General features: G+C 45.1%; 2 protein-coding genes across 6 annotated transcripts; one reads left to right on the top strand and one right to left on the bottom strand.

Moving 5' to 3' along the window:
- The first annotated feature begins 25,650 nt into the window (after nt 1–25,650).
- fbn3 (fibrillin 3) lies at nt 25,651–90,989 on the top strand. 3 transcript variants are annotated; one of them, XM_085264098.1, is made up of 65 exons: nt 25,651–25,787; nt 29,085–29,400; nt 36,380–36,462; nt 36,594–36,689; nt 43,901–43,996; nt 44,359–44,454; nt 52,578–52,775; nt 55,678–55,803; nt 59,882–60,007; nt 62,874–63,026; nt 64,431–64,649; nt 64,751–64,894; nt 65,070–65,189; nt 65,291–65,416; nt 65,495–65,617; nt 67,915–68,190; nt 68,304–68,357; nt 68,438–68,563; nt 68,960–69,085; nt 69,183–69,302; nt 70,514–70,651; nt 70,779–70,829; nt 70,914–71,039; nt 71,122–71,349; nt 71,424–71,549; nt 71,644–71,772; nt 71,892–72,017; nt 72,134–72,259; nt 72,931–73,053; nt 73,130–73,255; nt 73,509–73,634; nt 73,897–74,019; nt 74,772–74,894; nt 74,976–75,101; nt 75,182–75,304; nt 75,395–75,517; nt 75,665–75,826; nt 75,912–75,980; nt 76,063–76,188; nt 77,794–77,919; nt 78,017–78,166; nt 78,248–78,319; nt 78,410–78,535; nt 78,904–79,029; nt 79,548–79,673; nt 80,005–80,121; nt 80,501–80,629; nt 81,502–81,621; nt 81,715–81,837; nt 81,931–82,083; nt 82,174–82,239; nt 82,329–82,454; nt 82,638–82,757; nt 82,847–82,969; nt 83,159–83,290; nt 83,376–83,501; nt 83,585–83,791; nt 83,990–84,115; nt 84,189–84,311; nt 84,667–84,783; nt 84,892–85,020; nt 85,146–85,265; nt 87,679–87,910; nt 88,016–88,169; nt 88,260–90,989. In XM_085264098.1, exons 2-65 carry the CDS (start codon nt 29,222–29,224, stop codon nt 88,635–88,637), a joined length of 8,634 nt encoding a protein of 2,877 aa, XP_085120224.1. In that variant the 5' UTR covers nt 25,651–25,787; nt 29,085–29,221; the 3' UTR covers nt 88,638–90,989. The 3 variants fall into 3 exon arrangements, with proteins under 3 accessions (XP_085120224.1, XP_085120225.1, XP_085120226.1); XM_085264099.1 differs by lacking the exon at nt 25,651–25,787 and adding an exon at nt 28,350–28,460; XM_085264100.1 differs by lacking the exon at nt 25,651–25,787 and adding an exon at nt 28,389–28,517.
- A 733-nt stretch (nt 90,990–91,722) lies between these two features.
- LOC146546298 (cortexin-1-like) lies at nt 91,723–107,684 on the bottom strand. Of its 3 annotated transcripts, none has more exons than XM_085265120.1 (3): nt 107,483–107,684; nt 98,532–98,664; nt 91,723–95,278 (listed from the first exon to the last, which is right to left on the bottom strand). In XM_085265120.1, the coding sequence occupies exon 3, from the start codon at nt 94,258–94,260 to the stop codon at nt 93,880–93,882; it is 381 nt and encodes a 126-aa protein (XP_085121246.1). In that variant the 5' UTR covers nt 94,261–95,278; nt 98,532–98,664; nt 107,483–107,684; the 3' UTR covers nt 91,723–93,879. The 3 variants fall into 3 exon arrangements, with proteins under 3 accessions (XP_085121246.1, XP_085121245.1, XP_085121247.1); XM_085265119.1 differs by having other exon boundaries at nt 98,564–98,664; XM_085265121.1 differs by lacking the exon at nt 98,532–98,664.
- Nucleotides 107,685–109,989: the final 2,305 nt, after the last annotated feature.

Here is a 109,989-nt window from a genome sequence, read left to right as displayed (position 1 = left end):
CATTAAAAAAAACTGCATCACCAACGTAGCCTGGACAACATTTGCTAGTTAGATGAAGTCAGCTATCTCATCCTAGCATATTTATAATCATACGGTTCTTGGAGTGAGTGCACACACTCATGAAGTTTAGTAACTTCAGGTCACTGCAACAAGCCCAGGTACAGTTTACCGCCGGATGGGTGCAGGACCTTGAAATGCACCGTGTAGAACGAAAGACCATCGTACGTATCATAAGTTTACCAGTCTCACAAATCGTCTTCATAAATACACATTCCTTAACCGTTTATTAATAGGACCTTTGAGCTCAACGGTAATTAATTAGTAGTGGAAATAATTTCTGGTAGCATCACAGAAATGTAGCAGTGACAATAATACTGTATGCTGTAATCGTACTGGGCAATTAGTGATACAAAAACCTGTTTTATCCTGTGAATAAAAGTATGTGTTTTTGTCAATGTACCATAATAACAGAAGCGAAACGCAATATTGTGTCAGGACAATTCACTATTTATGCACAATAAATAAAGGAGCATAGCGCGACCATTTCTGTTCAGCGCCAGACTTGCTTGTAACCTATATCACCAATTATGTTAAGAAAATGACGTATTAAGTACTAAAAAACACTGACCTTCGTGTAAATGCTTGGAGCAGACTAACCTGTGAGCTGGAGTGTTCTGGGACGTTATATTTGGTCTTTGAATGGCTGCAATCCAGTCGCGTCTTTGTTACTTCGGAAACATGGCTCGAACAATTTCTCTTCAACGACGTAATCCGATAACAACCGATCTCTTTACCCGTCGGCTGCAATAACCGTCGGCTGCAATAACCGGTCGCATGACAGCCACGGGAGGCTGTCATGCGACCGGTTATTGCAGTTAATAATACAACAGCTTCTTGACATTTTTGTGTTTCTTTTTATCGCTGTGTAACTGATTTTAATTGAAAGCCTGCGTGTGCTAGTACCGCTTGCCACGAGTTCCCAGAATCCTTTGCGGTTCTACCCGTGAATGACGTCACATTTTCAATCTCTATATAATATGCATGTTAAATTTTATATTTGGGGTAAAATATCAAGTCTTTTCAAGTAAACCGGTTCAAGTCCAATTCAAGTCCCAAGTCATTGGTGTAAAAGTCCAAGTCAAGTCACAAGTCTTAGAACATTTTTTCAAGTCAAGTCTAAGTGTCCTCTAACTGCCCTGTTGTGTAGATATAGTTGTGTCTTCCTCTGAGTCCTTGTCATAGTTTCCTTTCGTTGTTTTTCTGCCTGCATTGCTAATTTAAATGTTGTTTCAGTCTGACTCTGGGTCCTTTTCCTGTAATTTCTTAATTTTAGTGGTTAAAAAACTGTTAATCAGAGAAATCTGATAAATTAATAAATTTATGAGTAAATCAAAATGCTTAAAATGTTTCTGTGGCCCAAAGAAGATTTAACAAAGCCTTTAGTCTTCGAGGTGATCCATGTCTATCATCGTTTGCTGTGTCAAATTCTCCCATTGATTTCAATGCAAAGTGTTTGGAGTATTTCTTTGTTACCTTTTTAAAACAGAACATTTCGTACAAACACACAAATGCACACAGACACTGGACATTCATTAAATAAAAATGCATATTAACATAAATTTACTACAACAGTCAAAATAGGACTTAATGGGGAAAAAAGATTTGCATTAAAAAAAGAAGTTCTCCTACTTTAACGATTCGTTCGTCTCTCCACATCACTGCAGCACAAAAGCTCTCTCAGCCATGTTTCAGTGATTATGCAGCTGCACTTTTCCAAAATAACCATCAAATAACCGTCTCGGGCTGAAGCAGTCTGCTGTCCAAACGTCTGCTCCGTCTTGATCTTACCTAAAAGTCTTTTGAAGATATTCCAAGAACACAGAGTTTAAGACCAAAAGGGATTTTTCATATTTAGTGTTTCTGACAAACATTTGAAATCTTTCCAAAAGTTCTGGATGTCTGGATATTCCCACAGCCAATGAAACAAAGCACCCTTTTCATTCAGGCATTTAGTGCACACATCTGACTTTTGTTGCCATGATGCCAGGTCTCTCTTGGAAATGAGATTTTTAATCTCAATGAGATTTTTACCTGGATAAATAAAGGACTAATAACATCTGAAACACTGGCAGAGACATGATGGGAGTTAAGTGCGTTCTCGTCAGCCACTTACTCTGAAGCTTAGTTTAGTTTTCTCAGTATTTAACTCATCCTGTAATCATTCATCAACATCTTTGTAGTGTTCCTCATGTACCACTTTATAGAAAGGCGGTGACATTTACACTGACAGCGCTGTGAACTCGTCAGTAACATTTGCAACTTACATTGTAGCAAAGCAACATTTTCTTTATTTTTCAAAACTAAACACAAAAATCAAACAGGCTAATGTTCAAACACGGTTTCACTGTTGTTCATGCAGCTTCAGAGGACGTGTCGCATGTCTCATCGTGGTGCTACATGCACTCATAAAAACAACAGAGATCAGTGGAATAACTGAACACATCTGACTGATGACATACACAGTAAATCACAACACGACCTCCTTTGAAAGAAAAGCAACAATTCTGAAATCAGCTCTGTCACGTGGACTTGGCCACACTCTCTCATCCATGTCAGAACAAATGTTCTCACTTGCCAAACATCTTGGAAAGAACCTTCAGGCGTGACGAATCCAGCCGGACTCTGGTCTGCTGTGATGTCCCTGCATGCCTCATCCACGGCCCGGAGAAGGGTCACGTGTTGATGCGGACGCCTACCATACACGTTCCACCTCAATGTGGAGAAAATTCCTCAATAAGGTCGAGGACAGCAGGAGCATCAGGGCGACTACACAGCAGCAGAGTGTGGATGGCTCTGAAACCATTGCCTGCACCAGCTGAGATTGGTGGGACATGAAAATGTCCCATTTAACAAGACGCACTGTGTTTCTAATGTAGCCGCACACGGTGATGTGTTGGGTACTTCCTCTTCCTGCTCCATGTTACAGTACTGCTACGTTGCTATGGAAACCACTCAATAATACTTGCGGCTGAAATGAATCATCAGTAACAAACTGGTGTGAGTGGATCTGAAATTTCCATGACCAAAAATGAAGTTAACATCAGCCAACATCTGAAGTGTAATATGTAAATAGTTTTTGGAAATGGTAACGCTTTGATGCTGAGTTGGATCTTTGACTTAGCTTCATGTTATCCGAGAAACTGGAAACCTGGTTCTGAAGCTAACGTAGGAAACAATTCTTACTACGGTACAACCAGTCCTGCAGCAGCTCTAAAACGTCTGGAAAGAGAAAACCAGGTGAAGCCGAGCTGCCAAATCATTGCTATCAGCCTTTCGCCCTCAGCTAGGACTACACCTGATGACCTGCTATTATGCAAACCTGCTGTTTAGCTACTTTTGTGCGGGCTAAAGGTCACAGACATTCTCATGTATACATGTGTTTTGTGGCATTCCTCTGAGCTGTGTTTTATTTCTTCAGCTCCTCTGGTTCGTCCTATCACTGCCCAGTCTCGACAGTTATGTATATAATAATAATAATAATAATAATAATAATAATGATGATAATAATAATAATAATAATAATGATGATAATAATAATAATGATGATGATGATAATAATAATAATAATAATAATAATAATGATAATAATAATGATAATAATAATAATAATAATAATGATAATAATAATAATAATAATGATGATAATAATAATAATAATAATAATAATAATAATGATGATAATAATAATAATAATAATGATGATGATAATAATAATAATAATAATAATAATAATACTTGGGGGATTTGGAGAGAGAGACTGATTCAGAGAAAATAAACAATCTTCTGAATTTCTTTGGTTCTGCACAAACACATCCACTCGTGCTCGTTCAAACGTGGCCATCTGATGGTCCAAACAACACGAGGGGGAGAATGACGTCACTACGCCATGTTTCACTAAAACACATGAAAGGACATCGACCTCTCAGCACCACTTTGCAAAGTTTGAAGCAGATCACAGAGTTGTCCAGGAAAGCAGTTCTTTGATTTAGCAGAGGAACCGGTCAGTAGGAAAGATCCACGGAGAAGAAGGGAATTAGAATAACAGCTACGGACAGAAATGCATGTAAGTGCAAAGAATCAGTCTTATTCTCCAAGACTCGATTTGCTGACAAAAGCAAAACTGATTCTGTTGATAGGAGGACGACAGCCTGCTGTTCCTACTGAGAGCATCACGCTGTCATGAACACACCGGCTGGTCTCACTGCTGTTGGATGAATCCACGTGCTTTTAGCAGGACAATCGTAGAAAGCCTCTACAGGTTATTGGTTTTTAAATGTAGAAGATTTCCTCACACAATTGTTGGGTTTTTCTGTGTTTTTCATATTTACAGCAATCGTTTTAATATTTGGAAACCAGAAAAGCTCCGATCTGGAAAATCTTGGCTCCAGAAGATGCTCCGATTTCATCCCCGCTCATCATATTAAGTATACACACATTGTTCTTTTTAGGCCTGATTCCCACATGGCCTTAATTTTGTTTGTATTTTGCCAAAAGTTTAAAATACAAACGCAGCCTCATTGATCATAAATTTTGCAAATCCTTCCAGAATTCACGCTCCCTTTGACAACCTCCACTTAGTCCTTCACAATGAATCTCACGAGCCTTACTTCATCCCAGCTGCCCTCAGCCTCGTCCTTTGGCTTCACAGGTCAGGACGTGCACAGCTGCCTCTCTGCACCTCAGCTTTCATTGTCTTCCACTGACATCACAGAATTACTCACGGCGCACGTCTTTCATCATCATTTCAGTAATGATTATCATTATCATACTGCCATTAAGTTCTCTGTAACTGCATCATATTTGGCTGACTTCTTTCCCATCTTTAAGAAAAGGGATCACAGGAGGAGAGGAAAAAATGAAGGTTTGGGAGGCACAGAGGGATGTAGGGTGGAGGAGGAAGGAGAGGTGCCGGGGTTGGGGGTGGAAAACAATGTTCAAGTCGGAGCAACATATGCTGCTGTGGTCATATGTTACTTGGCCTTATTATCATGTAAATACTAATCAGATTTATTATCATCTGATTGTTGGCTCCCAGCAGACAAACACCAGTCCCAGTCTTTTTATGCGTGCTTTTATTGCCAGCTGCTACTTTGATTCTTTCCCCACCACCTCACTTTTGCCCTTTTGAGCTCTGAAGTTGTTTGAAGACATTACACACCACGTCTGCCACATGACCTCACGTCACAAGCTCTTTGTACAAGCAGGTAATGAGTGTGCTGTCTGAGCAGACCGGCCCCTCGGCGAGGCAGGAATGGTCGCCCCGGAGCAACGGCGCTTATCATCGGGAACAACAGCCTGGAATGTGTCGGCACGGTTACAAACCTCCTTGTTTTCATAGCGCTGCTGTATGTTGGCGAGTGGGTGGGTCTCTGTGAGCTAAATGTTCATTGTTTCCTGCACATGCTGAACATACACTCACCAGACACTTTATTAGGTACAGCGTGCTATTGCCAGCCACAGCTGACCTCCTTCTGCTGTCATTGGACTGAGATCTGTAAGAAGTCAGTGTCATGTCGGAGAAACCAGTTTGTGAAACGGTGCATTACTCACCTACACTCAGGTAGGCCGTGGTAATGATGAGTGATTCAATGATGCTCAGTAGAAGGGAACAAAGTGTGCTCATCCCCCATCCCATTACGCCACCAGGCAGGATGGATCCCTGCTTTCATGGTGTTTATGCCAAATCCGGACACCTCCATCCAAATGTTGCAGCAGATTCGCCTTTTCCAGTCTTCTATAGTCAGCTTTGGTGAGGCGGTGCAAATCGTAGCCTCAGTTCCTGCCCTTAGCTGCACCTGCTGTGATCTTCTGCTGTGGCTCTTTTGCAAACCGTGTTTAAAGTGATCGAGTGAAGCAGTTTGACCATTCTTCTCTGACCTCTGACCTCTAGCATTAACAATGCATTTTCAGTCAGAAAACTGCCATGCAATGCATATTTCCCCCTTCTCAGCGTACTCTCTGTAAACCTTTAAGATGATTATGTGGGAAGGTCCCAGCAGAGCGCCGGTGAGGTCGGCTGCCGTCACGACTGCTCCGACCACTTTTTCTTTGTCTTTGTTTTTTAAGTTAGTTTTCAGCGTTTCTAAATCGGCAAAATCATCACCATTGGGTACATTAGGTATGACAGTGACACTCTTGTTTCTATTGGTATACAATGTACTCACAATTCAAAGTTTTTAACTCCGGATCCGAGCTGGCCGAGTGAGATCTCGAGGGAGAACAAAGGGAAGCGGCGGCGGCCTAGAGGGAAGCGAGCCGGCGTCAGGAACAGGCTGAGAGCTCGTGCACACCGCACACCTCTGCCTAGCATCCTGCTCGCCAACGTCCAGTCACTGGAGAACAAGCTTGACGACCTCAGGGCCAGGATAAAGTTCCAGAGAGACATTCGGGACTGCAATCTCCTCTGCTTCACCGAGACATGGCTGAACCCAGCGGTGCCGGACCACGCCATCCAGCCGGCCGAGTTCTTCTCGGTTCACCGCATGGACAGGACACGGGACTCGGGGAAGTCAAGGGGAGGCGGCGTGTGTTTAATGGTGAACAACAACTGGTGCAACAGTGCGAACGTTGTTCCTCTCACACGCTCCTGCACACCAAATCTGGAACTACTGTCCATCATGTGTCGTCCTTTTTATCTACCTCGGGAATTTACATCGGTCATTGTAAGTGCCGTTTATATTCCACCACAAGCGGACACGGTCACCGCCTTATGCGAGCTGCATGAGGCACTCACACAGCACCAGACACAACACCGGGACGCTGCGCTTATTGTGACGGGGGACTTTAATAGCGCCAACCTCAAACGCGCAGCGCCGAACTTTTATCAACACATCACCTGCCCCACCAGGGGTGAAAGGACACTGGACCACTGCTACACTACGGTCAAGGACGGCTACAAGGCACAATCCCGCCCCCCGTTTGGCAAATCTGATCACACCGCCATCTTCCTCATGCCAAAATACAAACAAAGGCTGAAACAGGAAGTTCCGGTTCAGAGGGAGGTCGCGCGCTGGACGGATCAATCGGTGGCCGCGTTACAGGACGCACTCGATGACGCAGACTGGGGCATGTTCAGAAACAGCTCCGACGATTACGTCAACGTGTTTACGGAAGCGGTTGTGGGATTCATCGGGAAACTAGCGGATGATACCGTGGAGACAAAGACTATCACAACGTTTCCCAACCAGAAGCCGTGGGTGGATAAAACCATCCGCGACGCTCTGAGATCCCGCACCGCTGCCTACAACACGGGACTCACAACGGGGGACATGGACCCGTACAAAGCCGCGTCATATAACGTGCGGAGGGCGGTGAAAGAGGCGAAGCAGCGCTACGGGAGGAAACTAGAGTCACAACTCCAACAGAGTGACTCTAGGAGCCTGTGGCGGGGACTAAGGACAATAACGGACTATAAAGCACCAACAACCGGTATGACGAACGCGGCCGTGACTCTGGCAGATGAGCTGAACACTTTCTATGTTCGCTTCGAGGCTGCAGCTAAGGACTCCAACAATGCTAGTGTTGGCGGCGCTAACGGCTGCAGACAAGAAGATACTGCCAGCACCGGAAACGTGCTCGTCATCTCCGAGCATGAAGTAAGGAGAGCCTTCAAGAGAGTGAACACCAGGAAAGCAGCAGGACCAGACGGCATCCCAGGTCGTATCCTAAGAGACTGCGCATACCAGCTAGCTCCTGTGTTCACTGAGATATTCAACATCTCTTTATCTCAGTCGGTGATCCCCACATGCTTCAAAGAGTCCATCATTGTTCCTGTCCCGAAGAAACCCCACCCTGCTTCTCTCAATGACTATCGCCCTGTAGCCCTCACCTCAGTAGTGATGAAGTGCTTTGAACGCCTGGTCAGAGACTTCATCATTTCTTCACTACCAGACACACTGGACCCACTACAGTTCGCTTACCGTCCAAATCGTTCCACAGACGATGCCATCTCTCATCTCCTCCACACATCACTCACTCACTTGGACACTAGAAGGGGGAATTATGTTAAAATGCTCTTCATAGACTACAGCTCTGCATTTAACACCATAATTCCCTCCACACTCACCACCAAGCTGGAGCATCTGGGACTCAGCTCATCTATGTGTCAGTGGGTCTCCAACTTCCTAACTGGCAGACCACAGGCAGTAAGGATGGGTGGACATGTCTCAGCCTCCACCACTCTCAGCACTGGAGCCCCCCAGGGGTGTGTTCTGAGCCCCCTGCTGTACTCTTTGTACACATATGACTGTGTGGCCACTACCAGCTCCACCACCATCATCAAGTTTGCTGACGACACCGTCGTGGTGGGCCTGATCTCTGATAACAACGAGACGGCCTACCTGAAGGAGATTAGGAATCTGGAGAACTGGTGCCAGAGGAACAACCTCCTTCTAAACGTCAGTAAGACAAAGGAGCTGATAGTGGACTTCAGCACTAAGCAGGAGAGGAACTACCGGACCCCCGTCATCAACGAGTGCCCAGTGGAGAGAGTGGACAGCTTCAAATACCTCGGAGTTCACATCACGCAGGACCTGTCATGGTCCTGTCACATCAACACCGTGGTGAAAAAGGCCCGACAGCGTCTCTACCACCTCAGACGCTTGAGAGACTTCCAACTGCCCTCCAAGGTGCTCAGGAACTTTTACTCGTGCACCATAGAGAGCATCCTGGCGGGACACATCTTAACCTGGTTCGGGAACAGCACCATGCAGGACAGACGAGCTCTACAGAGGGTTGTGCGGTCAGCTGAGCGCACCATCCGCTCCGAGCTCCCTGACCTGCACTCAATCTACAGCAGGCGGTGCCGGACCAAGGCCAGGAAGATGGTGAAGGACCTCAGCCATCCCAACAACAGACTGTTCTCTCTGCTGAGGTCAGGAAAGCGATTCCGCTCCCTGAAGACCAACACAGAGAGACTGAGGAGGAGCTTCTTCCCGCAGGCGATACGGTCTCTCAATCACACCACCACACAGTACTGACCCATACATACAGTTCTTACACACACTGGACTTTCTGGACTTTGGTTTTGCACAACACTGGTCACTATATTCTTCATTTCCAGTTAATACTTGTACAGCTGCTGTTATTGTGTATATATTTATTTATATTTCTTCATACATTCTTATATAGTTCTATATTGTGTATTTTGTTGTACAGTTATTTTATTTTCAACTTTAATTTATATATTTTATCTTATTCTTCCCAGTTAAATTTACCCTTCATTCTAATTTGTGTTGTACAGTTATTTCATTTTTAACCTTAATTTATATTTTATTCCTTCCTAGTTAAATTTACCCTTTTTAATTTTTCATATTTATTTCCTATCTTATTCATAGCCTTTTCCTTTTTTGTTCTCTTTAGGTCACGAGCAGTTGTCCAAGCATTTCACTACATATCGTACTGTGTATGACTGTGTACGTGACAAATAAAATTTGAATTTGAATTTGAATTTTGATTTATGAAATTCCCAGACCAGCCAGTCTGCTGCCAGCAATCATGTTTCAGAGTCACTGAAATCACCTGTCTTAAAGCCTTCCTCCCATTGGATACACAGCTTCTGGCTATTAAAGAAATCAATGCAAGTGACATGTGCTTCCCAGTTTTCAACCACACGACTCACGCAGCTCTCGTTAGCTCATTTCTCTTACAGGCTGGCTTCAGTCTGTTACACATCATGTTTTTATCATCCGAGTAATCCTGAGACATTGTCAAAATATATCTAAACTAATTAAAGAGTAGTATATATCATTTTAATAGACAGCTGGATCATTTCATAAAATGTTATTCCCACGGAGCTGATACTAACATATCTGAGATGTAAACAGATAGAAACACAGCAGCTTTAAGTAAATCACCATTAAGAGACAACACATTACGTCGCATGGTTTACATGCGGTTTGGTAGGAGCTACAAATGTTATCTCTAAAGCTTCGTAAATCTGTAGCGCGAGTGGATTTTGGCACCGGCGCCTCTTTCCATTGTGAAATTGAACCGTACGTCATGTCGTATAAAAGCCCAACAGCGTGCACGAACAGCATATGTTACATTTCAGGCTGAATACCACCACAGCACTACGTGAGCCCACAGCTGTGTCTTGCGCAGCTGGCTGCTTCCTTGAACTTGCCTGCAATCTCTGCTGAGGTCTTGTATCAACAAAACTTGGATTTTTAAAAACACAGTAAAACCTCACAGCTCCCAGAGAAAAGCCTGAAGTGACTCGTTTGGATTTTCCTCTTTTTGTCTGTCTGTCTTCCCCACTCATGTCTTTGATTGTTATCAGTCACATGTACATCGCTGCATTAAACCTACAATAGATGATCCATTGGCCACTTGTGGGCAGCAGAAACAAGCTAAGATCTCAGCATTTTGTTCCTTTTAAAGGGACAGTTCACAAAGAAATAAACACACACACGGTTTTCTTCTGGCCTGTTGTGTTACTTATAAATCAACACCAGTTGCTTTGGTGTTGCTTCTGTGTTGTTGTGCATTTTGTTGTCTGCTAGCTCTTAAAACTACAGTCTTACTATATGGTGCTTTTATGTTTTTGAGGTTTGGCATCACACTGCATGCATTCTTGGACTAAAGTGGGTTTTACTTGTCTAAACTGCACCTTGCTGCGAGCTGTTCTGCTTCCAGCTCCTGTCCCTTTAAGGCCACCCTCTGGATGGATAAACAGCACTACAAGCTAACATGTTGATTTGATTTTGGGGTGAACTGTCCCTTTAAGCACATATGGCAAACCTGTCAGCAAGCAGGAAATTAGCATTCAGATGGTCACATAGTGAATGCCACTTCAGTGTTTGATCTCTCCGAGCTCTGTGGGGTTTGTTTGTTTTCACATCTCTGCTCCTGAATAATATTTCAGACTCTTTAGCTGCGTAATGCTCCACTCTGGCACTGCTGTTTGCATGAACTCTGCCATTTGATATGTTGTTATGATAAAAAAATATGAGCTAAAGTTGCTTAATCTCTCCTTTCCTTTTCTTTGTATGCACTAATTCTAGCTTCTTATCACCTCCCCACGGTCCTATCTTCATGCCTCCACTCTCCTGGGCTCCTGACCCCCGCTGGCTATGAAACTTGACTGATCCCACTCAGGAATTTGCCCTATATCACAAGAGCTGGGGCCCACTGGAGAAGTGAATCACATGAGCATTTTGTAGGTATAATGAAGATGGACGGGCTGCAGAGAGCGCTGACAGTACGAGTCACATTCCTCAGGCTGCTTCTCACTCACACATCCCCACATCACTGTGGTATGCTTTACTGAACTCTAACATTACTGAGCTTAATCCTCATTTATTCAGTGTATACAAACTTTTCCTCTTCGATATGTAGAAAAAGACACAAACATACTTCAGTTATGCCATCTTATTAGCACGATCCTGCGTGGACCCTGATTGAGAGGAAAGAGGCCGACACTCTTTCCACACTATTTCTTCATCTGTGAAGGGAAAACACGACCCTGCTTTTGACAAGTGTGTGCACTTATGCTTGCTTTCTGTTAATTAGCTCTCGATGTCTGCCTGCATGTGGAGTTTTATTTGGTGACGCAGAGTAAAGTTTGCTAATCAAGTCAAACACTGCGCTGCTGTGGTGGAGGCTTTCAAAAATGTGCAGAACAATCAAACCACCAGCTTTCAAGCCAGATAATGGCGACCACGTTACAGTATAGAAAGGCTTCCATTGGTTTCCTCACTAAGACCACACACAGCTTCGGTGTCATGTCTCTGCTTCTTTTCCTTCTGATTAACATTACAGGAAGCTTTGGGAAAATGTGATGCCAAGGTTTGCTGTTTATTCAGGATATATATTAAAAGTGTTTTTCACAGCTTTGAAAAAGCATGAATTCAAAGAACCACAAAAATGGTGAACTGGCAGCTGAGCAACATCTCTCAAGAGTTCAACAAGTCTATTACTGACATGAGCAGACACACAAAGCACCAAATATTGACTCTTTCTTAGCCCGTCTTTCTTTAGCGCTGGGCTGGCAGAGCAAACAGCTGGACTGCCACAGCACTGTCTTTCATCCTAACAACCCCTTGTGTCCCACCCCCGGGCCTCTGTCTGCTTGTACACCTACAGCACTGCTTTCTCCATGTGGGGGGCCCACATCACTTCAAAGCGCCCTGTGTTGGAGCTCCAGTTGGGTGACAAACAGCTATAGCCCAGCTGAGCAGGATCATACTTGTCAGAGCAAAGGAAACACATGTTGGAGAGTGGCTATGGCTAGAGTGGCTACTTGTGGTTTGGACCAAGGGAGTCACTGAATACGATTGCATGTCCTTACACTCAAACATAAAGATAAAAGCAGAACGTGCATTTATGCTTACAGCCTTTGCCTTAAAAGAGAAACCATGTTTGGCAGATGTGCAAAGGAAGATTCTCAGATCTTTGTAAAAAGAAAGAAAATACAAGCAGCAAGCTCATGGAGCCAATAAATAATTTAATAAATATCATATTTTCCGCACTATAAGATGCACTTAAAATCCTTAAAATTTCTCAGAAATCGACAGTGCACCTTATGTATGAATTCTAGTTGTGCTTACTGACCTCGAACCGATTTTATGTGCTACACGGTGCTCAAACATCTGTCAAAAATGTTTTAGTACGACTTTGCTAAGCTACGAAGCCGCACCGCTGGATGGATTGTTGGAGCATTACAGCTACCGTAGTCAGGAGCCGCGCGGAGTAATCTGGGTCCTAAACTCCGTCATTTCAGGTCACAAAGTCAAGCGAACACTGCAGCATCACTGAGAGTTACAAACTGTCCAAATTCTTTCATCTTTAATAAAATAATCAGCGTTGTAACAATTAAGTTTAACATCCAGACATCCATGAAAACAGAATTTATTAAATTTAACAGAAGTTAGCAGGAAGTTGGCTCGCTAGCTTCCACCTAAACATGATATAGCATGTTCTGACTGAGAGATTTCTGAAACAAATTCAAACGTACAGCTCTGCTGTCACTTCCAACATAAATGAAGACAGAAAACTAAACAGCAGTGACGTTTGTAGGGTTACTGAAGTTGGGCTAGCTGCTATGTAATGATTTGCTATGTGATCGCTAGCTACACAGCTATATTAGCATAGCATAAACACAGCGAAGCTGGAGGATGAACGCTAACTTTTTTCCCCTCGATAAAAGTTAACGTGAGGGTTCCCGATGGTTAGGGACAAATGCAATCGCATGGCAGGATGCTGTAAACGGACCAAACTTCAGTCAGGAGAACAGCTGAGATCATCCATCCACAATACGAGGTTAGTCATTAATATACTGCAACAACATGGGAATAGAGCAGCTGCAGAGAATTCAACATTCATAAATCAACGGTACAGAAGTGGAGGAAGCAAGAAGAATGAGTTGAGTAAAGTCTGACTTATCTGACTGTTTTAATGTGCCTTATAATCTGGTGCGCCTTATGGTCCGAAAAATGCGGTAAGTATATAGGTCTGTCTTTCCTAGCGTCTTCCCAGCATGGGGTCCGCTGCGTGGCTCTTTCTTCTCCATTTGGATCGATCTTGGGTGTACTCTGGGGCAAGATCCACTCGGTGATTGCATCCATCCTTCGTTTGGTCTTCCTCACGGTCAGCGGCCTCCAGGGTCGAGTCAGAGGGCTGTTCTTGACACTGAATTCTCCTCACTGCGCATACGTGTCCATGACGTGCCCATACCACCATAGGCGCACTTCCCTCATCTTCTTTGTGATTGGGGCAACTCCTAGTCATTTTCAAACAGCTTCATTCGTCACACGATCCAGGAGGGTGAAGCCCACCGTCCACCTGACTGTCTTCTTTTCCACAGCATTGAGGATCTGCTCGTGTTTCGTGGTGGCTGGCCAGCGTTCTGCTCCATACAGGGCCACCGGCCATATGACTGTCTTCTGGATCTTAGCTTTGAGGTGTTCAGGCATCCTCTTATCACACAGGATGCTGGTGGATTCGTGCTATTTAGCCATGCTGTGTTGATTCGTGAGCGCACATCTGGAAGCGTCTCGCCATCCACCGGGACCAGGGACCCGAGGTATTTGGGTGGTCTTCTTTAACTCCTGCCCGTCGATCTGGATCGATCCCAGAGTCTGAGGAGCACATGCTAAAATAAATAAATAGATAAATTACTTCATTATTAAATTAAAGAAATGCCACCACAGAGTTGCAGTTCATTGAATGGCCACTTGAGGGTGTCTCCAAGAGCAACTCAACCTTTACAGCAGACGTACTGTATGTCATTATGTTTGTGCGTTAGTGTGGCAAAAGGAAATGACCATCATAATAAATATTATTATATATTATATATTATATTATATATTATTATTAAAAGCTGTTCTGCATAGCTCATTTTTGTTGTAGCTGCTAGGCTTCACCCTTACCTGGTTTAAGACACTAAACTGGACTTTGCACACACATGCAAATATTTATATTTCCAATTTTTTTGTACATAGTTCCTGATTTTCAGAGTTGATCCCAAGTATCGAACTTGCACCTAGTAGCTGTTCACTCTCAACATGAGGTCCAAAGAGATGTTGATGCTGATGTGGAGGTAAAAGACCAAAATAGAGAGACAACAACAACATGACAATCTTCAAAAGAAGAAACAAACTGACCAGCTCAGCCTCGGTGAAAGACCACAAAAAACAACTGGTGGATAAACAGAGCTCTTTCTTTGGTTTATAAAAACTCTGTCACAACATCGAGTCATGAACACTCTTAACGATGTGGGTGTATTATTGTGGATTTTGGTCCAGGCCTACAGCGCTTTAATGTAATGTTTTTCCCCGTTATGTATTCAAAAGTGGGATTTCAAATGTAATGCATACTTGTGAATGTACATTTTAGCGTAACGCACAAAATGTCAAACTGAGAACATTGTGGACCGCATACAGCCCAGTTTGATCCTACGTGGGCCAGACAAGTGAAACTACTGTTAGAAGCCTCTAAAGTGTTTCTCACCTCGTTTAACTCCACATTTAATCCCTGAGATGTCCTTAGAAGATTAAGTGTAATTTCAACAATATGTCTCAGTGTTTCCACATTATAAAGAAATGCTGTGGTGTCTGAAACCTTCAGCTTGGCTCTTTGGGCCTTGACTAAGAAATGAAAAAAAAGAAAGTACAGAAAAGCACTGGCAGCTCGTTATCTGCACTTTCCTTTGTTACACCCCGGCCTAGGCAACCGGGGTGCAACGCAGGAAAATAGAAAAAAAACTAAAGCTCTCCACCAAAATCCCAAAACGAAGGTGTCTCAAACGAAAATATTAACAAACCCATTCACAACTATTTACAACAGACTATTTACAACAAACACCCAAACTATTTACAACACGGGGGAGATCGCGACCATGACATACTGAAACACAAGGCTTAAATACATAGAAGGAGCAATCAGGGAATGGACCACAGGAGGGAAACACAGCTGGGGCAAATTAGAACTGACGAGACAGGGAAAACGTAAACTGAACACACTAAGATAACACAGACTTTCAAAGTAAAGCAGGAAATACATAACAGTCACGCAAAAACAAAACACTGACACACCGAAACGTAACACCTTTGTTAATCTGAAGAAGATGTCCCGTTTTTCTTTTTAAAAAAAGTGCAGTGACTTTCTGGAATAACCTTTTTAGTAAAACACTAACAGTAAGAAAGCACCTTGATCTCTCTCATCCAAAATTTCTCCTTCTTTGCAATTTTAACAACCTTCTCGTGAGCTCGACCGTTTCAGTTTCCACTGGTATCTATTCGGCTCAGCTCAGCTTGACTCTGTTTTTAGGGTTTCCCAGTAGGCGGTAGTAGCTGGTACCGCATCAGCAGACAAAAAGCCATACACTGAGCAGCAGGTATGTGACGTAAGACGACAGTATGTGATCTGGACTGACCAAAGAACAAAGAGGAAGAAAATCAATCCCCCATCTCCCTCTGCTGTGAAGCAACACCACTAATCCCCGAATGAAGGTGCAGAAATTAGAAAGTGAGCTAACTAGCTTCTAAAACACTGTGTACATTAGCAAAGCATCGGCAGATGAGAGAGATGGGAAGTACTCTCAGATGTAGTAAACACAGCTGGTCACCTGATGCTTTAAGCCCAAGCTAAGCGACTTTGGGTCGCTCGCATATTCACGACGGGGTCATGACAGTGGGTAGCTCTGCATGTTGGATTTGGCAGATTTTTCAGCGGATGCTCTTCCTGAGGCAACACTGAAGGGATTTGTGCCTCCTCCTGGGATAACCCCTGGATCTTTTCCCTGTTAGGTGAACGTGTAAACCCTACACGGCGGAGCCATTACTAACAATTTGCCCATGTAGTCTTGTGTTCACACAAAGTTCATGCAAACACATTATGTGTCACAACCATTTGTCTAAATTAGAAGTTTTTGAGTGTGAAAATCAACTCATCACCTCTTTAGATCTCACCCCCCCAACCCAACCCCTTTATTTGGTTTGTGCTTGGGTGGTCCATTGATACGCAGCTTTAGAGGGCCTCACATGTCTTACAGTAATGAAAGTTTGACCCTAAACAAATGTTTCGCAGACGGTCACGGGGTACAACAGGATTTGCTTGTGTCAATTTAGGGTCAGGCCTTCAGTTTCCCATAAAGAGGATAAGAGAGGCATTTTCTCGGATTGTTGTATCAGAACGTATACTGTATATGTTTTTCTTTCTCTTATTGTTAGCACAGTCCTCGGTGCCCGTACCCACACCCCATTCTTTATTGTTTTAGTTAGTTTCTTTCAGGCGTACAATAAAGATCTGTCCCACTGCTCCTTTGTCTTCAGCTCTGTGACTCACGTTAAAACATTTTCCAAAAACAAGACACAACCGCGAGATAACAGAAGGTCCGGCTGGATGGAAGGAATGCTGACAGACAGGTAGCTTTTAAGAGGAGTTTCCAAGCGCTCCCTGCCATGTAGGAGGCTGGTTCTTCCTGGACATCCTGTTCTCCCATTTGTCCGGTACACCTGCTCTCTGGAGTAAAGAGTTCACGGGGGTTTCACACTCATAAAAGGATTTTTGTGGCTTTTCCAACCCATAAATTGACCAGAACACACACTTAGCCTTCTAAGGTATGCATGTATATGTGTGTGTGTGTGTGTTTGTGCACATATACTACGAGACAAACACATGGACAAATGTACACATGTGTTATTGTGTGCAGAAAAACGTGAGAGAAAGCAGACTGATACTAAATTACATGTGCTGTGTGTTTGGGGGGGCTGCAGCTCCGTTTGTCTGCTAATCAGAAGGCTCGGTTCTTCTGCAGGAGTGAAGCTAGCATGCTAGGCTGCCACTAAAACAACACAGCCTTCCTCTATGATCCTGAAGTGTTCAGCACAGTAATGCATTGGTAGTCTGTAGGTATCTGCATGTTGTAACTGTCTACTGTCACATGTGGGCTGCTTCTTCTTTGCTTTAGACCTTCTGCTGCCATCAATCCTGCTTTCTCCAAATCTTCCTCCAAAAGCCAATACATCTGTCTGTTTTGTTGATGCGAACAGTTTGGACGTCACAACAATCCACCAACGCTTTAGAGTAACAACATGTTACAGCGGGGCACGACTCACTGTTTTGTAATTGACACTCTTTGCATAATTTGTTTAATTTTTATTTTTACTGCTATAGATTCTTGTCAGGAGCATTTAATGCAATCATGTTGTGTAAAATCGTTTTTGGGGGTGAAGAAGTACAGAAGGATGTAGAGCAAAGTTCACAGCAAAAAACAAAAAAAGCAGAATTACAACATCAGGGTTGAAGAACCAGCACGTGTAAAACAATGTTGTCATAAAGTCATGTGAATTACAATGAGCACAGCTTTTTCTAAACTTCAACAGGTATTTAAGTCTTTTATAATGTAAGACTTCAGCACATTTTTATCTGCATGTGCAAATTACTGCTCCGCCGAATCCAGATGACAAGTTTATGACATGCTAAAGTGCAAACATTTTAAGAAGCGGGGAGGATTACATATCAAATCTATTATACTGAGGTTCTACTCGACACATGCTTTCAGAACCCAGACTCCATTTCCTAGCACGCCGCTGCAGCCCTTCCCCCAATCCAACAGCCGGCGAGAGGGGGAGAAGGGCTAATGTTCATTTTTCACCATTTTCCTTTTTAACTCGGTGGCATAAATCATTTGGGAGGACCACACCTCAATATGAAATGCTCTATACTGACCGCAGAGGCTGGAGGAAAAGTCTTGGAAGCTTTTATTAAAAAACTATTCACTTTGAATAGTTTTACAGTAAAACTGGTTACATCAAGTCCTGAATCTGAGGCAGTAGATGTAGGAAACTTTAAACAGCAAATGCTTAAACACCAAAAAGAAAATCATGAAAATCATGAATCACAGTAGTGTGGACAACATGTGGTTTGTATGAGAACACTGAAATGAGTATTTTCACATCTAAATATGAGAATCTCCATCCAGTGACTGGGATCTATGAATGTCTGTCCTGCAGTAAGGTTGCGTCTGTTTGATGGAGGTTGAAGTTAGATGAGAGGATCAATCAAATTCTCATGTATGAGATCAGCAAATGCAACAACCTCAGTTTCTGGGGTATCACATTTGACTGCAAGGTGACTGGACGGGTTGACTGATGAGAGGCAAACTGCCTCCAAACAACTGGGGTCCATCTTTGACAACAGCTGCAACTGGTCTCTTTGCAAATTTAACAAATGTGGACTTTATTAACATTACAGCAGCACAAGAGTCAGATAGAATTAGAATTAGAGATAAATTAAAATTAAAAATAGAAAAAAGAAGAAAAACTGCCAAAAATGGAGAATTAGGAAAGTACTTTGTATTATGTACAAATAGCGCTATATACAGTAAAATATACTACAAGAAATCTCCCGATCTGATTATACCCTTATATAAAAACGAGGTTGTCTGTGTCATTTTGCAATTAAATCCTGCAGCAACTATTTGGCAATTTGTGGAGGAATTTATGACTGGACTGTGACTATAAGAAATTTATGTGAAATTCAGTGAATTTCTTTTGTATTTAGACAGCAACATTTCTGTGACTTTTATCACAGTTAACTGCTGCATTATTACAAACAGATTGCATTTTGCACAAACCACAGTCACTTTGAAGACTACAGTGATCATCGGTCTTTGAAGCAAGTGCAACAAGATCGCATGTTCAATGCAATAATTTTATTTGTCTCCAAACGGGTCATCTAACAAGTCTATGGTCGACTTCTTTTGTAGAGTAAAATTTGGCTTTTGTTTCTCTTAAATTTCAAAACTAATTAGCAGATGTATGACACTCCCATTCAGTCTATGGATGCAGCTTGCTAACCAAGCTAGCCAGTGTTAGCTGATAGCATAGCATTCCACTGTCTTATTTCCACATGTGGTCAATGAAAGATCCAAAAAAACAAAACTGCAGTGGTGCAAACGTCCAAAGCTTCAAAACATGAAGTCAGTGACAAGTGTTTCCCATATTTCCTTTTTTTTAGTTTGTCTTCTAAGCTAAGCTAACATGTTGCTAACTGTAGCCTCATATTTAACAGCCAGCAGTGTCTAGCTTGTAACGTCTTGATGCATTCTCAATCATCCAGGTAAGTAAATGAGAAACGTTTCATCACTCATCCAAGTGACTTCTTCTCCCACAAAACGCTACGTCCAGATGAACAGAATCAACTTTTGGAGACGTAGCTTGTAACTTAACTTGAAAGTAAATGTGCGTATTTTCACAAAGTTTCCCAATTTGATTTTAACCTGAGTTAAGCTGCTTATGCTGCGCGTTCTTAGAAAGCTTGGTCTCTTTCATTTTTAAGGCTAAAATGCATATGCATCTCCATGAAGCCATAATGTGCACGAGGCTGGTCAGGAAAACTCCAGCACTCGGCTGCCTCCCCCTTTTGCAGCCAACTTTACAGTTGGAACAAGAAATGACCTCACCTCATCCAAGTCTCGTTCCCCCAAGGTTTGAACAGGAAATAGGGAGAACACTACCCCCGCCCAGCTCCTCGCACCCATTACAGCGCTCTCAGAGAGAGAGAAACCCAACATTACAGGCGAAACTCAAAAATGAAAGATGGTTTTTGAAAAATACAGGCCTGTCTGAGGCCGTGAGGCATATAATGCTTGAAACGTGAGCGAACATGAGATAAACATTTTGTTGTAACGGCTGTTGTGAGTTTTGTGGATTCCAGCCGTTGTTTGGATTCCTCTGAGAGGGAATGTTTTATGCTCCTTTGAAAATACAAAAGGAGTTGCACACATCTGAAAGCCATTAGCCCCTCAAACTGTTAGCAAGCAGTCTGAGGATTCTTTCCGCTCTCGTGGACTCTCGCTCCAGTTCTCTCTTTGTTTCTCTTCTCTTTACATTTCTTTCTTTCACGTTTGCAACCTCTGCCTTTTGCAGTTACAGGGATTGTGGAATTTCACTGCTCTTATCCAAAATGTTTTACTCCGTGGACCCCTTGAAACCAAATTCTTCCACGCTCCATCTGTCTCATACACAACAGCCTTTCTTCATTTCTAGCCCCGCTGTATTCTTGAAGAGTCATTTTACCATGGCCAAGCAGGCTTTGGAGGCTTGCAGTGTGCTCTGTCACTTGGGAGCAGCATCACGTGTATACCCGCCTCTTTCTGCTCCTGGTTCGCACACAAAGCAGGGTGGGGACATGTGAAGCAGGTCTTCCCTCCTCCTCCTCCTTCTCCTCTGTAGCCTAACCTTGTCTAAACGGACCAATGTGTTTCTGTGCTCTTTTATTAGATCACGTATTCGCATCCCCCCACCCGAACACTGACATCTTTTGTCTCTGCCCGTGTAATACTTTGAAGTTTGACATTCCTCTCCCACTGCATCACTGGGGCAACACAGCTGCGCGAGGCAGAGCCGAGAAAAGCAACGCTCCAGGTGAGACGAGGCGAGTGAGGCTTGCCTCGTGAGCAAACGATGGAAGAAAGAACGGCGGAAGAAGAGGTAAGAGGAAAAACATTTGAGATGCAGTAAGACTGTGTGTCTGTCAAATTCTGAACGAGTTTGTGTGTCTTTCTGTGCAATAATCATATTTTTACCCAGCCAGAGAAAAAACCACAAGTGGGACCGCAAGTTCCCCTGCTGGGAAACCACAAACCCCAAGATCATGATGACACCAACCTTTTAACCCAGACATCATCCTTGAAAACCCTCAGCCCCACCCTAACACACAAACATATATCACGTGTGCACACAGATACACACATCTCCATGCTCCCGTCCCCCCAGGGTCACCGCTCTGCTATGACCACTGTGATGTCTCCATATGAACATAATGCAAAGTGTGACAGTCAGCGATGCACTCGAACAAGTTCTGAAATTCTTTCACTGTGTGAGGACTTTGACTTTCCGGTAATCGTGATTAAACTCGGAAAGAGCAATCAGAGCGGTCATGATCCTGCATCCTGTGTCTTTATTGAAGACACAGGATGCATAAACACTTATTCCGTCTCATCATGTATGGCACATGTGCAAACACTTTATTAAGGTTAGTATTCATCGTCCTAGTGTTACCCCGTGCTCTGAAAGTGGTCTGCTGGCAGCTTAGTTCTAACTCTCAACACTGAGCTGAACATCGGCCTGAAGCATAATTCAACTGGGTCTCCAGGAGGTCTTCTAACGTCCCTCCTCTCTCATTCCTTCTGTGACCCAGAAATCGCTCTCGGCACACAGTAGGCACCATAATAGGCACAGACAGAGATGAGAACAGGCCTGTTGGTGGACAGGTACTCCCTTTGGAGAGGTCTCCTCACCTGTGGCGTATATGCCTCAATTAATTTGAATATAAATGAACACCTTAAAGTTTAATTGGTAGGAATCATAAAAAACTGCAGCAGCTCTGCCACGAACAACCTTTTAAACTGATGCTTTAAAATTACAGCTCTGTAGCAAGAGCATCTCCTTTACTTAAATACCTGTTGCCTTGAAGTCCCGCACTCATATCCTAGATAAGAGGACTAGGATGAGTCGAGGAAAGGTATCAAGGATGTGCCAACTGAGAGGTTAGAAGAGGAGCAAACAGCTCATAAAAGTCTGTTTTTCTTTTTTTCTTCCTATTCTGACATGTTTCAAATCATCAGATGTTATTATGAGCCATGCGTTTGTATTCTGAAGAGCACTTGGGTTATACAGGAGGACAGCGATGTGAAATACACAGACAAGTTCATCTGTGAACGGCTTAAAAGAAGAAAATGAAGGTTATGGAGTGGACTAGTCACAGTGCAGACTTCAGTAGGACCTCTAACAGGACATTCATGCTGGAAAAGCCTCCAGAGTGGCCGAATTAAAACAGCTCTGCGAAACAGAGTGGAGCCAAAATTCCTCCACAGTGATGTAAAAGACTCGTTGCCAGCAAACGCTTGATTGTAGTTCTTGCTGCCAAGAGTGGCACAACCAGCTATTAGGTTTGGGGGGGTCAATTACTTTTCCACACAGAGCCAGGTAGGTTTGGATAGTTTTGTTTCTCTTTAATAAATAAAGTCATCATTTTAAAAATGCATTTTTGTATTTATTCGGGTTATTTATGTCAAATATTAATATTAGTTTGATGGTTTGAAACCTAGAAGTGTCACAAACATGCAAATACAAGGCAAACATGCTTGTTCACTGTGTGTGCACTGTGCCTGCAGGAACCTCTGAACTAATATGTTTTAGATGATAATGGGAATTTAAACTTTGTGAATGTTAACTGTTAGTTACCCAGTCGTACAGAGTAATAATACATAGCTTTGGTAAGATCACTCGTCCTGCGTGTGCACCAGTTTACCTCTATGGGCAGCAGTGCAGTACAGACTAATTCTGAATGAGAGGAAAGTGATTTGGCTCGGTAACGGCTCTCCTGGCTGGGATTAAAGATGATCTAAAAGCCTCCATCACGCACTGGTGGTCTCTAATGGTTCTTTCTTTTAGCACTGGGAGAGAATTCAGCCAGTACACAAGTGCAGGTGAAAGTAATTCCTTTGAGTTTACACAGTCATAGAGACACTGCTGAGTCTGTGAGTGATGATCAAAGCCGACATAGACATGGACTCTGTGAGGTGTGGGAACTGAAGCGTACGCGGGCTTTATGTGTGCGTGTCGTGAGCAGAGGGATGTTCATGTGAGGACTTTCAAACATCATCTGGTTCCTGTACTGGCTTGTCATCTCTCATATCGTGTCAGCTACAAGAGGAACCCCGAGCTCCACTCTACACCAGCGGCCGATCTCCCACATTCCTGCTGGTTCGGAGCCAGACGGATGATGTAGTCTGGTCCGTGTGAAACAAATGGCTTTCTATTGTCACCACAACGCCGACCACGAGTCTCACAGGGACCATTTTTCAAGGAGTAATAATAAACCTGAAAGCTTCTTTTACCTTCTTATCTTGTAATGTGCAAGTGTTGAGCTGAACATCGTCCTCGACTGGAAAAATCAGTGCACACCATTCGTTGGTCATTCCATTCACTGCTCCTCCAGCCGTGCATTGTTACCTTTGGTCGACACATGGTAGGCCTGCGTGAGGGCGTGTTTACACATGTGTACAAATGTATGTGTGGAAAGTGACAGAGAGCGAGTGCAGAGAGGGGGGGGGCAGTAAAAGTATGTCCCTGGGCTCCAAAAGTACAATGCACTCCAGACAGTGGTGTGTTTTCACTATAGCCAGATCAATGCTCGGCAAAATGTGGTCCTGTTTAGAGGGTGGAGACACACACACACACAATGAGCTTAATGCTCCTTGAGGGTCTTTGTTTCTAGTCGTCTCAGTCTTTCATTGTGTCAGTGTGAGACTGTGAGACTCCCCAAGAGCTCGTGCAGCACACTGCAAATCATCCTGGGTAACTCTGCTGCATGTCAAAAGCTGGTCCCACAGCATGCTGCATGTTCCCAACTAGAACATCCTGCCATGTCCAACAGCGTGAAGCAACTATGTGGAAGTTTGCGTGTCTATTTCAGCCTCCAAGGAGACAAAACGGCAACGCTGAGATCCGATTTAAGGGAATATGGCTTAATACTTTCATTGTTGTGTCAGGCATTTGGTGCCAAGTGCACACAAAGTCTATCAGTGAACACGATGTGGAAATAAGTAACAATAAAACTTAAATACATCCCGTGATAATCACAAGTGGTTTTACATCATCTCTTCTCCGGAAATCCTCGCCGCCAGCATTCAGTTTGGCAAATTTAGATCATGCCGTGTCCCGCAGAGACAAAAAAGGATCGCGCACATGGTCGTAATTATCCAGCTTTGTTAATGTTCTCCTCGAAAACGGGCCGAAGATGTTACCACAAAGCTCCTTTGTCAGGCTTCGAGTGGAGGATGTTTAGGGAAATAAAAAGCATTTCCAGGTACCAGGTGTTGTGTAAAAATACTATTTATGACGCATACCAAACCGATGTGCGAACAACCAGACAAAGTGTCCCCTGTAAATACCCAATCGGCTCGTTCTCCTCCAAGGAGTTTGAGGTCATTGGAGGGCTTAGTGGTCACGTGGCAAAGGAGCATTTATACCCTGAGTATTCAGAAACATCAGTGGTTCCATTAAACCACACGGTGCTTCTTTTAACTCTGATAGCTCTCCAAACTAGGGTCAGGGTTAGGATATTCAGATGACTCGGAGGTGCCGTAATGCACCATGAAAGCCGTAACTCTTCACTGCCATCGTTTTTATCTGCACGTCAAAAGTGACAAAAGTTTAAAAGTTGGTAAAAAGTTGGTTCTCAGTCATCTGGGTCACGTCGTCTCAGCTGCTTAAGAAGAAGGCAGCTGGTTCGTGACGACGTTTCATCCAAGACGTTTTTGAGGAACCTAAAGAAGATTTTTTTAAACTCAAGCACACCTCGCTTCCTTTATTATCTTTGCACATGCAGGCAAATTGGTCGGACACTGGCCTGAGCTCACTGACAGTGCAACTGCAATCCCACCTTTCCCCTTAGCAGTGAATTAGCTATGAAAATGCAACTGACTGCTGTGTTTGAGCCAAGATGAATCTTCATTTTCATGAGACTTTGTTTTAAAAGTCTCCTTTGTAGAACTGCCCTGAACCAGTTCAGCTCTGAGACCTCCTCAGCTGTCCTAACCAGTATAACCAAACATGAATGCTAACTTCCTACCAACACTTGTGGCAATAAAGGATGTGTCAGTCACCGGCAGTAAACAGATAAATCTGTTTGAACAGCAAGTGCACACTTGAAACTCTTGCTTTATACTTAGATGTAAATGAAAAATGAATTGTCTGTGATCAGAGCCACGTGTGAGGCTGTTGGATTTTTTAAAACTTTATATCTACAACGACCTAATCCCAGTATTTTAGGCTCTGATCACGAACATCATTAGAAACCATTTGGCAGTTTTGCCTCTGTCTTCACTCCTGATGTTGCGATTCGTTCGGCATCCAAGAATATTTCCTTTGAGGAACTCTTATCTCATCACTTGGTTTAGCCTGAAGGGGAGTTTTGTGCTCCGTGATGATAGTGGAGCTATGTCAGCCACAGTGTGGAGGTTTAGCTACTTGGCCCCTGTTATAACAACTCTAGGAGTCTTGAGGAATGTGGGTTTGTCCTGCAGTCCGTTACTACCCCCCTCTCGCCCAGTGTCTGCCTCACTCTGTGTCCCCTCCCCTCTCCCAAACAGGGCAATTCCCTAACTTTTCTCTTTTTCTCACAAGGCTATAGTTCAATATTCCACTCGGGGGCACATATCCTGTCTCGAATTCCGACGGGGCTCCTCGACGCCAAGGCACTCCAACTGCTGCAAGGTATTAGTACCTCTTGAGAACACTAAAATTTGCTTATCAATGGCTCTGACCATTCTTTCAGCAGCCCGTTGTTTCACGGAGATGATCTCTTTATATGCATGGCTGCCATCTGAAGATGCACAAAGGTAGATGGAAAAATGTAAGAATGCTAACGGATGAAGCGCGGATGCTGCACTTTTCTCTCTAACCGGCTTTTTGGTGTTAAAACGGGCTCGTCGCGTTTTACAGATAGTGCATTGCTCGCCTTGTTTGAGTTTTAGTGTGGTCTTAAGTTTCTAGCAGAGTATAGCGGAATGAAGAGCGCACTCACCTATTTTTCCATCTGTTGTGTTTCAACTAGTAGGAGTTGATGTTGTGTTTTTTCTCCATTCATAAAGTCGTGGTGGCGTGCAGATGTGTTTTCAGCGCGTCACTATCGTGGAAACTCTTATGTGCCTTTTTGGTCAGCTTGCAGCAGATGTCTTGAATGGCTGGTTTGCACTTTTTAAGAGTTGGGGACTGAACCAGACACACTTGTGCACAGCCTGCTCCAAATTATCGGTGCTTCTCTGTAGTGGATTAACAGCAGGCTTAAATGTACTTGTAATGTTGCACCTTAAGTAATTATTAACTGTTTAGGTGGAAAAGAGTGTAAACTGTGCTTGGTGTGATGTTTATCTCTAAGCAAATAGGCTCATTTTGTGTTAAAGGGCATGTTTTGCACCAGCGGTCCGACGATTAAACGATAATCCTGACGGATGCTTTACCTGCTTTATTTTGACAGCACGCTTGGAGAAGTGCTCGGCAGAGCTCGCTCTCCGTAATTGATCATGCATTTCTTTTGTTCGGCTCTGATCCCGCCTCCACACTCAGCTGCAGGGAGCGCAACATTTTGGTTTTCGAGGGATTTTTATTTGAATCGGTGTTTAGAACAAAAAGCGACGATTAAAAAAGGACGTCGCGTAAAAGTTGTGCCAGATTCATGTTTGGACGCGCTCCGGTTTTTTTTGCCTTAAAGAAACGGGAAATGTGAATTATAGTATAATAGTGGACAATTATATTCACATTTCTTTTTTCCTCAACATCCATCTCTTCCTGCCGGGTTTTGCCAGCACCTCTCCCCGTGTCTGAGCTCTGCATACTTGACTGAGTTCACGGCTCATCCATCTCTCCTCTTCCTTTAAGGATGTGGGGCCATATTTCTCCTGTATTCCGTGTCCAGCCCAGCTATGTGATGCGGTTGGACACTGGGTTTGCTGAGGTTGTATATCACAGGGAGCCCAGAGTTCCCCGTTAAACCCGTAGTCTGTGAGGAGGTAAAGAAGGAGCCTCACGGCTGTCTAATGCCGCTGGCGTCGAGATATTTTTCATTTGAATTTAGCCTAACGCCCTCAGGACTGAGCTGCACAGTTACATTTAGAAACCAAGGCTTCATAAATCACTTGATGAACACTGTATGAGTGAATAAATGTCTAATTGTTCTTTGTTTTCTTTCTGGTTGTGAAATGTGGCATTTTGACCCGACTGATCATGTGATACTGTACACGACTATCTAACCCTCAACTCCTGCGCTTTTCTCCCAGCACGCCGTTAGTCCTGCTCTCTAGCTCCCTCTGGTCTGAAGGCAGCCATTTGGACCAGTAGGTGTGTGAATGAAATCACAGCAGAAGTGCTTCAGTAGCTGTTAGATTTATGTTCTCAACAATAAAGTTTAGCTAAAGTTAAAGATAATATGTGTAAACGACACACTATCCTTTAAGGGACAGCAGTGTAAAAGCTTCTTCATGGTCCAGTGTCCCAAAGGGCAAAAATAACCTCCCCCTTCACTTTGTTTTAATTTTAATGAGTAAAATCTTTATTATCCTTTTTAATGCCAGTAAACAACACTGAACGCTGTATGTTTGACACACAGCATGTTTCTCTAATCAGTTTATGACCTCATTTCCCAGTTTTTGCAGTTTTCTGTGTCTGTTGAGTGATAAACTTGTTACGAGAAGGCTTTGAAGTGCAGTATACTGAAAACAGATTGCTAGAAGTCAGAATTTAAGTCTCTCTTCTCTTTCCTTGCGTGTCCACAAATCACGTTTTCTATTGTCTTACTGTAACCGCCCAGCATCACAAAGGAAAACAAGAAAAGAAGAAAATGAAATGCAAAGTGTTTTGCATCGGAGTATATCGTGTTCTCTTCACAGTGGTCAGAAATCTATGATGGGCATCATTTATTTCATCTGCTCATTACACAGGGTAGACGTGGAGCTTTAACGATATATAAACTCACTTAATTAACTAGCAAAGTTATCATCATCAATAAGATACCATAAAATCGTTTATTGTAACAACATTACAAATTAAGAGTGTATGAAATTCAGATATGAAGCAGAGAAGTTGAAGTGGTGTTGTTAAACTCTCCTCATCCAAAGCTTTGCGAGGCCTGAGTGTAAATGTGAGGCTGTTAATACACCACACTAAGATTAACAGCAGCTCTACACCATCGCCACGCCCACCAGAACCTACCGTGTAACCCGACATGCACCTCCCCCCGAAGTGTAACTACACATGACGCACAGGTGTGTCCAACCTGTCAGGTTTCATCCTAGAAGCATAAATCTACTGTCTTCTTTGGCGTGAACCTCTTGGGATGTAACTTTGGTGCTCTCAGAAGACCCAGACAGGGAAGCTTGCACGAGCAGCACTGTAAGATCAAGATGTCGTCTGAAAGTTCAAACGAGGAACAGATAAAACAGCTAAAATGTAAAATAATTGAAACTGCTGGCTTCTTGAAACATTGAAGTAGTTTAACTAGCTAACACTGTAAAGAAACAGATATAATAGCCAAAGATACTATAAAGGACTGATAAATGTAACATCTGCCACTTGAAGAATCAATGCTTAACCAAAACACCCCCCCAACCGGCTGCAGAAGAGGGCTTCCTGTTTAAAGGGAGGCTTTCCTTCCCACTGCTGTCAGGTTGTAGCTCATAGGGGCGATTGTTCGTGGGGGTCTTTACCTTACAATTTAAAGCACCTTGAGGCGACTGTTATGGTGATTTGGTGCTTTGAAAATAACATTGAATTGAACTAAAACACTGATGATGTGATGGAGTCACAGAGCTGATGTGAAACATAGTTAAGATGAACTTTTCTGTAATTAGCAGCGTTAAAAAATCTAATTTATTCAAATGAACTCAGGTCATTCTGGTGAAATGGGCCCATCTGAGAGGCCTGCAGAGTAAATCTGATGGAAAGGTGCTTCCTGTTAGACCAACGTCTGTGTTTAACTTGTCTCTTAACTTTAATATCCTTTCTTCCTCTGTCTAGCCCTTACTGTGGAGTGCACACCGTGATTTGGTCTGGATCCAGGTCCAGGTCCTGCTGCTCAGTCTGGGTCCGTAAAGTGAAGAGTCACGGAGTGAGCATCAGCACAGGAGGGACTCAGGTGGAGGTATAGCCGACCGATGGGATCTGGGAAGCTGACCCAGGCTCTGCTGGGATGGGTGGTGATGTGCCTCGGGGCGGTTCAGGTGGCTTGCAGTCAAACTGGGAATGGCCCGTACCAAGCTAGCCGCTTCACCGGCACCGTGGACCAGAGGGAGGCGCAGCGGGTTCGACGCCGCGGCCAAGAGACATTGAGAGGGTGAGAATCTGTGTGTTTTACTGTCAATGGCCAATCACAAACATAATACAGAGTCACATGGCACTGCAGGCTGAAATGAACCCAAAGTTCATGTAGCAACATTTGTCTCTGTGTCTGAACAAGGATCCAAACCATGAATGTTTCTCCGTCTTTGAGCTGCTGTGCTTCCTGGGCTCAGGCCGAGCCGAAGCCTTATACCAGAGCATGCTGCTGATACTACAGCGCTTTGTCAAAAACAGGACATTTGACATTAATAGACCGCTCGCCAGAATAAAATCTCCCGTGTTTTGTGGAACTTTCTATACAAGTCATGACCCAAATACCCCGACGTGTACTGGTTACGCTATACAAAGGTATTCAGGAATGTAAGGAGATTATAGGCCTCAGTGTTTAAAGTATTTAACAGAGAAATTCAGTGAGCTGGGAGGTGCAGTGCTGTGCAATAACATCAACCACTCCTCATTTCTTTATATTTTCCTTTTTCGAGCAGTAGTTCTTCTTTGTTGGAGGTCTTTCAAAGTTTTTCTTTGGGCTTTGGCTGCTTTTCGGAGTTTTCTGAGGACTGTCTTTTTCACTGTTAAACTACTTCATGCTGACCTTTAAATCATTCATGCATAAAAAGGCATCTAACATACGCCACGAGCCTGTGTCGTGCACCCAGACAAACACATATTTGTTCCCATTTCTTTAGCTGAGTATTTGAAAAATGCCAAACATGACACAGTTTGAACACCAAAGCATTTTACATCTGAACCTATGAATGTTTTTAAAGTGCTGTTTATTTGTCTGTGTGTGGGGAACATCCAGAAACATCATGTCAGCAGCCGCTCACCTCACCCTCCTGTTTCACTCTTTCACTTTGTTACCTAAACATCATGAATCAGGAACACACACGTTAGTGCATCAGAGTTTTCGTTGTGTATTTCACCTCTTCTTGACAAACAAAGAGTGTTTTGTTGGAGCCAGCTTCAGTGTCTGCATCAGTTGTTCCAGCTTACGGTTCCCCCGGTGCCAAGTCACAGGAAATGAGGTATTCGTATCACCCACGGGGGGTATGAAAAGGGCATTTGTTTCACCGTTGCAGGTGACGGAGCAGCTGAAGGAGTAACGTGGGGCTGGAATGAAAGACAGCCGAGTACCAGAGAGGAAAACTATGAGCGCATAGCTGCAGGTTTTGAGTTGAGGCTTATTAGAAGTGCGGGGCGGCGTCACCGAGCCGGTGTTTTCTCTCACAACATGTCCAGCGCTGAACCACAAATAGGCCGGCCTGCCCGTCGCTCAGACTGACTCACGTGTTTGTCCTTGACATATTTAAAGGAGATAGGCCAAAGTGCACAACCCCTTTACCAATCCTACGACTTATCCTGCCTGACACAAATATAAGCACGGACATGTGATCAGCAATAATTCACATTCACAGTTCGTGTGACAGGCAGTGGAGGGAGAGGCACGAAATCAGGAGAGCCTTGCACAATAGCGCACTATTACCATCAAATAGAGTGCGGTTTCATGAGAACAAGTAACAAAAGCCTGCAGACTTTTTCCATTACATTGCTGAGCGAACCCCACAGTGTCAGGAATAAAATGCTCATGCAGCGATAGTTGCGCTGAAGTGAACTCACAGCATCTTTGCTTTGAAACTCGGGCGTGTTTAGGCTAAAAAAGGTCCGCTCGCACGCTGGGCTTGGGGCCACGGTGAGTTCCACGAACCAGAGTTGTTTAACAAAACGCTGGACTTGGTTTCTGATTATTTTGATCGGATTACTTCGTGTGCCTCGGTGCGCCTGGTAACTTTCACTGAAATGATTCTTTTAAGCTGCCTCCCGTGTATTGCAGCGCTCCGGCCAAAGCTCACGAGCCCAAGTGTCGAATCTAGTTTCAGCTACACTCTGGGGGTCGTTGGCCCGAAGCGACGGCGGTTCATCCGACATCGGGTAAAATTAGTCATCTGCACATGAGCAGCTCTGGACGGAAGCCTCGAAAATGAAGAAATCTCATTGGGGACGAGTTTGGGCTGTTAGGCTTTTGTAGCGCGAGCTCAGTGTTTGTTGAGTTTCATGGCAGTTCATCCACACTGGCTCTGTATTCATGAGAGTGGTGCTAATCACAGCAGGCTGTCGGTAACTCGGCGTTCACAGATTCTCCGTGTGGGTGATGCAGGCACGTCAGCCTAACGATGGTCATCACGTTGGCCTTGGGCTGAGGTGCAGTGTTTATTTGCTGGCTACAGCTCCAGATCCCCTGGTCTGTCTCCGGCAGTGCTGGGTTTGATGTTGACTGACTGATTTTTGTGCTCCCGCAGCACACCGCACCCTGGCACCGCCTCATGTGAAGGCGGGATCGAATCCGAGCTGGTCGGCTCCGTGTCCCACCTGCTTTACTTAAATCTGTGATTGACTAACTCAAACGAGTGTATCATTTCTTTATCATTTAGTAAGACTGCTCGTACGTTCGGGCTGAAAAGTCTTGCTTCATGATTTCTTTCACCGTTTTAACTTACCCCTGCTCGGCAGCTCCTCGCCCGGCTGAGATGCTGGCAAACCGGCAGCCAGTCGGCCTCAAACCAGAGGATTACATTTAGTTACTTTCCAGGATGATGTCAATACCACCCTGATGGCCTGGATGGGGTCCTCTATTTACAGACTGCCTTGGCATGTGCCTGATTTGAAACAGAATAAAGAACGATTTTGGATATCGAAACGGTTTCACCTCAGACCTGCAGGAGTGTGAGTGCTTTCAGAGCACAGGAAAGAAAGTCCCTCTTAAAAATATAGCCACAGAGTTTCCCTTTCTCTTTTCTGCACATTCGGGTCCGTTTTGGGATTTTATGCTCGCTGCGAGTGAGCTGACAGGATTATCTGGGACAGCTGATTGGCGTGTGGCTCCTGCTTAATGTCAGACTGCGTGAAAAGACTTAGCCACAAGTTTCCTTCCTTCTTCTGATATGTACGCACAAGAAAACACATTTGTGTAGCTGTATTTGTTTTACAATTACCTTTGTTCAATTAGTCCATGTTTCTTCACAAGAAGCACTTTTCATGGCATGAATAATCTCTGCCCACAGAAACATAATCACTTCTTTTTATATCAAAGCAATAAGAACAAACACTCGCGCTGGGCCTACAAAACCACAAACACAGACAGTTACTGTAAAACTTTATCTCCCTCAGTCCTTCTGACTGACGCAGGATAAAACAGATTTATTGTAGTTCCTGCTCCGCTTTGATCGCTCAGCGTTTAGCATCTTCAGAGTTCCTCCTTTTTTTATTCCAGTCTGTTCTTCAGTTTTTAATTTTCTCGCTTGCCTGAGTTTCTTTCCAGGTTTTAAACTTGATGGTTTTCTTCAGCTGCTTTGAAAGCATCAGACATTGAATCATTTTGCACATATTTAAGGGCTTAAACGTGTCATTCGAGCTGGGCCAGAGTTTTCCTCCTTTGTCTGTTGCACATTATGTTTTCCAGCTTGTTAAAGCCGACTCATAAAAAGTTACCGATCATCGTCAGCTTCGTATCTGTCTGCAGCTCATTTTCTCACATTTCTTTATCGTCAGACTCATTGACTCGTTTGTAGAGAAACGGGCTGTTTGAGGCTTCAGGCGTCTGAACCTGTGACCAGTACAATCACAAGCGTACGTGGGCAAAGACACCGTGAACTGAATGAGTCAGCCCGGCGTCGTGAGTCCGCCTGCTCTGCACTGGCCAACGCAGATCAGGGTGACTAATTTTCTCAGCATACCAGGTTTCTGGGCCACTTCCCTGTAACTTTGCCTTCATTCTTCACTTTCCTTTGGATGAGGTGGCAGCTATTTCCCTTTTGTTATTATTAATGGCAGTTAATGAGCGATCCACAGGACGGGGGTTAGCTTCAAAGGCAGCAACATGGCCACAGAAGAGTTCACCTGTTGTAGTTTTAGCTGTGAGAACAGTAGGACGTTTCAATATTGGGGGGAACCCCCCGGGGCTTAAACTCCTTTTTATGGCAGTTTTTCATTTCGCTCTTGGTTCGTCCTGTAAAGCCTCCTCTGTGCAACGGGAGACAAGGCGCTGACCCAGAGGAAAGAGGTGAAAGAAAGAGGAAAGAAAACAAACCAGAGCTTCTGACCTCGGGGTCGCGCCCTCGTAATTCGTTGTATATTGACATCAGGTCAGCGGAAAATCGTCAGTGCCGCGTGAAGGAATGGATCAGGAAACAATTTTGCTCGCGAGCGCTCGTTAGGCGTCGGCATTTAGATTCTTGCTGTGTCCATTTCTGAACTTCGGTTTGTGTGTTTGCAGAAATGCAGCCCCCACTCAGGGTCCGTGCAGCTCACGCTGCTCTTTGCTTCGTTTTCATATCTCTGTTTTCCGCTTCTCCTGCTTCCTCCTCTTCTCAACATAAACTTGTTTGCTTTCTCTCCCACTGATCTCCTGTTCCTTTCCCACCAACCAGTCTTTCCTCTTCCTAATCACCATTCCTTTCGCTCTTTTCACCCTTTCTCTCCAAAGGTCACAATTTGGTTTCTGCAAACACCCTTAAAGAAATTTTCTTTGTTCTTTTACGTGTTTGTCTTCTTTCTTTGTCTGACCGTTCATTCTACCTTCATTAATATCTCTCGTCTGCCTGCCCACCTGTTTTTCTGTCCTGTTGTCCCGCAGTGCCATCTGGGAATGTGGTTGGAGGTGTGTTTCCATATATCAGAGACTCAAACTCCAGCTGTCATCTTCCTGGTAAAAAACTAGGATTATTGCAGATGCTGCCCAGTGAGGCGGGGTAAGCACACAGGAGCAACTTAAGTTCATCAGCGTCAACGCCTTAAATTCCAGTTTTATTTGGGATTAATCAAGGAAAAGCTGCACTGTGGTGTTAGTGGGTTGGAACTACAAATACATCAACCTGACTGTTACTGGTTTGTCTTCTTTTTTTTTATTCACTAAAATCAACTAGTTTCCCCATAAAATGTTTTAAAATCTAAAATCTTTTCAGCTGTTCCGATTAAAAAACAAAAACAGTCGGGCACATCGACTCCCGCAAAGTGGAAAATTGTAATTTTTAAACATTTGGGCAACAATTTCTGCACAGTTAGCAAAAAGAAAATGAAATGTATTTAATTATTGAACTTTAAAGACGCTAATGAGCCGACGATCAAGAAAAACTAGCTGCTTTATTCATTTTGAGTCTTAATGCTAAGCTACGCTAACAGGCCTCTGTTCCCACTGCATACGAGGGTGTTAGCATCGTCTCATGAAGCCGAGCTGGTCTGAAACCCGGACACGCACCCAGTCAAACGTCACTCTGTGTTTTTGGCTAGCTTGGTGTTAGCATGCTGTCTGTGCAGATACTTACAAAGAGCTTAAGCTGTGTTTGCAACATAATGCGGATGTTTCTGTCCCTGTTGCAGTTTCCACTCTACCATTGCGCCGTTGTCAGTTTTTGCAATAAAAATAGAAATAACATCCATATTTTCACCCTCGAGACCTGTATCGATGGACCTTCTCTCACAGAAACCGAAATAAGCCGACTGTAACAAACACACGTAAACGAAAACGCACTTTTGTTTGATTTTTTTTCTTTCTATCCACCTGGTACGCAGGTAACTGCAGCGCCTCCCCAGCACAAGTAACGACATACAGTAACTGTAACTGTAAAGTAAGCAGTGAGTTTAGTACAGTGATGCGTCTCATTATTAAGTTATTGAAACAGGTAATGTGATTACAGTATCTCGTTACTTTGTAATGCATCACAGCCAACACTGTGTGTGTGTGTTATAAATATGAACGTGTGTGTTATGTAAAGTGAGAGCAGAGTAGAGTGCTGGGTGACCGGAGTCCATTCAGCATTTCTTAATTCGACATTTCTGCCTTTGAGCTGATGTTCTTAGAAAGAAATGGGGCAAAGATATTTCTGTTAGCTCTGGAAAAGTTCTAATGCAGGACTGTGTTGAGCTGCATCATGGGAAATGTAGTATCCAGCAGTCACTTAGGGACCAGAACATCTCAGCTCTGCCAACTTATTTTATAAGTCTGGTTTGTACTGCTTCATGTTTGGTGTTATAAGTTATGAGTAATCTACTTTTACCAAAAAAAGTTTCTGTTTTCACAACACGATAAATTAAATCCTGGGGGTAGAAAATTGTCCCTGTGGCAAATTATTTTACTATGAGCATCTGGATCAGGCTTCATCCAAACTCACCACGCTGCGGTCCGTCGCTACTTAGTCATGCCATCGGCAAATGACCAACTTGGATGACCGCAAACACTCGTCATTATACGCTCTGGACGGTGACTGAGGATAACAGTAGTTTAGCCACACAGCTGGAACCCTGACCGACACTGACCTGAGTGTCTCGTGCTTGCACGAGTCTTTGACGACCGATGCCCGTTTGGACAGCTCCTCCTTTAAATATACAAAGAGGTGCTTTTATTCACGGAGCTCCTCTCATTAGCTTGTAAAACAGACCTCAGTCCTGACGGCATGTTTATGTGTGTGCTTGAGTGTGTGAGCAGACCCAGTCGGTTCTAGATGTGGTTTAGCCATTTCCTCTGAGGAAAACTCTGTGGCTAACCTTTAAGGCCAGACAAGCAGCCCATGAGCTGTGATGAGTGTTACATCTGTCAGACAGGGTCAAAGTTTGCTGTCTGCCACTAAGGATCAGAGCCGACTACCAGCAGGGTCTGTGCCAGAAATCAGGGTGGCCGGGCATATCTTTGAGAGAGAGGAGGACTCTGCACATCCTGTCTTTCCAAGCTTAGAAATGAGCATTGAAGGAAAACAAAACACTGAGCTGAAGGCCTCTTGCATTTCCCTCCTACCAAGCCTGAGAATACCTCAATCCATCACTTTACAATGCTTTCATATCAAAGTTTGTTTTTTCTGAAAGCAGAGACCGAGCAGGTTCTGGGCTCCTCAGAAATGAGCTGATGTGTGTGTGTTTGTTCAATGATGTACTGAAGTGTGCTGGCAGTAGTAAGTAGTGTGTTTCTTTGTTCTTTTCTCTATCAGACCCAATGTGTGCGGCTCTCGCTTCCATTCATATTGCTGTCCAGGCTGGAAGACTCTGCCAGGAGGAAACCAGTGCATTGTTCGTAAGTTCCCCACATCGCAAAACTCAGCGGAGAAGATAGCAAATAGGCATAGCACGATTGGTTCGTGCGATTATGTATGGTCATTAGATCGACTCTCCTTTCCGCTCTGTCTTGGTCTTTTCGCTCTCCAGCGATTTGCAGGAATTCTTGTGGTGATGGCTTCTGTTCCAGACCCAACATGTGTACCTGCTCGAACGGCCAGCTTTCCCCGAGCTGTGGAGCAGGAGGTCAGTACCTACACACACACACACACACACACACACACAGTTATGATGATTATCATAACTGTAACTATAAAAATCAGTTTGATAATGACTTCGCTGGGATGCCAAGAAATCTCCAAAGTTTTCCACTTTCTAAACCGAGTGTGACCTTTGTGACGAGCCGCCTTATCCTGACGGTTACACTGTGGTCACAAAGGGACGGTCAGCAGCCGTCTTTGGGTAGGCTGTGGTTTTTAATGCTTTTTGATATGTATCAAACAGTATCGCCGTCACTGTTACACCACAACCAAAGCAGGATCCTTTCATGCTGCTTAAACCAAACTCTGACGCTGCCACCTTAATGCCAAAGCAGAGACTGAGACCAGGAAACCTTTGCTTAATCTTCTGTTGTCCAGCTTTGGTGAGCGTGAGCCTCAGTGTCCTGTTGTTAGCTGACAGGAGTGACGTCCTGTCCAGCGTTACCTTCCTATCAGCTCCAAACAGGCTGGTCATTCTTCTCTGTCCTCTGGCATCAACACAGCATTTCCCAGAGTTCTGCGACTCACGTGATGCTCCTTGTTTTTCAGCCCATTCTTGGTAAACCGTGACTGTGTGGAAAATACTCAGTGTGGCACCAACAAACATGACACATTCAAAGTCACTTTAATCACCTTTCCTCCCCACTCTGATGCTCAGTCTGAACTTCAGCAGATCATCACCAGGTCTGCATACTTAAATAAACTGCTGCCATGTGATTGGCTGATTTGGCATTTGTAGCAGTAGATTAAGTAAATCAAACAAAGCCGCTTTCTCTCTTTGCCGAAGATTAAAACCTCTGAAAACTCGATACACAGAAGATCTAAGCAGGACGTAGCCAGCAGCATCTTAGCATAAATATGAGAAGACCCGTCGAGTTATTCAGAAGCAGAAAACCTGTAGCTGTTTCTGCAAATAGTCGGGTACCAAATTCATGTAAAATGACATCATGTAAGAGTCACATGTATCTTGTATCAAGTCCTAAACATGAGGTGGTTTCTTTTTCTTCAAATTCAAGCCTTTTGCTTGAGAGCATGGCGTCCACTTGTATGTTTCCTTACTAGCACAAGCAAAATAATCAGCTGTCACTGTTATAGTGGAAAGTGCAGAGATGGTGTATTTCCTTTAGTCCTCTGCATGGTTTCAGGCCTTACTTCACTCTGCTGTTCGAAGCTGTGAAGTGTTTCTTTTCCTCTGCCACACGTCTCTGTCCCACCTTACTCTTATAGTAACACTCAGGCCCGTGTAATAGCAGTGTGTGGAGCCTGCTCAGGTCAAAGGGTTTGTCAGGATTAACGTGGAGAGTCTGGCTGCCCGGCTCAGTCTGCTGGATTACTTACAGACCACTCAGGATGTGTGTTTGGAGCAAAGTGTTGTACTTCACATACAGAGTGTGTGAAATCATGTTTGTCTTTATGAGATTACTGCACAGTGTGCGGCTTTTCAGTATAAAGTTAATATGTGCAAGACACACTGCAAACATTGTTGTTAAGCACCACTGTGGGAGCAAGAAAGTTGTGTTGGTGTGTGTTAAGTCGCATGCAGTGCGTTCAGCTTCGTTGCTTTAGTGGGCCAAAGTCAGCTCATCAGTCACGCCTGGCCCTGCCAGACCCTTTGCACAGACTCACATTCCTCCAAGCCCACTAACACACACGGCGCACACAGCGAGGCAGAGACACTCGAAGCGAAATCCAAACAGACAGAAAAATGCGTCTCACACACACAGTCATCATCATTTGGCTCAGAGCTGTAAAACAGGATCTCTTCCTGCCATAAGTAACGATTAGGAGAAGGCTGGAGGGCGGGGTGAGGGAAACGTGCCTTTGACCTGTCTGGCAGAACACGCACAGATGTGCAGTGAAATCTGTGCTCTGGCTATGAAGTCATGCTCCTCAGGGGCGTGGAAGTGAAGTGAGAGATTAGTGGGAGAGCTTGGACCAAACTTCCTGTCGCACTCCCCGAGCCGGGTGTACCCACGGCAACGGCCACGTGACCAGTTTACTCACAACGTTACAGCTCAGTGATTGGTTGATGGAAAAGGTGCTAAAAGTGTGGAGCGTGTGACCGTGCAAGAACGTCCGCTGGCCTCTGTGGCTGCAGTAATCAGGGTCAAAGGTCAAACAACTTTATGGCCAGAGATGAGTCAGTTTACCAAAGCGATCGAGGATCATGTTGTAACTTCTGCTCTGTAATTTCAAACATGAAGTTATAATCCTGCCAAACCTTTCCTGCCAGTTTCTCCTCCAAAAAGAAATGAACGAGTGATAAAGAAGAGCGTGCACAGAGGTCTGAATCAACCGGTAGGAGTTTGCATGTTCTTGTTGCTCCTCTTTGGAGTCCAGCTCTGCCCCACAGCCCACAGTCAGGAATCATTTGTGAACCGGCTGTAGGTGTAAGTGTGTCTCTCTCTGTCCACAGTGGATCCTCCTTTCACAGTCAGTGGTTGAACTGCTGCTTTCTGAGCGAGCAGACGAGAAAGCAGAGCCTGTGTGATTCCAAAATAAAGGCTGCTGCACAATCAGGCCTGCGTGAAATGAAAGCAGGAATTATTTTCCACAAGTCAGCAGATAAGAAAACGTTCTTAATCTTCAAAAAAGCTCTCAGCTGGAAGAAACTGGCTTTGTTTAGAAAATGTCACCTGAGTTGTAAAAAGGCTGTAACTTTGTTGGCATGCGATTTAAAAGAAACCGTATTCATATGAGCTGTTGGGTCGTTGTTCCTCCAAGGAAAAGCTTCCAGCTGGTGACCCAACCAAAGAGAGGTCCGCTCTGCTGTTGTAGCTCTGTCCATAGTCGGTTGTTAGGCTTGACTTGTTGAGCCAGTTCTGCAGTTTAAAAGGCTTTTTAACCCCAGCAGTCTCACAGGGCTCATCTACACTCTCTGTGTGGCTGCTGTCGTCCCAAATATGCAAACTCCCTAATTCAGCTTTGGCCAGAGTCCATCATTTAACAGGATAATTCAGTGCAGTTGGAAACAAATTGCAGCTCTATGGAATTCCATTTTTAAATGCCAATTCCTCCGCCTTAATTATACGGCCCACTTCTAGCACCCTGCTCTCCAGAGTTATAGATAGTGTTTTCATGTTTCACGTCTTGCCTGTGGAACGCAGAGGTTTACATAAATTAGCAGCACAGTTGTGACTTCCTTCACGTGACCCACGTGTCTGTGATGACTGCTGCGTCCACACAGATGGCCGTGATATTTTTTAACTAGCTCTTCCTGGAATCTCGTGTTTGCCAGGAAACAAGGCCAGGCAGGATTTGGGAAACGTACACATGTCCAGAAGAAGGAATGTTGAATGTGTGTGAAAGCAGGCTGATCGAATAAATGAGTCACATTTATCGATAACCAGAAAGTACGCGTCGCTTCCAGACAAGTCGCCCTTGTTAGCAGCCGAGTTCTGGCAGAGCAGCTGTGCTGGGGTGTCTTTAAAACCTCGTCTCGCAATAACCGTAATTACAGAATCGTTACCAGAGATGTGCTGATGCTGAGAAACAGCTGTCTCTGAGCTCTGGGGCTGGAGAGACGCAGATTTGATCAAGTCTCAGTCAGACATGATTATGTTTACATGGCTCGCTTAAAGAGCCACTATAGTCACTGGTCTTTGTCCGACCTCTAAACTGCTCTCAGGTGACTGCCGGGCTTTAACCAGCATTACAGTTTTTCTCAGCTGCAAAACATGCATACTTAGAAAAACCTGAAGCTCGCCCCAAACCATGAATTCATTTGTTAAAATGAGGTTTTTGCTTCAATGAATAAGTCAGTGCCACTAAAATGACAAATTCCTTTGACACTGTGTAAACGTAGGTAACCCAAATATTTAGATATTTTCTCTGAATGATCGAAGCTTTTACAGGATGTCCTAGCAGCATAAGATGGAAACGTCCCACAGAAAGATCCTCCCAAAGGTGGTTGCAACAAGCGCTAACCACCTCGCGTCCACGCTGCCCCTAAACTATTAACAGGAACAATGAAAAGTTTACACGCTTTTGTTTATGTTTGCTTATGTTTATTTTATTTATATAGCACATGTCATTACAACAGTAGGATTGGCCAAAGTGCTGCACACAGATACAAATTACACAGTAAAAGGACTTAAAATACTGATACAAAGTAACAACAAGAGAGAGAAAAAAGCATTTCTGTGTGAATTTGTACATCTGAGTAACAACACAGGGCCAGCCTGTCTTTCACTTCACCACAGGTGTGTGTGTGTGTGAGTGTGTGTGTGTGTGAGTGTGTGTGTGTGTGTGTGTGTGTGTGTGTGTGTGTGTGAGTGTGTGTGTGTGTGTGTGTGTGTGTGAGAGTGTGTGTGTGTGTGTGTGTGTGTGTGTGTGTGTGTGTGTGTGTGTGTGTGTGTATCACCTGCACTTTTTTCTGCATCTTCTTATTTCTGACGTCTTCCTGTTTGCTGCGCTGCCACACATCCTTACTGCTCTACTAGGAGACACGTTGCGCGCTGATTCGAAGGATTTCAAACAGCTCGACTGCATCTCAGGAGTTTTGTGCCAAAGCAACTGAGAAGAACTGTAACAGCTCCAGATTGTGGCACTGGTGTTGCAACCAGTGTGTGCTGTCTTTAATAAGAAGTAAAGCTGGAACCCACACAGGCAGATTTAGAGGCTTATTGAGTAAATGATCCTGTAGTTATTCTATCACACATGGAGGATACGTCTGAGTGTGTTTCATGGGAAACTGAGGTTGACAGTTTGACTCAGCAGTCCAAACAGAAAAAGCATCCAAAGGCAGTTACGATACGGCTTATCTGCTAATGCAGTCAGAGTCTCGGGTCAGTCACGTCTGTGCTAAAGAACCAGCACGATCATTCAGGCTTGAAACCAACATCATATTCCATGAAAGGAAAGGAGTGCGGCTTTGAAACCAGCCGCTCCACTGCAGTTTTATCTTGCACAGAAGTGAGTCTCTGTGCTGTTTGGTGTAAAGTTTAAAAATGCAAATAAAACAAAAGAGTTGTTCTCATTAACCCAAAAGCTGATTGATGACTTGAGCGAGGTGCAGAACTAAACAAAAGTTGGGGAGGGTTATTTCCTGGAACTCAAAGACTCCTTTGTGGTCGGAGCTGCTTTGAGAGCATCTTGTGCAACCTTTGTTTTCACTGCATCACGGGGACTTGTCACAGGTCTCTGGGGTGTGTAAATCAGGACACAACATAGCTATAAAGCACCTCAGTTTTCCATCACACTCCCGCTCAGCTCCAACACACACTCACACGCGAGCCTCGACTTCCTGTGTTTCTCAGATTCTCGTAAAAAACACCCAGATGTGAGCAGCTTACCGACGATACAACCAGAACACAGAAGCGCATTGTGCTGCCACAACCCTGCACCCCTGCTTCTTTGGATGACACACACACAGCCTCCCAATCATGCTGCTCTGCACGTCCAGCTTCCCATGCACGGGTCATTGGGGCAGACCATCTCTTTCCACCTGCAGGAGATGGAGCGTCATGAGGAGAAGCTATCCAATGAGATCATATTTTCTGTGTCCAAATGTGGTCATTCCTCTCCTCCTCCTGCTCCTGCTCCTTCAGATGAGCTCCTGTAACAGAGAAAGCTCGTGACATGAAAGCTTACCTCCAGTGTCTCTCTCTTCAGTCAGCAGCCTCTTATCCTCCTGAGGAGCAGAGGATGATAAGCAGACAGAGAGCCTCACACTACAGCGTCTCTTGCTGTTAGCCAAAGTCTTCCTGCTCTTCCTGGACCTATTTAAAAACATGTTTTTGTGAGGAGCCCTGAGTTTAGGGGGTTTTCTCCACGGTTTGTTTCATGGTGGGGAAAATTGTAATCACTCACTGCAGTCATTATTTATGATTCACATGACTGCTTCTATTGCTGGCCTTACAGACAGTTGCTGTAATCTTCCATCTTGAAGGTTGAAAGCTGGGAGCAAGGCCGTACCCGACTCCCTAAAGGATGAACAAGAAGAACGTTGAAAGACAGAGGCAGCCCACTAGTACACTGACCTGTAAATGCAGGCTCCTCCAGAGTCCCAAACTATTTGCTTTCATTTATCACCATGTGTTGCTATGAGGAGCAGTCCAGACAGAATGAGCTTCTGCCAGATCTGTGCATGGAGCCTGCCAAGAGTTGCACGTCAGAAAGCTAACTGGGACTTCTAGATGCATTCAATCTATGGAACAAATGAGAGCTTTGTAAACCATTCCTGTGAAAAATACCTCGCCTTACATTTTCCAAAACTGCACAGGATCCAGATCCAAGGATTCGTGCCATTGTGCTTTGACTCATGTACACTAAAACTTGGTGCTGGCTGCGCGAGTTTCCAGTAAGGCAGGAATCTCAAAATGAAAAGCTACCTCAGAGCGTATTCCTTCATTATGATTCACACAAGGCATAGTTAGTGTGTTTGGGTACAGTCAGAGTAAGTGGGTGGATTATAGTGGCTGAAATACCTCCTGTTGGCAAGTGTGCAAACTCAGAAAGTCTCATTAGACAAAGTCAGCTCTGGGGAAGCTCAGTCATTTCCCCTCTGCTGCAGAGCGCTGCATGCCAGAAATGTTAAAGAGAGACAGACGCGCACAGACAGATGGAGGGAAGAGAGAGGAAATTAATGTTGAACTTAAGATTCAGATAAAAACAGAAGAGCATGAAAGGCACAGAGTTTATAGGGGAAGGAGGACTAAAGGACAATAAAATCAACGTCGGCGTCTCTGCTTTGCTACGTTCAGTCAAAAGCTGGCTCAGCAGAAGCTGCCTGTCGGCCAGGAGCGCCAATTAGCTGCTCTAAAGGAAGCTGCTCCTACGTGTTCGAGATCGTCACATTGACCCTCTCGACCAAAGCAGTCTGACAGCCTGGAAGGTTTTTACAGAGACTCCGCTTATGGCTCTTTTTTCGTACTCTTCTTCACACCCTGTTGGCTTTTGTTCTTCTTCTTTGCTTCTTGTGCGCTCTTCTCTTTGCTCCCTTCCCCCAGTTTTCTTTTCAGCAAATTCCTGACTGGCTGTAGCCTTCAGCTGGCCTGACATATTGCCTAACCCCAGTCCGTATGATTAGCTCCGGATTTGTAGCTTGGGGTGTTTTTGAACAGTGTATGTTAATCGGAACCCTCCAAACATGTGTAAACTACCAACATGTGTAAAATCCATATTTAATTAAAATGCAGGTGTTCAGACGGAGCTGCTGATGGGCCTTCTGAGCCAAACCTTTCCTCTCTCTTACAGTTCAGTCCTGTAATGTCAGGTGTATGAACGGAGGCAGCTGCGCCGAGGACTCCTGCTTGTGCACAAAAGGATACACCGGCAACCACTGCGGACAACGTGAGTGCAAAACTGCTGAGCCTGGGTGCGGGGCGGTGCGCTGTGCATGCACATATGTGTAACTTGCATTAGTGTCTTGTGTGCTGCGCAGACCACGTGTGTTTAGAAGAATGTTTGATATTCTTCAAGTCTGCAGAACTTTGGTCACAGTTTTACGCTTAAACCTCATAAGAACAGAAGCGAGGACATTTGAAGCTCACGCCAACAGGCCTGTTGCTGCTGTCTTTACCTGCTGAGCGTACAAGCAGAAGCATTCATTACAAACACAAGACAGAATGCGGTCGCGACATTTCTATAAGAAACAAAGAATTAAAGAGAGTCTGTATTTCTCACTGGATCCATTTTTCCTCTGTCTCGGGCAGCTGTGTGTGAGAATGGCTGCCAGAACGGTGGGCGCTGCATCGGGCCCAACAGATGTGCCTGTGTCTACGGTTTCACTGGCCCGCAGTGCGAGAGAGGTGAGCGCTCATCCTTATTGCTGTGTTTATACTGTGTGACTGATTCTCTTCCTTAGAGGAGGCCTTCAAATATGAATCCCCGCTCGGACTTTGGTGGGAAAACCACGAGGAACAAAGACAGTACACCCTGCTGTCGTTATGCTTGCTGTGGTTGAATGATATGATAATCTGTGTGCCTGCTTTTTGTTTCGCGCCCAAAGACGCTGTTGAGATGATCTGGGTAAATTAAGGTATTGTTTGTACACCTGCACTGATTCTCAGCAGCTACTTTAACACTGTAACAGAGTAAAATGGCTAAAAACTGAAAATAAGAGGTTTGTGTGTATTTGGCGTATTATAATTCGAGCGGACCTCTTGGATTGGAGGAGTGATCTGTCTTTCGTCAATGCCCCTCATACCCACGCACATGCACTAATGTTAGGAAAGCTATCAAACCAGGAAAGCTTTGATGTTGTGACTGAGTGTTGTTCCTATCAGCAGAGCTGGTGAGACCTCAGGCTCTTCTAAGGTGGATGACTTCATAGCTCAGACAGACAGTGGGTGTTTGTCCTGCGCTTTGAACCGTATCCTGTGGTATGTGTGCTGTGGGGAGTGATGGCAGGGAAGTAAGTCCCAAGGTCCACAGAACGATCGCCGTGGTCGATTTCTTAATTTCCAGTCGTTTCTGTTCAGTTTGTTAGAAAAACAGAATCGTCAGATACTTTCTGTCACGTTACCTTTTGTTGACCTTCATCATCCTCTCCCCTTTTTGTCTTTCTTCCTCCCACCTGCTGTTGGCCAGGATAACTTCTCAGCCTGTAATCACTTCATGCTTCTGCAGATGTGTGTGTGTGTGTGTGTGTGTGTGTGTGTGTGTGTGTGTGTGTGTGTGTGTGTGTACATGTGTAGCTTCTTTTGGACGACCTGTCAGCTTAATCAGATTCTTTGAACACTTTTCCCACCGTGTTAAAAGTCTTGGTTCCTGTTTTCTTAGAGACTACAACACCGTCAGTGCTGAGTTTGTCAGCACAACATCTGGTCATAAAGACCCCCCCCCCCCCACACACACACCAAAACAACCCCACAGGACTAAGAAAGGAAAGTTTCCTTATGGACTCGTCATGTTTCCTGATGAGAAGTGGGACAAGGTAGGAAATCAGAGCAAGAGAAAGAGGGGCGGTGGAGGAGAAGAGGATGGGTGGGCCGGGGTGAGAAAATGGACTCCCCAGCTGTGTACACACAGGCTGTTGGGGGTGGGGGGTATATGTTTTCCTTGTTAAAGGAGTCGGGGGACCAACGCACTTTAAGGAAATCACAAGAGAAATGCTTGCAAGTGTTTTTGGTGCCTTGTAGCTGCTTCAGATTGAAAGTAATAGTAATAGAGTAACAGGGAATCTTATGACTACGAGACATGAAGAGTGTCTCTTGCTGGCATGAAGGTTGAAGATCAGGTATTAAAGTTTAAATTAATTTTTAACTGACTTCCTTTGTAAACCCTTAAAGCAAAATGACTTTATATATATATTTGTTTCTGAGTCCATGCATCCATGAGCTGTCGAGTGGCGATGGCAGCAGGATAAACATCTCAAATGTTGTTGACCCCAGCAACACGTTCCAGCACCTCCTGGGGGGAGCCTGAGGCATTCCCACGCCAGACGAATAAATAATCGCTCCACAGGGTTCTGGATCTACCCCAGGGTCTCCTCCCAGTTGGGCGTGTCCGGTAAACTTCCAAAGGGATGTGCCTAAGATGCATCCTTACTACTAAAACTACCTCCTTTTGATACTGAGGAGCAGCGGTTGTCCTCCATGACGCTAGGTTGATGATGGATGGATGGATGGATGGATGGATGGATGGGGCAGTGTTGTCACGCTGACCATAACAATAATTTAAAGTCCAAAAATGATCCTGCAAGTCTGAGCAGTAATTTTTTAACTTTGGGTTTGGCCTGAAAAGGCCACAGTGTCCCTGGTGTGTGCTCGGGTGCGCTCGCCATAAGGCTGCATGCGGTTTTAGAGTTTGTGTAACTGAGGCCATGAGTCAGTAGATTTACTGTGTGATGCAGTGAGGAGACTGCTGATGAGCTGTGATTATGGAGGGAGTGAAAGTCAACCAGTATGGTGAACGCCGTGTGTGACAGGCTCATGGGAAGCCCCGGCGGGCGTGGGGAGCGTGAGCTCGTGCAGCTATGCGCGAACAGCCTACGCTCGAGGTCTGGGGATCATATATCATCTGTACAGTCGCCATGGTTATTTGATGGATACAAATGTGTGTACCCATATATCTGTCCAAGCAGGGAAACCTGCAGCGTCATGTGAGTTAATGTTTGGCCATAACATCGATGAGCTTGACATTAACACACAACGTTAATCGTGTGGTCATCCTTTGTGTTCATGTATGATGCACAGTAAGAACGAGCTGAGTCTGAAACTTTGTGCCTCCTCTGTTCCAGGTCTGGTCCAATCGGTCGGTCTCTGCAGACCTATAAAGTCTCAAACGCCAGTTTGTCTCCAGTCCAGCCCAAATATAACAAGAATCACAGAGGAGCAATTTTGTACATCAGCGAGTGTTGACGTCAGGGGCATTTGAGGTGCTGGACTTGTAGGAAGTTGTGCTATTTCTGTTCTATTGATTCTGGATAAGAGCGGACAGAACATGGCTGGACAGGATGGCTGCACCGCTGGGCGTGTGGGGGCGCTGGAGCAGGCACGGGTGGAAAATATCCCCCGGTGACAATTTAGCGAGAGTCAGCCACTTTGGAGCCTGGCTAAATTTGACCTGCAGAAAGCCTTTTAATGGTGCATACGCAGAAACTTCTGCAGTAAAAGCTAAAATAAATCGAACCACTAAGGAGCAAATATCAGCCGAGAGGCCAGAAAACTGCTAAAAATGTGCAAACTCTGTGAACTCTGGCGTAACCAATCCTGTCCTTCATCCAGATACTTTTTATGATTACATGTTCTGAGTGAAATCATCCTGTATTTATTAAACATAATTAGGACTGTCACGTTTCACTAGCTGTTTTAGTGTCTGCTTTCATTGGGACGCTAAGTGTAACGATCCATCTCATTCATATCAGCATTTAAGTATCGCTGCTCCGTGGTGGTGGGCGGGGGCCGCCTCTGATTGGCTGGTTGAAAAATGGACCGATTTAGTTTTGCTCCAGTTTTAAAAAAACGCTACAAAGACTCTCCCACTGCTGAGGAAGGAGAACGGCTCATGAATGGCAGCTGTTGATGCAGATTAGAGCCCACTTGACTGACTCTGACTCTGTTTGCATTCATGAGAGTGAGGATTATTGTTCCACTGTTAGACAATTTTCCTAAAGCAGACTAAAATACTGTAGCTGCAGAACTCCAAATACATTGTACAGTACAATGGGCGCGATATAGAAACAATAACAGGAAGTGCAGCATCCACAGCCTCTCCTGGATACTGGCATGGCTGTGTGAGCTGTGCCTTTACACAGTTTGCTTGAGGCAAAAGGCTATCAGATCTTGAACGCTGAGGGTTTATCTCTCCCTCTGCCATTCTCCCACAGTTGTTGGACTTTCTTGTGTGCGTTAAACATTTAGTCACGTTTGAGCGGCTGCTTTTTCAGTGTGGAAGAAATGAAAGGAACAGGCTCCTTAAAGAATCATTACGGCTAAAGGAAAAGAGCGATTTCAGGCCTGTTGATAATGGCACTGATAAGACTAACAGAGACTGCTATGGTTGGCCGGGAGACACGGACAGACATGCTCACAATCACACGCATGTAAACAAACAAGCCCACACATTTGAATCATTTATTTACATCCACATCAGCAGAAGGACACACAAACACAAACAAAACGCTGCAATCAGAAATTCCACAAGACCCGCCAGACGTGTGCTCGACACACACACACACACACACACACACACACACACACACACACACACACACACACACACACACACGCACGCATGCACACACAGAGCTGGTTTTCATATCTCTGTGGGGACATCTAATTGGCATAGTGCTTTCCCTAGCCGCTTACCCTAACCATCAAAAATGAACGCCTAACCATAACCATAACCTAATTGCAAGCCTGACACTACAACCTCATTTTGAGTCCCAAAAATGTCTTCAGACTCGTGGGGACAGGCACTTTGGTCCCTACGAGTATCCGGTTGTTAAGTCTGACACTAGCCGTGTCTGGACCTAAACTCCGCTGCAGGTCCATATATCAAACGATCACTGTGGCATTACTGAGAGTTAAAAACTGTCTAAAGTCTTTCATCTTTAATAAAATGATCAGCGTTCTGCTCTACCAGGTGTAACAATTGAGTTTAACATCCAGGCATCCATGAAAACGGAATTTATGACATTTAACGGAGTTAGAAGTTAGCAGGGAGTTAGCTCGCTAGCTTCTATCTAAATACAATATAGCATGTCCTGACTGCGGGTTTTGGAAACAAATTAAAACGTACAGCTCTGTTATCACTTCCAGCATAAATGAAGACAGAAAACTAAACAGCAGTGACGTTTGTAGGGTTACTGAAGTTTGGCTAGCTGGTATATAATGATGTGCTACGTGACCGCTAGCGACACAGCTATGTTAGCATAATATAAACAAGCTAACTTTTTTTCCACTCGATAAAAGTTAACGTGAGTGTTCTCGGTGGTCAGGAACAAATGTAATCGCATGGCAGGATGCTGTAAAAGGACCAAACTTCAGCCAGGAGAACAACTGAGATAATCCATCCACAATACGAGGTTAGTCATTCATATACTGCTGCATGGGCTGGGCTGTAGTTACATCCTAAGGTTTTAAAAACTGAGCTTAAATAAATGATTAGTGGTAATAAAAGCCGAGGGAGGTCAACAGTGATCACTGACTGTTTTAGGAGCTTTTGGAGATCAAATAGAAGAAAATACAAAACATTAAACATGTTAACAACACAAAAGCCATATTAAACGCAGACTACTTTAGGCCCGGAAGTAGGATTCGTCGCGTCATCACTTAACGACCGGATAGTAAACATCCAATGTTTGGTCCCTACAAAGATATGTAAACACGCGCACATACACATTCAAAGGCTTTTGTATACACGCTTTATTCATTTGACTTGTTGAACTCCTGTCATAGGCAAGTATGTATAAATGATAATAGCCTGATTTCCATGAAAAAAACCCTACTGGGTTTCTTATTTTCCCAGACTTTCCCTCCTGGGAGTTTTATAAATACTTCAGCGATTATTAATGAGTCTGAAATTAGATTTTTTTTTCTTCCCTTGTGCCATTTGTCTTCCCCTCTCTTTTCCTCCCAGTGCTCAGGCCCGTGCCCTCTTCATCTTTGTGATCCTACAGTTGGAGACAGTTGATGGGAAAGTGTTTGCCTAGAGTGCTTTAAGCCCCAGACAGGATTTACTAATAAAACAAGATCATATGTGAAAGCTTGCATTCTGTTAACAGTGTTTGATGGTTGACTGTATAAGCCAACAGAGGTGGAAGTGCAACAGTCACATTAAGCAGACACACACACACACACACACACACACACACACACACACACACACACACACACACACACACACACACAGACACACACACACACACACACACAGGAGAGCTTTATTCTCCGGTACTCTTTCCAGCTAAGCTGTGATTGCTGCTCCAGTCTTTGCTTGGCTAAACGCTGCAGCTCGTGCAGATGTTGTGTTTTCCATCATGTACACAGACAAGCAGACGCATTCTTGTGTGTTAATGTGTGTCAGAGACCGTCAACAGTGGGGCATTGCTTGAGAAAGAATGTGCATGCATATATATTTAATTTAGCAGAGACGAATACGCTGATGAACTTGGCCGCTGCGTTTGGTTATGCAGTGTTGTTCGATGACTTGAGCGTGAGAGAGTCCATTTATTTTTGATGCAGGGACAAAATGAAACACAGGAGGCTGGAAGACCCAGACTTTTATTTTTTTATTTGGATTTTCTTCCTTTTGTTTCTTTTTTAATGTCAATTTAAACAGTTTGGTTTTAACGGATAAAGCAATCGGAATTTGTTTGCTTCTCTTATCTGTCTTTCAACTCGCTGTGTGTGTGTGTGTGTGTGTGTGTGTGTGTGTGTGTGTGTGTGTGTGTGTGTGTGTGTGTGTCTGTCTGTGTGTGTGTGTGTGTGTGTGTGTGTGTGTGTGTGTGTGTGTGTGTCTGTCTGTGTGTGTGTGTGTGTGTCTGTGTGTGTCTGTGTGTGTGCGTGTGTGTGTGTGTGTGTGTGTGTGTGTGTGTGTATGAAGCTATTCTTCTATGTCACAGTTGTTCAGAAACCAGTATTTTTTGATAAAGAGCAGTGTTATCAGTTAGACCTTTATCATTGATTGCACTGGATTTATTGACAAAAAATGTAAATTATAAATTACCAGCAGTTTTATTCTTTTTCTGTTTTATTCACTTTTAATCTGGAATTAAATGTGCGTTTTCTGTTGTGCACAGAGGCGTTTGCATGCATTGTGTTGCTTTAGAGCTAACCATGAGAAAAATGCATCACATACAGTCGGCCATGTGACACCAGGTCACATGAAGATGAAAGCTCAAAGAGCAGATGAGGGAGGCAAGCAGGAAGCAGACGAGAGTGAAAGACAAACAGAGCTAAAGTAGACAAAGAGAACGAAGACAGATGGGTGAGAGTTGCAAACTGCTGCGTGCTCAGTTTGACCTACTTTCTGCTCTTTTTTTTGCCTCTCCTACTTTTTGGTCCATTCTCTGTCATCCCCTTTCATATGGCACAAGGAACGAATAAGGGCAACAAGACTGGAGAATGACAGCCACCACTTCTCGAATCCTCCAATCTTTCATCTCGTTTTGTCCTTCAGAGCTGAGCGGGCAGCTCTCTTTCTCTGTCACAGCCTTGGCGAGCCAACCATGCAGTTAGCCTTTCATTTCATTGTTAGTCAATCTAACAATCTGCTTCTTTTTCTCTCGTACTTTTCTTTTAACGAAGGCTATATTAAGTTTGGCGCCACTGCAGAGAACTTAATAGGCTTTCTCCCACAAGAGAAGCAATCATTAGGCTGTATGTGACTGAGGGGATGAACGTCGTGTTGCTGAAATGGTTTCAGCTTGAGCTCACCGAGTCTGATTTGTGAAGTGCAGTTAACAAGATTATGCCATTTACACTGGCAGGCAGCAGTGCAGCACGAGTGGTCAGTGCTTTTCTCGTGCAATTATTTTTGCCGTTGTTACCATGTGTGTGTAGTTCTGAATGTCTAGAAAAATACAAGCATGTCCAAAAACAAAGCCCAGGGGTGTGTGCGGCGAACTACTTACACTGGTGTCCTCAGTAAAGTTTGATGATAAACTGATCAAACCGGAGCTCTGCAACCTGTGAGCTCAGTTTGTCACAGCTGCACGAATCAGTCTGACGTCTGCGATGCTCGTGTTCATTTCAAACACAACATTAGTGTCGGTCATTAGCAGCAATGTGTTTTTGCACAGCCAAAATAAAAGGCATTGTCCCCACGATAGATTACAGAAGTGTTCAAAGGCCCTTTCATTTCTTCTGTGGCAGTTATTTAGCTGGTTGAGTCATAGCTGTGGCGGAAATTATAAGCTCCACTGTTTAGCCTGCTGTCAGCTCCTCGTTAAAGAGCTGAAACGTGCTTCAGTTTGTCCGTTGAATGTGGTTCTAATAGAGGCTCTAAATACGCAGAAGTTGTTCTTATCAGATTGCCAAATTCCTGCTGAGTGAAACCACTTTTACAGCCTAATGTGAGCAAATTTAATAAGCTAATGTTTGAAACCTTGAAATCTGAACTAACCTGTTTTAGTGGAACCAAGCCTCCTGTTGTTTATCGAAAGTCTTGGACTCCTAAACTTGTCTCCTCTTGTTTTTAAACCAGTGCTCGATACGTTTAAAGAAACGAAACTGCAGGCATGTGTTTGAAAGGCGAGTCATCTCTCCAAAATGTTGCACCAACATGTAGTAAACAAAGAGAGGCAGGAAGACTTGCAGGAAATATACCTCCTGCATTTAGAAATGTCTCATTAATGTACTGTGTGGTTTCATTTAATCCTGCACCAGATGTGCTGCAGGAAATGAATCACTGCTTTATCATTAATCAATGAAGTATTAGGTCAGCCACCAATTAACAAAGGATTGATCTCACTGTTAAACTGCAGACTACAGGACGGGGCCATGTTTCACCCAGGTGAACAACCAGATGTGTCAGGGCCAGCTCAGTGGAATCGTCTGCACCAAAACTCTGTGCTGCGCTACCATTGGCCGAGCGTGGGGCCACCCCTGCGAGCAGTGTCCTGCCCAGCCCCACCCCTGCAGACGAGGCTTCATACCCAACATCCGCACTGGAGCCTGCCAAGGTCAGACCTCGCTCTCTCTCTTCTTGTCTACACACCTGGCAGAACGTCTTCACCGCTTCATGTTAACAGAGATGAAAAAGGACGCACATAATAACACACGCACGCACACAGACGCACACACAGCACGATAAACATCCAAACCATCACTTTATCCATCATCGTCTCAGCTGTACAACATCCTCAGACTAGTGATAACAGCACAGAGCGTGTTTACATGTACACAGGAGTCCGGATACGAGCTTGTATTTTCCCGTTAAGGTCTTAATTTAGCTGAAGCTGTCGGTGCGGTGCCGGAGCGGTGACGCCGCACGCGTGACGGGGCCACGAACGGTAAAGGACAGGAGTCGACCGACACGTAGTTTGGTTGTTTTGAACTATTTGCTGCAAATGTGTGACATGCTGAGGAAATAAAGCCTCAGCCTGTTAGTTTATTAGTTTCACAGTCCTAATGGGAAAAACTTTGAGGAAAGTTCAAACACTGTTTTGTTTTTTTCCAGCGATTTGTCCTGATAGTGAACCAGATTTGGTGCATCCACAACCTAATAAGCTACGAAAACAGAAAGTTTCATTTCATTAGAATATTTGAAGGATCTTTAACCACTTAGAGGCAGCTCCATAATGTAAAAGGAGGATCTTTTAAACATTGTGGGATGGCTCAACAACACATGAAGGCTTGTTTTCTAGTGAGGTACTAAATGCATGTAGTGAGAACAAAATGAATGAAATGAAAGGAGGCTTTTATTTTGGCTAATGCACGAGCTGTATACAAGGAGGGATGCACAAAAGGGAACACAACCAAACAACCTGACAAAGAGGGGACGGGTTACACAGCGACACACACGAGGGAGCAGAATACACGTGAAAGCCATCAACACAAGGTGCCGGCAGTTACAAACACCGAGGAACAACAGCAAACTCAGCTTCAAACAGGAAGTAGACCAGAAGTGAATACCAAACACAGAGACGAGATTCATGCTAAACATCATAGAAAGACAGGAAAACACTGGGAAAGCTGGAATAACAAACAGAATCAAAACACAGACAGAAACAAAATCGGAGGCATTCCGAACTAAAAGTCCAATCCACCAATCCCAGGTTAGGATCCGCTCACGGTCACAGCGAGGCAAAGAGCAAAGAATCACATTCAGCCGACTCGAAGTGGGCGGGCACTGAGATACATTTTTCTGAACTCAGGCAACCTCAAGTAATCTCTGCACAGAGGATGGAGGCTTAAGGGAACGGGAATGTCTTCAGCTTTCAGTAACAGCAAACTGCTTCCACCGAGAACTGCACCCTCACAAAGCATCCACACGGATCCCTTTGCCATTACTGCTCTTTAACACATGCAGTGTGGACATAACACAGTGATAAAATCAGGCGAGCAGAGCGACAGTAACATGAACTGAGAGTCCCCCTCTTTGATCGACACCCCCCCAGATAAAACCGGACTCCCTCTGCGTGCATATCTTATAACCTGAGGCCTTCTCCATGTTTGCCTCATGTGGAGGTCATGTCCACTGCAGAATGATCACAGTCAGGCCCTTTGTTGCTTCATCCTGGTGGGACAGTGTAGACTTTAATTTAAATAATATAATTTAGTGCTAAACTCAGCTAAAGCCAGAGCCTTAAACCTAATAACTGACAGGATGCATGCAGATGCTTGTTGTTTAGCTACAGCTTTATTTCTTTACAGCTTCAAGCCGGCTGTGTGCAGATGCATGCAGTTTTTGCTAGTTTCGCCTCTGTCAGGTGACATAGTGCATCGCTTGTAGAGCAGAGCAAGGCCCAGAAAGTCCAGACACACAAGTGTCAGAGTGCTGGTAGATGCTTACGGTAAGTATTCAGCTTATCACCTCAAACACAGCTGGGATGAATGCTGCGTGTAGCAGTAATTATTTCCAGTATAGGCCGAGTGTGTCTGATGAGATGGTAATTCCACAGTTCACTCATCTATATGTATAATTGTCTTATTTATGGGGTAACTGGCAAATGTAAAGGATGTGGAACCAGTATGATTTCCATTGAGCTCCTCAGCTTCCTTTCTTTTGTTGCCAGGTTGCTCATGTGTCACTAACTCCTCTCCAGGAGTCTGTGTCTGTGCTTCCATCTCTCTCAGAATATCTGTTTCTGTCTTTTTCTTGTCTTTAACTCACTCACACACTAAAGATACCTAATGCCCAGAGAGCCAGGAGCAGCGTCTCTCTGGCAGCAGCACAAAGCACACATGACTCTGAATCCAAATGTAAGGACTGAGCTCCAGGCTCCGCGTCAGGACGTTGGCCAGTAGTTGCTTTCTTTCCCAGCCCGTGCCACGGAGAGCTCATGATTGAACAAACTGTTTCCCATTAAAGCAGCATTGTATGCAGATTTATTCATGTTGCTCGGTGTTTTTGAGGGATTAGCCACTCACGGTGCTCTGACTCTACTTAGTGGTCGGCCCCAGACAACATCAGAGGTATTCCCATTTGTATTTTTTTATGTTGAAAGGAGTACGCCCACTGACATATTCCCAATACTGGTAAAAGTGACTCACATTGAATGCTGGGAAAAATGTACATTTAAAAAGCCATTTCCTGTTCAGGCAAGAGCTGAAGCGGGTCTTTCTGGATGTGGTCTCAGACTCTGCAGCCGGTGCCAAGTCACTGCCTGTTTTAACTCATTCTCTTAGCAAAAAGAAAAACCAGAGGAGAGTTACAGCGAGAGAGTATTTGCCAGACACAAAAAGATCCTGTCATTAACTGACACCATGAACGCTGCATCTTGTTGAAGTTAGTCTGTGCAGGTTTCATCTTTATAAGACGCTGTGCCTCCCAAACTTTGGGGATCCAGTAATTACTACAACCTTTGTTCTCATGTGCGTTTGCTTGTCATTCATTTCAGTGTCTTTGCTTCCTTTTTGTAGATGTGGACGAGTGCCAGGCAGTGCCAGGGCTGTGCTCTGGGGGCAACTGCATCAATACCGTCGGCTCCTATGAATGTAAATGCCCTGCTGGCCACCGTCAGAGCGAAACCACCCACAAATGTGAAGGTAAGCCTTCTAAGTAAGAGCTAGGAATATTTTAGAACGACTATATGAAAAAATCTGCATAAATAAAGTGAGCAGCGAGTAAGTCAGATAAGTTCCCATCTATCTTTCTTAAGCGTTCTTGAGCAAGGCATTGTTTTCCTCCTGAGTTCATGGTGCTAATCTGCATCTAGTGGCTACAGATAATTAACCAAACGCATTAAATGGACACAATCGTGTCAAAAACAAAAAACCTCTAAAAGTAAATGAGATTTTGTTGATTTAACAGGGAGGCAGTCGAGACTGTGTACTTTACGATAACTCCGGGTTTGCTGGGATTGGCTCGACAAATCTCCACAGGCGCTTTAAAAGCGGAGACGTATCCAAAGTTAAAGTAGTCCTGACATGTGCGCATAAATACACACAAACACACTGAAGCACGTGCACGCACACAAGCGGGATCACGTTACAGCGTGTCGATTGGGTGGAATTTAAACGATGCCCAGGTTAAACAGTCGGACAGTTAGCGAGGCAGGGGTTGTGTCTGTTGGACCGAAGCCGATGTGTTCGTAGTCGTCTGAGAGGATTACAGAAACTGTTTGAGCCAGATGACATTTACTCTGCTGAACAAGACCGCGGGTGCACAGCGTGTGAATCATTGTCCTGCTTCATGAGCAGGAGTAACAGCAGCAGCAGATACCAGACGAACACAACTGTTTATATTTGCTGGGAACTTTGGTTCCCACCTTCAGATTCATGAGAGGCAGTTACCGTCACGCACAAAAAGTAATTCATGTCTCCGTGAATGGAGCAGGAAATGAGGCGGATGAGTTCACTGAATCTACCAGAGTCACAGACGTGATTTTAGCGAAGCCTCGAGGGCCGGTGTCCTGCAGGTATTAGATCTCACCCTGGGTCTACACACCTGATTCAAATGATTAGTTCATTCCCAGGCCTCTGGAGAACTTCAGGACATGTTGAGGAGGTCATTTCAATCAGCTGTGTTGGATCAAGGACACATCAAAAACCTGCAGGACGCCGGCCCTCGAGGCCTGGAGTTGGACACCCCTGTTCTAAGGTTTATGAAGGTGGACACAAACCCCCCATAATCTTAGATTTAGCAGCTCTTTGTAAGCTTTTTGTCACCAAGTGTTGGCAATTATCACATCTCCGCATGGCCTGTTAGACTGGGGTTTGGCCCATGGGGAATATGTGGTGCAGCAGTGCAGCCTGGGTAAAATAATCACAAAACTGAAAATGTGTCTAATGAACTCCAGTAGTTGTGACTTGTGACCTATAAGCAGATGATCATCTTAAATTTGAATTAACATCTAGTACCCGTGATTTAGCCTAATACTGACCATGAACACCACAGCTTGCGCTGCACCCGTCCCAACAGGATGCATCACTGCAACCTTTCACCTCCTTTTAGGGTTTATTCGACGGTTGTAGGGTTGGGTAACCCTAACCCCACGTATTTCATCTTTATTTATCTTATTCTTATTTCCTTTTGTTGCTCCCTGTCTGTCCACAAGCTTCTGTACCTCTAGCTTGTGGACGTGTTGTGGGCCCAGCTGCACAGAAACACTGTGTATGTTTTGTGATATTTGTTGAGCTGTTTGAAAACTGTGAAACTACCTGCTGGTTTGAAATACGCGCTCATCCTCTGTACTTCTGGCTGGAGCCTTGAACCAGATGCTAAAGTTTCACAACCACAACTTTATTGACATCTGCAGCATGAACGCAGCGATGAGAAGAGAGAAGAGGAGCCGCGTGTGAACTGTGGGATGACTTTATTTCTTTAGTGCTGGTCAAAGCACCACAAGAGTTCCCACCAAATATTTCCCATTGTAAAATTGCTCTTGGGCAATCAGATCATAGAAAGCATAGATGACCACCAAGACACAATGTAATCTGATTACTCAAACCACTCGTTGATGTGGCCTGGGAGACATTTGAGCACATATTTATTGTGAAAGCAGCCTGCTGCCTGTCTGGCAACAGCCTGCCTGAGACTTTGGGATCCTTTGGGACTGAAGCAGTAACAGAATATGAGTAGGTATGATCATAATAATAGCAGGTGACAGCAATGAAATTGGTTTTATCCTCAGAAAACAGCTGAAATAAGGTGTGTCGTGTGAAACATGTTCGGCAAACGACTTCTTTTGGTCTTATTATTCAATTATTTTGAAATTTGGTTGAAAAACGAGCCCTCGTGCTGTTTTGTTGATTTCATTATTTATATTGCCATTTGTTTGTTTGACTCGTGCAGAGTGAAGGAGTAAGAGTTTAGTGTTTGCAAAGCTTGTAAAAAACAAAAGGACAATTGTGGCGTGTACGTCACAGATTCGCAGGAAACCCGTGTTTAGTGAAATCTCCCGCACAATCTGACCAGATCCTGTGGGAGCGTTTTATTGAACAAGCGGCCACAATGAGAGCTTTCATTGTTAGAGGAGTCGTGTTTTGGAGCGGTTGAGATGTCGTGGGTGTCTGATCACACAGTACCTGAACCCACCGGGACACCTGTTGTTTTCTGAGCTCGGTCTGCTTAACAGCCTCTGCTTTTTACCCTCCTTACCCTGTTTCTGCCTCGCCTTTCATTTTTCTTCCATAAATACAGTGGAAAGGCTTTGGCTCAAAACCAGCTGTTAGTGCTGAACAAAGAAACACTTAACAGCATCTGGGAGACCTAATCACTGCACACAGACCTCACTGTTGCCCTCAGATTCACATGCATTTACTCCGGTTTTCACATATAAAAGTCGCAATTAGATTAAAAAATGAATATTGCACTCTAGCTTATCTACATGTATGTGGGAGTTTTTCCCGTGTACACACAGTCGTGCACACGCAGCAGACTCGATGGCTGTTCGCAGACATTTATTCAGGTGACACACGTTTCCTTTCACACACACAGGCAGTCCCTCAAGCGCTGGAGTAACGTCTGGCTTGCTGTTGCTGACGTAAGGTTTATTTGCCTGGGCTTTTACAGCCTCACCTCGGCCTTCAGCAGGGGGAGGACAGCCTGTAGCTGCACACTGAGATGCAGGCACATAGAGACAAAGGACGCGTGGATTTAAGTTACACACTCTTCACTCCTGCAAAGACAAACACTTACACCACGCTTTTCACTTTTCTAGCTGATCGCATTCAGCACACTCGCTTGTGTGTTACTGCACGAGCTGCACCGATGCTGTAATTATACAGTAATTACATATATGGATAAATAAGCGTAACACACCATAAAACTTTGGGTTCCCTCATCATGGAGCAACAAGGACCTCTCTCACAGGATAATACAACTTGAGCTCGACGCTGTCGTACCTCGATGCTCTCAGACCAGCATAAGTCTGAGTCCCGCCGTGCTGCGTTTGGCTTTTATCCTGTTCTGAATTTAGCCTCAAGTCGAGTCGTAATTTCTAGACTGAAAGCAACTGTGGTTACTACATTTACCCCGTACTGTTTATTTCTTTTTTTCATTGCACAACAGGACTCATTTTAACGGAAACATTAACTGTGCATGAATTTATTCTCTTTGCTTATTTCATACACTTACTGGCAGCCACGCTGGAGGCTCGGCTGGCAGTGCAGGCTGTCCACCAACAGGGCTTCATTTTCAGCTTTTTCTGCTTAACCACGGCCAAGACACCAAATGTAAGAGCGAGGGAGACGTGCATGAAAAGGTTCTGTGTTAGTCTGCACATGTCCCGTTCCCAGCCTGTGATTGTTGTTCTTAGTTTCTTCTGTTTGTTTGATATTTTGTAATCTGATTGGTTGTTTTGATGTTACCTTGATGCATTGGTCAGCCGGATGTGCTTTCCTTCTCCGAGCCGTGTGGTTTACTGCGTGATTGTTCCTGCTATTTACACGTTTGGCTGATGAGCTCGAGTTTTAGCCAGAACAGAACAAACCAGAAGTGAAGTAATTCCACTTTGTCAGGCTGCAGATCCATTTGGTTTGGGAGAAACTCTTGCTCCAGTGTAATAAACTTTTACTGCAGCGTGCTACTGCATCCTAACAAAGAACTGAACATTTGAACATCAGCAGATGTGCTCCACGATCAGATGAACGGAGGTATTTATGATGTAACGGCCTCTTTCAGACATCGACGAATGCAGCACCGTTCCCGGTGTGTGCGACGGAGGAGAATGCACCAACACCGCCGGTAGCTACGTCTGCACCTGCCCACGAGGCTACATCTCCAGCACAGATGGCTCCAGATGTGTGGGTGAGTCACACATAAACAGTTTCGACGTTTCTTTCTCTTACAGTTGTGCACTTCCTCGCCCCCTGGCTCGCTAAGAGCTCCACATCTGGCTGGTAACCTCCCTCCCTCCCTCCTTCGCCGCTTCCTGTGAGTGGAGTTCTGGTGAATCGAGCGGCAGACCTGTGGTCGCCATGTGCGGGAAAACAAACTTACACACATTATTTGTCCTTGACAGCATTAATCTGCTCTAATGTTAGAGCAGATTAATGCTCTAACATTGTGACTCATTCACACACAGTGACTCACACACAGTCCGTAACAAACTGACATGTCGAGTCAGACTCTGGAGTATTAACGGAGACCGTATGGACGAGGATTAGCAAACATGCAAAGGGACAGTTGATATTTTATTCTTATAAGACTTATGAGCCTCGTAATATGATTTACTTGTGAAAGTGGCCTCTGTATGCAACGTCATTTTAGGAATCAGTGTGTGATGATGTGACAAAACTGCAAACAGGGGCACTTTCATGATTAAATAAAAAGTATGAGCGAGTACAAAGTTAATATATACACGTTTTCTGCTGCGTTCCCATATGGACTCCCCTACAATCCTCCCCCCATATGGAGCTTCAGCATTAATATGTCATTTTGCTCCAAAACGGACGACATCAGAGGGAAAAGCAGCCTCTTTGCTTCCATCGTGCTTTCTTAAACTTAACATTCCTATATTTAAGTTATTTCCTAGTTTCACATATGTCATCCATCATCCGTGGAAGGTATTTGGCTCGCTGACTTTGTTTTGGAAAAAGTGGAGCTTTGTGTGAAAATGTCAAGAAGAGCCTCGCGCAGATGTGCAGATGTGTGCATCCGTACGGCGCGTACACAGAGCGCGGGAGATGTCACAGGTAGAGAGCTCGCAGTCATGTAGGGGATTGTTGAGCATCGAGCACGCGGTGAAAGAAACAAAGAGCGAAGAGATTCAGACAAAAGCTGTGACCTCTAAAGTCAGGCCTGAGAAGTGAAATGTACGTCCCTGCACGACTTCAAACCTTGCTAATCGATACGTGTGCTGACGACCTCCATCTCTCAAAGAGAAATGTGGTTTCTTTAGATCGATTGGTCAGCGTCGTACATGAAAAAGGGGTCGTGCACGTGTCTGTGGTATGTTTGTATTACACTGACTCAGTGCTCCGGTCACCGAATTCAGTCCTTCTCCATCTGTTTGTCTTTACACGAGGCCATTTTTCTCCCTTTATCACTTTCAGCCCCGTTATTCTCCTTTCCCCTAAAGACCTTATTCTCTCACTTTATTCCCGTCTCTCTCACACCGTCCTTCTTCTGCCTGAAGCATGGCTCGCACCACAGCTCGTTCCCTCAGCTAGCAGCTCAGTGATTTACTCTGGAGCTCATTTTATCTGTAAGTGGAACAGTTCTCTTATTCTGTCTCCTTTTTAAAAAAACCCAAACTGGAGTACTCTCACACTCCCATCCTCCTCCATTTTCCCCATTACATCCCTCTGACATCCACATCCTGAGCCTTACTTCTGTGGTTGCGGTTTGATGTTGGTCTTGCTCCTGTACATCCTTGGAAAGGCTCGATTGAGAGGAAACCAAGAGGAGATCAGTAAACTTATCCCAACCAATCAAAAAGCCCACAAAACTGGGCTTAAAAACAAAACACAATCTGAGCTTGTTTCCTCAACATGTGACTGCTGGGCTCTCAGCTCCATACATGATCTCTTTGGTTTTTGTGGTTAGAGTAAATTCACAGGAGTGAATCATTTTTACAGAGCATACTGTTTGTTTGCTCTCGTGTTTTAGAAGCAGCATGTTTGTTCTCGTCTCTGTTGGATGCGCTGTGCTGTGATGAAGTGGACCGCTGGGACCTGTTGGGGCCGCTGACAGTAATCAGAGCCTAATGCTCCGTCACACAGTGAAAGTTTGGAAGAGAAAAAGAAAAGAAGACCTGTCCAGTCAGTCAGTCTGTAAAAACACCTCACCAAATGAAAGCATATGCTCGTGCACTGGAGCAACACTAGTGAGCAAACCAACATCTGGATCCAATCGAAGTCATCACCATCCTCATCAGCACCTCCCTCCCCGCTCCCTTTCTCCTCCACCGTGCCTAAAGCTGCGTCGTACCGTCTGGATCTTATAGTTTGTGGAGTTGGTTGCGTGCACTGTGTACTTGCATGTGTGGAAAAGCATATGTTTGTGAATATGTATGGAAGGTATACCTCAGTGCTGCCTGCAAACATGAGCCTGCGTGCTGCACTGTATATGTGTCTCGCAGCACAGCACCGCATGTTCTTTCTAATTGGCAAGAACTGCGCCACATGGAACTGATTAATTCCAGACTGCTGGCTCATTAGTGAGTTAATCGACTTGCACTCCTCCCTCAGCCCCTGACCCCCACCCTGCTCCCTAGTTTTTCCTTTTCTTAAACATCTCCTTCACGTTTGTCTTGCAGTTTATAAAAAGATAAAAATGCCACTTTGCCTTGATTTTTTCTGTCTTTTGGTTTTTGCTTCCCCCTCAGTCACCTCCTTACATACGCTCATTGAAGCCCCGCCCCACATCCTGCCCCATTGACCCCGACCTGGCCGACTGTAACAAATAAGACCTCTCTTTTGGAGGCCCTTCAGATGCCTGCTGTTAGTTGAAAGCCCAGGCAACCTTTCCCACTGCTAACCTATAAAGAAACTTCCTCCCAGGCACCACACAGAGGGCAGCACAGCCTTCTGACCTAAACTTGTGTTGATTTGAATGTTTTAAATCGTAACTCAGCGGCCTGCGACAAAGCTTTGTTTTGCTGTCCTGTTTGCATGAAGTCTTTAAGTTGTTGCTGTATTTTCAGCAACCTGATATTCTTCTCTTTCTTCAGATCAGCGTGCGGGAACCTGTTTCTCTGCTCTGGCAAACGGTCGCTGTGCTGCAGATCTGACTGGTCAGTACACCAAGATGCAGTGCTGCTGTGAGACGGGACGATGCTGGGCTTTAGGGCAGATCCCTGAGATGTGCCCCGTCAGAGGCTCTGGTGAGTATATGTTTAGCTCATTTGTATTCATATAGCACCGACACAACAAGGTCACCTCGAGGTGCTTCGTGTTGTGAGGAAAAGGTTTTACAATAATGGAGCGAAAACTCCACAATCAAATGACCCGCTACAAACAAGCACTTGTCAAGGGTGGGAAGGAAAACCTCCCTTTAAACAGGAAGAGACCCTGGCCCAGGGAGGTCTTCCTTCTCTCAGATGGCCCCGCCCCTTCCTGAGCCTGGTCCTGCCAGAGGTTTCTTCCTCCCCACTGTCGCCAAAGCGCTTGCTCATATGATTGTTGGGTTTTTCTCTGTATGTATTATTGTAGGCTCTACTTTACAATAGAAAGTGCCTTGAGGTGACTGTTGATGTGATTTGGTGCTGTGTAAATAAAGTTGAATTGAAACAGAATCGCTGTGACTGGTTGGGTGTGAGGGGACAGGACAACAGACACGCTGTGGAAGCGATCCAGACAATAATAATAACTACTGATTAAATGCAGAGAGCTGCGTAAACACAAAGGTGACTGATAAAGAAACACCCAGTGCATCATGGGAATCCCCCAGCAGCTGCCTGTTGCAGCATGACTGCTCCAGCTCTGACTGTAAGCTTTAAAAAAGCCTCATCATAAAGGTAGAGAGGGCGTCCTTCTCCCAAACCCAAACTGGGAGCTGTGGTCTGGAAGCTGGAGGCTCTGCCTCCCGTCTGTACTTCAGCTACACCATGTTGGCAACGCTTCTTAGAGAGTTTTTAGGAGAAGCTGATAATAAAAAATACATGTTGGCTCATTCTGTGAGATACATATGAGATTAAAATAAGGAAAAACCCTCCAGCACCTTCAGCACAGTCAAACTAAACGACGCTGTAAGCGTGAGGCTGAGTTTGTGTTGCAGCTCTGACATAAAGGTAAGGGCATCATCCACTGATGAGCATGATGTCATGAACAAAGAGCAAACAAAGAAGCATGGAAAGGACTTATGTGGACATAATTACCCATCATCCCCCTGCTCAAGCTGCGTGAGACCATGTGACCCAGACTCTGTTGCAGAGTGCTCGCTCTCTTCCCCCGTTAAACTTCGGCTCGTGTGCTTTGATTTATCGGGACTTCCCAAACTAAGAGGTTAACATTCGTCCATGTTACCTGCTAAAAAGCACGTGTGCATACATAGCTGCATGTCTATTATGTGCATGTCGTTTTCATCATATTACTCAGTCAGGTTCTACTCGATGGCCTCACTGCAGCTGAAGGAAGCGGATGTTTCAGGTGGATCCACGCTGCAGCTTTAAGCGGTCGAGGCCTCTCAGTCCACATCGCTGTAATAATCCACGTAAATGGTTTTTCTTGGCTCTCTGAATCAAACAGTTGTTGGGATCTTCTGATCTGTGCTCTGCTTTCTCTGGCAGATGAGTTCAGGCGTCTGTGTATTGTGGGCGTTCCTCAAGTACACGGTTTCTCTCAACACCACAATGGACACTACCCCTATGGATTCAAGTTCCCCAATGGCAACGGTAACGGAGGGATCGGCAACGGAGGAGGAACGTTTGGGAACAACGGAGGAGGAACGTTTGGGAACAACGGAGGAGGAACGTTTGGGAACAACGGGGGAACCGTCCAGCACATAAGTCTGTCCCTCTGTGCATCTGAATGATTCTTTTAAAGGAGATTTAGATGACAGACTTTGTGTCTGTGCTGTCTGCTTCACGGGCCCGTTTTGTCTCCTCAGGCACCGTTACTGTGAATGAAACGGTGGACGTGTGCAAACACTTTACCAACCTGTGTCTGAACGGACGGTGCATCCCAACGCCGACAAGCTACCGCTGCGAGTGCAACATGGGCTACAAACAGGATGTTCGTGGGGAGTGCATTGGTAAGAAACACGCTGCATGTTGTGGAGGGTACATGCAGCGCCGCAGTTAACTGCATGCACTGCACTGCCATCTTCTGCCAGTCTAAGGAACTTGATTCAAACGTGGGTCTGAAATGTGAAGCGTGGTGTTCGTGTTTATTCTGACCTTTTATGTGCTCTTATTTTCCCGCTCCAGACGTGGATGAATGTGTGAGTAATCCATGTGTCAATGGAGACTGTGTCAACACAGATGGATCATACCACTGCAAGTGCCACGAGGGGTATCAGGGAACCCCCACAAAACAGGCCTGCATTGGTATGTCTGTGAAAACAAAGTCACATCATAAAATCTGTGTTTTCCTTTCAAGTTTTTTACTTTCAGAGAGCATTTAAGGAGCCGTCTTTCTTCTTTTTAAGATATCGATGAGTGTATTGTGAATGGAGTGATGTGTCGCAATGGCCGCTGCGTCAACACTGAAGGAAGCTTTCAGTGCATCTGTAATGCTGGCTTTGAGCTCACCCCTGATGGAAAGAACTGCATTGGTAAGGAGCAAATCCAGAGACGGCTGAAGCTCACATAAGCCGGCAGCTCTATGAACGTTTCCTCTCGGTCCGCTCTAGATCACGACGAATGTGCCACCACCAACATGTGTCTGAACGGCATGTGCATCAACGAGGACGGCAGCTTTAAGTGCATCTGCAAGCCTGGCTTTGCACTTGCACCCAGCGGGCGCTACTGCACCGGTATGTCGATTTATTAAGTACAAACGCAGACTAACAGTCAGCCGAAGACGTTCTGCTTCAAAACGGCGATGACAGATTTGGTGTTGTTTGAAATTCTGCAGATTCTCCGTTGACCTTTTGAAGTTTTGCTTCAGTAGTCAGAGTATTTGAGGCTTCCCCCAAAATGCTTTTATGCAGAGCCCAGAAAAAGAAAGATTGATGAATTTCCGAATCTCTGTCGAGAGATTTTGCCTTCAACATTCAAGAGGAGCCGCCATTCCCATGACGATCGTACCATAGTACAGAGCGCTCGCACGGCCAAAACACACACGGCTAAACCAGATCATCTAAACTCTGAGTGACCTTGTTCTGTCTTCATGTACCTGCAGACCAGAGGTGTGGACTCGAGTCACGTGACTTGGACTCGAGTCAGACTCGAGTCATTAATTTTATGACTTTAGACTTGACTTGAAAAAATGTTCTAAGACTTGTGACTTGACTTGGACTTTTACACCAATGACTTGGGACTTGAATTGGACTTGAACCGGTTTACTTGAAAAGACTTGATATTTTACCCCAAATATAAAATTTAACATGCATATTATATAGAGATTGAAAATGTGACGTCATTCACGGGTAGAACCGCAAAGGATTCTGGGAACTCGTGGCAAGCGGTACTAGCGCACGCAGGCTTTCAATTAAAATCAGTTACACAGCGATAAAAAGAAACACAAAAATGTCAAGAAGCTGTTGTATTATTAACTGCAATAGCCGGTCACATGACAGCCACGGGAAGCCGACGGGTAAAGAGATCGGTTGTTATCGGATTACGTCGTTGAAGAGAAATTGTTCAAGCCATGTTTCCGAAGTAACAAAGACGCGACGGATGGCCTGGATTGCAGCCATTCAAAGATCAAATATAACGTCCCAGAACACTCCAGCTCACAGGTTAGTCTGCTCCAAGCATTTACACACAGGTCAGTCTGCTGTTGTAGTTAATGCGTCATTTTCTTAACATAATTGGTGATATAGGTTACAAGCAAGAACAGAAATTGTGGCGCTATGCTCCTTTATTTATTGTGCATAAATAGTGAATTGTCCTGACACAATATTGCGTTTCGCCTCTGTTATTATGGTACATTGACAAAAACATATACTTTTATTCACAGGATAAAACAGGTTTTTTGTATCACTAATTGCCCAGTACGATTACAGCATACAGTATTATTGTCACTGCTACATTTCTGTGATGAACCAGAAATTATTTCCACTACTAATTAATTACCGTTGAGCTCAAAGGTTATATTAATAAACGGTTAAGGAATGTGTATTTATGACGACAATTTGTGAGACTGGTAAACTTATGATACGTACGATGGTCTTTCGTTCTACACGGTGCATTTCAAGGTCCTGTACCCATCCGTCGGTAAACTGTACCTGGGCTTGTTGCAGTGACCTGAAGTTACTAAACTTCACGAGTGTATGCACTCACTCCAAGAACCGTATAATTATAAATATGCATATAAATATGCTACGATGAGATAGCTGACTTCATCTAACTAGCAAATGTTTTCCAGGCTACGTTGGTGATGCAGTTTTTTTTAATATGTATGATATTTTTGTCATGCGATTTTAAAGCCGGTCCTACAACCGCATCCAAGAATAACATGCAGCTTATCTCAGAACTGTCGGTGAAAATTATTCTTGGAGCTAGGTTTAATTGAGCTGCATTTTAAAGAGGTGCAATTTCACAATTTGTGTATATTTTCTAAGTTCACTATTTTGTCATGTGTTGAGAAAAACACAGATTTTAAAATTACATGGTCTAATATTTACATTTAGCATAACTGCAACATTATTTTTTCGTTTTGTTTTTTTTAAAGACTCGAAAGGACTTGAAATTCAAAGTTTCAGACTTGTGACTTGACTCGGACTTTTACACCAGTGACTTGAGACTCGACTCTGACTTGCCTGACATTACTTGAGACTTGACTTGTGACTTGAGGATAAAGACTTGAGACTTACTTGAGACTTGCAAAACAATGACTTGGTCCCACCTCTGCTGCAGACTCTGCAAACATCAAACTAAACCAACACTATCCTTTTTTCATCGCTGCATACAGCAGGCTACTTTGAATAAAACGAAATAGAACAAAATAACTCTGCATGCACGAAAAGAACATTTGAAGCAGCTGTGAGAGAGTAATGCAAACAATAAATCATTCTGGAGGAAACCGGTTGTAATTCTGGTTGTTATAGTCTTGTATGACAAACCGAGCGTGACCCGATGTGATGCATTGGCACCGTCTCTCTGTCAGATATCGATGAGTGTCAGACACCTGGCATTTGCATGAACGGCCGCTGCATCAACTCCGAGGGCTCCTTCCGCTGCGAGTGCCCACCGGGCCTGGCTGTCGATGTGGATGGTCGAGTGTGTGTGGACACACACATGCGGACCACCTGCTACGGCGCTATCAAGATGGGCACGTGCTCGCGCCCGTTCCCAGGTGCAGTGACCAAGTCGGAGTGCTGCTGTGCCAATCCGGAACATGGCTTTGGGGAGCCTTGCCAACCTTGCCCTGCCAGAAACTCAGGTACCCTCTTTGGTTCATCTTACACTTGATTAGCAGTTATGGTCTGAAAATGATAACGAAGCCGAACATTCAGCTCGCACAAATCTAATTTTCATCACATCCTTTCTGCCCAGCTGAGTTCCAGGCCGTGTGCAGCAGTGGCATTGGCATCACAGCTGATGGCAGGGGTGAGCAGGAAGTTTGAAAGTAACCACAGTGTCGTTAAAAAATCTTCAGCATCATCTGAATAAAATATGATGTTTCCCAGATATCAACGAGTGCGCCTTGGACCCGGACATCTGCCAGAACGGCATTTGCGAGAACCTCAGGGGAAGCTACCGTTGCATCTGCAACGCTGGCTACGAGTCTGACACCAGTGGCAAGAACTGTGTCGGTGAGTCGGTCTGAAGTGGTTCGTAACTGTGCTTTTCAAAGTTAGCTGTGCTTTCGGTGCGAGCCACGTGGAGTAGCAGCGTATAGAAACTCATTTTTGACCACAACGTTTCTACTTTTGCAGTTTCAGCTGTTAGATACATGAAAATGTCAAAAAAGAAATAAGTGAACAGCTTAAATCACTGCACAAACATGAATGTGTTGGACTCATATAAGCTGTTGTTCAGTTCTGTACGATACTGACAGGCCTACAGAGCTAGAGCAGCTAACGTTAGCTCAGCTGGTACATGTCAGAGGGTAAACATTACAGGTTCTGATGGTTTGCATGTTTGTTTCTTTGCATTACTCCTGTTTGGACGCAGTGACCAAACAGCACTCTGTTTCCTCTTTCTGGCAGACATCAACGAGTGTCTGGTGAACCGTCTGCTCTGTGACAACGGCCAGTGCAGAAACACTCCTGGCTCCTACACATGCTTCTGTCCTAAAGGGTTTGTTTTCAAGCCGGAGTCAGAGACCTGTGAAGGTGAGCGCACACACACACACACGATAACAATGTGTGTGTGTCAAACAATGATGATGAACCAGCTCTGACCTCAGCTGTGTGCTCGCCTGTGTTCCAGACATCAATGAGTGTGAGTCCAGCCCGTGCATCAATGGCGCATGTCGTAACGTGGCTGGGTCTTTCCACTGCGAGTGCACCCACGGCAGCAAGCTGGACTCCACCAACACCATCTGCGTGGGTAAGATCCTGCTCCTCCTCAATGGTCAGTGCAAATTAAGGAAGCGCTGCGGGGTCCAAGACACAGCTTGTGTGAGACAATTACACCAATAATTTCTTTTCCTTCGAGTGATTTTAGTCCACGTCTGCTCTCCACTTTTGTAAACAAACGCTGAGGTTTTCAGGAGCGACCCAGGAGGATTATCATCCTCAGATGGTCTCACAGACACAGCAACACACAAAAAGACTTTTCAGATAAACACTTGCATGCCTGGCCTTGATTCTTTACCTCAGAGAAATCTGCCACAGATTTAAAACGACGATTTTTAAGAGGTTTTATTTTGGAAATCTCTCTGAAGAAGCTACATGCCATCACTACAGCTGGAAGGGTGAATGAGTCATTGAATGAATGCTCATGCACAGCACATGAGCCGGTTGTGCTCGTCTCTGGTTCCTCTGGCTGAGTCCAACTGGCTATGCTGAGAGCCCGTCCTGTGGAGGATGGAGGAGGAAAAGGTTTTATTATTCAGCTGTGAGGCAGGAAGGAAAAGGCCCAAACGGCTCGACAGACTCAGAGTAAAACTCCGAGCAGCTTTGCTGCAGACGCCTCACAACAAAACAACACAACACATGAACGTAACTGGAAATCCAAACGAAAGAACTTTAGAGGCAAACACGACGACAGACTCGCAGAGAGGGAGACGCAGACATGAACACACGGAGGAAAATGAGGGAACGCAGCTGTGACCTGTTCCCTCATTTTGAGACAAGGAACGCGAAACAAAACATAAAGCACACGAAGCAGGAGACTATCAAAATAAAACAGGAAACAACCGAGACACGAGCAGACTTTTTTCATACGGGGCCAATAAAAATACTGGGACACAAAAGCAGAGAGTGCAGGGAGGGGAGGGCGTGGTGACACACAAAGTGATACAGGAGTAAAGAACAAGTTCATCTTTCAACTCATCGTAGGGCGTCTCCCACTCATGGTGCTCACATTATTAAAACTATTACCAACATGGGACAGTCAGGACACGACAGACTGGGAGCAGGCTGGACACCAAAGGGAACAGGAACTGGGAGTAACCAAGTCAGATGTGCTACAAAATACTAAAAGCCCAACTGAAACTAGAATATGAATCTGTCTCCTAAATCTCCGTGTGCTTTTAGAGCAAAGCTGTCACTGCGACAGCGATACTTTCCTCACGCTGTTGTTCTTTGGCTCTACAGATAGCATGAAGAGTACCTGCTGGCTTACGATTCAGGACAACCGCTGTGAAGTCAACATCAACGGAGCCACGCTGAAGTCTGAGTGCTGCTCCACGCTGGGAGCTGCGTGGGGCAGCCCGTGTGAACCCTGCGAGATCGGTCCGTAGACTCGTAGATGTGTTAATTACAGCTACATACGTGTGGCAGTTTATTAAATCAAATATAAACCAAACTATTGCTTCATAGAAATACTTTACATCACATCTTGATTTCTCGTGGTTCTCAGACACCGCTTGTTCCCGGGGATTTGCTCGCATGAAGGGCCTCGTCTGTGAAGGTGAGAACTGACCTGGAATCATTACTTCCTGTAACGTGTGCCTGAGGATTGCTTCAAAATATTGTTTTGATTCTCCAAATGCAGACATTAACGAGTGCGAGGTGTTCCCCGGAGTATGCAAAAATGGCCGCTGTGTGAACACCCAGGGCTCGTTCCGCTGCGAGTGCGCCGAAGGTCTCACCTTGGACAGCTCTGGGCGCACCTGCGTGGGTAAGAGGACTGCCGTGAAATCAGACACCATCCTTTCTTCCAGAGTTCTGGGACAGATGACTTTCATTTTCAATTTTTCTAGACATGCGCAGTGAGCAGTGCTACCTGAAGTGGCACGAGGATGAGTGTGGCGAGCCGGTGCCTGGGAGATACCGTCTGGACATGTGCTGCTGCTCAGTGGGTGCTGCCTGGGGTGTCGACTGTGAGGAGTGTCCCACACAGGGCTCACCTGAGTACAGAGCCATCTGTCCCCGAGGACATGGCTTTGCCAACAGAGGAGACATCCTGACGGGCAGACCCTTCTACAAAGGTCACTCTCCGCTTCCTGAATATGCACAGCTTCCATACGTTCTTTTGCTTCACGTTCTCTGTGTTTGTTTTCAGATGTGAACGAGTGTAAGGTTTTCCGTGGTCTGTGCACCTACGGCACCTGCAGAAATACCATCGGCAGCTTCCGGTGTCGGTGCAACAACGGATTCGCTCTCACCTCCGACGAGAGGAACTGCACAGGTGTGAACGACGGGCGCAGGCCGCAGCTAAGCGCAACGTCACCGTCTCCTGTAACGAGCACGCAGCGAGCACTCGTTCTGTGTTTGTGTTTCAGATATCGACGAGTGCCGAATCTCTCCCGACCTGTGCGGTCACGGTACATGCGTCAACACGCCCGGCAGCTTTGAGTGCGAATGCTTTGAGGGCTATGAGAGTGGCTTCATGATGATGAAGAACTGCATGGGTACGGATGAACCACGCTCAGAGAGTTTTGAGACGCTACACTGAAAGTGACGTCAGTCCAGCCGATATTTAGCTTTTCCCTTTGACTTCCTCTGTGTCCTGCTGTCTTTTGCCTCACAGACGTCGATGAGTGTGAGAGAAACCCACTGCTTTGTCAAGGAGGAACCTGCCTGAACACAGAAGGGAGCTACGAGTGTGAATGTCCCCCTGGACACGCACTCAGCACAGATGGATCGGCCTGCGAAGGTGCGGCATGCGTCACGCTGCCAGTGCATTCATTCATCCTCCTAAGACGTCTTTAATAATTAACCAAAAACAGTTTCGTATCATTTTAAAGTCTCTGCACCTTGTTGTTGGTTCAGATGTGAATGAGTGCCAGCTGAGCGACAACTTGTGCAAGAATGGCCAGTGCGTCAACATGATGGGAACTTACCAGTGCTCCTGTGACACCGGTTACCAGGCCACACCGGACCGACAGGGCTGCGTCGGTGAGTAGAGCTAAAGTCATACTAGAGGGCGTGTGAAAGCGAGGCAGCAGCAACAGCAAAGATGATGGGAGCTCAGAAGGCGGAGCAGGTCATCTACTGATCAGGAGGTTGGAGGTCGTTCCCCGGCTGATCCTCCAGTCTGTACACCAGAGAAGAAGAAGTTGTATGAAGTGCTGCGAGTCTTCAGCTAGAGTAGAAAAGTTCACAAAAGAACCAGACTGTTTAAGGCTGTGCAGAGAAATAACCGAGACAAGCTTTAATGATTATCACGCAGGACAGAAACATGAGTGGGGGCGCAAAGGGAGACTGACACCGTTTATACAAAGAGTAACGAGGCAACAGGTGGGAACACAGCTGCAGACAACAAACCAAACAAGACAGGAAGCGACACTCAGCTCACGACACACTTACCAAAATAAAACAGGAAGAGAGACACGACTGAACAGGAGGACTTCCACAAAGATGAGACTGCAGGAAGAGAATGGGAATGCTAAAGGGAACGAAGAGAACTAGAACTGGAGGAACCAAAGCCCCACATCAGAAGATAACAGAACTGAAAACATAAAATAAAACTATGACAGAACATGAACTTTTAATCACTTAGAAACCCAAACGCCCGAATAACACAGACGATGCGTGTTTTCATTCATAGCTGCGACCTCTCATTGCAGATATCGATGAGTGCACCATCATGAACGGAGGCTGCGAGACCCACTGCACCAACTCAGAGGGCAGCTACGAGTGCAGCTGCAGCGAGGGATATGCACTTATGCCTGACCTCAGGACCTGTGCAGGTAAAGAGACAGCATGAAGGAGAAATGTTACTGCGTCGCTGCGTGTGGAGACTGAACGGTCTGCCTGTGCTGTCAGATATCGATGAGTGTGAGGAGACTCCAGACATCTGCGACGGAGGCCAGTGCAGCAACATCCCTGGAGACTATCGCTGCTTGTGTTTCGATGGGTTCATGGCCTCCATGGATATGAGGACCTGTATCGGTAGGCCTATAATTTGAGTGTGAAGCCAACGCTGGCGTCTTGATCTGTAAATCCGTTTCCCTCTTTTGTGATTTTGTGTCTTTTTCGTCTGCCGCCTTCATTTATTCATTCAGTCTCTGACGTGTTTATAAATATAGATGAGCTTTCTGTGGCTGCCCAGCATCTGTGGGACTTCCACTGTCACTCTCATTTTGTGTCACTCTAATCTCCACGGTGAGAACATTCATGTATAATCTTCATCTCTCCATCTCAGATGTGAACGAGTGCGATCTGAACCCAAACATCTGTCTCCATGGTGACTGTGAGAACACCAAAGGCTCCTTCATCTGCCACTGTCAGATGGGATACTTTGTCAAAAAGGGATCGACGGGCTGCACAGGTACATCAGAGGCCGAGCTGAGCGGCCTGAGCTTCTGTCGGGACTCTCTGAGTCAGCTCGTTCATGCATACAAGAGTTCCCGATCCAGAGTTCAGAAATTATTCATTCAAAGTGAAGACCTGGTCAGAGTTGTCCTTTCCTTAAATAAAGGAGAATTTCACCCGAGTAAACCAACATTATTAGTGCTGCCTGCTTCTTCTTCGTACCGGGCTAGAAAACAAACTGCCTGTTCTTTGCTTAACTGAACTCTGAATATTTCCAGATGTTGACGAGTGTGAAATCGGATCCCATAACTGTGACATGCACGCCGCCTGCGTCAACCTTCCCGGAAGCTTCAAATGCCGCTGCCGAGACGGCTGGGTGGGAGATGGCATCAAATGCGTGGGTGAGTGGGTATTACTGTGTAGTTTATGTGGAGGCATCAGGTTCGAAAGAGCATAGAAGGAATTAGAGGTGGGAATCACCAAACATCCCACGATACGATATTATCACAATACTTAACGCACGATACGATATTATTGCAATTTTTTAAAATATTTTGCGATATTCAGATTCTGTCCATAAAGGTAAACTTCATCAATATTAATTTTATCTAATAACAAAGTCTCACACTCAGTCTTTCTCTCATCTCAGTTTTATTGTTGACAAACTGAACGGTTTGTATTACAGTCTAGTCCAACTTAACTGAAACCATCTGGTACAATTACAGCTATTCTGAACTATGCAATATGAAAACTATGCAGCCCCTTCAGCAACTGAAGAATTTGAAAGTAAATTAAAACAAAATATAATTTTACATTAAATAAAAAAGTTTTAAACGTAATTAAAATAAAACATGTCTTAAATTAAAATAAGTAAACTGTCGTGTTTATTTCTGCCATAAAAACAGTTAAACACATTTGACAGTGTCAGGATTGTTGCTCAGAAAAAGGATCAACATGCTCTGAAGTCAGAGCACAAAAACCTTTTTGTAACAAAATATCGATTTCTGCTGTCCCTGCATCGATACATTATTAGCAAACAAAATATCACGATGCTACACAGTATCGATTTTTTCCCCACCCCTAGAAGGAATACAATTACCTCGTTAAATCCAGAATATGCTGACGTGAAGCTTTCCACTTCTGTCTCCTGCAGATGAAGACGAATGTGCTGCAGAGGACCACAACTGCAATCCCAACGCAGACTGCGTCAACACGCCGGGATCCTACAGGTGCACCTGCAAAGAGGGCTTCAACGGAGATGGCTTTTCATGCTCCGGTAAGACTGTCGGAGCTGTCCCGATTAAAGCCAGCGACTGCGTGTCCAGCGCACAGTAAGTTTTTAACATATCTCTCGCAGACATGGACGAGTGTGCAGACAATGTGAACCTGTGTGAGAACGGCCAGTGTCTGAACGCCCCGGGAGGCTATCGCTGCGAGTGTGAGATGGGCTTCACTCCTACAGAAGATAGCAAGGCCTGCCAAGGTGCTGCTCACTTTACTCGTTTTCCTTCCAAACAGGTGGTGTCCAAAAGACAAAAACCCAAACTTGTGTCCTCCCCACAGACATCGATGAGTGTAACTTCCAGAACATCTGCGTGTTTGGAACGTGCCAGAACCTTCCAGGGATGTTCCGCTGCGTGTGTGACGATGGCTACGAACTGGACCGCAGTGGAGGAAACTGCACTGGTTTGTGCTTCTGTCTCAGCTCATTAATGGTTTCTTTCATCTGCTTTTTCCATTTATATGAACAAGTTTTCTGATTGCATGTCAACACAGACATCAACGAGTGTGCGGACCCTGTTAACTGCATCAATGGACTCTGCGTGAACACACCAGGAAGCTACCTGTGCAACTGTCCACCTGACTTTGAGCTAAACCCCACAGGAGTGGGCTGCGTGGGTGAGTCACACTGAGAAATGCAGTTTGTTCTGTGCCGGGATGGGTCACACAGCATAATGAAGTTTAATGTGTTTAACATATCTGTGCGCCGCCCAAAATGTTGCTCGTTTCATTCTTGGACTCGCTGCCGTTCGGTGTCTTTTTCAGACACCCGTGTTGGGAACTGCTTCCTGGATGTCCTCGCCCGCGGCGATGGAGGAATCTCCTGCAGCGCAGAGATCGGAGTGGGTGTGACCCGAGCTTCCTGCTGTTGCTCAGAGGGGGTCGCCTGGGGAAACCCCTGTGAACTGTGCCCCCTGCTCAACTCCAGTATGCACAGACCCACTCGCTTCATTTATTTACAGTGTTTATTTCCAAATGCAAACCTGCATGTGTGTCTCTGTCTCGTCTGCAGCCGACTATAAGACTCTGTGTCCGGGAGGAGAAGGGTTCAGACCCAACCCCATCACGGTCATCCTGGAGGGTAAAACGTTGTTTTCTGTCCTGTGTTTAAAGACAACACGTTGGTGTCACTGATGGATGTAACAAAGCGAATTCTTTTCCAGATATTGACGAGTGCCAGGAGCTTCCAGGCCTCTGCCAGGGTGGAAACTGTGTCAACACATTTGGCAGTTTCCAGTGTGAGTGTCCACCAGGGTACTACCTCAATGAAGAGACTCGCATCTGTGAAGGTGAGAGCTGAAATCACAGTTACACTGAAAATCCTGCCCCTCGTTATAGACACTTCCTGTCAGAGCTACACCAGGGTGTACGTCTGCTGTAACCAAGGAAACATGCACAGATAAACTCAGCTACTCTGAAAACAAACCAATGAGAAACTGCAGTTGAAGAATTGAAATAAGTGAACAGGTGTGAGGAGAAACCTTAGCAGTTATTTTTAAATATTAGTATTAATCACACTTGATATAAACATATGAGGTAAACATGCAGTCGTCCCCTGAGCCCGGGTCATGTGATGATGGAGCGTGTCCCGTCCCTCCTGTCCTTCTTCTTCGTCGCCTGCTGAGGATGTCTGACAACCGTCCTCCTCTTATTAGAGTTCTTTCAGTTGTACGACTGCATCGTTTTTATTTATTGAGTCACTTCCTTTCTTGTTCATCAGATAAACAGTAAAGTCAAGATGTTTTTAATGTGTTTATTTTGTATTCATTTGCTGCCTAAATGCACGCACGCACGCACACACACGCACACACACACACACACGCACACACACACGCACACGCACACACACACACACACACACACACGCAACATTCAAGCACAAACACTTACAGTAAGTTGAGTTACACAGTAATTACTCAGTAATCCTGTACACAGCCACTCGTCAGTGTTGTTTCTGTTTCTTTTCACGTCCTTAAAATGAGTCTCACCACTGTGCCTGTACAATATATGTTAATTACAGAGGCCGGTAGTAACTAATTACATTTACTCAGTTACATTTACTGAGTAACTTTTAGGAAAAATTACTTTAGGAGTAGTTTTACTACATTACACTTTTTAATTTTACTCGAGTAATATTATGATGAAGTATCGCGACTCTTACTCGAGTGAATAATAAACACGTTTGAACCAAAAATGCAGGAAACACAAACCTGCAGTTTGTTAGTGTTACTCCGTCTGCTCCGCCTGTTGGAGATGAAGTTACACCATCACTCTGTTCGAACATGTATTTATATAATTACATCTATATTACCTTCTCTAAATATTAGTTTAATAATGATTTGGAAACGTCTTTCTGCTGCTTAGATTTATTCTTTTCAGTCTTTAAAATACCAACATTTGCACTAAACATTAAATCAGATGATCAGTTACTCAGTACTCAAGTAGCCTTTTTTACTAAATACTTTTTTACTCTTACTAGAGTAATGTCTTGGAGGCTACTTTGTACTTTTACTTGAGTAAAACTATGTTGAGGTAGTGCTGCTGTCACTGTTTGGCTACTCTGCCCACCTCTGGTTACATTGTTTTCACTTTTACCCCCATTACATGAAATATGTAATTAATACATAATTTGTTATTAATGTTACAAGTAGTGGTGAGAAAATCAGACACATTTTGTAGATAAGTCCATGAAATAGAACATTTTATTAGCTAATGCTGTTGCTAGTAGCTGATATTAATTGTGGATTAAATTATGGAGAAAAAGTAACAAAGTAAAATTGTAACGATAATCAAATGTCACATCCAGTCTGAAGTAAGCGTGACTCAGATGTCCAGAGCTGATAACGATCGCCCAGCAGCAGGTCTTTGACACGCTGCTCATGCTTTATTTGCAGATATCGATGAGTGCACGACTCACACTGGGATCTGCGGGCCCGGCACCTGCTACAACACTCTGGGCAACTACACTTGTGTGTGTCCGCCTGAGTACATGCAGGTCAATGGAGGAAACAACTGCATGGGTGGGTGGAGCAGATTCGTCCTCGCTGTTGCTTATTTAATGACATGTCCAACAGTGTCAAACCTTTCCTGATGACTACTTTCCTTCTCGTATGGCAGACATGAGAAAGAGCGTGTGCTACCGCAACTTCAACGACACGTGTGAGAACGAGCTGTCCTTCAACATGACCAAGAAGATGTGCTGCTGTGCCTACAACGTGGGGAAAGCTTGGAACAAGCCGTGTGAAGCCTGTCCAACTCCTGCCACCAGTGAGTTCCAACAAAGTCCTCGAAACACGAGCTACAGCCTGTTTCCCATCGCTGATTCTCACTGGATTTCTTTTTCTCCAGCTGAATACCAGCTGCTGTGTGGTAACCAGGCTCCTGGCTTCATTATTGACATCCATACTGGCAAACCAATTGGTAAGTATTACGACATCAAGAGCCCCACCTGCTATCGTGCATGTTCACTGCTGTGCCTCGTAAATAGACCACGGTGGTGATTTTCTGCAGATATTGACGAGTGCAGGGAGATTCCTGGCATCTGCGCCCATGGAGTGTGCATCAACCAGATTGGGAGCTTCCGATGTGAATGTCCGATGGGCTTCAGCTACAACAACATACTACTGATCTGTGAAGGTAGCACTCAGGCTTTCAGTGACATTTGGTCTGAAATGTCCTCACACCATCCTCAGTGCGACAGGGGAAGACTCTGTGCACACTCGAATTAATACTCTGATAGTTGCTTTTACAGTCACTTCTACCAATATAGTCATTGCTGCCTTTACCAACAAGAGGTGTCTCCTTGTAAAAAAGCACAGTGGCTCTAAGCGGAAGTACCTGCCAGAGCCATCAGTCAGCCAGTCAGCAGCTGTCTGTACTGTATCAGAGCCAAAATGGCGCTGTTGTGTTTCCTGCTGTCCGCGAGCTGACGCCGTGCTCTGACCAGACAGTTACAGAGCCTGTGATTGATGCGCACTGTTTCTCTCCTCCTTCCTCTGGCGTAGATATCGATGAGTGTAACAGCGGGGACAACCTGTGCCAGCGCAACGCCAACTGCATCAACATTCCCGGCAGCTACCGCTGCGAGTGCTCGCAAGGCTTCAAGCTGTCTCCCAGCGGGGCCTGTTTGGGTGAGTCCACACTGTGTGACAGGCTCACAGAGCCATCGTGTAAGGAGTCCAGGGAGACACGAAATGGGTTTAGGTTCATTCAGCTTCTCTATATGTAAAGAAATGTATTTAACCTCCTAGGACCTGCGTCCACATATGTGGACATCACATTTTGGGTTATTTAGACCAAAATACTCAATTTTGCTCTACAATGGCCTGAAATCCACTTACGAGGACATTATGCTGCTACTGTTCTATCAAAATTGTAAATGAATATCCTCATGTGTGGCTCAGATTTTTCTTAAAAACAAAAATAAGGTAAAAAAAAATAAATCTGGTAATTCTTTGTTTTTACATTCATCGGGCGCCAATCGGCCCAAATATCAAAGAGACATTTAAAATGCTGCTGTGGAAGAGTTCGGGTCTTAGGAGGTTAAAGATGTCAGTTTAGACTTTGGGAATCTGTCCATGATGATCATAACTAAGCTTTTTATCGGTGTGCTACGTTTAGCTGATTTTCTGTTGTCCCGTCTCCACAGACCGTAACGAGTGCCAGGAGATCCCCAACGTGTGCAGCCACGGCGAGTGTATCGACACGCAGGGCAGTTACCGCTGCATCTGCCACAACGGCTTTAAGGCCACTGCTGACCAAACCATGTGCATGGGTGAGCAAACCACAGAGCGCACACTTTATCTGCTCCAACCACACAGAGTGTGGAAATAGAGAAGAACTAAAGAGGAGGAAACAACAACTATTGTGCAAAAACATTTCATTTAGACTTTCAGTTGCTACTTTTAGTGTTTTTCATCAGTGTTGTACAGAGGCCCAGTGTCAGAGGGAAGATTAAATCAGGACAGGAGTTACAATAAACATACAATTGTGTACATTTGGGCTTAACGTGCAGCGTCAACAAGCTACTGGGTCTAAGTTCATCAACAGAGTGGTTCACCGTAATATAAATGCACTTTACGTTGATGTTGTTCTGTCTGTTTCAGACATCGACGAGTGTGAACGGCAGCCGTGCGGTAACGGTACCTGTAAAAACACCGTGGGATCCTACAACTGTCTCTGCTTCCCCGGCTTTGAGCTCACTCACAACAACGACTGCATGGGTACGAATCACTGCTGTTCTCCTCCACAAAGGTCAACGGCAGTTTGGGCTTTGTGTGAAAGGTCAACGGCTTCTTGACAAAGCTGTAGTTGTCATATTATTAAAAGCTGCGCCCTGACAATTCAATAAAAACAAGCTGCCCTTTGCTGCGCCGTGACATTTGGACTGACGTGAAGTAAGATTTAGATGTTCGCCCTGTGTTCTTACTGTTCTTTGGTTTCATGGGGAAATTTGTCAAACTGTATTAAACATCTTTGAACTTTTTCCTGAAGGCAGCTTTGTCACAGAGTCTGCATGTTAGGAGGAGAAAATAGGTTTATTCTTTCCAAAATCGGAAGAAATTCAGACGAATCCTAATCTTTGCACCGTTTACCTCACAGATATAGACGAGTGCAGCGCTCTCCAGGGCCAAGTGTGCAGGAATGGACAGTGCATCAACGGACTGGGCTCCTTCCAGTGTCTGTGCCACGAAGGTTATGAGAACACGCCTGATGGGAAGAACTGTGTTGGTGAGTCATCGGCCAAATCCTCAAGAGTAGGAAACCAGGTCGAGGTACGATCAGGACAAAAGTGCCGAGCTGTCACTGGAGAAAGCATCATGCTGTAAGAAATCAGTTTAGACTTGTTGATGCTCACAAAGCAGGATCTAAAAAGTTCTCACAGGGTTTCCAAGTGTCAAGAAAAGTATCGTCAAGACATCCAAAGAGAGTCAGAACGAGGCTGGAAGATAAGGAAGCAAAAGATTTTAAAGACTCTGGAAAGGAAACTAGTGAGAGACGTGTCTAAAGACCCCACAGCAACTACGAGACAATAACTACCACCAAGAAAAGTCGACTTTGCTGAAGCGACACGATGGGCTGAAGTGTGCTGAGGACAACCTGAGGAAAGATTAGGTCCTTTGGTCCGTTGAGACAAACGTTCCTCAACCACAGAGACGATGTTTGAGTTGGGATGGGAGTGCTGTGCTGCAGGGAAGCCTCAGTGGTCAGGTTTTGTCTTACAACCAGACGAGGGTCCAAAGCATCCTGGTGAAGAACTACTTCCAGATGACCAAAGTGAAGAATAACGAGTGGTCTGAACAAAGGTGTGACGTAACTGAAAGTCTGTGGGATGAACTGAAGACCAAGGTCCACGTCTGAGGACCATCAAATGAGGAAGAGCCCGAGAGATTCTCCGAAGAAGAGCGGGCTCTGATCGCTCAGGAGACGAGTGAGCTGTTATCCAGCTAAAAGACCTGTTAGCATCAGGCTAATCATTTTGACTCTGGTCATTGTTGTAAAATAACATCTGAAATACTAATACTGCTACTGTATGTTTGGAAAAGCTGTGGTGAAAGTCCCTGGCAGCGTGTTTGACACACACCTGTGTCCGGTTTTCACAGATATCAATGAGTGTGTGAGTCTGCCTGGCACCTGCTCTCCGGGAACCTGTCAGAACCTGGACGGATCCTTCAGATGCATCTGTCCTCCTGGCTACGAGGTGCAAAATGACCAGTGCATAGGTAAGACACGCAAAGAGTGCGCGTAAACATCAGGGAGTCAAAGACAGTCAGGCCGTCTGCTCATGCACACGCTCTTTTATGCTCACCTCCAAGATATCGATGAGTGTGTGGATCTCAGCCTCTGCCAGTTCGGGACCTGCACCAACACCCCGGGCAGCTTCCAGTGCTCGTGCCAGCCGGGCTTCGTGCTCTCTGACAACAAACGACGCTGCTACGGTGAGAGAAGCTGTCGAGTACAGTCGAGGCACGTTGATAAACTTGGAGGAGATCTTTGAAAACAAAGCTGACTCTTTATTTCTGCTTTGCCAGATACCAGAGAGAGCTTCTGTTTCACCAAATTCGAGGCAGGCAAGTGCTCGGTCCCCAAAGCCTTCAACACCACCAAGGCCAAGTGCTGTTGCAGCAAGATGCCCGGAGAGGGCTGGGGACTGCCCTGCGAGCTGTGCCCACGAGAAACCGACGGTTTGTGCAACAGAGTCATTATTAAGCTGCTCGAACACACGCAGTAGCATGCTTCAAATATTAAAACCGTCTTTTATGATGTGTCTCCAGCTGCCTTTAACACTCTGTGTCCCTACGGCCACGGAGCCCTGCCTGGACTGGGCGACGCTCGCGAAGGTGAGCGCTGCAACACCGAGCGAAGCGCTTTCATTTGAAGAAGAGTGGCGAGAGGCTTCGATGGGTTAACGCTCTGTCCTTCTCTGTAGATTTGAACGAGTGTCTGGATAACCCGGGCATCTGCCAGAACGGCATCTGCATCAACACAGACGGCTCTTTCCGCTGCGAATGCCCCTTTGGATACAACCTGGATTACACTGGCGTTAACTGCATCGGTGAGACGTGCAGAGTTTGCATTTATTTCACATTAATTCACAAAATCAACGCCGTGTCCGGGTCGTTTTCCGGCCTTGATTTATTCTGGGGTTTAACCTGCTAATGAATGCTTTGAAAATCCACGGTGCAGCATCAATTTTTGCTCAGTTTGAATTCATCTGTCTGCTCTCTGGCCTCTGCAGACACCGACGAGTGCTCGATAGGAAACCCCTGTGGAAATGGAACCTGCACCAATGTGGTGGGAGGATTCGAGTGTTCGTGCGAGGAGGGCTTTGAACCAGGACCCATGATGACCTGTGAAGGTCAGTCATTCAGCAGCACGAGTCAAACTGACTCATCAGAGGACAGTTAATAAAATAACGGCTCCAACCAACTCTCTCCTTCACTGCAGACATCAACGAGTGCTCCCAGAACCCCCTGCTCTGCGCCTTCCGCTGCGTGAACACGTTTGGCTCCTACGAGTGCATGTGTCCCGCTGGCTACGTGCTGCGAGACGACCAGCGCATGTGCAGAGGTGAGCCCGCCACCGCAGATTCCTTATTAAAAGTGCTGCTTTTACTTTGCAGACAGCTCACCTTCCTGCGTCTCCGTGTTCATGTGTGACGAACACAATCGTGTTTCGTGTGTTTTCTAAACAGTGTAACAGGTTTTTTAGTGCTTCAGCTTTAACCTTGGATGACCCCTCTCTCATTCCTCTGAGCAGACCAGGACGAGTGCTCGGAGGGACTGGACGACTGTGACTCCAAAGGCATGACCTGCAAGAACCTCATCGGCACCTTCATGTGCATCTGCCCGCCTGGCATGCAGCGCCGACCGGACGGAGAGGGATGTATGGGTGAGTGACAGTGACCAACACGGGGGGAGATGGAGTTCTCGCACATGCAGCATTGTGCTCTTCACTCGTCTCTGTACCCCTGCAGACCTGAACGAGTGCCGCACCAAGCCCGGCATCTGCAAGAACGGCCGCTGTGTCAACATAGTGGGAAGCTACCGCTGCGAGTGCAACGACGGCTTTGAGCCGAGCTCCACTGGGACCGAGTGTATCGGTGAGACCGCTGCAGCATAAGAGCCCGCTGAGCACGCAGCGCTGGGGTGAACGGTAACTAAAGTGCTGCTTCTTTCCCTGCAGACAACAGAAAGGGCTTCTGTTTCACAGAGGTGCTGCAGACCATGTGCCAGCAGTCATCAACCAACAGGAACAGCGTGACCAAGTCTGAGTGCTGCTGCAACGCAGGTCGGGGCTGGGGGTCGCAGTGCGAGCTTTGCCCGCTGCCTGGCACCATACAGTACAAGAAGATGTGCCCACTCGGTCCTGGCTACACCACTGATGGCAGAGGTGAGACGCTCAGTGATGAGAAAAGATTTTACTTCTGTTTTTCTGCTTTTAATAATATTTATTTATTATTATCTACAATTCTAACCTGTAAGACTGGAAGAATTAATGTTGGGACACAAAGCGCGCTGACACAGCAGAGCACGAGGCTGTGTTTCTCGGCGTGGCTGTCCGTCTTCTGTAACCGCTCATCTCTTCCAGACATCAACGAGTGCCAGGTGATGCCGGATCTGTGCCGTAACGGTCAGTGCATCAACACCATCGGATCCTTCCGCTGTCACTGCAACGTGGGATACAAAGCCGACTTCACAGCAACCTCCTGCGTCGGTACGTCTGCGCTCTGCTTTCCCTGAACATGATAAAGAATGTCTGTGTTCTCACTGTGGTCTTACTTTGTCAGATATGGACGAGTGCGCCCTGTCCCCGAAGCCCTGCAACTTCCTGTGTAAGAACACAGAAGGCAGCTACCTGTGCTCCTGCCCCAGAGGATACAGCCTGCAGCCTGATGGGAAGACCTGCAAAGGTACCCACTGCATCTCTCTGTAGCTGTGTCCGAATCACAAGCTGTTTCTGTTGGTCCTGTTTGTAGCTGCTGTCGTCGCTAAGTTCTGTTTATTGAACTAAAGTCGAAGGTTAGAATTCAACGTAACAAACATATTATAAGTATTAGTTTCATGGCTTTGAGGCGTCTGTACCCCCCTGGTGAGCAATGACAGCACTGCATCATTTACAATAAACACAGATGATTACATTTTAATCTGGTTTAGCACAGTTGTAATGTTTCACTGGGCCTCCAAATGTTTCCTGCTTTCAAACAAACAGATTCTTAAACTATGGAAAAAGCTTTTCCAACCACTGTGATTTTTTCCTCTCTGAAGATCTGGACGAGTGCGCGACCAAGCAGCACAACTGCCAGTTCCTCTGTGTTAACACCGTTGGGGGCTTCACCTGTAAGTGCCCCGCTGGCTTCTCTCAGCACCAGACTGCCTGCATTGGTGAGTGCAAAAGAAAAAGGAAACCAGATCAACCTGAAACCGGTTAAATATGAGACACGCGTGTTTTTACACTTCACGGGTGCAGAAACACTTTTTCAATGTTTCCAGACAACAACGAGTGCACCGCTCAGAGCAGCGTGTGTGGTTCCCGGGCCTCGTGTATCAACACGCCTGGTAGCTTCAACTGTGAATGCTCCAAAGGGTTCTCCTTGGACACGACGGGCTTTGAGTGTGAAGGTAAGGTGTCCTTTACAGCCAGAGATCAACGAGTGTTTCTGCCGAGATGATCAGGCTGCAGCGGGATCCAGAATTGTTCTTGCACTGATTCGTGTCACTAAGTGAGAAGTTTTCATGTTTTTCAGATGTGGATGAATGTAGCAGCAACCACCGCTGTCAGCACGGCTGCCAGAACATGCTGGGAGGCTACCGCTGTGGCTGTCCTCAGGGCTACGTCCAGCACTACCAGTGGAACCAGTGTGTGGGTGAGTAGCCTGACCCAGAGTCTGTCAACGTCTTGTTCAGGGCAGTAAGCAGAGACCAGATAGAGGAGCTAGTGATTTTAGTTTTTAATGAAACTATAGATTCATATTTATAATAATAAGACAAGCTGGAGCAAAAAATGATTTAGATAATACAGAAATATCCGGATGTTTGAGAGCTCTGTGTGCTTTGAAGTATCTTTATTTATTTTGTAATAAGCGTTGTCATAATCAAAATATTCAATTCAGCTTTATTTATACAGCGCCAAATCACAACAGTCGCCTCAAGGTGCTTCATACTGTAAGGTCGACCCTACAATAACACAGACACCCCAACAATCACATGACCCCCTTTGAACCAGCACTTTGGCGACAGCGGGAAGGAAAAACTCCCTTTTAACAGGAAGAAACCTCCGACTGAACCGGGCTCAGGGAGGGGCGGGGCCATCTGACACTGTACCTGCATCATTATTCAAAAATGTCTTCCAGTCTATTGGCCCATGTGTGCTCACTTTGATCAACTCTTCACTGGCGTCTGGTATAGTTCCGGTTTACTTTAAAAGCGCTGCTATTCTCCCACGTTTAAAACAACCTCAGCTTGACCCCTGTGTTTGGAGCAGCTACAGACCTCTCTCTAAGTTACCGTTAATCGCTAAGCTTCTAGAAAAGGTTGTGGCTCAGCAGCTTATGGCAGCTCCTGATAAACATGGCATTTACGATAAGTTTCAGTCCGGTTTTCGTCGATTTCACTCCACGGAGACAGCCCTTCTTAGGGTCTCAAGCGATATCTTGATGGATAATGATGCAGGAAAATGCTCTGTTCTACTCATGTTGGACCTCACATCAGCTTCCGACACAGCTGACCATCACGTCCTCATTGAAAGGCTGAAATATTGTGTTGGTGTATCTGGAACTGCATTAGAGTGGTTCTCTTATCTCCATCACCGATCCTTTTCTGTGGCGGTCTCCGATTTTAGGTCATCCTCTACCTCCCTTACTTATGGTGTCCCTCAAGGGTCAGTTTTGGGGCCTTTATTGTTTTTAATATATCTTCTCCCCCTCCAGCATATAATGGGCTCTTTTGAGGACATTTCTTATCACCGTTATGTTGATGACATTCAGTTGTACGTTTCTTTTATGCCCGAGGATTTATCTAAGCTTCAGCGTCTGAATGATTGCTTAGATTTGATCAAACGTTGGAAACGCTGCAAATTTCCTCCAACTCAACGAGGGGAAAACCGAAGTCCTCGTATGCGCCCCTGATAGGTTTCTATCGCAGATAGTGAAAGCCCTCGGTCCTCTCTCACTCTGTGTTAAATCCTCTATCAGGAATCTGACTCGAGTCTCACATTGGATGGGCATGTGAAATCTCTGGTTCGGTCTTGTTTTTATCATTTAAGAAATGCGGCTAAGCTGAGCCCGATGTTATCTCACTCTGAACTGGAGATTGCTATACGTGCATTTATTTCGTCACGCTTGGATTATTGTAACTCGCTGTTTATGCGTCTAAGCAAAGGTTCTCTGGATCGGCTGCAGGTTGTGCAAAACGCTGCAGCTAGGCCTAAATCCTGCAAGTACTCACATGTGACACCGTTGTTATCTCAGCTACACTGGCTTCCTGTTGAATTTAGAGTCAAGATCCTGGTCTTGACCTACAGAGCTGTGCACAGACTGGCACCAGCCTACATCTCTGATCTGCTACAGCCCGATGTCCCAGCAGGTCCCTGAGGTCATCTGATCAGGGCTTACTTGCTATAAAAAATACTAAGAGGAGGACTGAGGGTGACAGAGCTTTTGTCACTGTGGCCCCCAGACTGTGGACTCTCCCCCCCCAACATTAACTGTGGACACAGCAGCTGTTTTTAAAAAACAACTCAAAACTCACCTTTTTAAAACTGCTTTTGGTTCATTTTTTGCCGGTTTTATTTTGTCTTTTTAAATCTTTTTGTGACTTGTAATCTTATGTGCAGCACTTTGTGATTCTGTCCTGAAAGGATAAATAAAAATGTTATTTATTTTATCATCTGCTGCCACAAATAAATACATTTCCTTTTTTCCTATTAGAGCGTCTGTGCAAGTTTAGTGTAACATTTCAGTGTTTTCTGCATCCTCTGCTGTTCATTCATTGATAAACAACAGAAATGTTTTAATACACACCTACCGGCCACTGGACCTGCTTGGAGTCTTCATGACAGCTCTCTGTAAACCCTAGAAGTCCCAGCAGTTTCTGAAACACCAGCCTCGCTGCCTCCAACAGACATACACCCTTACCTACATGTTTACAAGCCTAAATGCTTCAGGTCACTACCATGTAACTAGCTGGTGATATCTGTGTTAACTAGCAGTTCAGCTGGTTAACACAGGTGGTCAGCGAGTGCATAAGAAGTTAAGAACTTCCTCTCTTCTTTCACTGCAGATGAGAACGAGTGTCAGGGAGCGTCGGTTTGCGGCTCGGCCTCCTGCTACAACACACTGGGCAGCTACAAGTGCGTGTGTCCCTCTGGCTTTGACTTTGATCAGGGTGCCGGTGGCTGCCAAGATGTGAACGAGTGCACCACGTCCACAAACCCCTGCATCTATGGCTGCTCCAACACTGATGGAGGCTACCTGTGTGGCTGTCCTGGAGGTTTCTACAGAGCAGGACAGGGGTGAGGGGCTCACATTTCACCAAAACATTTTTCCCGATGCTGATCGTGAAACGAATTTTCTCTGTGCACACGCTGAACTTTGCTGATGTGCTCGTCTCCACCCAGTCACTGCATAACCGGCTCAGGCTTCCCAGGCCAGTACGTCGAGGGTGAGGATGAAGACAGCCTGTCTCCCGAGGCCTGCTACGAATGTAAGATCAACGGAGGAGGAAAGAATGGCCGACACAAGCGCGATGCTGATGAGAATGAGCTCAGTCAGGTATATTTGTTGCTCCTTCTGGTTTCAGGTTGAACTTTCTTAGATTATGAGAACTGACAGCCATCCTCTGCATCCTCGCTCCCCCTGCAGGAAGCAGCAGTCAGCATGGCCAGTGTGGACACGCAGGCCTCCATCCCTGTTAACATCTCTCTGGCCTCCTTGCTCAACAAGGAGCCTCTGCTCGAGCTTCTGCCCGCCCTGCAGCCCCTGGAGCACCACGTCCGTTACGTCATAACCCACGGCAACGCCGACGAACATTTCCACCTGCTGGAACGCCGCGACGGAAAGAGCGTGCTCCGACTCGGCAAGAAGCCGCCTCCACCTGGATCTTACCGGCTGGAGATTGCCAGCCTTCGGCTGTTTGGGCCCCGAAAACTGCACCAACTAGAAAAGCAGCATGACATTGACTACCTACAAGGGGAGATAGGTGACGCCCTGCGCATCAAGCTCCACGTCCACCTGCACTGAGCCCAGAGTGCCATCCTGCTCTGGACTGATCTCTAAAGCCTTTTAACCTTTTATCCAGTAACTCCTACACAGAGTCCCCTACAGGACCCCCTCACTGACGGGGAAATCGAGGGCTACGAAAGACTGAGTCAGCTCTACCACCATCTTGTTAATGTTCAATTTATTCTGTGTTCTTGTTTTGTGTTTTTGTGCTTTTGTTTTCCCCTCCACTCCTACCCGCCCCAGCGCTCGTTCTCCACCCGGAGACCCAGCGGAGGAGACGCAGAGAGGTGTCTTTGTGCTTGGACCACGGCCACCTCCACCCAAACAAAAGCAGGCAGGAGGCTCACGAGTCCATGAAGCACTTTTGTAGATGAGACACAAACAAAGCTTTAATTAGAAGTGAAGTGCTGAGAACTGCGTTTAGACGAGTATTTAAATCACAGGCAGCATCTACAGACGTCATTGTGTTTAGTAGCGTCGAGAAAAATAAGGTTGAAGATAAGCGTGCCACTCTGGTCTAAGAACAAGCTCCCTTCTCTGTGATCTTGGGCCCTTCACGTATCCTAGGAAGTCATTTATTGTATTTGTGCTGTTCAGAAACACAAAGGACTGCAACGTTCGCTCTCCGTTTGATATCCAACGAGTCTTTTTAGAAAACAGCAAGCTCTCCTCTCGTGTGCCTGACGTTGGTCCTGCGTGTTTGCGCGTGTGTGTTGTCACGTTCGGTTACCTCAGTACTTCTCAACACCATGCTGTGATGCTGACTTTCAAACAACAGAGGGTGCTAATGTCCCTCAGCATCCACCGTGAGCAGGGAATGCAGCAGCGAGTAGCTCGGAGACTTTAAAGAAGATAAATACCTGATCTGACCTGATCTAAGCTTTCAGTGATTTTGACTTCACCGATTCAGGACCTGTGAGCCTTCATGTAACCAACAGTCTTCCTACAGTGTTGGCTGTCAGAGCCTTGCAGCTTCTTTACTGCAGTCACACATTTAATGACATTAAGCTGACTTTATCTGCCTTGTTTGGCTTCACCGTGAGTCTGAGGACTGAGCCGTATTTACGTGCACTGCAGCCCTGAGGACACAGACGTCCATTTCACTTGAACTCAAGAGCATCTGTTGAATTCACCAAACGGGCGTCGCTCTCGCCTTCTTGCACGCTCTACACAGACGGCACCGTCCAAAGCAAACGGAGCATCTCCAGAAGCCAGAACCATCTCCTGCCGTGTGGGACGTCGTACCAACCCCGTCCTCCCGACGCTTCCCAGAATTCATGTGTGAAAACAGCTGAAGGGACGTACACGTGAATGCAGTAGCAGCCTCAAAGGTACACGACATGCTAAGCTGTAACTAACAGCAGTGCTTTACAGAGTAAGGGCTTGCACATTAGAACGCAAAACCTCACAAAAACAAGAATATGCTTCAGGTCATACATCCTTTGTCATGATTTTTTTCCTCCTGAGGGGAAAAAGGTGCTACATGATACCAAACGCTGTAGAAGAAGCGCAGTCTGTTGTTTTTACCAGGTTTTATTGCGGTTGTCTCCGTCTTTTGTCTCAGTGCTGATAAACCAATATTATTATTATTATTATTATTAAACTTGCTTCTTGAAGATTTAATTGTATATTTTTAAGTGAAATGTAGATTTTTTTTTAAATGTCACAGCTGCCAGACCAAATACTCAGATTGACCAAAAGCGAGCATGCGCTTGGTCACCACTGACTGACGCGTTAAGGCTGCTGCAGTCAGATCAGTCTTTGAGACGATCAGGAGCTCTTTTATCACAACAAGTAGGGAAGCTTACACTGTGTGTACAACGATCGAGGCCGACATGCCACCGTGCTCGGACCTGTGGTGCTAAATGCTAACCCTTCTCTTTGAACACTTGAGGCATTTCATCGAAGACGACGTTTCTAACACGTAACCACGTTCTAACCTGGGAACCTTTGTATACTTTGTATCTTTATTCTCATTTTGTATTTTGATGTTTTTTTAAACTTGCCACTATGTTTTTGAAAGGGCACCGTGTTGCCTGTGCTTACTGTATCTCAGCTTCAGCGTCAGACTTGAATATCGTCATCATCGTCGAGGTATCCTGTGCTTAACGAAAGCAGCATTTGTCACACCTGTTGATCCCAGAGTTTAACTGAAAGCTGATATGACAATCATCCAGTCACACAGCATCTACAAGATGAGGATCACGCAATAAAGCAGCCATCGCGGGACATCCTGTGCCATCATCTCTGAAAACCAAAGATTTATGACACCAAAGGGCAGTCTGTAAAACTTAGAGTCCTTCCTATTATATTGTAAACCTTTGTCCACTGACATAAATGGCAATAAAGTATTGTGGGTTATATTTTTAAGTTGTGTATTCTTGGTACTGCGTCTTTGTGGAGAACGCATACGATAGAGTGCTAAAAGAGGAACTGAGGCATGAGGTGTGACAGGTGGCTGAACTAACATCAGTGACCTGCTCTGACCCCCGTGGTGTTTATGATGGCGACGGACAGGCTGACAGATGAAGTCAGGGAGGAGTCTCCGTGGACTGATCTGTAGCGAGATCAGGCGGAGGAGAGCCTGGAGAGGTGGGGGTGTGCTCTGGGGAGAAGAGGAATGAAAGCATGTGTGTAACAATGAAGATGGAAGCAGGAGTTCAAATACCTGGAGGTCAGCTATCAGACACTGCACGAGAGAGGTGAAGGCGAGAGTGGAGGCAGGGTGGACCGGCTGGAGATGAGCGTGTGGGGTTTGGAGACAAGGTTAGAGAAGCTGAGAGGGTTCGGACATGTCCAGAGGGACAGCACAAATACTGGACAAAGAGGAAGGCCACAGAAGAGGGTCATGATGTAGTGAGAACATGCAGAGATCATTAGCTGGGGCAAGAAAAACACTAGATTTATTATCTGCACTTCAAAATAATACATTTTTAAAAAGGTCCAGCGGGCCTCGGTGCACGAAACAGCTGCTTATCTCGTCTCCTTTTAAGGCCTCGTTTCATTTAAGACAACTTTCCTCTGATTGGCTGCTCCTCGTAAACAGAAGATTTAAAAGGAGCCGAGTCTGTAAATGCCCACAGCAAAAGTGACACGAGGAGACTTTAACTAGCAGTCCTTTTATTTCATTTCAAACATGAACAACATGGACTACACACAGTCCAGCATCAGTGGAAGTTATATAAGAGTACTTGAAGAAGAAAATCATAGTTTTTCACTGTTTCACTCCAGCGTATCAAAAACAAAGCGTATAGTCAGAAAAATATTGAATTACAAAACTCAAAAAAGCAAAGTGTTTTCCTCCTAAGACTGGGCTGCAGGACTAGCTCAAAGTTCTAGAGTCTAAAGGTTTACACAGTAAGAGGAAGAGAGAAAAGGATAGCAAAAAGGAGACTCCAAAACCCGAGTCGAGAATAGAAAAATAAAGCTTTGTTTCGCCTAAAGGTTGCTGTTTGCCTCATCAACACGCTCAGCAGGCTGACTACAGCAAAGGACACGACCGGCTAACACAAACTCTACTCGCAGTAATACGGGATTATATAGTTTCAGTATGGCTTCTCAGTTACAGACACAGACAAAATATACACGGACAATATTTTTATAGTGCCACAAACGACCTGCTTGGGCCTTAAAAGCATCTGGAACTGTTCGGTGTAAGCAGTCAGAATAAGCACGATAAAGGTGAGTGTTTGTGCTCCTCGCCAAGCACTGAAAGGTCACACGCTTCGTGACGGGCTTCGGTTCATTAAAGGGGCATCTGCTTAAATGTAAACTCCTTCAGCTAAGCTCTGGCTGTGTTTATTAGGGGTGCAACGATACTCGTATCGATATTGAACCGTTCGATACAGTGCTTCCGGTTCGGTACTCATATGTATCGAACAATACAAAATGTTTAATTTATTTTATCAACTTTCCTTCTGACGATGCTGTCTGTGTTGAGCGCTCAGTGAATCTGCGTTTGACTACTCCGCCTAGGCTGCACTGTCGAGCGCAGATCCACTGAGCGCTCAACACAGACAGCATAGTCAGAAGGAAGAGCGCAGGGCAAGCTAGCAAGACAGAAGCTAAGCTCTCCTTGCAACATGGCAAATTGAACCTCCCCCACCCTCATTCAGATCTGCCTTTGGAATTATTTTGGTTTTCATGTGACGTATGACCCTGAAGGTAAGCGAGTCATGGACTAAAGTAAAACAGTATGTTGGATGTGCCATGCAATGCTCAATTACATGGGTGGGAGCTAGTGTGTTAGCGCAGTTTTCTCGTTAACATGTTGGCCGTCCAGCCCCACGCTCAGGGCGATCCACGGTAGCTCGTTAACGGAGATTTGCCGTGTTGTGGCGTTAACGTCATTTCAGATTAACGCTGACAGCACTAGTGGGAACACAACGAATATGACTGCACATTTACTCCGACAGCATCCTAGTGCAAAGACAAGTGGAAGCAGACAAAAACAACAAGCAGCATGCTACAAACTTTACCCGAGTCATTTAGACAGCCGTTAGCACAGGATTCTCCTTATGGGGACCTGATATGTTTAATATGCTGCTGAGAATATAGCCCAGAAGAAGCGTATAGTAGAGCTTTTATTTTGAAAGAGCCATTTCTCTGTAATAAACTCTTTTCCAAAGATGAGTGATTCCTCCATCAGATTTATTTTTTATTACTTTGTTGTTTCAGCAACATTAAATTTAAAAACTGTACTTTTGAGTTAAAATATATATTTATAATTTTAATAAATGACAAATTAAAAAGGCACGAACATTTTTTGTATTGAAAAAATATCGAACAGTGACACCAAAGTATCGAACCGAACCGTGAATTTTGTGTATCATTGCACCCCTAGTGTTTATGCAAGTGGAGTGGGTTTTAAAAAAAAAAGAAAAAAAAGAAATCTAGCTTTGAGGTTAGTTGTGAGTGAATATTTCCCAAATCCTGTCCAGCTAGCCCTAAAGTGATGCTGTGGCCTGGGTAGCATGGTTCCCCTGTTACAGTAGGTCTGGTTAAGGCAGCTGTGCGTCGAGCCTCATGTCAAACCACAGTCGTTATGGTTACCTGTGGTCCTGCAGCCGCGTATTTACACCAGTACACGATGACAGTGACTCAGTACAAACTTCCTGCAATAGTTGACGTCCTTCTTAAGCAGTGCAGTCACAATGTTATGTCCCTCTAAACCAGTCCCTCTAAACCAGTCCCTCTAAACCAGTCCGTGCTTTAAAACAGTGTCTGTGTGCAATGGCACGCTCCCCTGCGCCGTGCCCCCCTACACCAGTGCATAATCAAACTGACCCCTCTCTAGCCCCTCCTTGTGGTCAGTCCAGGATGATGCAGGCATGCGGCTGTAGGGATCCAGAAGGATCCTGAAGCATCTGACCAGCAGGAAGACTAAGAAGAGCATGAGGAGGCCTACAAAGGCCAAAGCGGTACGCTGCTCCGTGTCCACCCCGACCAAGGCCAGAGGAGGGCTGCTGCTGCCGCCGCCATGATTGCCGGTGAGGGAGGAGCTGGCTGGGGACAGCAGCAACTCGTAGTCAAGCGTGGGCACATCGTTCATCCTCCACGGGGCCCGAAGACAGGGCTTACACACTGACTGGATGGTTGGTGTGTTGGGTGGAGGTGCGGAGAAGGAAGGGAAGGCGTTCATTTAGGAAATGTTGAAAGTTTTTAATATTGCAGACCCTGTTTATTTATTTTTAGAAGAATAGTTACCGAGCGAGGACCGCAGAGCGTTTGTCTACGATGAGCGCAGTCCCATGGTCGCCACTTTATTGGATCAAATGTAGGCCAGTCAAAGTGACATGACCCAGACAGCTTTGACTCTCATGTGTTCTGACAGTGTGTCAAACACACACACTTTTCAATTAATAAGGACTATTTTTTGTGTAACACATTTGCCTAAAAAGTCTAATGACGCTCAGCCGTTCCTATTTCAGCGCCTGCCCTCCGGCGCTCATGTTTTTAGTGTATTTATCGGAGCCACGCCAGCTCTCATTCTCACTCCGTCTCACAGAGCAGACAGGACGTGACACCGCCTCCCGCTAACGCAAACGTCACTGATGGCGGTCAAGGTCAGCGTGCTCTAAGGGAGTTAAGAGCGCTGATGGACTTCTAACACCAAGTTGGGTTCAGCTGTTTCAGCGCGCGTCTCCGTGTTGTGACGCTAAAGTGAAACGCAGACACGAGCGGCGCACTATTAAAGCGCCTGCAGAGGCCGGCAGCCCGGTGTGCGCGCGCCTGTGTGGGCACATGTGTGGCTGTTGGTATGGAGCTAATCAGATTGGGAGGTCAGCTGCTCAGTGGCCCTGAATATAAAACAATGCATAACCTTTCCTGAAGCTGTCTGCTAAATGCCAAGTTTTCCCTTCGACCGGCTGGAGCGTGATAAGTGGGTCAGAGCTGTCAAATGCTGAAGCCACTCCTTTCCGGCGCCTCCTTCTGGGGTGATCGCTTCAGAAAAACGCCCTTCTTGACAAGCAGAGAAGCAGCGAGAGGTAGAAAATGTTTATCTGATGCGTTAGGCTGTCGGTCACAGATGAAGAGTGTCTTCATCCAGATGCAGATTGGCAGAATCTTTTTATGGGCTCGTTCCACTCCTCGGCCGATACGAAGCGGGCCAAGCGTCGTGAGATTGTCCGGATTAAGCTGAGCAACCACTCCCACACCTGAAAGAAACACCAAAGAAAGCCACCTGGTTAGAACATTGCCCCTCGTCTCTATATGCCTAAAATCATGACATTCAAATTTGCACCAATAGGATGCACCGTTTTTAATGTGAAGCGTAACAAGAAGATGAAGTCATTTTCCCCACAATGTGATTATTACAACCCTGTGCTTAATAAGCAGCAGTGACAGTGATATAAACCATCTGTGAGGAGAACACAGCACCAGCATCCCGATAATGACTCTCAATTAGGACTCTGATTACGCTGCCATTACAGCCACATTAGCAGTAATGAATGCACGATTATAAACACCGATACCACGCTGCCTCGCCCGTATTTGTCGGTGCACTGTTACACCAGGACTTTCATTCACTCGCTCACTCAGGGGAAGACAATGTGCTGAGGAGCCTCATTAATAATCTAAAATCTCCTGCGGCCGACCAGGTTTCAAATAGTTGAGGAAAGATGATACGAAAGCATTTTTACCTGCTCACCTGTCTGATGGGTGGCGGCTACGCTATTTGCTTAAATAAACATGATACCAAGAGGAGGGGTCACATGTGGTCATAAGAGAGCAGTGAGTGGGAGAGATGGGTGAAAAAGAAGGACAATTGAAATTGTCATTTAAGGGAAATTAGTGCAGGGATTAAGAATTTTCATGATTCACAGCCGCCCTGCACAGAACATTATGGCTGCGTTAAAGAAGAAAAACAAGCGAGCGACTCGATGTACAGGGAGTCAAACAGGAGTGTAGGAGGAGCGAAAGATGGATGAACAGAGCAGGAGTTCCTGTGGCGAACAGGCAGCAGTACAGAGGAGAGGTTTGCTGGCACAGACTGGACCGACTCTCCTCTGCGTGACGATGGCAGAATGCCTTTGCCGTCCCTCTCTGTGTCCCGGGTTCAGTTTAAAGGTTTTCTATCTGCTGCTTCATCAGCCTGCTGCCCCAGACCGGCAGCAGGCTGTTCCTATTTCAGCACCTGCCCTCATGTTTTTAGTGTAAAAACATGAGCGCCGGGGCTAACCCTAACGTGCACATCCATGCGTGTACGAAACAGAGCTGCTGCGCACGTGCCGGCAGCTCCAGATGTTTGGCCTCTGAGTGACATGATCAGCGAAAACCTTGAAACCGATTTCAAAGACGAGGACGATGTGAACGGACAGCGTCACACGTCTGAAACGCGGGAGAAGCTTTGAAACTGTTGCTACAGTTTTGTAAATGTTGGAACTGGTTTATAATCCTGACGCATGCTCGATCAACCAGGCGAGGAAATCCCCGAACGTTGATTCATCTGGACGTCTTCAGCGTTTCGTAGGAGAAAAGCTGCGTTCACAGACTCAATGTTTAACCTCTCAGTTTATTTGTGGCTCACTTATACAAACCACTTAACATACTTGGTGTATTTTGATACCACTCAGAGGTGGGGCTGTTGCACAGACTGCTGTCTAAACTGAAAAGACTCATTTCAAAGCTCTTGATGTCGCGGGTAGTAGTTCTATAATGTATTTATAACGTACAGCATTTCTATCTAACATGCAGCAGCAGCAGATTTCCAGCAGCATGATGAACTTCAACCAGCACGACCAGCTGAAATACTCTCAAAGAAAATGATCATTTGCCTCGTAAACATGAAGCAATCATTTTGAGTAAAAGGTCACTGAAATATAGAAAATCAAAGGTTGATTCAGTCAAATAATTCATCTTTAAGGTAACTATGCTTGATTGATAAACATTCAGTTTACATCTAGTTGGATTGGATAAATTTCCATTTTACTTTGTTTACACGTAAATGTTTTTCAGTTTCTTAAAGTCAACATTTTGGGCTTAAACATGTTTTTGAGTGTAATTTATTGTTTGAAATAATTGGACAGCTGTTAGTAGAGACTGTAATTTTCATCATAAATATAATAACATGACCTGTTAATGACATAAATAACACGTTTTTGGTAGGAGGTCTTGGTAAAGCATATTGTAGCTTTTGTAGAAACGGGTGAGATCAAAGGTAAATGTAACAAGTTGCAATAAAATAGCAGACAAACATCAGACGTCCAATGAAAGTGAACTCTAATCCAGTAATGTACTTGTTACATTCTTATTTTTAGTAAGTGATAAAATTAAAATGTCATTAATAACATCAATGACTAAAGAATGTAGACAAACAGAAAACTGCTGCAGTTCCACTAATGGCCACTTGAGACTCTGAAAGCAAGTCAACCCCGACAGACTTTAAGCAGCTAACATGACCAACATGTTCTGATGAGGTCAAAATATGTTTAGTGTCTCTGTAGCTTTCGTTTGCTGTAATAATAACTGTGCAGGGACATAACTCACTGCGACCTCTTTGAGCATTTTTCTACACAATAATCTGACACTTCCTGTATGGCAAACTGTACTGACAGTCTGGTCTGTGCTCAGTGTTAAACTGCAGCACTGTTTATCAGTCTGTTAGCACAGACCAGCAGGTATCAGCGCTGAAGCTATCCAGCAAGCTAACGTTAGCTGATAGCTTAGCATTCCAGGCTCTCATCCAAAGCTAGAAGCTTAATACCAAAGTGAAGACGTCACAGCAGCTGGACTCCTGCATGGAAAAAGTGCAACATACAACCACAAATACACACGTGTATCATTCTGCTGCAGTTTAGGTACATAAAAATATTATCGTGCATATTGTATATAGTACAAGTTACCTTTGTATTTCATTCATTTTTGCACTTTTGTTGTACCCCGTCTTTATTTATTTATTTATTTATTTTAATTTTGCAATTTTTATTGGTTTCTAATAAATTTCTGATGGACTTTTTCTTCCTCGGCCTTGTGCTGCTGTAATTATTGAATTTACCCAGTGAAAGATTAATAAAGTCTATTTATCAAAGGCATGTAAAGTCTTATTTTAAACCTGCAACGTGCATGCATGTAACTTACAAATGTAACCTCTTCATCTGATTCTAATCACTCTAATTACTTGGTGAAAAAGAATTTAATAAAAACAATTTATTGTATTTGAAATAGTGAAATTTATCATACGTGGCTAATGTATATTGATTTATTCAAGCAATGAGCTGGACTGAAGAACCGTGAGTGTAAAACATACAGGATACAGAGAAGTCGATTTTTTTGGCCACATACTGTAGATAAGGTTTCACAGAGTGTGTGTGTGTGTGTGTGTGTGTGTGTGTGTGTGTGTGTGTGTGTGTGTGTGTGTGTGTGTGTAAGTCATTGGGAGGTAGAGGGAGGACAGAGAGATTGCTCAGCTTATTTTCCTCCTCGTTAAGTCTCACTCCCACCATCACACACGCGCGCACACGTCCATCAGCCTCGTCTCGCATTAGCTCTCGCCCACTCCATCTCTCCTCCAGGACACTTCCTCCAGGCAGTGACGAGACCCCTGAGATGAAGAGGAATGAAACGGACATTCGTCAGTCTTCGTCAAAAAGCCGTTAAACGCACACCTCTCACACAGACACACAAAGAGTGCACCAGCAAAAACAGACAGTGCAACAGTGGGCAGACTCTTGTTCTCTTTAGCACCACTCAGACGTACACAGCAGGCGTAGGATGAGGACACAGACAGACAGAGACACTAGGGGGAAATATTTACAGCAAAACTAGGACTCGTATAATACTTGGAGTATTAGGCGGCCACACAAATGGGGGTCTGTGTTAGTGTCTCCAGCCACCACATCATCAGCTCTCTCTGTATAATGTGGTGGTGAAGATAAAAGCAGGGGGCGATCGTGCTCAAGAGGTGGCAGTTCACCAGAAGGTTGCCGGTTCAAAGCCCGGCTCCGACAGTCTCAGTCCTTGTGTCCTTGGGCAAGACACTTCACCCGTTGCCTGCTGGTGGTGGTCAGAGGGCCCGGTGGCGCCAGTGTCCGGCAGCCTCGCCTCTGTCAGTGCGCCCCAGGGCGGCTGTGGCTACGATGTAGCTGCCATCACCAGTGTGTGAATGTGTGGATGACTGGATGTGTGAAGCGCTTTGGGTCCTTAGGGACTAGTAAAGCTATACAAATACAGGCCATTTACTGTAGATTATTCATCTAAATACTAAACAAAGACAAAAATAGTTACATTTTTATAAAAGGCGGCGAAGCAGCTGAATGCTGAACACAAGTACACGCTTAGTATCACGTAAGAATTCATCATAACTTTTCATATACTGATTATATTTTGGTCCATCTTTGGGCAGCAAAGGCAAACCTGCGGCGCCTTTCTGTAAAAATGAATTAGAAATGATATTTTCTTTGCCCTGTGGTCTCCATCATCTTTTGGCTGCCGCTCTCCGCCCACGATACCCACTCATGCAAATTTCACACCCAAACCCTGCATCGTCTTTTCAGCCAACACAAGTTGCACAGACCACAACCGTCCTACCGCTTCATGTACACAGATAGCCAGCCGTGCAAGGCTGTAAAGGTTCAGTGCAGAGACAGCCTTGATTTGTCATTATTTATAGCCTGAGTAAAGCCACTCTCTAAAAGTAATTAGACTTTAGAAACAAAGAGAAAGGGAGGAGAGGGAGCGAAAGCGAGAGATGGTAAATGTTCCCAGACACAGCCTGCTGGGAATTGAATTAACCCTTTCCAATTTGCTACTTATGAAGATAAAGTGGACCTGAAGAAAAGGCAAAGGGCAGCTGCATGAGATCCACCAGCTCAGGTGGGCATCCCCACTACATCATCGGAGGAGTAATGCTGTTTCCAGGGCATCAGAAAAACATATCTGCCCATAAACTGCACACACATGCACGCATATATTCAAAGAGCTGGAGGCCCCTGCTGAAGCTCTTTGGTAGCACTGATGAGACACTGGTTTGGGGGACTTTCATATGTGCACGACTGTCTCGCTTCATTTGTCGCCTAAGGGAGTTGACAATTGGCTAATGAGGACAACAGGGACCGGGTCACCTTGCATTGTGTACAACAAACGTACTTCCAAAAATAAAATAAAAATCCACCTTAACGATCTCAGACGCGTCTGGCTTGAACCTGGAGTTCACAGCAGCTCCGGTCTCGTGTACATATGCAAGCATAAAAACATGACCCGCGCACGACTGTCTAACAGGTATTTTTAGCATTTAAACTGAGACAGCACCGAGCGTCTGTGCAGCCGTTGCACTTTTTACTCTTGGCCAGCAGATAGCCCGTCATAATTGGGCTGGCAGACAGTCAGTGGCTACAGTAATGGTGATAAAGTCGGCCAATTAAATATTCCAGTGTTCCGACAGCCATTCGTTCGGCTCCGTGGACACATTTGGATGAGAAGGTGTGTATGTGTGTGCGAGGACAGATATAACAACACAAAGTGAGAGCGAGCATCCTGTTCTTTTACTGAGTAGACATGCAAATGAGACAGCAGTGCACTCAAGACTGCTGACCTCTGAAAACAAAAAGGTAGATGCAAATAACAGAGAGCGCAACACACTTCATACTGAGGGACCCGTCAGTCCACAGAAACACATCCAGAGACGTGCTCCCACACAGACGTTTGGAGATCAGGCGCTTCTACAGGAAACTTTCTTGGTGACGGTTCACGTGAAACCTTTGATGTAGTGAACCAGGAGAAACAAGGGATGAAGAAACAGGCAAAGACAAATGGAGCTGTGCACAGACGAGGGAGCAAAGGGGCAAAAACAGGGCTTCTGTGATTCTCAACAGCAGCTGAACAAATCCATCTTCAAAGCTGCGATCTATCATTTTATCACAGCCCAGATGAGCACAAGTCTCGTTTCTCTATCAGCATATTTAGGCCTCAAGGTCACCCCTGCATCAACAGTGAAATAAAACAAGATTCTTCATCACTGTTGATTCGTTTTTTAATTTTAAAGACAGGCCTTCTGCTCTACATGAGCACAGCGAGGCTTAAATCCCCGAGAGACTCGTGTGCTGTACACTGACCTGCGTGTTACTCCAAAGAAAAGTGGGATCAAGTCTACTGACATTAGGGGGAGGGGCCTGCTGTGTACTTAGTGTCCAGCGTGCTGCGTCCTCTCGCCGGGATGTTCGTGTCACTCTTTCTGACAGCCTGAAGCTGCGTCTGACTGTCAACAGGGAATATTTTGAAGGATCCTGTGGCTCAGTGAAGGAACGGGACTGGAAGTCCTGCTGTGACCTGGATCCTTAACATTTAAACATTCATTGTGCAAGGCGTGCAGATGTGAGGCGTTAACCGATACACATTCATACCAAATCAAGCTCTACAGACATAAACTGTGCATATTTACTGATATGCCCATTATAGTCTACGTGTGCCGTCCACCTTTGACATGTTTCTTTGGATTAATATTGACAAAATCGTGCACAACAACCCGCAATATACATGTTTCATGGTCATAATGCAGATCCAACTCTGAGCTGTAACAATGGTATGTTATGGGCTCTACATCAACCACTGATTACTTCCTGTTTTAAAGCAGTGATTTAGTACTGGGGCTGGGCCATACCGTTCACGGTGATACCGGTGTAATGTTGGGCAACCATAAGAAAATGAAATATGGCGATAGAATATGGGTAAAATGCGCATGCGCAGTGCCTTTGTTTACATAAGCACATGGCGGCGACGGAGAATGAGAAGAGCGAAAGCGGATCGTTGAATGAAACGATGAACCTGGACTGGTTTGTAAAAATGCTGCAGCTTCACTGGTGTGGAACTGGTTTAGCTTTCGTCCGTCAGATACACAACAAAGCACTATTTTTGGTAGCGCATGCTAGCGGGCCGTCGTTATTACCGTGTTGTTTGGAAAATACGGCGCACTTAAAATCAATCCTTTGATTTTTCTGAAAGTCGACAGAGCCCCTTATAATCCCGTGTGCCTTATGTATGAACTCTGGTTGTGTTTACTGACCTCGAAACGATTTTATGTGCACGGCGCTCGAAAATCTGTCAGATGTTTCAGTACGACTTTGCTAAGCTACGAAGCCGCACCGCTTGATGGATTGTCGGAGCGTTACGGCTATCGTAGGCGGAGCCTCGCGGAGTGATACGTACTGTGCTTCAACATAATATTACCGTGTTGTGTGTGTATAACCTCTTTTTAAGTTCTGTGGATATTATACATGGTTATGCTGAGGATATGTCGGCCAGTTTCCACTGGAAACGCCTTTTGGTTAAACTGTCAGCGAGGAATTTGCATTTGCACTGTTACATTTTATATAACTTTAGTGCAGATAAAAAACAGCTGCTTGTTTAAGTGAAAATACATTATTAGTGCAAAAACCCATCAAAGTTGTGGAGTTGTAAAGTATTTTGTCTCGTGTCAATTATATCGTCAGTTATATCGTTATCGCAAATTTTCAAATATATATCGTGATAAATATTTTTGGTCATATCGCCCTGCTCTATTTAGTACTGTGGTCAATGCTAGCTGATGTTGTTTCGGAGCTAGAGGAGACCATGCTCATAGAAGAGGTTAGTACCCGGCAGAGTTCTTGGACGGGTTGCCATTACAGTTAACTAATCAAGAAGCTGTATTATTTGTGATACAATCCAATTATAAATGCTGCAACAGAGACAAACGCCAAAAAACACAATCGAGAGCTGAAGTTCAGTGATGTGAATTAGCTGACGTCATGGTGGGCAGCAGCTAGCACCTACAGCCACCTTCACACACACTTATTACTCAAAGGTCCAATTCCTGCTAACTTACAATCCATCCAACCATCCATTGTCTTAACTGCTTATCCTACTCGGGGACATGTTGGGGCTGCAGCCTGTTGCTGTTGTCATCAGGCAAAACACAAGTTTAACAAAACATGCTCCATAGAAAAGTGAGGAAGGGAAAATCATCGATAAAGACCGAGACCGTCTATTCAATTTGATTTATCCAGCGCCACAACAACAGTCGCCTCAAGGTGCTTTATACTGTAAGGTTGACCCTACAATAATACATAGAGAGAAAAACCCAACAATCATATGACCCCCTATGAGCAAGCACTTTGGCGACAGTGGGAAGGAAAAACTCCCTTTTAACAGGAAGAAACCTCCAACAGAACCAGGGTCAGGGAGGGGCGGGGCCATCTGCTGTGATTGGTTGGGGTGAGAGAAGGAAGACAGGATAAAGACATGCTGTGGAAGAGAGACAGAGGTTAATAACAGATATGATTCAATGCAGAGAGGTCTGTAGTGAGTGACGGAGGCGACTGAAGTCTAATGAGCTACACTGTAAATGTTTTTTATTTTTTCTCTATATGGGATTAACTACAAAATAAAGAAATTCTAGGCCGTGCAAGGCCTTATAAGTTATTTTGTAACACGGGACATACTGTACAGATGGTTTATGTACAATATATGTATAAATACCTTTAATGCATGAGGAAAACACCTTAAAAGTGAACACTTAGTAAATGCCACCGTTTTCAACTACAGTTTCTGAAAGCTGGACATATATACACCACTTTCCAGATTAGTGGGGATAAGCAGCTCTCCTTGTATTTTATGGACTGTTTCACTGGAGTTAATTCAATTTAAATATTAAAACGCAGCTCAAGAAATGTAAAATATCAGTGCTACAGGGAAGGAATAAAACAATAGGAAAATCATGAGATTTATTAGCTTAAAAATATATTCCCAACTTTCCGGTGTGTTCTTGTGTGCTAATAGAAAGCGTTACACAGACAGAGTTGAAATATTTGGCCATGATTTCAGAGCATAAAAGACCTTTGTTTGGATATTAAGAGCATTGCATGGTGTGTTCAGTGTTTTATTGCCCTCCTCCACTGCTAAATAAGGTTACTGTAAAATAAATGTCATAGAAAATATTAGCAGCTATAAAAGTATTACTAAAAACCCCCCAGAAAGATTAAATGCACACACTCACAGAGTGAATTTTATTGGACCAAGTCGTGACTCTCTAAACTATAAATGTCATTTTTTCCTATTTATGAGACCTTTGGGGGTCGACTCAAAGCAAAGAGACTCCTGAGAACACGTCTACCTCACCGATGCAGGTGTGCTGACAGGACGCTCCTGTTCACCACCGCAGCTCTAATCAGGTCGAACCCATCCGTCCCACCAGTCAGTGTGAATAAATGTCAGCCCAATCATATCTGCCTAGATCCTATGTTTAATTCACAAATCACAGACATGAAATATTCACACAATGATGAGGATGAAAGGAGACCAGTTCACAAGTTTGAGCAGATCAGCAGTGGGTGGACAAAGGCTCGTGAGTGGGCTTCTTGAAACATTTTTTTATTAATTTAGAGAACGGATAAGAGGATGAGAGATAAGTCGAAGAACATACAGCAGCTCACCTTGAAAGACCTCAGAGAGAGAGCTGGTGGTGAAGTGAGGAGTGGTCAGACAAATGATGAGGAAAGAGAAAAGCAGGAAGGTGGCGGCGCTAATATCTGTGACTCAAGTCTGTAAGTTCACACAGAGCAGAGGTGTGTAGCTAACGGGGGGGGGGGGGCATCTGCAGGTAAGAAATCTGAAGGAGGTGAAAGAGAAGCAAACAGATGAGATGGAAGGCGTGCGAGTGCATGTGAGGAGCAGTATGGAGATGTCAGCACTCTTAAAGCCAGAAGGCAGCACTTTCCTCCCATCACAGCCATTCTGTCAAGCCCACTGGGACAGAACAGAACCTGTGCCAGCCAGTCAGCCGGCCCAGGGTGACGGCCATATATTTTACATGCCCTGCCCACACGACACTTGCTCAGATCCAAGGTGGAAAAGGGCTGAGAGTCAGCATAAAGAAGGAAAAAGGCAAAAGCTTTCTCCCGGACAGTAAAAGGAAATGACCCTGAAAGTCAGAGTCCGGACGTAAAACAATGCTTTTCAGTCAACGAGGGAATAAAAACTAGCGGCCCCCACCCAACGCCGTGAGAGTAGAATATCAGGGTGAAATGTTCAGCAAATCTGGTCTGCCTTTAAGCCTCCCAAATACCTGGGGCAGAAGAAAGGACAGCTTCTGTGCACAGCGTGCATCATGAGCCATCGGCAGAGTCACTCCAGTAAGTGAACTGGTCTCCCTTTCTCTTTCCAGAGGAGTTAACAGAATCGTGTGGGGGAGTTTCTGTCAGTGCTTCGAGCTGAAGCAGAGCAAATAAATCCCAGAGTCAGATACAGAAGGCTGATAAGTTATGGGCTTGATGAATATTTGATGGCTGATCTTCAACGAGGAATCCAAGCCGGCCACGTCACTCTTACTGGTTAACGTTGAAGACCTACAGCGACTTTGCTGCATCTCCTCTGACACACAAGTCATTTCTACCTTCCTGCTGCAGAAGGGATGTTTATGCTCACTGGGCTGTGGTGCTACATGATGTACAGTCCAAATGAATCATGCTTAGTGTAACATACAGGTGATTCAGGTTCACGCGAAGAAGTCGTTTCAGGAGTGAAATTAAAACGATGCAGCAAAGACACGCGAGCGACTTTGTCTCCTTATTCGGCCGATTTTAAACGAGGGCCAAACAACGTAATAAAGCAGCCACCCTGGTGAGCAACAGAGAGTAAATGATGTCAAAGCTAATAACAGTGACACAGTGAGACATAACGTGCTCCATGCTGTCGATCCTGACAGGCGAGGAAGACGGGCTTAAACCCACCTGAGTTCCCTCTTTTCTTTCCATCTCTCGATGTCATTACTCGATGACTGTGGCACTCAGCGTTACTACGCTGTGTTTTTATCTGAACTGGTAAGCTGAGAGTAGCCACAGACCATTACTTCACATTAACTTCTTCCTTTTTCTGTAAATTCCTCTTCATCCAAACTGAACGCTGTGTACAAACTCAACTCTTCCAGGTAAAAATCTTACAGTTTGCCTGCATATTTAGTCTGTATACAGGAGGAGAAAGCAATCCATGGCTCTCGATTGTCATGTTTGCCTTGCATGAAGGTGCCTTGGCTCGTCAATGTGCAAGCAAAACCACAGAAGAAGTCTAAAAGCTGCAGTGCAGCGAGATACCAATGGAGTATTTAAGAAAAACAAAACGTTTTTATGAAATATGTAACTATGCATTACAGCACGATGTCTGTCTGTACTTTAGACAGATGAAGCTGTACTTTGCCTCACTGATATGCAGCCGCCAGCACAGTGTAGACACCGGAGCGAGTCTTTTTATTGGTTCTATTTTAAGCCAAGACAATTAAATAGCTCTCTTTTTGGGGTATCACTTACATTTTAATCTGAAAGCTCCAACTGGTCTCCAAAGCACCGAACCTCTCTGCTCAGCAATCACCATCAGATACCCAAACTTGGATTCCTGATTACAGTTAGCGAGGCACGGTAAATTATTCAGCAGTTGTCACTGTAACAGGAGACAATATGGATGGAAGAAGCCAAGGAGGCTGTGGAGCATCCAATGGCTGACACAGATTTATACTTTGATAAGTTAACGATACGGTGCAGGACAGGCCAAAACCCAAACTGCACGATAGCTGCACAGAGCCGATCACAGTGTGCAGATGGATTTCAAATATACGAGCAAATTCAATTCACGATGAAACCAACGTCTATTTTTATTCTGACCAACATTGAAATGACCCCAGTTCTGCCATTTGTGTAGGACGTATGCACCTGTGCCATCCTATTGTCCTACCTGATGCCCTGCAGGGCACTCAGAGAGCAGCAACAACAACAGCCCATTTCAGCAGGATAATTCAATCCGTAGTTCCTGAAGGTGGCCTGCACAGGGCTATGAGCAGAGAATGAATTCTGTCTTTCAAGAGGACAGTCAGAGTAATTTCATGGTACAGCGGGCCATAGCATGTTTTTTTTTTCAAGCATATCCAGGTGAGCAGGTCACGTGGTTACTGATCTAAGGTTACCTTCTTAAAACTGCAAAAACTAAACATTTTTACAACATTTCCAACAGATGAAACAATCAGACGATGATGGGAACGATGCAGCAGCGTCTGTGTTTTCAGTGTGGGTCGTCCGACCCTTCGATCTTCACCCCCATTTATTCCCAAACCTACAGGAGCATTTGCTGCTGCTCTCTGGCAGAAACACTGATCAGCTAATAGTGCTTTGGCAGGCTGGGGCTGAGCTCCAGGAGGACAGAGCAGAGAAAGTTTTGCCAAAAATGGCAAACGGATCGTCTGCGGACTTTTGAACTTGGAGCGACACGACGACACACGAAGGCGCCCCGCTGAACACTTGAGCTGTGATTACTTAAATGATCGCTGCCTGCCTGCTGTTTTTCAGTCGCAGTCATTACAGAGCTGCGTGCCCGCAGATCTCTGCCCGTCATACGACACCAACCTGATTCAGGTGCGCAGTACGTGCGTCCGCTGCGTCCAGACAGCTGCAGCTACAAACTTTAGGATGTGCTCGGCTCTCCTCCTCCTGCGCCTCCGCTTGTTCTCCTTCTTCTGCTGCTGCTGCTGCTGCTGAGAGTCGCTTTGCTCCGAGACACGACTGAAGGCAGGCAGCGACTCTCAAAGCTCCCCACCCACTCCGGCCTCCCGCAGGGCGAGCAGCCAATCACAAATGTGGTCTCGGCACAATAATACAAAGACGATTCTTACGCGAGACAACTTTGTCGTAAAGAAACACTTGAATGTGTCACGAGGAGAACATGAGAGCAAAGACCTGATCACTCAAACACAGCTTAGACCGACGCGGGCGGACGTGCAGGTGTGAAGGTCATTCTTTGTATGGACACTGATAAATATCAGTAATAAGTCGGTGTTTGTGTGCGCCTGTCAAATCACAAACCTCTCTGCTGCTTCCGCTAAAGGACCAATAGAAATGCTCAGCTGAGTATGGAAGTTATCAAGTGCCAAACTTTGTTTAAACTACTTGACTGAGATCGAAAGCAAAAATCAATTTATAGCCACATGAGTCCTTTATTTTTTAATTTCATGCTCCAGTACAAAAGTGATTCAGGCTCTTTCTGGTACCTTAAAGTCATCGGCAGCGTCCGGGGAGGATGAACACACAGCACAGTCAGTGCAGTTCACTAAAGACTCGGGATTCCTCCCACAGGAAGACAAATCACGCCTCACTTTTGTTTTCTGAAGCATTTTAACAGCACGATTGAGCCACGATGGTTTCATTTCATTCTGTCACACTAATCCTTCCTCAGGTTCTTATCCTAACCAAAGCCAGTCTGATCCTCGTGCTCTTCCAGTTTCAGGTTTCCAGGTGGGGGAGCCACCTGCTGCCAGGAGCTGCCGATGCCAGGCACCATGCCCACGTCCACAGGAGAGCAGGTCATGGCAGGTGGGAAGTTGGGGCGAAGAGGCAGGATATGTTACTTTACCATCTAGAGATGGATTTCTTTTCTGGTCCTGAGAGTTTATTTCTTTGCATCTTGGCAAACATGTAACCAACAAAAGGGCTAAATGTGAAAATGTGCCAGTTTGTAAAGGAGTGATAAACCAACCAAAGCTGAGGCTTAATGACTTTTTAAAAAATCCTCTGATTAATATCAGCGATTTCTGTGCAGATGCCACCAGAACACAGGAAGGCCGCGTTACGGAAACACGGTTCATCCGTGATGCTGGGAACATGTGGGCTGACACAGAGCAGTGTTCAAGCCTTTCAACAGCTCACCTATTACCGCTGTGCTAATTTTAATTAAAGCAATTTTCTCTTGGAACAAAATGACAGCTTCACATTAGGGGCTGTAAAACGTCCGTGTATGTTCGAGCGCGTGTTTGTCCCCCGTGGAGTGGCTGTGTGGGTGAGAGCGAGCACATTATGAATGTGGAGTGTGTCATTTTCCTAGGTGTGTTTGCTGAAATGTGTGTGTGGGAGTGGGGACCTTTGATTGGCGCTAGAGAGCCCATATGTGTCATCCTAACTAGACTCTGACAGGGAAGCTGAATAAATGTTTCTGTCCTATCTTTTTAAATTTCGTGCCCAAAACTTGTTCACTTTTAACACATGCAAAAAAAAAAAATCTGCAGGCTAAGAAGTTATATAGAAGTTATATATATATATATATATATATATATAGCAGGAAATTCTTGATGCTCTCGGTTAAATAAAACATATCCTTGCAGGATTTAAGGGACCCTTGCAGTGCCTCTGTGTGCGAGGGAAGTGCAATCATTTCTACTTCTCTGTCTGTGAATGTCATTTAGGGTCTGTGTGTGTGTGGGTGGAGGGGCAGGCGGCCATGACTAATCAATACGCCTGATAATGAGATCTGAGTGGTGTCGTTGCGGCGGCCCCTTGGGCGAGTAACGCCTCCTGTACCGTAAAGAGCATCGTTGTCTCCTTTTCCTCCGACAGAGCACACAGCTCATTAACCTTTGGAGCCGCACACACCGACCAGACGCCGTTTACAACTCCCCGGATGCTGTTCGCATTTATGGTTTGGCAAATAAAGCTTTTTCTTGCGTTGGAGGATATGTTGCTGTTTCTTAAATGGTCTGAAAAAGATGACGTGTCTGCTTTTTTGGGCTGCAGCTCGCAGGTTTTATCAGCTTTGTGCTGTATGGAAAGTTAGTGTTGAGCTGGAGCGTTCGGCTGCATGTGATGCGCAGCATATTCATCAGTTTAGAGTCGAAAAGCCTTTTTTGTAGACGCAGCGTGACGGGTTACAGTGACGTGTTGGGCTGTAGGAGACTGAGGTGTGATCACGACTGGCAGAAATGAAAATTAACGTGATGTTTAGGATTGCATCACACTTTGTAGAGACACGTGTGGCTGCAAACAAACTGAGCAGCTGTGATGACACAGTGTTCTCGTGTGTGTGTGTGTGTTTGGGAAATTTCACCCAAACCGTGAAAGATTTCTCCTCATCCCTGCAGACAGGT

This window comes from Mchenga conophoros, linkage group LG23 (genome assembly GCF_057382185.1).
Source record: "Mchenga conophoros isolate Kocher_MC1m ecotype Shallow Benthic linkage group LG23, M_conophoros_male_GT1.1, whole genome shotgun sequence".
In the NCBI taxonomy this organism is placed as follows: domain Eukaryota; kingdom Metazoa; phylum Chordata; class Actinopteri; order Cichliformes; family Cichlidae; genus Mchenga; species Mchenga conophoros.
Note: the sequence above shows the minus strand (reverse complement) of the source record. Positions and strands in the feature narration are given on the sequence as shown.

Coding starts and splice junctions, on each gene's coding strand:
- fbn3 (XM_085264098.1), top strand. CDS start 29,222: ATGGGATCTGGGAAGCTGACCCAGGCTCTGCTGGGATGGGTGGTGATG. Junction 78,320..78,409: donor CCATACTGGCAAACCAATTG/GTAAGTATTACG, acceptor GATTTTCTGCAG/ATATTGACGAGTGCAGGGAG. Junction 81,622..81,714: donor GCAAAATGACCAGTGCATAG/GTAAGACACGCA, acceptor CTCACCTCCAAG/ATATCGATGAGTGTGTGGAT.
- LOC146546298 (XM_085265120.1), bottom strand. CDS start 94,260: ATGAACGCCTTCCCTTCCTTCTCCGCACCTCCACCCAACACACCAACC.